The 144179-nt window shown below is 42.4% G+C and overlaps 2 protein-coding genes across 3 annotated transcripts; both read left to right on the plus strand.

Annotated features, from left to right (window-relative positions):
- Positions 1-9186: 9186 nt before the first annotated feature.
- On the plus strand, positions 9187-35280 carry SLC49A3 (solute carrier family 49 member 3). 2 transcript variants are annotated; one of them, XM_059873497.1, is made up of 10 exons: positions 9187-9365; positions 18446-18604; positions 19481-19700; positions 25965-26041; positions 26159-26296; positions 26819-26935; positions 28485-28637; positions 30481-30638; positions 31586-31698; positions 33356-35280. In XM_059873497.1, exons 1-10 carry the CDS (start codon positions 9237-9239, stop codon positions 33508-33510), a joined length of 1419 nt encoding a protein of 472 aa, XP_059729480.1. In that variant the 5' UTR covers positions 9187-9236; the 3' UTR covers positions 33511-35280. The 2 variants fall into 2 exon arrangements, with proteins under 2 accessions (XP_059729480.1, XP_059729481.1); XM_059873498.1 differs by lacking the exon at positions 18446-18604.
- Positions 35281-43592: 8312 nt separating this feature from the next.
- On the plus strand, positions 43593-107134 carry LOC132322497 (neuronal acetylcholine receptor subunit alpha-7-like). Its single transcript, XM_059836989.1, has 11 exons — positions 43593-43715; positions 46485-46674; positions 65561-65700; positions 79076-79120; positions 80802-80911; positions 83223-83302; positions 84521-84688; positions 86333-86527; positions 87828-87914; positions 100745-100854; positions 106078-107134. Exons 1-11 carry the CDS (start codon positions 43593-43595, stop codon positions 106597-106599), a joined length of 1770 nt encoding a protein of 589 aa, XP_059692972.1. The 3' UTR covers positions 106600-107134.
- The last annotated feature ends 37045 nt before the right edge of the window (positions 107135-144179 follow it).

Below are 144179 nucleotides of genomic sequence, written 5' to 3' on the forward strand. Positions count from 1 at the left end.
TAGTCTCAAGCCATAGCATGTAAACACCCCATCACTTACACAGGGGCTAATTATTCCCTAAAAGTATTTAAAATTTTCTGTAACAATTTTGATTTTAAAAATTTGTGTTGCTTGAGAACATTTAAATGGCGTAATTGCATTTTCAGATATATTAGCACATGTGACAGCACAAGATAGAGAACAAATCAGCCTCTGGTGGATAAAGTTCTAACAGGAGTTGAGCTTTAAAGCATTTCAGTAATTCTGCAGGGCCATAAAGAGAATTTAATTCATAACAATTGGGATCTGTATTAAATGATTTTGTCTTCAGATCTGTTAGTTATACAGGGAGACAAGAACTGGGTATTTGCTCAAGGTGGGAAGCAACTGTGAAATTCAGCACAAGAACACAGAAGAGGTTCTTTGTGAAATACTATCCTAGTCTAACAAATTTGAAGACAGATCTAAACTACACCCTACGTATTTTGTTAACAACTCTGTGATACTGTGAAAAAAAGAATCATAAAGCTGAAAAAAGCAGCAAGAAAATAGGCATGGTTTTTAACTAGCTCATTTTTACTTTCAGGCCTGGTATAATGAAAATCAAAACAAACTGGTCTTTCTGCAGAACCCATGTAATTTTCATGAATTTCTTCCCAGTATCCAGTCTACCACGTGAATCTTTTCTTTTGGTCTCCAAGACCTAGAGTGTCTCTCCTGACCCTGAGCTCTTTTTGGCTGAGGGTACAGCAGGCCAAGGGGTAGTGTGTGCCTTGGCTGGCTTGGAACAGGAGACAGGGTGCCAAGAGAGAAGCTTAACTCTGCTCCTGAGTTTTTGGGGTGCTCACCAGAAGACAGAATATCTGACCCTTCTCTGCCTTCCCTTATCTACAGTGCTATGTCTTCCTTCTTTCTTCCCAGAGACCAATTTTTACAAAATTTATATGACATCAAAGCCATTGGGATTTCCAGCATGACTGAAACAGGTCAACACACACAAGAAGTTACTTATACAGATCACAGACTTTTCCCTTGGCAAAAGGATGGGTCTTCTAGTGCAGCTCTAAGCGAATTGTCCTTTCACAAATACTTGCTAGCTCTCATTTTCAGTAACAGTGACTACATGCATAACAAACATAATTGCCTTTCCATTTCTCATCCTTCTGGGCTGGTTTAGGCCCAGTTGGTTTGTTTTGTATTTACTGGTCAGCAGCTATATCAGAAACAAAAGAAGGACTGAGATTAACTGGTTTATTCTGGACTTCTGTGAAGTTTTCACATGCCACTTTCTGCCACCACTGTGTAATAAAAATATTGAATTTCTCTTTTCCAATTACACAAACTGACAACAGAAGACCAGGAGCATAGCAAGCATGCCTGCCTCCATGCGTTGCGGGTGTGGGACATACTGTGTGAACTCCTGCAGAGAGATTAAAAAGTCCCCTGCTGGGGATTTCTGACATGCACAGACACAGGCAAAACAGAAGAGGAGGGAAGTAACCTTTGCACTTTGCTGTCCAAAATCCTCTGCCAGCCTATTACGCCTCACCCAGCCTGTATAATTGAGCTGCTTTCTACATCTGCATATTTGTATAAAGCAGAAGGAATACATTAGTGCATTTGACTACTGAAATGCAAAACTAGAAAAGGTTTTTAAGAACTCTGTAGTCACTAGCAGTCAAAAATGACAACATCCTCTTTCTTTGGTGTTTTGAATTAGGTTTAGGAAGGGAATTCCATTCCAGAAAAAAGTCCAGCTGAAGTGGCATATAACAGAATGTGCATGCAATGACATGGTAAAGTCCACTGAAGAAAAACTGAAGGTACCACAAAATAGTCTTCCAAATACTAGAAATTGAACTGAGATGACCAATATGCAGAAAAGGCCTAGATAAATTACCCAATTTTTTTTTTTTTTTTGTTTTTCAGAGAGGAGGAAAAGGAAAGAGGAAAAGGAGAGAGAGCAAGAAGTGGAAAGGCAGAACAGGGAGCTACTGTCCACAAGTGTCACTGCTTTCTGGGAAGATGAACAATAATTTCTTGAGGTATTTAAAAATGGTAATGGTATGGCCTTTGCACAATATCCTTAAAGCAGATTTAACTAAGTCCCTTGTGTGCTCCACCTGGCTATCACCAACCATCTCTTCTCATCTTCATCTTTGTTGCAGTGCACCTGGAATTGCAGTCCTTGTTTTCTGGGACCATCAGGCATCTGATAATTGTGTTGGCAATATGTGGATCCTTATTTCGCTCACTAGCTCCCATTTAACACATTTCTTTGTGCAGAGAACAGATGACAAATCTGGGAAGATTTCTGTCTTGCCTTGCCCATACCAGGGGACAAGGCCCAGACACTGCTGACCCAGTGAGCCACCTTTGTGCTGACAAAAAAATAAGAAAGAAAAAAAGAAAAAAGAAGAGCAGAGACAATGCTGCCTCAGGAAAGCTAATAATTAAAATTTCCTTTTACTTCAAAATGTAATTTGGACCTATTTTGTTTGGATTTTACATTCGCTTATTTTAAATGGAGCATGAAATATGGTCCAATATAATGATTCTGAAATAGTTTCAGCTATGCATGTTTGCAAAGCTGTTAAAATTAAAATTATTATGTCTTTCTACAAAGAAAAGAGTAAACTAAAGTATTATTTCCATTTATGTTCTTGAAAAATTTATCCAACAAGGCACTAAGGAAGCTGTGAGTTCACAAAGGACAGATTTTTAGATAAACTATAATTCCACTTGCTTGTCTTGTATAAGTGGGAAAAATTGGTACAACTATAAATGGAAACAAAATAGGTCAAGGAGGACTAAATACAAAATAAGAAAATACTTTGAAATATCTAGGAAATTTTTACATCTTTCATTGAGTAATCTTATGCTTCAGAAAAGACTGGCAGCAGAAATAGAGCAGTCAGGAGTGTGTTTTACTTCATATTCATAGGATCCACTTCTAAAGCATTTGTAATTTATTTTTGCCAAAAAAGATCTGTTGTGAGACTGGATCTCCCCATTTGAAGGAATGGTTGTAGCTATGAAGACAAACCTGTACTCAGCCTTGGGAGAAGGAACATCTCCACAAGGAGGAGCATCTCCACAAGGAGGAGCGAGACAAGGTGTAGACAAGTCTTTAAACTTACCCTGCAGAGAATTTTTCCAAGATGAGAACTGCATAATGGACTTGTCTTTCACTGGCACTTAGAGCAGCAGAGAGGACACAGCTTCCCATGCTTTTGGCAGCTCCTCACAGTTCCCTTACAGCTGGTTTTCCAGGCTCACAACTGACAGTGATGGCAACACAAGGAATCATTCCCAGGACCTGCCTCACTGTGAAGAGATTCAGGCACTGGACAACTGGTTTGCTACCTGGAGTGTTGGACATGCGTTTTGCTGTCTTCTATGATTTTTTTTTTTTTTTTTTTTTTTTTTGGACAGGCCTGTTTTGCTCTGTTTGTTGAAGAAAGCAGCTAATCTATGTCTGGAGGAAAGTGTCTGGTTCAGCAGTCTGCAAACATGCCAGTGCAGTGACTTCTGCAATCCTGTTTCCTCTCCATACCTGCCAGTAATGCGGAACTTGCATATGCAATACTCTCTTGCAGTATGGGAGATACTTTGCTGCTGTTTTGCTCTGTGCACTCAACAACTGCTCTCCCTTCTGAAATCTTTTGTTGTTCCTGTTGTTTTTAATTTATGATCTGCTCCATGAAGGGTCTTAGACTTGCATCATGGCAGTCTTTGACATAAAGATTTAACTAGTTTCTTTCAATTCACCTTCCACACTGTGCACTGTGGAAACAAACAGTATGATTGCTGGCCTCCAGGTCTGCAGAATGAGTCTTCAGAGCCGTCTCTGCTAAAAACTAAACAAATACATACTTTAATTAGCATTAAAACATCCAGATTAAAAAAAATCAGGATTCCCTGGGGGAAACCTCCTTTTGCTTCTGAGATCTAGTAAGAAAAAAGCAATGGATAGTGGATCCATTTATGTAACAACAGCACTTTTCACCATATTTTTGTGTAATGAAAATTAAGTAAGTCTTGCTAATTTAAACATTAAAACATTAGGAAATAGCAGAATAAAAATTGCTTGAGCAATCCTAATTCCACCGCCACCCCCATACACACATTCTGTATTTAATGAGCTTGCATGGCCTTTAATTACACTTTCAGGTACTATGCAGGCTCCTTTGACAGTACAGAATGCACATAACTACTAAGTTCGCCTATTTCCTTCTCCTTTCTGTCTTTATTTTTTTTTTAATGTTACCAAGTTTTAATGATACATGGCAGAGATGCAGCATTCCTAACACCAGGAAAGTCCCTACAGTTTCCTGAAAACCTGTAGCTAAGGAGAGAAAAGAACCTATTAGCACCGCAGCACAAAAACCTGCAGTGTCAGCAGCAAGCAGATGATCCATGCAGGAAGATATTACTAATGCCCCAGCCACAATGAAAGGGTTGCAACTTACTCAGTGCTAGTCAACCCAAAGGTTCAGACCTAAGGTGCAGACTCTTTAGCTATGCAGCTCAGGACATCTTGTTCCCCACCTCCTGCACAGCTGCTTTTCCCTCTGTCACTCCTTCCAGCAGGGAGGAGATCTCTGAAGCTTCAACCAAGTGTAACAACAGGCCATCTCAGTGTTCAGGAAAAAAAGAGAGAAATAAGCAGGCTGGCTTCAGTAAATGGGATTGTGGCAGAACTCCAGTGCAAAAAAGGAATACACAGAAGATGGAAGTAGGGATGGGCTTCACAGGAGGAATTTACAAACATTGCCTGGGCATGTAGGAATGGTGTCAGGAAAGTAAAAGCTCAGCTGGAATTTTAACTTGCATGTCAATAGTAACAAAAAGAGCTTCAGCTGATAAATGGTAAGCAGCTAGACAAGGAAAATGGCATCTGCTCACTGAGTAGGCTGGGTGTTTTACTCTAAGTGGATGCAATCAAACCTGAGGAACTCAATGCCTTCTTTACACAGCAAGGTCTCCTAGGGCTTCAGGCCTGGTATTCATGGAGGAGAGACATGACCATGAGTGGGTGAATTAGGAGCTGCTGGAGAAAACTTGGCTATACAAGTCCATGGAAATACAAGGGCTGTGTCCAAGGATGCTGAGAGAGCCGTCTGAAGCCAGTACAAGATTTCAACAAGAGCCATGGATATCCCTGCTAACAGTAGAAATGTTGCACTTACACTTAAAAAGAACTCAAAGAACAGCCCAAGCAACTGCAGACGGTCCAGTCACACTTCAATACCTGGCAAAAAAGACCATAAAACAAGTTCTCCTGCATGATATTTCTGAACACATGAAGGAGAAATAGGAAATTGTGAATAATCAGCACAGGCTCACCAAGGATAAGTCATAACAGTGAACATGCTTGATTGCCCTTTTTTGATAAAAGAATGGGATTTGTGGATGGGTGAGAGCAATGGATGTTATTTACCTTGAATGTAGCAACATTTTCAACTCTGTCTACCAGCGTTCTTGTATTTAAGCTAAGACCTTATAGTCTGGATGTGTAGCCAACTGATCCAACTTTGAATGAGGTCAGAGGGTTGTGCTTAATGAGTTGTCCTCTATCCGAGGCCTGTGTTGTGGCATCTGTCCTAGGAGGAGAATCAGTTGCCCAAAGTGGTTGTGCAGTCTCCATTCCTGCAGGTTTTCAAGACCCAACTGAGTCCTAAGCAAACTGATCTGACTTCATTGCTGTAAAATCCTAGGAGACAAGAGGGCTAATGTGTTTGTCTCAAACACCGACAGCCAGATGGAGCCAGCCATGGATTGTTGGTGATAACAGCCAAGAATTGTTGGTAGTAATACACTGAGAAAGAATAGGATGTGGCTAGAGAAGAGGCCGAAAGGAGGTAGGGCTGCACATTTCTGGGACAAATGTCCTTGTTCTGGCTCCTGGAGATGAGCACAACACAGCACAAATGCAGGGATGAGGCTGAGAAGTGGGCATGGATTGTAAGAGGGGATTGAGACCACCACAGATCCCCAAAGCCATCCCCAGCTCATTTCCAGAAAAGTCTAGAGGAATGGACTGCACAGGATTAGTAATTTGCATAGAAAGTGAGAAACTTATCTCACCAGAATGGGGAGATTTATTTGTAGAAGGCACCACCATAAAGCCTGGGTGCTCAGGTGCTCCCAGAACCCTAAACATACCATCAGCTGGATCTGTGCTGGAGCCAGGACTGGTGATCTCACCTTCTCCCTGTTTTTCCTTTCACTCTGTCTCCTCCTCTCCAAATGATGCCTCTGTTCTCATTCAACCTACCCCATGACTCAAACCCGGTGCCATGTGCTTATACCAATTTACACGCCAAGAATGTCATTTACTAATAAAGCTTTGTAAGATTTGCAGGCCTTCTGACTTGTAATTTCTTTCAACCATGATCATCTACAAATCTTGGGCACTCCCCTCCCCCTTAAGCCACAATTTCTGATCCTGCTTTGAACTGGATGATACTGTAATTACCATTATGAGGGCTGAATACTTGAAAAGTGCTATGGAAGCAGAATTCTCTTCTGACATGAAGTTATTTCACATCCATTTTTCAATCAAGGTACAGAGACTTCAACTACTCCACTGCTGAAAACTTTCTTTCCCTTACTTACTCTATCAATTGCATAGTTGGATCTGTTCAGCATATCTTAGATATGCTCACATATCAGAGACTACAGGTATCCCAATACAAGTATTGGGATACAAAACAAGAAACTGCTTAACTAAGAAGCAGAAATCTAGCTTATCTTTCCAGTTCATAGAAACAACAAGAATGAAAATAGGGACAGGATGGGAAAGAGAGAGTGGCACTGGGGAGAAAGAGACTAATAGAAATACATTAGGAACAAACAAAGCACCAGGAAAGAATGAGAAGATGCAGGGCAGACAAAGCCATTCTCCTTTAATACTAACCCTGTTGCGGTCCTGGTTGTGCTGCCAGTACAAATGGTGCCCTGTTCATACGGGATGTGGTGTAGAGCAGAGAAATGAGGTTGCAAAAAGCTGCTCGAAGTACTCCCACCTTTCTGCAGCCCTAGACCAGTCCTTACAGGGTGCATACAGCAAGGCAACACATCTAGAAGTGGAGAATAGGATTAATTTTACTCCCAGGTGTGGGAGTATATTGTTCTGCTCCAAACATCAAAGCAGTTCTCTTCTGCTGCATTATCCTTTTCCCTTTCTGTAGCCCTGTTTGACACTGGATTTTTGATGTCTGCACCCAAATGGCAGAGCTCTCACAGAAAGTATCTCCCTCACCATTGAGCTCCACTTTTTTCTGGGACCCTATTTCAAGTAAACAGCACACGTTATCTTGACATAATAATATAGAAAGGGGCTAAACAGGGCAGACTTGATTCTGATCTGTCCTACAAATATGTACCATTTGAGCTTTTGATGTATTTTTACTAACAAAATAAATCAGCAAAGAAATTTTACATGGGATCTTGGTTTCTGACAGCTTTGTTCAGACATCTTTCATGACAATAGAGATTTTAAGCAGAAAAGGGTGTGAGCATGGTGATGTTCATCTACACAAAGTCTTAGTGAAGTTGATTTTCACACAGGGCTTGTCTGCCAGGAGAGACCAGGGAGAGAAGGGAATGATGGTTCTCCTGGTGAGCACTGGCTGCTGTGCCTTTCTGTTGTCCCCCACACCTGGGCTCTTTCTAGCATGTTGGTGGATAAGTTTCTCTGCACGTGACAGCACTGCTGACTCAGGAGGGCAGTTCACTCATGCACACAACTCAGATCACTGCATCATCTTTCTTTCCAGAGCAGGGCAGAAGCTGCTGTGCATCAGCCTACAAAATACAAACAACAGTGCACATTTGTCAGCAGCTCACACACCAGGCAAACCAGGTCAGGCATTTGTAGACAGACGAACATGTCAATCAATAACATTACCTTAATATTCCCACTTGCTATTACAAAATGTCAGCTGGTATTACTGAATGTCAACCTCTCATTCCAGCTAAGAGAGACTAGAAGGCACAATCTATTAGTCAGTAAAGCTGACTAGCTTGCTCACTAGCACAAATAACCCATGCTTCTCTCTACCGTGAAATAACAGGCTTGACATGGGCCAGAAATGGTTTCTTCGTCTTCATTTTCCTCTCTCCACTCCCTACTCCTTTTCTACCCCAGAAAATTGTTCATGTGAGAATACTGGCATGCAGGATAACCTTCCTTATCTACTCTTCCAAATATGCTCAATGCATTTGACATAAGGTCCTTCTTACAGTAAGTGACCTCAGCCTCTTACTGAGAGGGTGATATGGTCTTTGCAGGTTGTGGTGAAGAATGGCACAAGGATTTCAAAGGCCTGAGCAAGAGGTGACATAGTGGATGTTAGTATTTTGGGGCCATTTCTGGAATCCATTCTGTCGGCTCAGTACTGCTGAGGCAGAGCATTGGTGTGTGGTGGGTTTGTGAGGGTGACTACATCTCAGAGTTGACATAAAGATGCCGAAGCACTACGAGTGTTCATCTGATCTGGTCACAGGTCTTGTTTGGAACCAGTGGAGACTTTTCTTTTGCATTCCTTTGCATTTTTTCCCTTGGTGAGTTTTTGGGTAGGAGATAACATCTAGCAGGGTGTCTCTACATTGGGCAAAGAGAGCAGCAAAACCAGTCATAAAAATCCATAAGCAAACTATATATCTTGCGGCTGACAGACCGCTGTAGGTCTTAACATTCTCCCCTTACTGTCCTCTAGTCCTTTTTCTACTCCAGCAAGCGATCACCCCTCGGACAGGGCTGCTCCCGCAAGGCTTCTCCCGGCTCATGCCACCACCAGCACCCCCAGCTGCGGCAGGTGCCGCTCGGGTGCTGCCCGGCGGCGACAGCTAACGGTGACTCCCACGGGAACGCGGAGCCGTCAGCGGGCATTAGTGATGGTGGCGACGCTGATGTTGTTTTTTTGGCGACACGCGAGCAGGAGAGGTGTCTCCTCGCCACGGCATCCCCCTTCCGCGCACCGCAGCAGCCCCGATGCGGGGCGCCAGCCTTTTCCCCGCCGAGGAGCGCGGCAGGCCAGACCCGGCTCCGCGGGGAAGGGCTGGCGCCCGGCCCGGGGCGGCTCCGCAGCGAGGGCACGCCCGCAGCGCAGCCCCAGCGCGCCGAGCCGGGCGGCGGCGCGGCCGGGGCCGCCCCGGGGAGGCCGGGAAGGGCGGCGGGGCGGGGCCGGACGGGGCAGTGCCGAGCCGAGCCGAGCCGAGCCCAGCCGAGCGCGCCGCGCCGAGCCGCGATGGAGGGCGACGAGGCGGCCAGCCTGCTGGGGGAGCGCAGCCTGGGGCCGCCGGTCCGCTTCAAGACGTACCGGCGGCGGTGGTTCCTGCTGGCCGTCGTGTGTCTGCTGAACTGCTCCAATGCCATGGTGAGTGCGGCCGCCTCTCCCGGCGCGGACAGCCGCACCCCGCAGCCGGCCTGAGGCTGGGACGCTCCTCCGGGGTGGTGGGGAAGGGGGCGGCCGCCGGCAGCCCCGGGTGCGCGAGCAGCAGGCGGAGGCGCAGAGCAGGCAGGGCACGCAGCCCTTCCCTGCCGCCTCGCTGTGCAGCAGATCTGGCTGCTGCTGCTGTTGCTGCGGCTGCTGCTGCTGCTGCGGAGGGAAAACGGGCTGACATGGCTCGCCAGAGCCAAAAGCACCTCCTGTTTCTTCCTAGAAGCAGCCAGGCAATCCTCAGGGTTCTGTCCCAGTGCCCCGTTTCACATCCAGCCCCCTCATCCTTGGGGCACCGGAATCGGTTGTACGCGCACAGTTCGGAGAAGCGTCAGCCTGGCCGTGCCTTATGGGCGGAATAACCGGGTTTTACTTTTGAACTTTGTCGTTCTGGGTATGACCTAGGCCTTCACGCTTTCCTTTCTGCCCGGTGGGATCCGGGGCACCGAGGGGTGGTGACGGGGGAAGGGCAGGATGGGGCGGGAGGGTGTGTGGGATCTCCACGAGCACAGCAGGAAGTACCGCAGCGTCAAGTCAGACTGGGATGAAGCGAAATGTGTCCTGGAGCACGGCAAAAGTTGCTGCCGAATGCGCTTCATATGCCATGGGGAGACAGAGAAAGTATTCATCGTCTCTGAGGGTCACATGTTTCTAGCCTAAGAATAGCAGAGCAGTGTTGAAATGCCGTGGGAGAGGAGCAGGAGTTAACTCTGCCGCATTGCTTGCCTGTGACAGCAGATTTATCTGCTCAGGAAAAGAAGCAAGCTTCCTTTCAGGGTGTGTTGCATATACAGAACACTATAGGAGTGATTATGCACTAAACAGATGGTTGTATGAACTTCTTTTTGCCTACTCTGCCTTGTTCTGAGAGACTTGAAAAAATTGGATGTCAGATCATACCCCACCTGTTGAACAGATTTAAATTCAGTAGTTACAGAGATAAACCCCTAAAGTTTCCTCTTATCAAGGCTTAGTATGAAAAAGAAGCCTGGATCTTTGCTCATCAAGTCATTGAGAACATTGTTGATAATTATCAGACTGATGTAGAATTATTCATGTTCTTGAGGATTACCATGCTGTGAATGCAGGCTGTCTGGCAGACAAGATCAGGCGCTGCTACCTGCAAACATTTAAATGCTTTGAAGGACGATTAGGTATTCCATGATGCAAGAGTGCTGGAGTAGAGAAATGGAAAAACATAGTGAGAATTTGGCTGTGTATGGGGGAAAAAAAAATGAATGCACCTTCTCAATGGAAAATCAGTATATCCTTTAAGAGCATAAAACAGTGTACTGCGGAAAAGCCCCACTGCTAGCTTGCAGTTAAATTGGCACAGCAGAAGAACATTATGTGACAAGAAATAAACCCACCTGGCTAGAAATGGATGGTGACAGCATTTGTGAAGGAAACTGTACCAAGCCTTTTTCAGGATGTCTTGCCAGATTTTGACTTTGCTGAAATCTTAAAGGTGAAACTGAAGGGTTTCTTAAAAAGATATTTTCAGTATATCTGCAAGTATTACTGCGTCCTCAGTGTGTTGCTGAAAACTTTGTTGCCCTGGAAGATTGACCTGTTCTGTCTCCTTTGTATGTTGACAACTTCCTGACTGCCCGTACTATTATTTTTCCATGGTATGAAATTACTACTTTACAACCTCAAAACTGAGTGCCTAATAAATTTTCTAGAGTGGAATTACTGTTTCTAAGCCATTGCAAGGGTCTGGAATGGCAACTATGCTAACATATAAAGTTGTAAGCAAACATTCCTGATGCTAAAGTTTCTTCTAAACATTCCTGATAAAAATCACATTAAAATGCACCTAGTAGTTGAAAGTCCATGAAATCAAAGTGGTTGGTTGCTATTTAAAAGTTACAGATGAAAAGCTTAATTAACCAGTTCTATGATGTGCAAAATTGCCCTGCAAGTTGTGTCCTCAATTCCCCTGCAGATGTTGCATGCAGCAGTTTCTTCAAAGTACATCTGTGTCAGGCTATGTGCAAATGCATGTAGTAAGGACACATGACTTTTGAATTGTCTGACTTGGACCACATTTGCTGGATCAAGCTTCCAGAATGAAGCCTTGTATTCCTCACTCTTGTCCATAGACATGCACTTTTCTATTTAGTGGCCTTTGGTGCCACTAGCAGCGGCAATCAGGAGACAGTACTGAGTGGGGGAGACTTTCAGTGTCAAGATGACAAGGTAGAAGCAACTTAACTGCAGGACAGCACATTTGGTCATGCAGCAAGCGCAGGCTGAGAAGGGAATATTTCTTAGTCTGGTTTAGAGTGTGACTGAGCAAAGCCAGAGCAGACCATGTGGTGATGAAAGAGGCACTCTTCCCTATATCCTCCTGCTTCATTTCATCTTGTGAAATCCTTTCGTTAACTGGAGCAGAGTGGAGTTAATATGATATAGAGGCTTTTACACCAACAATAAATATAGCCCTTTACTTATGCTTCTATTACTGACCTGAGTTTTAAAGCCTCTGTCTCTCCCTGCTGTACAAAATGGGTACTACCTTAGCAGGAATTTGTTGTCATTTCCTAAATAGGGCTATTCTGGGAATTTCTAGCTGACAATATAGTGTAAGAAACTCCTGCCTTATCTTAGGAAGGCTGTAAGCAGACATCAGCATGGTATACTTGATGCCTAAAGTTGTGTGCAGAAAGGATGTTGTGACCACAGCTAAGCTTAGATGATCTCTTGCAGCACTGCTGATGGGAGGCTGACATAACTCTGCCTGTGGTTTCTCCCCAGATTTGTTTTGCCAAACTTACACTGTGGTTTTGAGCATGATTTTTTTTCATCTAAAAGCTTAATGTTCAAGAGCGTTCATGCTGTGCTTGCAGCTGCTGTAGCACATAGCTCCTTCCTTTTTTCTCCTTCCTGTGAAGCTGAACAGGTGGGAACTTTGTGCTTCACAGGAGGGACTTTCTCTTGCTTTAGTACTGGGGACACAGAAGACGACAGAAGAATGAAACCAAGAGTATTTGCTGCCCAGTTCTGTGTTCCCCAGCAAGCTGGGCAGGAGCAGGGGAGCAGAGGGTTGGCGCTAACTCACACTTGGCCAAGTGGCTCCTGACTCACTTAAGTGGAGGACTTACACCACCACTCAGTGTACTTGGGAGAGGAAAGTGAGCTGCACAAGTGGAGCTTGGCATGCTCAAGGGCAGGGTGCACATGCTCCTCACCCACACCTGTCTGCTCCAGCAGTGCCCCTGTAGATACGCATGCACACACAGCTGATGCTCTTTTTTCCTGCTACTTCTCTTGAGAGCTGTAGAGACTAAAAAGGACATCTTGGCAAGGATCTGGCATTTTCTGAAGATCACACTTCTGTTCTAACATGCTAAGCATTGGTGCTTTCAGCTGAGCACAGGGGCTGTTTGCTTCCAAACTGTGTGGCCCTTTTAACCTTGAAGATGAGGACTCTGGTGTAAGGGATTCATCATCCAGTTTCAGGAGAGAAGAAGGCATCCCTGTCATAGAAAGACCTCTTACATCACCTTGAAAGCTGTCTTTGGGTGCATGAAAGAAAGCATGCTGGAGTTGGCAGAATTGCTGTAGGCAAAGCCTGTGTGGTGAGCTGTGCTGGTGAGCTGTGCTGGTGCCTGTTATGAAGCAGAAATTCCCATTTTGTGCAAGACAACCCCCTTGGCTGCTCCTTTTAAAACTGTACATAGAAGGTACTGCAGGGGCATTTTTACAGTCTATTTCTATAGTCAGCCATACAGTATGCTAGACAATGAAAAGCACTTCATATAGCAACCTTTGCTAGCTGATACCACCACTGACATGGCAAAGTGGTCTGATTCCCACCCTGCCTGATTGCACATGCTTGCCTTTCTGCAAATACTTTGCTTTCCACTTTTAGAATCTTGATTTGTTCATAGGGAAAGTAGGCACTGATTACCAGCTTGCCTTTTGTGAAGAACATGTTTGGCACTGCTTCTGGCAAGGTTGTACCTGGTTATATGTGTGATGCATCAATATATCATTGCTGCACTTTGAGATCCAAAAATCTTGCCTCTGTCATGTATGCTGTTTTCGGCACACGACAGCTCACAGCTGTTTCTTACCAAAGTGAGAGCCTGTGTGGAGTCCTGCCTTCAGCCACTACCTTGCAGACAGAGAACTGGAGTCTCACAGCCTACCCCCTGCAGAAATGGGAGGAAGGACAAGCACTGGGCTCCCTTGGAATGCGTGGAGGGAAACCAGATCCTGCAGGTGAAATTGATCCTGGAGAGTCTGTGTGTGAGTGGGAACAGTGAAGGCAGTAGGGTGGAAGAACTGAACCAGGAGAAGATGGAGTTATAAGGGGAATGAGTGAGGAGGAAAACAAAAGGAGTTGGGCTGATTCTGGGAGGAAAAGAGTGGGACACCTGTAAACCCTTACCTATCAGCTAAGGGTTTACAAGGATACCTGAAAGGCCAACATAAAAACTTAAAAATGGAATCAGGATGAGAACAGCTGTAACCTGTTTTGATTACAGGAATGCCCATGCAGGTCTGCAGTTGTCATAAGGTCATGATCATAGCATCATAGAATGGTGTAGGTTAGAAGGGACATCAAAGATCACCTAGTTCCATTCATCTGCCATGAGCAGAGACACCTTCCACTAGACAAAGTTGTTCATCCAACCTGACTTTGAACACCTGCAGGCATGGAGAGTCCATAACTTCTCTGTGCAACCTGTTCCACTGCCTCACCAACCTTAAAGTAAATTTCCTAATATCCAATCTAAATCTACCCTTCCTTAATTTAAGGCCATTCCCTGTAGTTCTACCACTATATGCCTTGTGAAAAGTCCTTTTCCAACCTTCCTTTCAGCCACCTTTAATGAAAATTAAATCTCAGTTAATGGAGAAGGGACCAAGCAGTCTCTGATAGGTGCAGGAGAATTAAAATGTCAGCTAGAAGAAGATTAAAGCAGAGGGCAATAGAGCTGAAAGTGGAGTCAGACCCATTCCCAACATGAGTATTAGTCAGATAGTTTGAGTGTCAATGCCCTGGCCTGGGTGCAAGCTTCATTGTTAAAGAAGGTGTGGAGAGGCCCTCCTCTAACTGAGGATATGAGTCGACTGTGGGTGGAAAACATTTCTGTCCTTTTCTTCTAGTGTTGGGGCATGGCTCCCCATGAGACGGCTGTGGGCAGTGGGAGTTACAGCTGCACTCCTGTGTCAGCTGGAACAGGCTCGTGGATCATCACGGGCCCTTCTGTCCTCTTCCTCATCTGCTGAGCACAAGTTTTTATAGTGAAGAGTGTATGCTGAGGTATGTCTTCCAGACCAGACTAACATGCTCTGGAGCTTTTGCTATCTTTAAACCTAGAAACCACAGTGAGATGAAGGTGCTTCTAAGGCTTGAGCTCAGAAGAGGAGTGTAGGAACTAAGATTCCTGCCTTTGGAGAAGAAACAGCGTCTATTATTACGCTGGCTGTTCCAACATCCTGCTAGATGCACATCTGAAAGGAGAGAAAACTCCATACCAAATGCTGAAGGAGCAAATACTGTGATCTAAAACATCAGTGAAATAACGAGTGATACTGGATTATACTACAGGAGGAGCCGTCATTTGAAAACAACTAATGCAAAATCTGTGAGAGATTGGGGAAGTGAGTTTTGACAAGTGTCAGGGGATTGAGCTCACAAACTCATTGTGGCTTTTTGGCTTGCAAAGGTAAGAGTCCCTGTGATTTAGTGGCTCTGCATGGGCTTCTATGTAAATCTTTTGGTTGAAAGACCACTTGCAATGGTCCAGGAAGCGAACTGCTGTTGGCTTTCATCATCATCTGCTGTAACTTGTGCCAAATTGAGAATTTTGTCAAAGTTTGCGAAAAGGTTTTCATTATTTGTTGCACTGGCAGGGCTTTGAAGGGATATAAGATATGGTAGGTGAGTGAAAATTGCTTCTCAGCATCACATTCAGGAATTGATCTTGTGGCATCTATTGAGCTGCATTTGGAAAAGCACATGTGAGCACAGATGAAGCCATGCAGTGCATAGCAAGGGCTCATCTTGATGCCTTCTGCAACTCACACTGAGGCTCTGGTTTTGTGTGGCCTCTCAGGCAGTGGAGCTGCGTGCAGCTCGACCGGACCACAGGAGTGTATTTCCACGAAGTGAAGCTTGTGCAGGGACTGGAAATTGCAAGGACTGAACAACCCTGCAAGAGGTATCTCTCTGTTTCTTTATCTGTCCCAGAAGCAACAAGCTTCTGGGGTCTGACATCCTATAACCCACACATTGTCTCTACGCTTGCATCTGTCACCGTGATCGACAGTGGTGAGCTTTGATACAGGCCATTCTGTTAAGACTTGAACTTGATGATACTTGTGGCACCCTTCCAACTCAGAATATTCTGTCATTCTGTGATTCTGTGGTTTTGGTGTGCCAAAGATGAGTGAAGAAAATGGCCCTTGGGGAGTGGCGGAGGGCAGAATCTGTCTCTGTCTCTATTCTGCATCCTTGGCACTCACAGGACTTTGACCTCATCAAGAGAGAGCTGCATCTCCTTTACCTGTTCTACCCGAGAGGGCTTACCTCCAGGCAGCCCCTCTGTAGGTGCCAGCCTTGGCAATGCAAAGGTTCAGAAAAGCATGTTGGAAAAGGGCTCTAGCTTCCAGAAGAAGAGCTTATTTACTGCTGTGGGTGAAGTTACCATAATTGGGAAAACCAAAAGCAGAAGGTGGAATACTGACTGTGTATTTCCCGTGTAGGCAAAACTCCACAATGCCACTTCTTTGTTGCAGGGGCATTTGGTGGCCTCTTTGACTACAGTTGCATCTTGAGCTCCATTGCCCAGTTCTGAATTTCTGTGTTAAAGCAGCACATGGTAAACAATGAAACATACTTTTTCTCTCCAGACCCACTTCCTATTTTGAGGGACAAATTCATTCTTGAACAAGCTGCAACTTTCCACCCTCCATGCTCTCACATGGATTTGCTAGGACTGGAGCTCTTGCTCAGGATAGGAATATGGTGCAGCCCCTATGTTTGGTTTTCTGCATGAAATAGTTTTACTAGATCTAATGGAATTGTGCCAGTGCTTGGTCCCAGATCACCTAGATGCATACAGTCACTGAACAGAAAATGCTGTGCTTTGGCTTGTGGCATCACTTTCCTAATGATGTAATGGATGGTTGAGCATGTTGTGTAGAGGAGCAAGAGGGGTGAAAATGTACCTGAAGCTGGCTTACAAAATGTATCATCTCTTTAAGTGTTTCCTGGTGGAGTGTTTCATCGCCACCACCCCTGCATAGAAGGCGTTGAGGAACCCAGAAGTGCTATTGTAGGAAATACACAGCTGGGATTTGTTTAGCAGCAGTTTAGCATCCCATAAGCAAACTAGTGCTCATGCCTTAGTCATGATTGTAACATCTAAACAGTTACATTGGCATTAAACAATTAAACTCCCATCCCAGTCTGATGGTAGTCTGGAAAGTGACCTGGATTCATCTCCTTGTTGTCTAACAGTACAGTTTCCTTCAGCACCTAGCATCTTCCTTCACCAGGCTGTAGAAGCTGAGTAAACACCAAATCCATCTCCTACCAGACCTTTAAATGATGTCACATAGGTGTGTCTGAGCCCAGCATGCTGATGTGATCTTTGAACTGATTACAGGAGGTACAGCATGGCACCTCCTTTCAGAAAAGAAGAAAGGGCTGATGCTAGGAGTTCTTGCTAGGCTGCTGAGAATGTATTCAAAACTTCTCTGTTACTACCATTTACTCATTGCATCCCTGCTAGGTGAAAAGCCAACCTAAAGAATCATTTGCATGTTGCTATTATCACACGGTGACTCTAGGGGCAAGAAAAGCCCATCTCCTCTCTGCTTCTGTCTAATGTGATAGTTTTTATGGTCCCTATCATGTAAGAAAAAAACCCCAGGAACACTGGAAAAAAAAAGAAGCAGTTTGTAGGAGTACGCCTTCCTCTGAGATTATCCGCACCTTTTTCAGTTGCACATAAACACCACATCTGATGCTGGGTGCAGGATGCGGGCTGTGAAGAGGAAGCTTGTGATGACAGAGGGGAGTACCTGGAAAGTGACTGTGGCTGTAGTTCTTTTGTAGAAAGCTATAACTGAAGTTTTTGCTCACATTTCTTGAGTATCCAGCAGCAGCAAGATCATCTTCTAACAGTGAGGTAGCCTGTAATCAACATTATTGAATGGTTAGACCATTTGACTGGTTAGACCAGTCTTTCTGAAAAGCACCGGGATGCATCTTGGCGAAGAATCTACAGGAACATCCTCTAACTTGTAGTGCCCCATTTTCTTTCTTGTGGATGTGATCTCAGAACCTGATTTTAGGATCAAGCATTTCTTGTCATTCACATAAGAAACCCGAAGCAGACAGGTCCCATGAAATCTGTGTCTGAAACAAAGTTTAGGGAGCTGTGTTTGGATATGGCACTGAAAGAAAAATGTGGATAGTTGTTGAAGTACCTCTTTTATGTGTACCTCCCCGTTATGTGTTCTAATACATTACATAATCCAATCTCTAGGTAATTTAATATCTGCTGAGTGTGTCTAGGAAGGCAGGGAATAATGTATCTTTTGCCTGACACATAGTAAAGTTGTTCTTACAAGGCCACGGAACTGAAAATACCAGTCCAAGTTTAAGGGGATCTTAGCTGCAGAGAGGAGGTGGCAGATTCTCTTTTGTTTATGCTAACACAGAATGAGTCCATGTGGTTTCCATCAGGTAAGTAAGTGCATCAGAGCAAACCTGTTCAACACAGGAACAGGAAAAGGTACTGACTTGTACTTTTGCCAGCCTCCAGCATCAGGACTAGGGGATTGGGGATGAAGCAGTGAAATGTATGGGATGGTCTGGGCCAAGTAACTGCAGACACCGAAGGTTTGAGCTTTTATTACCAGCTTTAACATCACAATTTCAAGGAGAGACTAGGACAGCGAGCCTCCTCACAACTCAGTTTGAGGGGATGCTGAATTACTGTTCTGTTGGGGGTGTTCATGCTTACCCATTTTTGGTCTTTGTTCGGCAGCTCTGGCTGACGTTTGCTCCTGTGGCTGATAAGACAGCTGCTTACTTCCACATTTCCCTGGAGACAGTCAACTGGCTCTCTATGGTGTACCTCCTCATCTCAATCCCATTTGGTCTGGTGGCAACATGGGTCCTTGACAGCGTGGGGCTCCGCTGTGCTGTGAGTTGAAGTGTTCTGCTTCCCTGAGAAAGTTTCACCTAGAGGTAGCAGTAGAAGCACAAAGCAGCAATGTACGTGCTTTGACTAGGAGTCTCGCCAAATGCTGCAGAGAATTAGCACATTGAAAGCGCTGTCTTAATTCAGGAACATCACTTCTGTGGCGATGGTGGAGAGAGCAGTGGGAAAAGTCAGAATCAAGTTGCATGCTTGCCTTTTCCAGCTTCAGTTTTCATTGTGTTAGCCAACTAAGGGACAGATATGTGAGCTGACTCTGTGAAGAGCTTTCTGTAATTGGGTCAGATTTGCTGTGGAAAAGTCTTAGCACCACAATTTTGTTGTCTGGGCCAGTTTAAGGAATAGCAGGACAGAGTGCAAGCAAGAGACCCCTGTCAGGTTAGAGCTTGGCCTCTGCTAAGCCAGCTTGCGATCTGATCTGTACACAATCCCAGAATTGTGTTGTGGAATACAGCAGTGTAACACTAGCATGCTGATAGATTAGAAGAAGATTTGCAGGATCCATAAGCTGGATGATTCATTGCCATTATCTTTGTATTGTCACAGCAAAATATGGGTGATGGTGCAAACTTGATAACAAGGTGTAATTAGTGAACTTCAGGTTTCTCATCAATGTGGTTCCTGTATGGGGCTTAGACAGCCACCTTGCTCCCTATCACCCCAAGACACTCCCTTAGGAGGTGGGTAGGATCAGGAGAATCTTGCAGTGGCCCAGAGGGTGGGGATGGTCTGCAGGCAGTGATTACTAACACCCAGTGTCTTCTGTAGTGCATTTTAGACCTTGCTTATGCTAATCTGTTGTATTAAGCTCTGCCCTTCAGGTATCAGCATGCCAACCCTGTTTGTTTCTGCTCACTGCAGGTGGTCCTGAGTGCATGGCTGAACATGGTTGGTAGCATCACCCGGATGTTCAGCGTTCTGAAGTTCCTGAGCTTGGGTTCCCAGAGTTACTGGTACCTGTTTGTTGGACAATGCTTCTCTGCATTAGCACAACCTCTTATCATCTTTTCACCAACAAAGCTGGCAGCACTATGGTTCCCAGACCACCAGAGAGCGACAGCAAATATGATTGCATCAATGTGTAAGTGATAGCTGCAAAGTAACATTGCTGCCTCACAGAACTCGCTAGCAATTTGTTTGCCTTTCAGAGGCAGCAGGCAGAGGAAGTCCTTTGTACTTCAGCCATTTGCCCTTGCAAATATGGCTTCACCCAAAAGTCTTGTAGCCATGTGCAACAACACAGACGAACAAGAAATGGAAATCAGCCACATCCAGGTGCAGGGCTCACCACCCAGACTCCTAACCTTCTTCCTCTCTTCCAGGACCAGGTTGTCATCTTTGCCTAAATATCACATAGTTTAACAACAGCCCTTAATGTTACTAAGTCTTTAGCGGCCTTAATTTTGCAGTTTCTTAGGAGGGTGTCTTAAATTGCATTGTTGTGCCAATGGTCACAGTTGCCAAGTTCTGTAACTGGATAGAGGTGAGGTGAGGCTGCTGTGTTAATTTTGCCCACCAGTTCATCCAGCAGAAAGGCTGAGCACGTATTCCTAATTGGTTTGTATGCACACACAAACAAAATATACTTGTCTGTCTGCACGAACATGTTTGGGATGCTGAATGGCAGGACTATCCATGCAGAAAACACACCTGCCTTGCTAAGTGCCTGGAATCTGGGAAACTGGATAAGCAGATAAGCTTGCTCTAATCACATTCCTCTCTTGGTTCCTGTGGGCACAGCTAGAGACAGGATACTGCACGTGATAGACCTGTTTCCTCCCTTCATGAGACACTTTACCCAGCAGCCAAAGAAATCTCTTCCTCTTTTCTCCATGGACTTGAGAGGTGCTCTAGAAACTGGGCTGGTTCACTGGCTCCATCTGTGAAGTCCCATGATACCTCCATGTGTGTGGCAGCCCCATCTATCCTTCCCTCAAAACAGCCAGCAGCTGCCTTCCCTCCCCATTGCCTTGAAGCTGTAAGGAAGGGTTAGGCATGGGGAAAGAAGAGCACCCCTACGCAGCTTTTCTAATGCTGCTACTGGACTAGAGCATGGGCCCTGCTGTTTAGCAAGAATGGATCTATGATGTCAGAATGAATAAATTATTTTTGCACTGCTTTTCCTAGAATAGCGTGGGTATGATGACTCACGTGGTTTTCCAGTGCTGAGACAGACCTTCACCTTCGCTGCTGGAGAAGGACCTCTGTTGTCAGTGTGGCACACTACAAGCATTACCAAGAACCACTGGGCACTCAGTGCTTCACTGCTCGGAAGGACTGCAGCCTGCAAAACAAAGGGCTCTTTTAAGTGGGAGAGCAGCCAGAGAAGTTAAAGAGCATTTTGTTCACACAGCATCCTCAATCTTTACAGAACCAAATGAATCTAACTATGACAAAGAACAAACCTGAAGAGCAAGGAAGAGTGGAACCCCAAGACCTGAAGCTGTTCTGTGTCTGGCATGTTGGGATGTCAGAGTGCAGGCTGAATGGGCTGTGACTGTTGTCTGCTGCAACACCTGCATGTTGCTCTAGAGAAGGCTTCCATTAATAATGCCTGATTACGTCCATAATGTCTGTTGTACAATATCAGGACTTAATTTCAAGAAAATTCAAGTACTGTCTGGAAGGAGCATCTACCGCAGCCCCAGTCTTTTAATCCAGTGGTTGATTAATTCATGGTAAAAGTCAACATCTCAATGCTCTTTATGCTCAGTGTATTCAGTCTTGTTGCACCTGTCTATCAGGTAGTTATCAGCTCTTCTCCACTTTGTCTTGAAAGACTGAATGGCTTCCACCCAGCCAAATTTCCCTTTGCTTCTTCACACTTGTCTCCATTCTTCCTGTTGCTGATGTGAGCATTTTGTGTCATCTTGCTCCAATTTATCAGTGCCCACTTCCTGTGTAATTAATGCTGAGCAGGACTCAGCATTCCGGTACTGTCAGTATCAGTGCTGCATACAGAAACTGGCTCTACAGCCTCCTGCTGTTAATGCCTTTGGGTAGGCTTCCGTGGGCTTTTGTGATAAATATGAACCTTGCACCCAGGATCCTGCTGAGCAGCTGAAATTACTATGACTCAGCTGTCATAATGATTAATGACTCAGCTCAAGTGTTTGTTCTACCCGTCACTTGTAGAGACTTACTTAGAGAGAAGCAGTGCAGGGCCAAGAACTCATCCCCTGTGAAGATCACAAGAAATTCTCCTGTGTCAGAAGGAGAAAGAGTTGTCTGAGTCCAGTGAAGTGACCTCTGCTTCATTCATAGGAGTCTTCATTTGCTGAAGTCTGTTGATATATAATTTTCTTCACCCTGAAGAGTTCCACTGCATCAGGATCACTGACCACAAAACACACAGCCCTACTGCCGAGTACTGCCGACTAGTCCACCAGGACCCATCGACCATATTGTATAGTTGATTAACTCAGTGGCCTCCTTTCAATTCATAATCTAGGCCATGTTATAGCTCTTCCCAGAAAAAGAAGGCAACTGAAACCATGTAATTACTCAAGTGGTCTCAGTCCTTTCAAATTTAGCCCAATGCTCACCTATACCTTTCCAGCCCTCATCTACGCTTTCTGGAACTGCTTCAGCATGTTGATAGTTTATGGAAACATCTGACTAGTTTACAGGCAGTCCCCTACAATGCCCAGTTGCATTTTACCCCAACAGAGAAGATGTAATCCATCTCCTTGGAAACTGCTGTTTAATTGTTTTCATGTACTTAGGAGCAGGTAATATTTCACTGGCGTCATAAGCTAGTACTTTCCCAAGCACAGAGTAGAAATGCTACAGCTGTGTGCTAAAGGATTATTGATGATGCCTCAGAATCATTATAGAACAGACAGGGGTGGAAGTCACCTCTTGGGATCATCTTGTCCAACGCCCTGCTCAACCAGAGTTGTCTAGACCAGGCTGCCCAGGTTTATGTTGAGTCAGGTATTGATTATCTCCATGGATGGAGGTGTAGCAGCTTATCAGAGCATCTTGTTTCAGTGCTGAACATCTAGCACACTGTTAGGAAAATTAATCCACAAACACCAGAGCTTTATGTCCAAAAAGGAGACAGAGCAGTCCTTTTTGGCTTTATTCGAATAAAGGGAGAGGCCATGGGGCATCTGCCTGGGATCTCTCAAATTTTTGGAGGACACAGCCTCCTTTTTATCCTAATTTTCTGACCAGATTTCCCTTATCTCTTTCTCCATTGGCTGAGGTACTTGAGAGGTACAGACTCTCCAGTAGGCCTGATACCAAGGGTTTCCCTCTAATGTATAATCCTCCCTTTTAATTTTAAATTGATATGGAATTTAGGGGTTTTTCTTCCCCATTGTTTCTTTCATCTTCCAATGTCTAATTTCATTTATCAGCAAACCTAAAGTTTATTTGTAAAAGCAAATATCTTTTTCCATTCATCAATCAGTGGAATCCTTCCCATTGCTTCTTTTATCTCCCAGTGCTAGTTTTATCCACCAGCCAGACCCACAGCTCATTTGTAAAGACAAATCTGCTATTTCTCTGAACAGTAAAGAAGTTTATATTCAGGTAGAGTTTCCTGTGCTACGCTTTGTAAACCATTGAGAAAAGTCTGGTTCCATCTTTATAATTGCTGATCAATGTTCTTTTCTCCAGGCTAACCAGTTCCAGCTGTCCCAGCCTCCTTAGGTATGAGAGGTGTTTCAGACCTTTAGTCATGTCTTTGGCCCTTGACTGGACTTGCTCCACTAACTTGGTACCCTGTATCAAGGAACCCAGCCCTGGACTTGGCACTCTGTATGTTTCTCACCAGGGCTTAGCAGAGGAGGAGGATCATGATCTTCCACCTGCTCTTCTTGATGCAGCTCAGCATGCTGTTGGATACCTTTCTGCAAGGATTCATTGCTGGCTTATAGTCAACTTGCAATCCACCAGGACCCTATGTCCTTCTCTGCAAAAATGCTTTCCAGCAGCTTCTCCAGGCTGATCAGTCCCACCTCTTTTAGTGGCTCCTCACATGACAGAAGTGCCAGTCCTTTAATCATCTTTTTTCTGGACCAGTAAATTCATGTTTCTCTCACACTGGGAACCTGAGGACTGCTCACAATTCTCCAGATATGAACTTGCTAGTGCTGAGTAAAGGGTAAAGACCAGCTCCCTCTGGCAGCACTGCCTAATGCTGAGCTCAGCATTGTGGTGGCTTTCTTTATCAGAAGGCTGTTTTGCTGGCTTATGGTCAAGTTGGTGTGCACCAGGACTCCCGCCCACTTCTCCTCTGGTCCTTCTCTGCAGAGTTGCTTTCCAGTTGGTGAGTCTCAGGGGGTACTGGTGAATGAGTTGTTATTCTTCCCGAGGTGCAGCATATTATATTTCCTTTAGTCAAACTTCACAAGGTTCCCCTGTGCCTGTTTCTCCAGTCTATTGCAGTGCCTCTGAGTGGCAGTATGGCCATCTCTTCTGCAAGTCACTCCTCCCATTGTCACATCACCTGCAAATTAGCTGTGGGTGCATTCTGTCCTGTCATCCAGGTAAGCTGTATGGCCCCAGTACCAACCCCTTGGTGCATCACTGATGATGGGCCTCCAGCTTGTCTTCTTGTCAGTGATGACAATCCTCTGGGCCCAGCCATTCGGCTGGATTTCAGTTCATCTCACTGCTCACTTGTCTAGACAGTACTTCAACTGCTTGTCTGCAAGGTTGTTATGGAGACAGTGTCAATTGCTCTTTCCTCATCCATCCAGGAGTCATTTCACTGTATAAAAGCTACCAGGTTAGTTAAGCATTTTAACTTTTCACCTTGTCATCCCTCATGTGCTTGGAAATGGTGGCAAGGATTGATTATTCCGTGATCTTCCCAGGGAACAAAGTATAACTGAAAAGCCTGAAGTTCCCTGGATTCTCCTTCTTGTTCTTTTTGAAGATGGGAGTGACATTTGCTCTCTTCCAGTTCTCAGAAGCCTCTTGGAATTGCTGTGGCCTTTTAAAGGTAACAAAAAATGGCCTTGCAATGGAAACAATCTGTTGCTTCAGCACTGATGCGTCCTAACAGTCCCATGGATTCATGTGTCTGGCTTACTTAATGTTCTCCAACCTAGTCTTTCTCCACTGAGGGTAAATCTTTATTGCTTCAAACTTTACCTCTGATCCCAGGGCTGAAGGTCGGTCTTACCAATCACAGAAGAGGTGAAGAAGGCACAGAATGCATTGATGTTTTCTGTGTCCTTAATCACTGAGTCTCCTGCCCCATCCAGCAACAGGCCCACATTTCTCTTTCCTTTTGCTTCAAAAGTTCTTAAGGGTATCTTTCTCATTGCCCTTCACCAGACTCACCAGGCTTTGGCTTTCTTAACCCCATCTCTGCACGCTAGTAGAAAAGCAGCTTTACTTGTTTGACTATTTGCAGAATGTTGCCTTAACATTAAAAAAATGTTGCCTGCAATTTTGGATGTTCCCTAGCTGAGTCCCAGGAGTGCTGCTTCACACACTGCTCAGCTCCAGCCCTACAGTAATGCATCTGCCTCCTCCTGACCAAAATCTGCAAGATTCTCTGCTGCCATGTAATTTTTGTACTTGGTAGCAGAGATCAACTTGTATACCTGCCTGGCCTTTGCAAAGGAAGTATAAAGGCTTGAAAGGTCACAGGAATGACTTAGTGTCACTTTTGTTCATGGCCTTTTGATAAAGAAAAGTAATGGCATCCTGGTGACCCTCGTAAAGGGCATTGCCAGCAGCTTGAGGGAGGTTGCCTGTCCACATCTGAAGAACTGTGTCTGGTTGTAGATTCCTGTACATAAGGAGGACATGTATAGTAAGTATTAGTGTAAGTGCAGTTAAGAAGCCACTAAGACAATTAAGGGAAAGGAGCATCTATCATGGTAGGAGAGGCTAAGAGAGTTGTGGCTGTTCTCCCTTGAGCTGAGGAATCCTCTACACAATGTATACATGCCTAATGGCATAGGGGAATACAGAAAGAAAAACACCTCTGTAACTCCTGCTGTGTAACAACAGGACAGATGACATGGATTCGTCCACTTTAATTTTGTCCCTTCAGCTTGACATTTGCTGAGGCAGCCTTGTGAGAGTGAGGACATCATAGCCCATAGTGGAAAAACAGTTTAGAGGGGTTAGGAGTTGAAGGGAGATGGTTTTATAGAATCAATTTCATGAGGGTGAGACAACAGATGTGGCAACAGTAAGACCACACAGTCAGCTTCTCCAAATGGTCCCCTCCTGGTTCTCCTTATATATGCGCCTTGTTTTGTCCTTGTTCATTACAGTGCTGCACACTGCAGCTGTGATGCTGGCAGACAGTAGGGGTGGATACACGCTTCTGAGTGCTCGCATGAAAAAATGTTTCTCTTCTATTTCCTTCCAGCCAATCCCTTGGGAATTCTTATAGCAAACTTGTTGTCCCCTGCACTAGTTCCTGAAGGAAAGCACATTCCATTGATGGTAAATGAGAACTGCTTTAATCAGTCAGCTGGGCTGATTTGGGTCCAGCTGATTTATTTGTTTGGAGGTGGTGGAGCTGGAAAGACTGGTAACTTGTCTTGTCCTTCTGTTGCATAGCTGGGTATTTATGCTGTCCCAGCAGTAACAGCCTGTGCTCTAGCAACTCTGGGGATTCACGAGAAGGTCCCGCCAACGCCTCCATCAGCCAGTGCCACCAACTCCAACTCACAGCCATTCTTCACAGGGCTCAAAATGGTAAGTGTTGCAGCCTAGGGACTGCCATGCTGGAGTGAGGGATGCAGCCCTGCAAGGTGGGGATATGCTGAACAATCTGCTTACAAAACAGACTCTATATGCCACTCCTCCGAACCTGCCATGGAAGCCCCTTGAAGGAGAACAGTGTTCCTTCCTTCCTCAGGGAGTGGAAGCTGCTCACAGCAAAGCTGCAAGAGGTGCTATCTGACCATTCAACTGTGGGCTGGCAGCCATTCTGATAGCTCAAACAAGCAGACTTGGGCTCATCCAAGAGGAGCACACAACCTGAATCTTCTCAACAGAAGTGGTAACAGTTAGGATAGTACTTGGCAAAGCAAAAGAAGAATTTGAGCGCTGTAGAGTTCCTTCCTCCCTAATGTGGTCCCCAATGTTTGTCAGTGATCATGGGGTTACCTTGACAGCAATTTCAACTGACGAGTCAGAGCCACTGACCCTAAGCCTGCTGTCACAGACAGGCCTTTTTGCTCCTCCTTAATTATTTACATTAATTTATTTTCTTAGCTCCTGAGAAACAAGCCATACATCATCCTGGCAGTGTGTTTTGGAGGAGGAATTGGAATGTTCACCTGCTTTTCAGCTCTGCTAGAACAGATCCTTTGTGAAAAGGGGTATTCAAATGTGAGTCTTCTTTCTTTTCTCTCTATTGTCCACATTGTCTATGATACAATCAGATTGATATTCCTCATAAAGGACTCAGCAAAATGAAGACAATTGAATATGCTGCAGTCTCATATCTTATTCACTCATGTTATCTAATATAGATTAAGCAGCAGATTAATCTAGAACACAGTCAGGCTCTTAGTATAATAGATGACCTGCATTTTCATTACTGCCCATGGCCAAGCTCCCACTTGCAAACAAAAAATTTTTTAGGAAAAAGAAAATTCTGATTTTTCTAAACCACTCCAGAGCACTGCTCTCTATGCAGCCTTCTGTCACCTACTCCATAGTAGCATGGGGCCCAGGCAGGCCCTAGACTGAAGCTGAAGACCAGATGTTGCAAACACCTTTTGCTCTTTGCACAGATTTACATGAAGCCAGGGCAGTAGAGGACAGTGGTACTGTGACAGCTGTTTCTTCATCCTTCTCATGACATCAGCAGGTGCTGCTTTTACAATTCAGCACAGTATGTGCACAGCTGGTTCGTGCTGCTCTCTCCCTCCTTCTTATTAGGAAGTCCCCCCCAAGTTCAGGTGTTTCCTCTCAGCAGGCTGCACTTCAGTCCTGGTGTTTGTATTGCCATGGGAATCCTTTCAAAACACCTCTCCAGCTGTTACATATGCACATTAACATGTTTGGTCTCTGTCCACCCCCTCTTCAGCTTCCAGAACTGATATCTGGCTCAGGGCTCCATAGCCAGGTCATATTTTGCACACTCCATTGGCTTTTAACTGGAAACCTCTTAAACTTTGCATCCTTGCTTTCTGTGCATCCTGATTTTGTCTCTGTGTGACTGGCTTGTGCTGGCCCTTTAGCTCAGAGAAGCTATTCCACATACCCTTTCCTTCCAGTGCCCCTGAGGGTCCCAAAAATGTTTTTCCAAGTTTGTTAAAAGCTTCTCTGCTTTCAGGATTGCTGTCTGTGTGAATTCTTATGGAGCTGAAGAAGTGCTACAAGTAAAGGGCAATCACTGCAGGCAACAGAGCATGTACCCTATCCTAGCCACTTCTCACTGCCTCTCTAATTAGGCTTTGACACAGCTGGTGTCTCCTCTAACATGCTTTGGGTGTGCCAGTGCAGGTCCCTGGTAAGAAAAGGGACAGGAGGGTAATTAGAGACATCAGCAGGTACCAAGGCAGTTGGGCCTGTTGCCACCAGTGTGGACAAAGCACCTGACTGCCCCTGGAAGAGCCCAGTGGCTCCAGTCTGGAATATTTAGTGCCAGGGACCTGCTACGGCTCTGCATCCAGCCTCCCTTGACAGGTGTATAGAGACTTGTCATCCTTTGGGAGTGCTGTCACCCTGCTGTCCCCACACACTTGTAAAAGCACCTGGACTCTGTCATTTGCTACTCAGAACCTTCTGAAGGCCTCAGCTACGGCAATGGGCAAGGAAGCTTTTCCTACCTCAGTAAGTGAACCACTGGTAGCTGGCAGATGGGTCAGCGACATTAAAACCTCTTTCCTAACTGCTCTAGTTTCTCATTACTTGTTCTTCTGCCCTCCAGGATTTTGCTGGCCTGAATGGTGCACTGTTCACAGTCTGTGGTTTGTTGGGTGCTTTCCTGCTAGGCATGTATGTCGACCGGACAAGGAAGTTCATAGAGTCCACCAAGATCAGCTTTTGTCTGAGTGCACTTGCCAGCATCATGTTTGCAGTGGTGAGTCCTCCCTTGCATTTTGCCATTCCCATGGGCTTATCTCTCTTGCTATCTGATTAATCATCAACCTAAACCAAGGTCATTTGATGTCATAGTGTTTATTAAGCCCTGTGTTATGCTTTGGGATTATCTCTGGGCTAGGAATTTCTTGGTTTAAAGAAAAACCCTTTACTTAGGATTTGACAGTCACTGTGGAGCCTGAGACAGACTGAATTGGGATAAAGATAAATAGGCATAATTTTATTTCTCCATACTGGATCACCATGTTTGCTTACTGACTCCTGAGACCATTCTTTCAAACAAAACAAAAAAGAAAAAGACCAAAAAAAGCCCCAAAAAAATAAACAAAAAAGAAAGGGAATTGCTAAGTATTTATATCACAAAAATCAACAAGAATGTCATGTTTTTCTAACTCCTGCCTTTAACAGTGGTGAGTGTTAGGGTTACAACATTAGTGGAAAGGGCCTAGTTATATTCTAGTTCTGGAGTAGTTCCTTGAGGGGGACAAGAGAGACAGAAGAAGAGAACACTTGAATTCAGCCAGGAGAGGAATGCTCAACCTGGAAACTTTACACCCCTGGGGCCAAGTTACAAGTGCTGCACTCAAGCATAGCCATTGCTAGTGGGAGCCATCACACAGCAGGAATCTGATCACAACACCACAGAGGATCCAGAATGGTGCAGGTTTCTGCTTTCCCAGCAGTCTTATCCTGTGCATTTCTCTTGTGTGATAAAAAGTCCATACTTTAACTAGAGGGTGATCACACCTTCCTTGGGGCCAAGGCCCCAGAGATGGTAGCTCCATTTGGGAAAGACAGACAAATCTAATGCTTTTCTCAATGTAGGACAAGGTGTCTAAAGCACACCTTGCATTTTCCGTATTCTGGCATTTGAGGATGATCTGAATACAATCCAGCTTGTCTGGACTCAGGTGAAGCACCAAATTGGTAAGAGGCTATGTTAGGAGCAACAAGCAAACCTATTCCTTCTGTCATTTCCTCCTCACCTTCATCCCATACAGATGAACTGATAGCTCAAAGTGGTAGAACAAAAATCACCCATTCAAATCTGTTTGATCCCTTTGTGCTTTGAACTCAGATTCCAGACACATAGAATTTTCCTTGACTGAACCAGTTTAGCTAGGCCAGGTTTGCTGCCATCCCAGGACAGACACCTTGTCTTCCTCTGTGGGAATTTATTACATGGTCAAGGAAGGAGGTATCAGCAGCATGCCTGCAAAGTACTTTGTCTTTAATAGCATTGGCTGAACAAGGTCATGCTCTTTCCTCCAGAGTTAGGGACAAGGCTGTTCTAGGCACTAAACTATCTCCAGGTTTTGTAAATATTTCAGATGTTTCTTTGTTTGCTTTTTTGTTTGGGTCTTTTGGTGTTAAAATCCTAGTGTTACAAATGTGTCTCTGACTGATTTTCCCTATCATTGAGCTGCAGCAACCCAGAATTATCACAAGTAGCCTAATGCAAACATAATTTCCAAAATGTTATTTTGCTTTGGGACAAAGTGTGGGTTTCACTTGGCCCTAGAGAGATATTGAACATACTACTGGTAAATCACTGACCAGTGAAGTTACTGTAGTACAGCCACACCAGTGCTTTTCAGATAATTCTGCTGATCCTCTCCTTACTTCAGTTCAACAGACAGCTCTCCTTTTTGCGGCCTTCTGTTGACTCTAGAGAGCTGAAAGTAAAAACTTGATTTCAGGAAAAGGTAGGGAATATACTGGTGAGAAAACCCCTGAGACTTCCTGCAGGCTAAAGGTTCAGAGACTTTCTACACAACAGTGCTGACATTGAGACTTTGGTATTGTTTTTTTTTTGCCTGCAGGCTTCTCGGTTCAGACATCAGGCCATCACGTTGGCCATCACCAGTTCGCTCTTCGGTTTCTTTGGTTTTGCCATCTACCCCATTGCCATGGAGCTGGCTGTGGAGTGCTCCTACCCCGTAGGAGAGGGCACATCTACAGGCCTGATTTTTGTTGCAAGGTAAGCAGGCAGATTAAATCCAATTGACACATGAGCTTGGGTTCCAACACTCACACACACAGGGGTGTGGGTGCAGATACAGACATCAGTGCTTGCCGTCCTGCTGAATGTCTTTCTGGTGTCTGTGCACATGGCCCTGGCAAGGGGAGCTGGCTGGCTGAGCCATAGAGTCGAAGAGCTAAATGTTTTAAAAAAGGGAGGACTATGTGAAAGAGGTGCAAGAAAACAGTAAGGAAGATGAAGGTCTCCCTTGGTTGGCACAAAGCATGATTTAACCATGCCCAACACCACCTGCCTTTGAAGTAGATGGGGGCTGCATGCCCAATAGAGGCACCCATTCCCACAACAGTACAGGGACGAGTCAGCTCCCGGTGCTCTGTTGAGGGACAGTGACTGTCCTCCCAGTTACCAATTTACCTGCCTTGGGCTGGCTCTGGACTTCAGCAGGAATGACTTGCTGGAGCTCTAAGCAGTGACACCAGTGAACTGATGCCAGTGAGGGGCATCAGACACTGCCTTTGAAGGCTGTTGTCTCTTACTGGTTGTGGACTTAATGACTGCTGCCAGCCAGCTGTGAATGAGGAGGAGGCTGAAGCCACAGCCTTTTTTGTATCCTCAGTCCTGCAGTGAGAAGTGTTTCCAAGTCTCTGCCCAGTGAATATGCCTCAGGTTTTTGATAAGTGTAGTTCAACACCTGCTCTCGTTCAGAGGGAGTATGTAGTGATCTGCCACACTGGCCCTGTGTCTGGAGTTGACCTGGACACCCTGTGGGACAGAAGCAGTTAACCAAATGCCTGGGCCAGAGGAATCCAGCAGTAGCTTTCTCTGCTAGAAGGACCATGCTGCAGAAAGAGGCATCATTCTCTTCCAGCTGAGGAAGGTGGTCCTGTCTGCAGCACTGGTACCTCAGGCAGGTAACATAACAGCATGTTGGCTTCTCCCCACAGCCAGATTGAGGGTGTGATTTTAATGATTCTTCTACAAGCTCTCACTGTCCGTGTTTCTGAGGATCCATTTTCCACCTGTGCCCTTGACCAGGATGGAGCCCTGGACTGGACAAGTAAGTATGTCCTTAGGAAATGATGCTGGACACTCGGTTGCACCCCATGTACTCCCCACTTTCCTCCAGGTCTCAGTGTGAGGAACCTTGCCAGTCTGTTTCCAGTTGTAGAATATCTTCTAACCCCCTTTCTGAATCAGATGGTGCACTCCTTGCCACTGCTAGCTCTGGGTTAAAATTTCTCTTGCAGTCACCCTGCAGAGACTTGAGTTTCATAAAACTAGAAAGCAGCTGTTCTGAGGGGAAGACACTGTCCATGTAGCACAACCAAGGCTGGTTTTCATATTGGAGGCCAAGGTTACAAATGCTTTGACTGAAAGCTGCATCCCTTTATTCTGCACACACAGCTGCCTGTATTTGTAACATACTCTTATAGCTTTGTTCTCACTTACTCCAGATTTCCCTTCCTTTTCTAGCTGGTCAGCAACTGAGATCAGCAGGAGCACATAAGTGTTTTAAATGCAGGCTAAACCCTAGTCTTGATCTCTCACCTGGTTCATGTTTGTGTAATACTGACACCTGGGGACACCATAAGCAAAGGCTGATCATCACCTATTAAACATGTCCTGCTTGGCTGAGCAGAAACTTCCCCAGAATAAGGTCTACTAGCTTTAAGGGATTAAAGCTTTGTCATGGTTTGAGCCTGGCGCAATGCCAGTGCTTCCATGAGAATACCTCTTTTCCTGGTATCTACTGTGAGATGTGATCAGAGACAGAGCAGAGCAGGCTCCAACCTAAGATTGAAAGAAATAAAACTTTATTAACCTAAAACTACAAGGAAAAACACACAGAACACAGGATGAAAACCTTCCAAATTTACTCCTCCTCCCCCCACCAAATTTCCTAATTCCGTTACCACCCTTTAGATCACTCGCTCTCAGTCCATCACCTCCCTTTAGATAATCAATTCTCAATTCCTCGAGAAGAGAGGAGTCCCTCTTGCACCACAGACTTCACCCAGGAAACAGTCGAAACTTCTCGTGTTTCGATGTCACGTGTGGCACCACCCAGAGAACATTTGTCATCATGAACTCTTCCTTCCATGTCCAGTGCTCTCACCACTGCACATGGACCAGAGCTGCTTCTAGGGTTTTTCCCTTTAAGGATGCTTTGTCTTTTAGATATACTTTTTCTTTCCCTTCAGAAAAGATTCTTTTAACAGAAATTTGTCATAAATTAAAGTTCATGTTAATTGTACTTTTCTACATGTTGCTCTCAGATGATATTACAAGAAGCACTACCTGTGAGGACCTGTTCCCTTGTGGAGCTCAAGTGATTTGATTTGATTCAATCTTTTTTGTAATGGTTTTCACTAATCCCCAAGACACAAATGTGTACACTTACAGAGGGATGCACACTCTTACAAGTACAATGTGTGCTCTGATGTAAGACCGCCAACCTGGGGGGTCATGCAGGACACAGTGTTCTGGAAGCCTTCCACATTTTACCTTAATACTCTTCCTATGCCAGTGTCAGGTAGAGCAAGATTTGTCTGTTATCAAATTGGTAATGTCCCACTGTGGTCTGCACCCTGTCCTCAGGGGTATCCCTTGGCAGGAGGTCAGACAGAATGTGTCATTTTGGGGAGTTGACCTATGCATTTCTGCACTCATGAGGAGTTTTGGATTCACTGCCTAAAAGTGTATCTCTCTCACAGCTCCGGTACTGGTGCTGGCTGGCCTCTGCAGTGGTATGGCTTGTTTCTACGTCATCTTCTTCCACACTGACTACAAGCGGCTTCATGCTGAGGCAATCGGTGCTGATATGGTCAAGGCAGAAGATGCAGTGACAGCACATGTTCCTGAATCCTAAACAGGCCAAAAGGGGATGCCAAGGGCCAGGACTCAGACCAATGGGCATGGACCAGTCCTGAGCTGGTACACTGGGATATCTGTGTCATGTTGCACAATAAGTAAGGACTAGAGCAAATAGCACCTTTGCTGTGCATCTCTCAGTCTTGTGTTTATCTGGGGATCTGGGCTGTTAAGAAAGACTGTCCTGCCAGAAAGGTCAAAGTGGCAATGGACAACTGTGCTTGCAACTAAAATTTTTAGCTGACTTGATTCAACCTAAAGAAATGCCACAGTGGAGGGCAGCATCATATTTTAGCCATTTTTAAATTTTCATGTATGTGGATCAAGGGTGAAGGTTTCAGAAAGATAGAAGCTGTGCCTACCACAAACCCAGTGGAAAACTTCTATCTAAGGACTGTGGTACAGCATAAAAAGTCTTCCACTCATTTTGGAGCTAATTGTGCCTTTTAGCTAAAGGGCAGTAGAAGCTAGAGCATTCTTCCATTCCAGCGGGGATATATAAGTATGTGATCTGTAATGGAAGTCTGTTACAATGAGTCACTTTGTCTTCTACGAGAAAAGAAGAGCCTTGCTGTAGTGCTGCCTATAAAAGAAAATATCAGTAAGCAGCAGAAGTTAAATACAGCACCATTTCTCACCCTTCTGCTCCCCTGGTAAATGCTGAGACATTCAGGATTAGCTTGTTTTACTTGGGATTCTGTTTCTTCAGCTCTCCTGCAATTTCAGTGGTTTAAGTTCTCCACAAGAAGACAAACTTGCTGGTTTAGTATTAGACTAATGTGATGCTCTCCTATAAAGCATATCACTCCTTGGGGAATGACACTGTTGTGCCTGGCATGGTGGAAGCTGGCAGAAGAACTGGCAAAGGTGACACTTTAGTGCAGGGACTTGTCATAAGTTTCTGCAGGTGACAGGGACTTTAGGGAGGAGACCAAGTAAGAAATAACATTAAAAGATGCCTGTTCTCTCTGCAACTGACATCTGTTCTTTAGTGTTAGATGAGGTGGGAAGTGACACAAAAGATCCCATTTGGAGTCCAGTTACACTGACAATTAAAATGGTTACAACTGGATTTTTAATTTTACAGGACTTCCACAGCAGTGTAATGTCCTGCTTTGAGTTGAGGTCTAGGTGTACTACCTGAGAAATTCTTACTATATAACACTTACGTGGTAAAAAAAAATATAAATAGATAGTTGAGATTTTGTGATGCTTCATGTCAAATGTATTTCAAGGGAATCTGAGTACCTCTTGTTTAAGGGACCTTGACGCAAATTGAACCTGTTACTAAGTTCCTCCAGTCCAGCTAGAAGACAAACCCAATGCCAAGAACACACTGTGCCCGAGGAACACTGTACAAAGGAGCTCTCTCAGTGCCTGAATTCTCTTCCCCATTAGCAACTGGAAGGCTCTCCCTTTGTAAAACACGTTTGCATCCTTTTAGGGAGCTTGCTTGTTCCTACAGCTCCAGCTGTGCTCTCACTAGGAAGCACTGATGTTTGTCAAAAGGAGCAGGAGAGAAGACCATAACTAAAGTGAAACAAGATTGCTTAAACCTGTCAGAAGAATGAGATAGCTGTCTTTTGCAAAACTAGCTGATCAGTTCTGCAGCCCTGGAACTAACACACCAAACAGATTAATGCCAAATTTACCTGCCACTTCTGAATTCCACTGTACTGGGAAGCAAAAAGGACTTGATACTTTATAATTTTATATATTTACAAATGTTTATGTTTTTTTAATAAAGGGTGGTTTTAGAAAAGACTAACCTCTTCTCACTGTATCATCTTTTAAAAAGTATTTTATAGACACAAGGGTGTGTTGGATCTGCTGTGCAGCACAAAGCAAAGGCCCCTGTATTTGCTAGATGTGCTTACAGTGACAATCTCAGATTAATCTCAGATTCTTAAAATGACCATATGAAATTAGCTGTAGGATAAACTATGGTTAGCTCTGTTTTGAAGGATAGGTTAAAGGAGTAAGGAAATACCGCTAGCAGCTGTCTCCAAAACTTGCTGTTGTCCTGGTGAGAGAGTCTGCCTTGCACCAGCTGAGACACTATTATCTTTATCCAAGCACATAAAAAATATGATAAAAAGGGGAGATTTTTCTATCTACTAGTGCATGAGACTTAGAGGTGTGTGAGGCTCTTTTTGAATTCCTGATGAGTAGTTGATCCTTCACTCTATGATTTGTCATACCCTGACAGTGTGCCATAAAGGTGTGATGGCACTGCCAAGCAGTGAGGCCAGACAGCTCATGCAGGTACCTGCTTTGCAACATCAGCTGTTCCTGCTGGCTCAGCTAACTTCACATTTTGTGTTCAGAACAAAAGATGCTTGAGTGTCCATGCTAGTCTGTAATTACCATCGCAGCTGAAGGAGACTTTCTGCTGTGTACTCTTCTCTTCAAGACTGTATAACCAATCTATCTCACAGCTCACTAACAGATGTGCCTTTCCTTGGAAAACCTATGGAAAATGTGAAGCTGAAATCTTAGCAGAACAGAGGGATTTTGATGTTAAGGCATGGGCCAGGTTTGCTGGGGACCCGTGTCCTTTCCCTGCCAAAGGACTGGCCTTCCATGGCCCCAGCAGAGACCTCTACAATTAGGTCTGTAGGTGTCACTGGAAGACTGCAGAAAGCCTCCTGCAAAGGTGAACAGTCCTTGCTGTGGTTGGGTCTCACTAGAGCCCTTCTGTTTTTGTAAAGTCAAAGGAGAGGAGATGTGGGACCATGTCACTGGTCCTATTGCAGCAGTGGATCAGAGAGAAGCCCTCTGAAACTGGCAGGGGTAGACAATCTTGCTGTGGCTGCAGTCTGAGGACCGCAGTGCAGCCTCTCCCTACAGCAGTTCTGTCTGGGTGGGGACAGCAGACACCACCAGGAGAGATAGGACAGATCTCAGATTGTAGGAAGAGACACGTTTCTCCTGGGGCAGGGACAGGCAGCAGACCTGCGTGCAGAACACATGCTCAGGTGGTGCACCTCCTGCAGCAGGTGGCTGAGCTGCAGAAGGCAGTGAGAAGGCTGCATAACATCAGGGAGACTGAGAAGGTGTTAGAGAGCTGGTCCCAAATTCAGCCTGCAGTGGCCCCATAAGCCAACGACCACACAGCCAGAAAAACTCCCTCACTAGCACATATGGAAGGGAGGGGCAAATAATGCAGAAGAATGGAAACTTGCAATGGCAAGGACCGCAGGGGGAAGAGACTTCCCTGAAGCCTGAAGTGCCCTTGCATAACCACTTTGTTTCTCTGCGGACTGAAGAGGAAAGACCTGTCACATCTTGAGAGGCACTGGAGCTGAGAAAGGCAGCCCCATCTGCTCCCTGTATAACAAACAGTAAGGCAGCCCCATCTGGTCCCACATCACAGCCAGCACAACTAAGAAAAGGCAAGGGGTGATAGTAGTAGGTGACTTCTGAGAGGTTTTGAGGTACTGAGAGACCTGACACACTCTCTGGAGAGGTGCTGCTTAGTGGGGAGTCATAGCAGTGATGTCACTGATAAGCTGCTGAGCCTTGTAGAGTGCACTGACTATTACACACTGCTGTTTCATTAATTCCCCCCCTCAAAGGGAAGGTGTTTGAAAGGGCCAGTCAGGCAGGTAAATCAAGAAATGGTTACATGCTGGTACTACAGTCCAGGTTTCAGCTTCTTGAACCACATGACTCACCTTGGGAAACTGGCTTATGGGTCTGTCTGTCAGGGAAGGGGAAGAGCATCTTCAGCCATAGGCTTGCCAGGCTGGTGAAGAGGGCTTTGAATTCAAGGTGTCAGGAGATGGGAACCTCAGTCCCTCTGCCAGTCTGATGGCAAGTCAGCAAGAGAGGGCCAGAGCTTGGAGTGGGTCAGGAGGAGAATACATGAAAAGTCGTGAAGGAATTCCTGACACTCCAGTAAGTCTGCTTCATCAGGGACTGAATTTAAATGCCTTTGTGCCAACACACACATCACAGGGAATGAACCAGAGGAGTTAAAGATGGGCTAAGAGGCACCACAGAGATATAGTGGGGTGGCTCCTACGAGCCAACACTCCTATCAAGTGTTGGAATGAGAGGTTACAGAAAACAGGCAGAAGAGAGAAGGAAAGAGTGTTGCTCTCTGTGCCAAGAACACGCTGAAGTGGGTGGATTTGTGCCCTGGGATGGATGAGGAGCCAACTGAGAGCTCATGGATCTGGATTAAAGGCAGGGCAGGGACAGGTGACATTACAGCAGGGGCTCACTACAGGCTGCCTGACCAGGAACGTTGAGCAGATGAGTCCCTCTGTAGAAAGATAGGAGCAGCCTCACATTCAGAAGGCAGATCCACAGAGGGGACTTGAACCACCCTGAGTGCAGTTCAAGGGAGAATACAGCAGGACATAAGCAATCTGGGAGGTTTCAGGAACACAATGATGATTTCCTTCTCCGGGTGATAGAGAAGAAGGAGATGTGTTATGCAGGACCTTGTTCTCACCAAGAAGGAGAGGCTGGTGGAGAATGTAAAGCCCAGGAGCAGTCTTGGCTGCAGTGACCATGAAATGGTGGAGTTGAGATCTTCAGGGCAGTGAGGAAGGGGCACAGCAAGCTCAGTACCGTGGACTTCAGGACAACAGATCTTGGCTTCTTCAGGGGTGTTTAGGGATAAATTCCTGGAGGGAAAAGAAGCCCAGGAAAGCTGGTTGATGTTAAGGATCACCTCCTTCAAGCTCAGCGGCAATACACCCCAGCAAGGAGGAACTCAGGCAAAAATGCGAGGAGGCCAGAGATGCCAGGAACCCCTGGACAAACTTAAACACAACAAGGAAACACACAGCGGATGGAGGCAAGCACAGGTAGCCTGGGAGAAGTGCCAGGGATCAAGTAAGGAAAGCTGGTTTTTGGCCTGGTTTTTGGTGCAGGGGATACCACAGAGGTGGCTTCTGTGAGAAACTGCTGGAACTTCCACTGTGTCCAGCAGAACCAGTGGCTCTGAAGATGAACATGTCGCTGGCCAAGGCTAGAGATGATGGTAATGCCCCTGTGATAACATCTTTAAGAAGACACCAAAACAAAGGTGGGAGCACAGTGTTAATTCCAGTCAGAGAAAAAGAGGAAGTGAGAATATGTGAGACACCATGGTCAGCGAAGAAGGAGGGGGAGAAGCTGCTCCAGGCCCCAGAGCTGAAATTCCCCTGCAGGCCATGGTGAGACCATGGTGAAGCAGCTGTGCCCCAGCAGCCCATGGGGATCCACGGGGGATGCCGAGATCCACCCACAACCCGTGGGGGAGATGCTGATGCCAGAGCAGTCGGATCCCTGGAGGAGGCTGAGGGAGACCCAGTGGAGAGTGGTGGTCCTGATTCCAGAGTGGAGCAGCCTGTCTTTGGAGAACTGCACCCCGTGGAAGAGTAACGCATGCCACAGCAGTTTTGGGAGGGATTCACGTTGCAGCAGTTTTGGGAGGACTGCTGCTCCTGAGATTTGGAGCCATGCTGGAGAATTTCACAGAGAACTGTCTCCCGTGGGAAGGGATCCTACAGTCTCACAGGGGAAGGGCTCCTCTCCCTGTGCAGCAGAAGGAAACCTCAGGTGCCCTGTCTCCCTGTGCTCTTGGTGGGAAGGAGGGAGGGGTTGGGAGAAGAAAATGTGGTTTTAAGGCTTTATTTTACTCCTTATTATCTTCCTCTGATTGTTTTAGTAATAAACTCACTTTGTATGTCTAAGCTGAGCCTATTTTGCCCTTGGAGTATTTTCTCCTGGTCCTTAGCTCATGAACCCTACGTTAAATTTTTCTCTCCTCTGCCCAGCTGTAGCAGAGGAGGGAGAGTGAGCGGCTTTCTTGGCAGCCTGGCATTTGGCCAGTGTCAAACCATGACAAGTCCTCATAGACATTAATCTGGCCAGGGACAACAAGGGCAACAAGAAATTATTCCATAGGTATACTGTATAGGTACTGTAACTAGGCCATCTCAGTCACTGTCAAGTAACACCTGTTTTGGCATTGGCAAAGGTGTGGTGACAGACCTATTGCTGGGGATGGTCCTGATGTGAGAAGGAGGCTAAATGTCCTGCCAGTCCACATTCAGATGAAGAAAACAAGTGGGTGGTATGTACATCAAATCCCCTCTAGAAACTCAACTACCATGGGATCCAGACTTTCAGGATCACTATTTCCAGTTTCCAAATTATGTCAAGCAGTTCAAACATGCCACATGTTCTGTAGAGGATATCTAGTTGCATGTGCCCCACCATCAGGTATGAATCTTTGCAGAATATCTTCAGGTAGGCTGGGGTTGGGCACTTTTGGGTCCAGTTGCATTTCACAAGAGTAGTCTTGTATCACACCCTCCATGGCATCTTGACTTTTAGAAATATGTAACACAGTTAGGGAGTTGTGTAACCAAAGCGAAAGTTTTAGTTACCCATGAACTATAAAGTTACACATCCAAAAATCAAATAGTTGAAGCATAAGCATCCCTTGCCTAAGTCTATCACTTTGACACTCCACAGTAATTTCAAGATCATTTTTCGTTGCCTGTGGACTAGAGAGAGCTTCCCAAAGGCTTTTATTAAGCCAACAGCATTGCTGCCACAGCCAGAAAGGGACGACATGCAAAGCTGTTGTTGGTTAGCCGTATTGCTCTTGGCGCTCGCCCTCATCTGCCTGGACAGCTGGGAGGAGGCCAGCTATGCACTGCCTCTCTGCTTCTGCTAAGTGTGCCTTCTGCAGAGGACTGGGAGCAAGCCTGAGTGCCCCCTCTGCAAGAGGAGAGTGACCTCCATCCTGTACTTGGTGTGGGGGGAGGACAGCTTTGAGGAACATGTCATTCCACCCCACAGAGCCCATCGGACATGTTCCACCTGAGAGGAGGAGGTCCTGGGTACCCAGCTGCACCCCCATCTGCACAGCCCTGCAACACCCTGGCCATCGGTGGGAGGACAGCCACCTCCAGTGGTTGAAGGTGAGTATAGCGACCGGAACTGTAGTATGTGTGAAGTTGTATTCACTGGCAAATGCCTTAATTTAAAGAGAAATGTGAAAAACAAAACAAAACCAACCAAGCAAAAAAAAAAAAAAAAAAAACCCAAAGTCAACCAAACAAACAAAAAACAAAACAAAACCCCAAACAAAACAAATAAACAAAACCCACAAAAAACCTGAACAAATCTAACACAAAGATAATGGACTCCGCTCCAGGTTTGAATTTCTGCAGTTTATCCCAGGGCAAATGTTTCAGCCAGGGCGACTCCATGGTCAGCCCATGCCCCACCACTCAACCTCACAAATTCTCCTCCTCAGCACGCCCTGTTCCCCACATCCCAGGGCTCTGCTCTCCTACCAGCTTGCACTGCCTGCTGCAGCCTCACTACGGCAGTGCCCAAATCCCTCCTCCTGCCCGGAGTCACGGCGGGCTGCTGTATTGGCCCAGGGTTGTACCCTGTCAAGGCAGGAGCCCCAAGAAATTCAACAAGGGGAAGTGCAGTTCATAGTGAAAGAGAAGTGGGTGAGTGTTCAGAACAGGCAAATGAGAAAAGAAAGGCCCAAATGATGAAGAAAGGCCCAAAATCCTTTGGTGTGAAGCTAGCATCTTACTTACAGGAAAGAACCTGCCAGGTAATTGTAAAACTTCATGGCCATTGTGAGTATTTTGTGGGAAAGCAGCACACCTTGATGTTTAAAGCAGTTCATTCAGACAATTCACCTTGTAGAAAAGAACCCAAATTTGGGGTGCTTTGAGTAGAGCTAGGCAGGGCACAGAATCTTCTGGAGCCAGCAGGAGCTATGGCACTTCACAGTATATTTGGAATATATTTGGTATATGTGTGGAACCTTTGGCATGGCCTTGGAGAAGTCTGAGAAAATCTTGGGAGGGTTTAGGGTTTAGGTTTGTGGACATTTTAGATGAGTCTTTGAGGGCAGTTGGATGTGATTTCAGATGTATTCCTGGCCCAAATGAAAGGTTTCAGGGAGTTTAGTGATTGCAGCCCTGGACACAGGGTATAGAAATTTTGGGGGGCCATCGACAAGCTTGTGGTTTGTTTGATCACTCCTGGAAGGGACTTATGGATGTTTTGTGGACTACAAAAAAGGTTTTTGGGGTGTTTATAGGAAATTACAGTTTGTGGGTCTTTGAAGAAAGACTTTCAGGGGTTCAGAAGCAGGGGATGGGAACTTTGGGGGCTGTGAGGCAGGTTTGGGGAGTTTTGAGGGTACTAGGGTAGGGTTTGCAGGTATTCATGACACCTAGATGACATACTCCAGGTCCCATTCAGAGGACCATTCAGAAGTATTTGGATGCCTTGAAAGCAATTTTGGGAGTGTACTCTGACAGGATTGGAGAATACCAGAGATACTCAGGTAGGCTGTGGGGATAAGTGGAGGTACCCTGGAGCTGGACTTAAGAGGGTTTTGAGCTGCTGGCATGGGGATGGGGGCATTTGGGGACATTTGGGTAGGGTGGGAGGAAGCTGCTGAGCAAGGTTCAGAGGGAGGAGACTAGACTAGAGTTAGGGATATTTTGGGGCCCTAGTACAACTCAGGCATCCTTGGGTTTAGGGATTTGGGGTCCTGAAGCTATTGCATCCAAAGAAAGGCTACAAAGATGGTTGAAAAGCCTTGAGGAGAGGCCATATGAGGAGTGCCTGAGGTCAGCTTGGAGGAGACTGAGGGAAACCTCATCCCATTGTTCAGCTTCCTTGTGAGAGAAGGTGGAGGGGCAGGCACTGGTCTCACTGGTGACCAGTGTGAAGAATGTGTATTTTATGATTGGTTTTTCACAAATATTAAAATGACTATTATATGTGTTGTGTTAGAAAGTAATGCTGTATTAATTCTCTTCAGTAGTGTGTTAAATATAGTTTTAGGTTATAAAAAAATGTTAAAATAGAAACTATGCTATGTGGGATACTTTTTTTTCTAAAGAAAAGACTTGTACTGAGATAGCAGTCACAGGACACCTAAATCTTTCAGAGAAAGAGAATTTATTGCTCCATTATCAGGAGAAACGAACTTCTTCCCGTCTTGCTCGGGCAGATGATGCCGTTAGGCTTATGAGGAAGAAGTTGATGATGACCAGACAGAATCCTGTATTTGAATGGAATTTATGCATCATGTATGAGATGAATGAATATGCAACAGGTTATTGTTTTTAAGAGTTAATCCTCGGTTCACAGGTATCTTTTTTCGGGCTTATGCTGCCCAGAAAAAGGTACCCAGACATCTGTAACTCTTTGTTTGTATTGTCTCATATTGTCCTAATTCAAATAGTCCAAATTATTATTATTCTATTTGTATTACCATTTTTATAACCATTTTATTACTAATAAACTTTTAATATTTTAAAAACAAGTGACTGGTGTTTTTTACACCAGTGACAGGACCTGAGGAAACAGGGAGAACTTGTGTGAGGGGATGTTTAGTATATTAGGAAACAGTTCTTCACCCAGAGGGTGTTTGGGCACTGTAACAGGCTCCCCAGGGAAGTAGTCACAGCACCAAGTCTGGCAGAGTTCAAGAAGAATTTGGACAATGCTCTCAGGCACATGGTGTGATTCTCTGGGATAGCGCTGCACAGGGCCAGGAGCTCGGCTGGATGATCCTCGTGGGTCCCTTCCAACTCAGAACATTTTGTATTTCTGTGTTTATGTGAGGCTGAGTCTTGGGCGCCTCAAGCAAAGCTCTTGGAGTTTGAGGCTATGGGGCTCGTTCGGGCTTTCCTGGGGGCACCTGAGTCGGTTTGCGTGTGCCCAGCGATAACCAAGAGCCCCGAGTAAGTGTGGGGAGTCTTTTGAAACTGAGCGCACGTCTGGCGGTGGGCTGGCTCAGCGCCGCAGGGACACGTTCCCCCGGCTCCCGCCAGCAGAGGACATCCCGCCGCTGTCCCTCAGCGCCTCAGCGTTCCCGCCGCAGCAGCGCCGGCTGCCCATGGTGCCGCCTCAGGCGGGCGCGATGCCCGCCCCAGGCCGTGCTCGGGGTGCCGGCGGCCGCCGCGGAAGTGCAGCGGGGCGGGGCGGGCCGTGCCGGGAGCGGCGCGGGAGGCGGAGGCCCCGCCGCAGCGGGCGGCGCTCAGGGGCGGGCAGGGCCGGGGGGCCGCGGCTGCGCAGGCCGCGCACATGGCGGCGGTGTGTGCGCAGCGCCGCGGGCTCCGAGGGGAAGGCGCGCCTGTGCCGGGCACGGAGAGAGGCAGGGACGGTGGAGGGACGCTGTCCCGCGACGAGAGGGAGAGAGGGAGAAGGGTAGGGAGCGAGGAGTGAGGATGTGTACGAGAGTGGAAGGGAGGAACCGGGAGAGGAAAAGGGACGGTGAGACAAGAAGTGGGGATAGGGAGAATGAAAGAGGGACAAGGAAGAGAGGAGGAGGAGGGGAAGAAGCGGGAGAGAACCACAAGGGAGACAGGGATAAAGAAAGAAGTCTGGGGACAGGGAAGTGAAGGGCTAAGGAAATACACAAAAAGGCTACAGAAACAAGCCTGAGGGCCTGGCAGTAGGACGAAAAGAAATTGGGAAAGAGCGGCAGAATGAAAAAAACAGGAAGTGGGGCAGAAACAAAAATGAAAAGGGATGAGGAGCAGGAAGGAGGCACAGCAGGAGAGAGGGAGGTGGACACTGATTTGGGAAAAGAAATGCAGAGGTGGGAAATAGGACAGATAAGAAGATCTGCAGGCCTTAAGGATGCAGGCTGACTCCAGGAGCGCTGCAGGTGAGCCATCTTGGCTGAGCCCCTGTCAGCAGGGCCAGGGGCTGGCATTGCTCCCTCACCAGCTGAGCATCCACCATGCCCGGTGGTGCAGACCCCAGCAGCTGAGAAGGGGAAATCACTCTCTCATCTGAGCTCTGGTGCAGTGCCCTACACCTCTGTGCCTCTCTTCCTCTTGTGTGGGGGAAGGACAGAGCAGGGGTGAAGAATCAGAGCCTGAGCCTTTGGGGATGAGGGGCTACTGCAGGCCTGTCTGACATGGCTGGAGCTCCTTGTGCCTTGCTTTTGTTGTACAGCTCTTTCATGTGCCACTGGAGCATGCAGAGTTCAGGTGGCAGCTCCGTTGTCATCTCAGCTCACCCACAAGGCATCTACTGCCTGCAGGAGTGGGAAGCCATGAGATCCCTAGTTCATGCAGACCTTCCTGCCACCATCTGCCTCCCTTTGCACCAGCAAAGGAGTGGGCCCTTCCATAGCTCCCAGCAGAACTGGGATCACCCCAGCCCAGCTCCCTGCTTAACCAGCCAGGTATATTCACATCCTGCACTACTTTCCTATCCTCCAGCATCCCCAGCCTCACCAGCAAGGTCACTTGGCCTGTGTATGTGTGGCCTGGTGTCATCTGCCTTCCTTGGAGAGGAGCTGAACCCACTGAGTTCTCTGCAGCTTGACATGCATGGTGAAACCCTGGTGATGTAACTTTTGAACAATGCACTGAATCCACTCCAGCATTTGACTCCTTTATCAGACTTCCCAAAGTCACTCAACTCATCCAAACCCCTCATGGGATAAAGCACTTTCCAGCACTTCCTGCATTGTAAGGGCTTTCTTCATCCTCTTTTCTTCTTGTTCAGCTGTATGACTGTGGCCAGTTGTCCTCTATCTCTGCTCACTCACAACATGAGCTGCTGAGTTTTGCCTTGGAAGTCAAGTCAGTGCTAGAAGGGCTGACTGGGCAAACTCAGCAGCAAGCATGGTGAAAGGTGGTAGAAGAACTGTCTCACCTGCAGACAAACCCATCCACAGAGGAAGGATGCCCAGCTCCAATGTTGAGTTGTACCAATGTGACCCAGAGGAGATAGAACCTCAAGAAGAAGAGGAACAAGTCACATAACTTCACAAGGTCAGAACACAGTCTGAACCACCTGATAGAGCTTTGACATGGTCCTTGTCTATAAGCCCCAGTCTGTGGCAGTCCATCACAGGTTTCACAGGGAAATGGCAGTGAGAGAAAATGTCTACCTCCTAGCTCTTTGGTGAAAAATCCTCTTTTCTGTCTTCATGTCATCTACTTCTGTAGGGGATGGGGACTGAGCAATGAAAACATCCAGAGCTGAGGGTCAGGTGTACATCCTTACTATAGGATCTGAGCCAGAAGGACTGGTTTTACCTTCTTTGGGAAAACCTTTTGCAGAGGCAGCACAGTTCAGGTGGGCATGGGAGAGGAGGAGCACAACAGACTTGCACAATAATTTTGTTCTTGCTGTATCATTCCTTGACAACCTGTGAGAGAAACACACCTTCAGGCCCCTGCACTGATGATGAAATCTATGTGAGCAGTGATCCCAACAAAGAACCTGGTTGCAGCTCAGTAGTGCAATACGTTATGTTTTCTAGACTCCATGGTGTATATATATTTGGTTGTCAGACATGCTTGCTTTTGCCAGATGGCATGGTTAAATAGCTGTCTGTGGAACAAAGCAACCCAGGCATTTAGAAGAATTCACTTGTAGCCTAATTATGAAATGTGATTAAGAGCTGAGGAGTGCAGAAAAGGAGCTGGACTGCAAAGCCCCTGGATTCTGTCTGTCTGCATTTGCATGCTCAAAGTGGGATATTGCAGCACCAAGTCTCCTACTTGCAGAGAACCATAATATAGGTGGATTTTCCATCCTCATGAGATCAGTGACTTTCAGCCTGTGCCCCTGTGAGTCATTTGCCAAATGGAGCTCTCAGTTGAGGCAGTTGGGGCACTCAGGAGTCACTCTTGCAGCAGCAGAAATTATCTGGGAGGGAAAACTCTATCTGGGGAGTAGGGAAGGTTTCCTTCCTGAGGGACATGGGTATTACTTGAATGCATCCTTAGGCCAGACAACAGTTGTGGCCTCACTTTTCTAGCACAACAATTGCTGCTGCAGTGTCACTGAGAGGCAGTGAAGTGGTTTGTCATCCCCAGCTGTCTTCATACCCCACTGTGCATGGCAAGCATGGCTATGGAGATGGACAACTGCTGTCTCGTCTGCCTGGACGGCTGGGAGGAGGCCAGCTATGCACTGCCTCTCTGCTTCTGCTAAGTGTGCCTTCTGCAGTGGGCTGGGAGCAAGCCTGAGTGTCCCCTCTGCAAGAGGAGAGTGACCTCCATCCTGTACTTGGTGTGGGGGGAGGACAGCTTTGAGGAACATGTCATTCCACCCCACAGGGCCCCACTGGACATGTTCCACCTGAGAGGAGGAGGTCCTGGGTACCCAGCTGCTCCCAGTCCCCACACTCTGGCCATCGGTGGGAGGACAGCCACATACAGTGGCTGAAGGTGAGTACAGCAACTGGAACTGCAGTATGCGTGAAGTTGTACTCACTGATGAAAGCTTTCATTTTTAAAGGAATTTAAGAAAAACCCAAATCTAAACAAAAAATAATAGACAAAACTATGCTCCACGTTGTTCTCCTGTGGGGATGTGAGGGGAGTAGAGAAGGAGAAAAAGGAGAAGTTTTGGTACAGGTGGACCCCAGTCAGTACAATTGGCTGCAAGAACAGGCAGCTCTGCTGTTGGACAATACCTTTTTCCTGACCCAGAGGTGGGACAACTGAGCAGTGTTTTAAAAGCTTATATTCCATTTTTAGTCTCATGAAAAGGGTGTGACAATACAGATGTTATAATTCATGCCATCACAATCAGAAGCTGACTATTTCCTAATTACAGTACACCATAAGCATTTCTTGGCCTATCAGCTTTTTGCCACACCATACTGTAGATGCCTTAAAGCCAATCATCTAAAACCACCCCTGCTGGGTCCTACTACAATGCATTTTTCATAGTTCTATTTCTCCAAAGTATCTAGTCTTATTTTCAAGTCCATCCTTTGAAACTTTTTTTCTAGCTCCGTTTCTCTTTCAACAATATCTGTCCTATTCTATGGCATTCCTAAGTCAGCATTTCTTGTCTCAAAGTTTGCATACAGATCCATGTTGTGTGGGCCTTCTCTCAGGCCCTGAGAACTCTCTACAAATCCATTTCCCACACTCTGAAATGGACTCTGCTCAAGTGATCTCCCCTGCAGGGAGCTGTGATCATGTATCAAACTCACAGAAAATCTGATGCATGATCTCCTGAGCACTTAGCTGCTCACAATCTCCATTGCTCTGCAGCACTATCAGACCTGAGAGTAGGACCTCCTGCTGTCCCTAGTTCCCACAGCACTGCAGTAGTCCTGCCATCAGCCATGTGGCCACTGCCCTGGGGTCAGTGAGCATCTCCTGCACTGCATCTCAGCATCCCTCCTCTACCTTGCTGTCCTCCACCACCTGCTGTCATAGTTGCATCGGGAGCTGGGGCATATCTTTGAGGATGGTAGGAAGCCTTGTCCCACAACAGTGCCTTGTCCCATCCAGCCTGCACTACTTTGGCCCAAATGAGGCTTTGTTCCAGCCTCTATGGGTCTCCCTGCACAGGCACAAAAGGAGCTTTGCCCACCAGCTTATCGACATCATCACTTACAGGCTCAGTTGGGAGGCCCCACATCAAAGGGACCGAAAGTCAGCAGAGCAGCGGGAGAGTGGGAGGACAGCCCCTCTATGGTCCCTGCCCCTGATGCCATCCAAGGGGGTCTTCCAGGCCGGCCTTCATGGGGTCCCAGCAGCAAGTCCTGTTTTGTCCCCATTCCTACCCATGGAGAGCAATGAGGGGCCTGGGAGAACCTGGAGGAGGCTGAGCCTTGTTGTTCCACGTGCAACTGGTCGATGAAAGCTCACCTGGGGCACCCCAGCAAACCTGCAGAGGGAGGGTCAGCAGCTCTGAGGACCTTTCCCAGACACCCAGGAAGACACCCCACCCACCAGTGACAGGTTGAGAGGACATGAGGATACAGCTAAATCAGTCCAGGCTGCAGCTGGGGTATATGCCAGCCCCTTATGGTCTCAGTGTTCCAAATCTATTTAACATTTATTAAAAGAAAATGAAAGCATGAAAACTGCAGAAGACATTTGAGTGTTACTAACTAATGCTGGTGGTGTTGGTCGGCCTACTTGTAATGTTTTCCTCCCCTTTCCTGGTTTTTCGACCACTGATTTCTCGCATGTTTCCTGAGTATCATAAGTTTGCATTTCTCAGTTGATCCCAGGGCAGATGTTTCCAGCCAGGGTGATTCCATGGTCAGCCTGTCTCCCACCGCTCAACCTTGCAAGCTTTCCTCCTCAGCATGCCCTGTTCCCCACATGCCAGGGCTCTGCTCTCCTACCAGCTTGCACTGCCTGCTGCAGCTTCACTATGGCAGTGCCCAAATCCCTCCTCCTGCCCGGAGTCACGACTTGCTGCTGCTTTCTGCATCAGTCCAGGGTTGTACCCTGTCAAGGCAGGAGCCCCAAGAAATTCAACAGGGAAGTATGAAGTCCTATCCCTGCTTGCAGTGAAAGAAAAGTGGGTGAGTGTTCAGAACAGGCAAATGAGAAAAGAAAGGCCCAAATGATGAATATAAATCATTCAAGATTTTGTCTCATCTTGCCTTTTTTTTGCTGGTGAATAAAACTGGAGAGGAAAGGGAACCAGGGTGTGTGCAAAATCCTCCAGTAGACAGCTGGGGAAGAGGGCACTCAGAGCAGCTCCCTACATCTGGTGGAAGCGATTACAGGAAGGAGTGCACCAGAAACGGACAGGAGATTGGCCATTTTCATATTTTCAAACTTTTGCACTATTGAATCCCCCCTGCCACCTCTGCTGGGAGAAAAGGCAGCTGTGTGCCACAGGTGCTTACTGCAAGTTGCCCTGGCAGCTGGGAGAGAGCAGAGGGGGACACACACTAATTCATTTCACCGGGAAACAGCTCTAGAGGCACTCGAGTGCAAGCATTGGAAACACTGCAGCCGTGCTGTCTCGAGTTAGGTACAGTATGTGGAGATGTGGAAAGCATCTCCGAGGCAGCACACTCCCCCTTCTTGCAGTACACAGACAGCTGTGTGTGAGGATCACTTGCATTTGCTCCTGACCAGGGAACGGCTCAGTGTGTCGAGCAATGTGAGTCCAAAGGAATGTAACCTGTTCCTTTGTGTTTGGATTTACTGACCAAGCACTGAGCTGACTTGGCTCCTGGGGACTGGAGAAGCACATGAGCAAATGCACTTTTCTCCCCTGGTGGGAAGCTGGTTTGATGCCTTATTACCGTAATTGCCAAATCCATCAGTCATTGCAGGCTGTCTTCAAGACTTCATCCTCTTTCACCCTCTGCTCAGGAAGGAGAGCCAGCTTATTTTGACAATGCTCACAAAAAAGTGCTTGGCATTTGTTTATTCTGCGCTGTATCTCTGGTCATCCTTGTTCTTCTCACTCTTTAAAGGTAAGCTCATCTGTGTTTGTCCAGGGCTTTCCTTTTTTTTTTTTTTTTTTGGTTTAGGTTTTTTGTTGCTGTTGTTTTAATTTGTTGTTTGGGGTTTTTTGTTTGATTGGGTTTTTTTGTTTGTTTTTGTTTTTTTTAATTTTCTAAATGCTAGTTACATCCAACCCCAAATTTTATTTTTAGTAAGTCTTGTATCTGCTTGTATTTTGAACTTCATTAGAGTCCTATGCTGGTTTAACTGACTTTTGTCATCAGGTTGGGTACGTTTGTGGATCTTACAGTGCCAGGCACATTTTTTTAGAAGGAAGAAGCATGTGTGTTTGTTTTTGTGGTTTTTTGGGTTTTTTTAAATTAAAGGTAAGTTCGACTTCCAGAAATTAATTGAAATGGTTGTGTTTCAAAAGAAATATGTTCTTGCTTTCCTGAAAAATGTAACCTTCCCATGTTCTTTTGACAACAGGAAATATCTAACTTCAGGCTGGGCAGAATGATTTGAGAACCCTGTAGGTGTGTGAGTACAATGGTATTCTACAGAGAAATACAAGCAGAAGAAAATTCATAACTGTTTATTCTCTCTGCATCATGTAGAAAGATTAAATCTGTATAAATACATAAATTTACTAATTCTGGTTTGTTTTTATTAAACATACCCTTAGTATGCTTAATAAAAAACAGTTAAGACAGAGATGGATAGATCGCTGGAAATACCTAATAAGAAGAATAATGGGCTTCTGTAGTCTAAGATGTCAGCTCTGACAGCTATCTTCAGAAGTTTCAGAGTGGTGCTAACAAAAATAGGAGCTGTGTGATTATTTCAAAACATTCAGGATAGCAAGGCTGACAATAAAGTGTTTTTTTAAAGTGAGAATGTTGAAATAGTAACAGTCATGAAAGATATTCAGTATTCTACACAAAATGTGCTTTTATGACTCCCTTTCACTGAAACATAAGTGCCTGCAGCAATCAAAAATTCTAAAACTGAGTATTCTAGGTGTGAAGAACCATGTCTTGTTTCTCACAATTTATATATAAAGCAGGATTGTCTTTTTAAAGCAGAGAAATTTGTCCACCTATTGCAGAAGTGCAAGGGCACTGGAAACTTGTATATATGCTATGTTGCACTGGACTATTCATGCCACATAGATAATTCCTCATTAATTCATCTGAAGCTGTAAAATATCTGGGCATTTCATCATTACAGATCCACATTTCATCTGCCTAATGTAATAATGGTACTGCAGAAAAATGTTTCCCACCTTGCTAAATTAAGAACCTTGCTACCTTCAAAACATTTCTGTGCTGCTGTAGGAGCTGAACTAACAGGCGGGTTATAGCACCTAGTTATGAGATAAGTAATTTTGTGGACATTTCTATTTTGAAAAGTTGTGTGTCAGGTAAATCCTGCCTTTTAAATAATGAGTAATCACTAATTCATCGGGGGATGCCTAGTTTCTCTCGTCAGCACATGAAGACAAACTGCTTTTATAAATAATTCAGAGAATTTTTTGTTAGGCACTTTTACCAACAGCTTACAAGTATGCACTTTTACAGAAAAATGCTAAAGCAGAATAAAATTCATCTCTGATAGTGTTGATCTGTAACTGATTTCTGCTTTACAGATTTTTTTTAACTATTAAAAAAAAAAAAAAAAAGGAAAAAACTCCAGAAATACCTGGGAATTGAGCAGTTGGGGCAGAAGAGAAAAAAGTCAAGATGATATTAGCATGTTATCAGTAGCAGAGTTTTTTAACAGTAAATCCAGATGAACTGCCCCCGGGTTCCTTAGTTCTTCCGCAAGGAAGTCACACCAAATTCAAATCATAGCTAACATCACTCTCACACAGCTCTGAGTTGTTCATAACAATTTATCAAGTACTGAAAACTCCTGTAGGGCTGTTTGACAGGAAAGTTGTCACAAGAACTAGATAAAAACCAAACACAAACAACACATGAAGAACTCAGTTTTTTTTCCCAGTTCTTTCCTCAACTCTCTGCTTTAACCTGACTTTACATGCAATAATGTTAGAAGCCCCAGTAGTCATGTCATTTAAGCTAGGTCATTACAGCTCTCCTTCTTAAAGGGATGATGATGCTTTTTTTGAGACATGGGTCTAAGGAAGAAATTAGAAAACTGGTTTTCAACCTCCCTATATCCCAGGTGAATACTCTCTGGGTCAGACATCCCTTCCAGGCCAGGGGAAATCTTTGAGGGAGCACCCAGAATGCAGAAGGACCCAGTGAGCCTCAACAGCTCCCTAACAACCTTGGGTAGAGGGACTTGAAAAACCTTGTCCAGGGATTGATTGGAAAGGAGGGATCGGACCCATTCCTGCTCCTTTTTTTGAGTGTGATGCAGTCTGAGAGATAGGATGCAGGCAAGCCTGCAAGGACATTCTGAGAAACATGTCACAGTGACCACAAAGACGCACAGCCTCTCTGAGGAGTTACCTTCAGATCAGAGCATGGTCACCCACAGGGTTTGAACAGCCAGGGAGGTTAAACACGCACTTACCTAGTCTGCAGCCAAACCATGTATTCTAATTACTGTGCCTTTATATCCTTTTTTATTTTTTGAGTGAGACCATTACAATGTCCGCATACCACACAGAGCAGAGTCGCACCTCTCAGTTTCTTTGCCCTGTACTGCCATCAGGGTCATATCTGGGCAAGTGGCTTTGAAAAGCTTAACAAAGGCAAAGGCAAGCTGAGGACAGCAACATTTCTCTGCAGTCTGATGGGAATGTAAGTGCTCAGCTGGATGGGACAAATCCTATGGCTGGGGAGGCTGCAAGTGAGCTAACCAGCTCAAAGATGTAAATGATGAATTAAAGTAATTCAGCCTGACTTGGTGTACCCAGCTGGTGCAAACCAGCTTTTCTTTGGCTCACTCACAATACAGATTTGAATTGCGGTGCTACACCCTGTTTCATGCTTTTTCACACCTTTGCTTATTTTGATGGGGTCTGGTAATCACATCAGAACAGAACTGATGATCTCTTGGAGCAAATCCTCACAAATTTCTTGATTCACTTCCATGCAAGCAGGTGCTGTTTCTGCAACAGCAGAAGCATTGGCAAGATAGTCTCAGAAGGCCAGATTCCACTGCCAAGCTACAATTTCTCTAATGTGAGCTAATTATACTGAGGTGGCATGAGTTTAGAGATCTGTGTAGTAGGAAGAACACATAATGTTACGTAAATACCTATATATGGAGTCTAAACTCCAGGCCTCAGCTGTTTAGGCCTGATAGAACTGCAATGATGTGTTTTAATCAAACTCGAAAGAGACACGGTTGAACAGATAAAAGGATTCATGTGCCTTATAGGAGTGCAGTGTAATATCTTTGGTAATTTAGGTGGTTGGTGAAGTAGCTGTATTTTTACATCTCATAACTGTTGTCAGAGTAGAACCAGGTGTGAAAGTTAAATAATTTAGAATCTTTCATACCTTAATTAGAGGTCTGAAGTTTGTATTCACCTCAGCTCTCCACATTCTCCATGTTGATGCACTGAATGATACAGTTTCAAAGATAACAATGCAGCTGATACACATTTAAAATAGAAAACATATGAGCTAGGCCTTAGCTTGTACTGGTATCTCTTTTCTTAGATATTGATGGCATAAGAAGATGCCACACATGCAACTTGCAGACATGGAAAATTGCTGTCAGATCCCTGCCACTACTTTATTGTCTAATAGCACAGACAGCAGGGCTGATCACTCTGAATGCTGAGAGCGTGCTAAGGCATTGCATATTCATGGAGCCAAGGGAATAAATGTGCTTGCCCATGGCACATGCAGATATGCTCTGTGATCAGGAGCACTAGTGCCATTGATATTTGTCAGTACATTTAAGACAGGCAGGCAGGGTCCTGTGCAAACCCCTATTTCCTCTGCATGACTGTCTGCTACAGTAACCTGCTGTCCATGCATGCTTCTTGAGGTTGACTTTATAGTTCAATGAGCCAGACCTTGTGTTCAGTCAATAATCTTCTATGTGCATTCACTGGCACAGCTCTAAGGCTGATCTGTATTATCATAGGCACAGCTGCAACAGTGGAGCTGGCCCAAGCTTCTGAGAAGTTGCCAGGCTCCAGGAAAGTTGGAGTTTCTGTGTGCATTTGCTGATAGTGATCTGAGTTAGATCTTGTGTTAATTCTTCTCAAATATCACTGGAAAAAGTGGGCAGGTCCAGAAAAAGCAACTGAGTCGTGACATCACCAGTGCCTATTGTTACATGCACCTATTGGTATAGCAGTCTTGCATGTAGGGAGGGGTCCAGAAGCAGATACAATGCATGAGAAAGTAGCGCCCATCTGGTCTTTGAGATGATGCCTTGGGGACCTTCAGCCTTGCTTCAGCTCACAGAGTTTTCTGATGGTCTCAGAGCAGAAGTTCTCATTCCAGGCAGAGGTTTCACCTCTTAAAGGCAGGTCCAGAACTTTTCTTTCTCTCTGGTTTATTTTCCTAAGGCATGTGGAAAACAGCATGAGTTAGTGATGGTGGTAGTACATACAATTTCAATTGTATGTGACAAGCAAAGAGGAAGATGTAGTCTCTTCAGCTCTAGAGTATGATTAAAGTAGATGAAAACCCTTTGCATCAGTCCTAACATGGTTGTTTGAAGATGTCTACTGCCTAGAGATCCTGCATAAACTAATTAAAAAAGAGATCAAATCTGACTGAGACAGGTAGGGCTAGCACTGGCAATCAGTATCAACCCAGGAAATGAGAAAGGCACACAGGAGCTTATTGCTGTTTTAGAACACAGTCCGGAGAAAATATGGCTTGAAGAGTTTTGCCTATCAAATACTTTCTGCATGGAACAAAACAGCTGATGAGAAGACTGAGACCAGAACCAGATGGAGTGTTTGGAAGTAAGAATCTCCCCACCCAGGGCTTGCAATTAAGTCAGTAAATTGCAATGGAAGAGGAACCTGTAGTCAGCATCAGTACTTACGTATGTAAACAGTGGAGGTGCAGGTGTCTCCATCTTGCCTTGCTGTCAATTGGCTTTGCTTAATTAGAAAATCTGTGCTTAATGGAGTGCTGAAACAGATGCCTGCAAACCTTAACACCATTCAGGAATGGATATTTTCAACACTTTTACTTTCCACAAGGTTGAAGAGAAAACCACAGTCCTCATTTCTATTCTTAATCCAACATAGATTTGGGCAGAAAAATTACTTAGAAGAAACAGGCAGGCTTGAGGAGGTCTCATTTCTCACTGAGATCTCCGAGAGGCTGAAGTCAGTTTGCAGACTGGACTAAGACAGTACATTGTGTTCCCTGAAGCTCAGCTGTAGTTACGTGGAAAAACATCACTGGTCACTTAGATCTTCACCATACCAAGGGAGAATATTAAGTTGTAAACTGAAAAAGCTGTGTCTGTGGCAGCTGAGGTGAGAGAGGGTCTTATCTATACAGGTTCATATAGTGCTAGAATAATTCGGCTGGAAAGGTCCTCCAGAGGTTGTCCAGTCCAGCCCTTCAGTCCAGCCCTTCTTCTCTGTTGGGTTGCTGTCTGAGTAGTCAAGCTGCAAATATCTCCAAGGACAGTGATTTTCCTTATGCAGAGTACCCTTGAGAAAAAAAAAGGCTCTCTCAGTACTGCAGGAATGCCCCATCATGCGCCTTTATCTTATCAGTTCTGTCCCTGTGCACCTCCCAGGAGAGCCTGGCTTCTTTATGATGGAGCCCTTCCTCATGGAAGCTGAAGGCAGCCAAAAGAACTCCCCCTTGTTTTTTCATCTCCAAGCGGATCAAAGGCATACCTCTTTAACTCTAATCCATCTGTGTTACAGCAGCCTGTTGTTTGTGGCCTCCACTCCACTCACTCCAAGGAATCAGTGCTGCCCTATGGTGGCTTCATGACACAGAGCTAACTGTGTGTCACACAGCAGGTGTCACTGAGCGCAGGCTTGCGGTAGAGAATGATGCTGGTTAATGTTCTCATCACATCTGAGTGCATTTGGAAAAAAACAAAAGTAGGAAGTCATATAATCATGTAGATAATACTTTACATAATTCTTAGCCATCTTTTGGGTTTTTTTGAAGATCCTGCAGAAGTGATAAAGCAATTGATGGAGTGCTTTTGCTTTAATATTGTGTCACTTTAGAAAGGTAGTCAGCAAACTGAAATCCAGCTTGAGCAATTGTAACAACGGGAAGAAGAGATCAAAACTTAAATAAAAAGTTGCCAGATAATTTGCAGTTCCCACTGTTTCAAGTGGCGAATGGGCAGCAACTTTGAATTAAACCTGTTCATGTTCAGGCTTCATACACAATCCATAAATGGCAACTGGGCAGCTCCAGGAGCTTCAAGCAAAAACTTTGCCTTTCTATTGTAACCAGACAGCGTACTCTCTGCAGTAGCATTTTGTTCATAGTCTACGACTTCTAATGTAATTTCCAAAGATATTAGGGTCACCAATTATAATTTAAATTTATTGGATTGGTATCTCAGCTCAAGCACTTCAGCACTCCTGGCATCATCAGATCTACTTATGTGTTGCCGGATTATATGAAAGAGGGGGCAGCGGGATAAAAAGAAGGTAGATCTAAGGGAAAACAGTCTGTGGTTAAGGAGAAGAGACATTCTTCTCCAGAGGAGGCCTCTGTCAAATGGGCAGATTACTTCACCTTTGGGTCAAAATACTCTAGCAGTCTCAGAAATTCGTTGCTGGGGAGTACAAGAGGGCAGCCTAGGCAGCACAGGATCACTTTCTGACTTTCAGGCTCGTTCTGGTCTCACTGAGAGACTGAGCATCCGGCATCTGTGGCATTGCATAGTACAGGATGACAATCATGTTCCCTCTGGATGCAAAGGGCACCAGTTTTGTTTTAATTTTGTTTTGTCTGCACCAACATAATTCAGGAGCAGTAGACTGAAGTTACCAAAGCTTAAAAGCAACAGAGTAAAGACAGGACAAAATCACGCTCCCCAGATCGTCATTCTCTAGAAGTACCTCAATTTCACTGTGATTCATTTCTGCTCTTAGCCAGGATGAGTGACTCAGCCAATGCAGGTTTGGCTGGCAGGGTGCAGCAGGGAGAGACCAGTATTTCATATAACCACTAACAAAACCAGGACCTGAGCCATATAGCCAAGGAAAAGACAATAGCATCTAATGTTCTGAAAACAGATCAAGGCTAACCAAAACTCAGCTGTCACTGAGATCTCAATACCTTTAAAGTCTGGGGGAAAAAGTCAAACAACAAAATAGATGTAAGCTTTTAAGCCACTTTGTATGCTTATAAGCAAGTCTGGACTGAGTCAGCCAAAGTATAGTACATACAGTTTCAAGTGTCTTAGGTCAGATCTCCACAAACCTTGTTTGATTTGTCACAAGTCAAATTTGCTCAGAGCCAGTCATTTACTTCATCAAGACAGTATTAGAAGCAGCTTTTCTCTTCAATTTGAAATAAATTCAGACTCCTTGCTTAGAATTTTCATGCCGTTATTTACAGTTCCCTTTGTCTTTGAAGACCTCAACAACCAAAGCCCCAGACTTCTTTCCCTAGATAAAATCCCTTGATAGCAGCCACTTCTGCTGCCAAAACATCCAAACTATCACCGCTGATTGGCAGCACAATACCTCAAATAGGCAGCAAATTTGACCTGACTTAGTGAAAGCTCATTGGTGCTGCCTAAAACAGGGCTCAGTCTTATCTGTAGGTGTGTTGTGAAAGTTCTGCTCCCCAGGTGTGAAACTGTTTCAGATTTAGGAAACATTTAGAAAATGTCCCTCCATATTTCCCAGTTCACATACTAAGCACTGAACAAATTAGGAGTCATTCAAGGTGCAGTCAAAATTTTCATCACACTAACCCCCATCCCTTTCAGAGGGCTCTTACACTATGTTTCTCATTATCCATCATTTGACTTCTGGTATTGTAAAGACAAACTTGGAACTTTTTTTGCATTCTCAGTTCTGTGTTCATTAGGGACATTTGCGTCTTGCCTGTGCCTTACTTTGTTCGTGGACAACAGCTACAACTTGAGTGATGAGGGAAAAAGGCAGGAGAAGCCATCTCCAGCCTTGCCTATTGCATCCTCAATGACTTTGCCGCTTAGCTTTGCTATGCAAGTACAGGTGGCAGGCTGGCAAGACAAAAGTTCATAGTTTGGGAAACTAGCTGTCTCTGGGATCACAACCAGCTGATGAACACTGCAGAAGCAGAAATGTAAAGAAGCACTGCAACATCTCTGAGCACACTGGGCAGTTCCTTTTCACAGTATTATTGTCTGTATCATTTCCACTCCAGCCTATCCTCTGCATTGCCCAGAGGAGTTAAACCATATTACCACTGCTTCACCAATAACACTCTAAGGCAATGGTTAGATCACGATCTCTCCCTCATCTTTGAACCATAATAAAAGCCAACAAGCTTTTTTTCCTGTTAAAGACATCCCTGTGACTAAGGAATAGCTCTTGTAATCTTTTCTCTCTTCACATCTTGGGACAAATTGATTATGTTTCTCTTCCTGGGAAGTTAGTATATCTCAGTATATAAACTGAGGAAAACTGACTAGAAAAGGCTGATTGCTGTTCAGGGGTGGGCTGGGCGCAGATCAATGGGTGGCAAGCAATTGTGTTGTGCATTCTTTCTCTTTTTTGGGTTTTGTTTCTGTCTCTCCTTTTGTTGTCTCCCTTTTCATTATTATAATTATTATGTTTCATTTTGGTTTATTATTAATATGTTTCATTAATGTTATTGTAATTTTTTTCTAATTTTTCTCTCCTTCCCCTTGAGGGAGGGGAGATTGTAAGTGAGTGACTGCATGGTACTCAGTTGCAGTGTAGGGTTAAACGACAACACCATTGCAGGCTCCATCATTGCTATTATCTGCAGTAGGTTTAGGAAAAATAACTCCTCCTACCTATTGTTTTTCTCAGCCTAATCAGACTTGCCTGTCTGTTTCCACAGAAATCGTCATTACACCTGTCAGTTAACTTATGACTTTCTCAGATCTGAGCTCTCCACATGTGTAGAGTGGGCTTTTGATGGGGAGGTGCAGACTGACTTGACCCTTTTCAGAGCCTTCAGATAATGCCATGGCTGCTGCATGGATGGCACTTAGAGGATGAAGCTCATAGTGCTTTCCCGAGAAGTTCTTTCCTTGGGTTAACTGGTTTGGATGCTGAAACATGTAGAGATGAAGGGATGTGACAAGATGCTTTGCAAGCCAGTGGGATCAGGGAGTGCAGAAGCCCAATCCAGTATACTGATGGCCATATCACTGGTATCTTGCTTTTATCTTATGGTTTTGTTTCTTTTCTTTGGCTTCCAATACTACTCCTCTCCAGAAATCCCAGAACGGCTGGCAAGAGTTGCTTCCAGACAGTCACAGCACTCTGTAATGTGTAGCAAGGGGTGTCTTTCTCTTCGTGACTGCTCCAGATTCTTCCTCCTGTGCTCCCTGTGCATCTAGTATTGTAACAGTGACACTTGTATTGCATAGAGCTAATGTAAACTAGCATTACACTAAAATGTGGCTGTAGCTACTTAGGTTTCTGACCTGGAGTAATGAGGCAGTTCAAATAACGTTGATAACTATGATTGAGAGGTATCCCACTGTTAATACCTCTAAGTGTGTCTCTCTACCTTGCACACATTACTCAGCCTTTAAAACACCTGCAACCAAGCCCATAGGACCAAAAATATAAGCCCATCCTTTTATTATATTGTTTTAGCATGTTGTCATGGGCCTAGAGTCTACAAAAAATCCTTTCCTTGCATACCTTTTTAATACCCATCACTGCTGGGAATTCTTTATCTGCTACGAAGGAACAAAAACGACCCATATCAGGAATATTAGGCCCTTCTTGCTTAGTAATTTCTCACATTCCTCTGGATAGCTGATGAATTTTGTGTGTAAAATGCAGAAACAATCTACATAGCGAGAGACAAAGATTAGAGTCAAAGATTACCCAGAAGGGAAGCAGATTAAATAGAGGTTTTAAATGAGAGAAATAGTCAAATGCACAACACATAAACACACACACACATACACAGGGTAGAGGTAGCTGATGTGATTCCATTGTTTCTTCCGTGAATCCGCTTCCCTGAAGGCATGATGGCATGCATTTTAAATCAAAGGGCATTGAAAGAAATAGTGCATTTGCTACAGATAAAAGTAACAATGCTGCACATAAGAACAAAAGCAGATGGGACACATCTGTGTCTCTTGGGATTAAGTGACATATGGCAATGACATGCTTTACATTCTCAAAAATCTGCAAAATTTTCAGAATAGGTTTTTTTATATAGCTACCAAATCATTAGAATATGCCTCATTTTGTAAATGCTCTTGCCATTGCAGTTCTTTATGCGAATGAAATTGTCTGTGAAAAAACCTGCTTTTTTCCTGATACTCTTCATGTTGCTTCCCCCATAATTCATTATTACATGTAGTGTGTGTGTCTGTTTGTGTGTGTGCCTGTGTGTGTGTGCACGCATGTATGTTTCCTGTGATCATTCTGTTTGGATTCTGCAAGTGGTAGCTAAAAACCCCTGCAAAAGCACAGTGATAAACTAAAATGAAAATAAATAATAGAAGAAACTGTGGCAGGAAGGTTTTAGGAACATAGTTTTAAGTTCTAGGATTTAGCTCTGATAACCATAGTTTTTAATGGATTTTTCCTCTGTAAATATTCCAGCTATAAGAAAATTGGGTACAATCATTACACAACTAAATTTAACAGTACTTCACAGTATAATGGCAATGTTGTGTTTGTTTTTTATAAATGCCAGAACTTTACTAATTTTCTTTTATGAAACAAATAATGAACAAAACAAATAACAAACAAATAAGCCAAAACAAAAGATACATGTCAAAGTAAGAGTACACAGAGAAAAAAGTTACATAGATGTGGTGAAATACTTGCAGAAGGTACAAGGGGAGTGAATAAATGTCACAACTGCAGTATCACTCCATTTTGAGACCTTTCATGAAGTACTGGGGGGCAAAATATATAAAAGCAAGAATGTGATGGATCAGAAACATACTGTTGATTGTAACTTACCACGTTCTTTAAAAGGATTATAAATGAAAGTGATTCCAGAAACTGTCTTTGAAAACAAAAGAAGAAAACAAAGAGACATTTTATCATTCAGAGGCATGTTAGCATCCATATATGGTAATATAAAGTGATATGGAAAGACTATGATATTTTGTCTGAAAGCCATCATGTTATGTACCGATAATCTTGTATGAATAAAGTAATAACTTGTGTATTTGGACTCAGGTGTCTGCCTAAAGAAGTGAGCAACAGCTAGAAAACAGCTAGAAGCTCCCCCTCTCAAAAAGTTGAGAGCTTATGAAAACAAAACCAGGGAACACTATGAAACAGGCATAGAATGATTGATAATACAGGTGTCATTGCTGAAAAACTAGTGGAAATCCATGGTATACTACCTATCATCTTGTCAATATTTCATTATTTAGTCTTTACTGTGTACAACCAGCCAGAATGTGTCTCATACCAGCATTCTCAGTTTAGAAGCTGACTACTTTGTGAACAAACCTGGGGAACTGGAAGGGCTGGACTTTTGCCTTATAGCTTGGGGACCTTGGCATGCAAAGCAGAGCAGGAAAATCAACCAGCCAAGACCAGACATGACAGCACAGCTCCTGGAAAGGAGAGAGCATCTGTCCTTCCTGGGGATGCCATATGGATAGTCTGGCCGGACCTAACTTCAGGTTCCCTTGCTTGCAATTCTCAGCAATTACATCCTGGAAAGAAACATGAAATACTACTATAGCATCTATTCTGAAAAGATTGGTAGCAGTTTATAGTTTATATAAATCATTCTATCAGCGGGCTTCTTGCAGACTTCTTTGCACATGCAGAAGCACGGAAGGAATTTCCAGAGAGGTGTTTAAAAGTTTAACGCAGTGCACAAGTAACTGCTTTCCACAGAGCTCTTCACAGCCCGTCCAAGGATTGGTTGCCTTGTGCTTCCCAGTTGTCTGCAAACTCCATGAGCAGTTTAGGGAACATTTTCAGATTATTAAACAGTAAATCTTGAAAAACAGTCCAACCCTTGATCTGGTAATTCCACGTTTCCTTTCTGCTGATAAGCCCCAGCACTGAATCCAGTATTCCCGGTCTGTATCAATACTGCTGAGTAGAGAGGAAGAATCATTTCTATTGATCTACTTGTGTGATTCTTCCTGTTGTAGCTCAGGATGCTGGTGACCTTTGCTATAAGGGTGCATTGCTGGCTTATAGTCAGCTTAGAACCTATAAGGTTTCTCAGGGCTTTTGTGCTATCCTGCTTGCCAGCCAGCAAGCCCCCAGCCTTTTCTGGTACCTGGGGTTACTCCTCAGGTGCAGGACAACTTTATACTTTATTTCATTGAAATTCGCCGGGTTCTTGTCAGTCATTTCTCCAGTTTTTTAAGGTACTTCTGAGTGGCAGAAAACCTTGTGCTGTATCAGCCAGTATCCTCCCAGTTTTGCACCATCTGAAAAAAGCCTAGCTTGCTTAGGGTGCACTCTGTCCCATCATTCGTAACACTGTTAAATATCATTGTTCCCAGTATCCATCCCTGGATTACTCCACTAGTGGCTGGCCTTCAGCTGAACTTTTTGCTGCTGACTACAGTACTCCGATCCTGCCAGTTCAGCCACTTTTCTGCCCACTGTTCACTTATCTAGCCTGCAAGGCATAGACAAATGTGTGTGAGAATTTTTCAGAGATGGTGTCAAAAGTCTTGCTAAACTTGAGGTAAAATTCCTACACTGCTCTTCCCTCAAATTTTAATGAGTTTGTATGTTTTCCTACTGCTTCACAGATATTTCATAGACAAGGGAGACACTATCAGAGGCAGTGGGTTGTTAAAACTCTCAGATCCTTTCCTTAGAAAACATGCCCTTTTCCAGTTACTTTTACTTACCGGTAACATAGGCAAGCAAGTCTGGCACTGGTTTTGGGGGATTGACTTGGCAACCTTAAATATTGACATCTGTCATCTAGCCTGGTTTAAAAGATGAATCTGTTCCAATGCTTTTGGTTAAACTTGCTGTGACTGAGGGGTAGTCAGTGGTAAAGCTTATTCTACCACTAGTCCTGAGAGATTCAGGCTTCCCCATCGCCAGCAAGCACTCCATTTAGCACACAGAGTTGTAGTGTCAAAAGACATTAGCACAAACATAGGAGAAAAAAGCAGAAATCTCTCTGGAGTATGAAACATTAAGTATTTGAAATTACAATTTAAAGAAAAAGTCTGTGAACATATAAGTCAGACTAGACTTCCACCTCAGTTCCCTTCTCCAAAGTAGCTGTATCAGAGAGATGGCAGTGTGATTAGGCTAGCCAGCTCTTTGTGGTACCAACAGCTGCTGTGGCAGTTTGCCAGGACACCCCAGGGTGCCATCGCTTCTGAATATATGTCATTTTGTAAGCAAAACCATGCAGCACAAAAATACGTGGTCACCATTGCCAACTCGGCAGACTAAGAATAGATCATCTGTGACTATGTTAACAGTTTTGAATACAAGAGATTGCAAAGTTTCAGGATTACATTACAGAGAGGAGAGCTGAAGAAAGGATGGAAAACTAGGTGCAGTTCTTGACTACTTCACCTCACAAAGTTTAACAGGGAAAGAGGCTTGACTTCAGCATGGATGAAGCACACAGTGCAAAGACATCTTTCCAAAGCCTAGAGCAAAGGGTTATGCTTAGATTTCTACAAGCCCCCACTCCCTTGGGGGGCTCTTCAATTTACCTGACAATGGTAGAACCAGGGCAGTCTAGCAGCCCAGTTGGGTCCAGAGGCTGGTGAAGGGCGCTTTTCCCCTTTTAAAAGCTGAGGGAGCCAGTTTAAAAGAAAGGTTGAAGGCAAGTATTATGTAAGTACTCAAGATGAGAGCAATAGTTCAGGAAGTCATTTCTTCCCTAAAGCACAGGAGCTTGGGTGGGTAGGTGAGTGAAAGGATGGCAAATTTGCTCCAAACTCAGAGCCTCTTTGCATTGGACAACGTGTGGTGATTTTCACGGGTTTCCTTCACACACAAGACATTTATGATGGAGTCTGTTCCTGCTGAGGCACTGGAAAGTACTAAGGTCATAACAGAGGACTTAAATCTCTGCTTAAGTAAGCAGGAAAGATTACTTAATATGTTGAAGGAGAGGTGCTGTAGTCAGAGCTTGTCTTTGCCATTGGTGAAAACACAGCAACCAATACTGAGATGTCAGCAAGGGCTATCGAAGGCTTTGCTTACAGCCTTTGCTCCTCTAAGTGCCTGTGATCATGTAGAATATTATGCAAGAGGAGATATGGCCCATGAAATTGATGTGATGGTGTAATTTACCAAACTGAACCAAAATACTTTTCTTTCTTGTTTACTAGGCACTGTCATGCTAGAAAGTCACAAGCTCCCTTGAGTATCAGCAAAAATGAAAAGAACACAAGTTAAATAGACCTATGAAGTGTTTATAAACTGAATTTATTATTAGTTTTAAAAGACATGGCTGCTTTTGTTGTAGGGCAGCTTGTCTCAGATTTGAAGGGTTTGCTAAGCGTAGTAAGAGGCTGGGAAGGCAGAACAGGTTGTTATAGTTTGTTTGCAATGTCAAGAAAATATTCATCACAACCTCTCTGAGAGAAGTTTTGGTCTCAATGCACAAGGCTCTGATCAAGAAGTAAAAAACCTCAAATACAGAGAGTGGGAACTGCAGCGGATAAAAATTGCTTCAGTCCAAAGTAATAATGATTTAGAGCGCAGATTCTCTGCCAGGGATTGAATTTATACAGTTCAGAGAATACACACTCATGTTGACAGGTCTGGTTGACCTCCGGGAACCTGCAGTCCATGACCTTCCCTCTCTTAGGTGCAGCTCTTAAGTAGAGCTCAGGCTGCCAGTAGCCACACTAGCACCAAGACTGGCACAGTTTTGGAGAAAATAGTGTTCTGAGCGGTGTATCCCAGCAACACTGCTTTGCAGAGGGAAGATACCCAAACCTTTACTGTCCATAATTGTCATGGCAAGGAAACCTGGTCATGTAGGTTAGATGGATGCTCTCCACACCCACCCCAAAGGTGGTGGAAATTAAGCATAGACTGAAGTTCTGCTAATCTTTAACATGTTCAGCTGTTTGCATGACAGCTTTGTGTGGAGTCTGTTCTCAGTGCAAACTGAGTTAAGTGTGTAATACCAGAAATTCAATATCTCTGTAATAGCCGTTAAATACTCCAGCCTTCATACCACCACCTCGGTAGGTGTTAACAAATTGTGCTGCCATCAGATGGAAAAAAGTCAAGGAAAGTAACCCAAAACCTGGAAAAACTGAAGAGGGTAGTAACAGTAACAGTTGTTACTGTTTCTTGAGCATAGAAAAAAGCTTGATACATTAGCTTCAGGAAATAAGGTACCTGTTACCCATGCTTGGTATAAACTCAATATGGCTAAGTAATACCAATGCTGGCTCATAGTAGCCAGTGTCTAGGAAATAAGAACAAACAAATTAATGAATTCGTTTGCTTGCCTTTCAGGAAGCTGTTTGGTAGTTTTGGAGCCACAACTCCACTGTCCATCAGCCAGAGGGATTCTAAGGAATGAGGTCATTCAATCAGAGCCCCAAATTCTGTTCAGTAGTTTCTGAATGTTACTAATGAGTTAGAGTGTTAATAGTCAATTTTTTTGAGAATTCATCATTCACATATGCAGTAAAGCTGTGTCACATCCATGTGCAGAATTTGGGTGGTTTCTTTAGGAACTGCTTTCTAATTACAAACCAAATAAGAGGGAGTTTTCAACGAAACAGACAAACAATGGTAGCTGTGTGACAGCGTGAATGACAGACGCCTTTTTTCTTTTCCTTTAGTCTCTCAGCAGGGAGAAAGCCAGAGACGCTTGTACAGGGAACTGCTGCGGAACTACAATCGTCTGGAACGACCCGTAGTGAATGACTCCCAACCGCTCGTAGTCGAACTCCAGCTTTCCTTGCTGCAGATAATTGATGTGGTAAGTTACTTGCTGTTTTCTTCTCTATGGCACCCATTCAGCATAACAAATCTGATCTCTCATCTAGGAGACATATTTTTCCTCTTTATCAGGCTATCAGAGATGAAAGCAGTCTGTCTTTTGCTGAGCATCCTCCCTGAATGCTGGAGTACATGCTTTGACACTTTAGAAGAGTGAATATCGTCCTAAAAGCACAGCCATTTCTGACACAACATGAGCTTCAAGGAAATGAATTATGTATTTTTTTTCCATTTGTTTTAAACAGAAAAAATAATTCAATCAATTAGAAGCCATGTGTCACTACAAATTATTAAGGATACATTCTTCTCAGAGCTGTGTGGGATGCAATAACTCAAGACCATGTGCAGCATTCAAAGCTACCATCACTGCACTTACATTTTTTCATTAGATATTATAATGGCATTGCCCTCTTCTCCCATCATATTTTTTACTGCGCACTGCAGCTGAATGAGTCTGCCGTGAGATGAGCTTAGAATTATATAAAAGTAAAACCTGGAGGCACAGCCCTCTTATTGTCTTGACTGCAACATACTTTTACAGAATTGGAGATTTGACCCACCGAAAATTTTAACATAATAATCCAAATCCTTTTTTTCATCATGAAGAGGATTCTGTATGAGAAACAATGATATATATAGACAGGATTTCTTTCATCTACATGAGAAAATAAGCCAAGTGAACAATTTTGACCATCTTCACCCTGTCAGCAGAGCAAACAGGTGAACACACTAGTGCTCTTATCTTCATCCTACCTTTTTCATAAACAGTATTTGGAGCTGGTTTCTGATACACTGTCACTGTCGTGGAGGGAATGAAGAATAGAGAGAGAGATGTGGACACATTTGTGCAGTCGCAAAGCAATTTAACAAGAGCCTCAAATACTTAAACTTCTTAAAGCTCTCACAATCTTTCTGAAAATGTGCAGTACACCAGGTGCTCTCCCTGGAGAGGCAGACAGGACCCTGAAGGTGTAGCCCCCCAGCATCACAACATGCAAGTGGCAGGTCCAGTCAGCTGCAGTATTCCTGGAGGCAGGCAGGAGCCACTCAGATAGGGTATGCATCTTTCTGTTTTGAAATGTTACCAACTTCATTGAACTGGAAGAGAGAGGAAATCTGTACTGTCAACCAAAGGCCTCTACATGAATGAAAGAGCAAAGATTTCCTGCAGCTAATTTCAAGTAAATTTCAGCAAGCAATTCTAGGTTTAACAGAGGTGTCTCAGCTCCAAAGATCTTCCTTTAGTCCTTCTTTATTTCATTTTGGCATTTTCTTTCAACCTCATTTGAAGGTTGTGGGTACTAGAGGGCCGTAGGGCTGTAACTGTACATTTTCAAAGTCAGGAGGAGTTACATAAAACAGTTTTCAACTGTGTTTCGCATTCATATATGAAACCAAACCTTTCAGGAAATTGGTATTTTTTTAAAAGTACTTTATCTACATTAGGTCAAAGCCTATTAAAAGAAATGTAGTTCCAGTGTTCCCTTTTGGTTGTCCAGAATAGGAAATAGGTATTCTAGATGTTCATTCCTTTCAGAAATGAAGCTTTTCTTCTCTACATCTTTCTACCCAGTACAGACGCTAGATGTTAATCTGTTTTAATCAGAACATATTCCAGGCTTGTGGTCTTGCAAGCTGCACCCAAAGTGTTTTAACAAACACCCAGACTTACCTGAAATTTTTACCTTGAATGGTGTGAAAATGTGCCTGTCTCCTCAGTGGAGGACAAAAAATCACTTGGCTGTTGAATCCCTATACTGAAAATGTCATTGTGGCATCAACAAGTGGCTAAACCAACCAGCCTGAAAGTGCACAAAACACTGATCTCCTGGATCCTTAAATCAGGAATCAATGCAGAATTATGCCAGCAGCAAGCACTGTACTTGTGAGCCCTTCATCCTCAATTGCTGGCAGGACAGATGGCAATATCTGTCTGCTCCAGCTGCTGAAGTAAATGTCTGTTTAAAAGGTGGCTAGTTATAGCCACAGTGATGTAAAGAGAAGCAGTCAAGCTACAAGGAAGAGGTAACTATCATCTAAGACACCAAAAGGCAAACCAAGTGGCCATCTCTCTTCAGTCAGATGGGAGTCTGGGGTGAGTAGGCTCTGCCTCCTCAGCTGCCCTGCCTGGTGGAAGGCAAAGCAGCTGATGCACAGCTCTTCACTTGGGGAAGAGGAAAGACAGCATCACAGTCTTAGCAATGGTGTATGCATCAACAAAGGGAAAAGCTGCTCTTTTTGAGGACTTGTGTGTCCTATGTGGCCCATTACTGTAAAAGAGCAGGGTGCTAGGCAGGGTCCCAGCATGAAGGCACTTTTTACATCATACTCCCTGGGGAGGATAAAAGCATTCCATGCTCAGGGAAGTGTCGTGTGCCAAGACATACTACAGCATTGCTGAACTCACTGAGATACTTTGCAAGCAGTCACAGCAATGGGCATGAGACAGTGGACCCTGTTCTGGTTTCCCTGCAGAAGAAAACAATGTGAAGAAGATCAAAACAAATCTGTTGGATTGTTGCATGGAAATGAGAAGGGGTCTGCCACTGATACTCAAAGAGCCTTGTGCTTTACCCATGGCATCACATCTGAAGTCCTTCTGTCTGGGACAGGTTCCATTACATGCCTCTATAAGTGTGTTTCCTACACATGCCGTATTAAGATGTAATGAATCCTAAATTCAGCTTCTGCTGACCGTCTGCTGAGAACAGCATTGGTGACAATCTAGATGCACACTGCTACACAGAGAGAAAAGACTGCTCTGAGATCACTGTCGTTTTCCATGCAGTAGTACAACTAACTACTTAAAATCTCACCTCCTCTTCTTAAAACCCGTCAAAGAAAATGTCAAAGCATGACTGCTTTGGATTATGTTTTCTGCTTATTTGTGCATGTATTTGCCTACACACGATATGTATGGTTTTTGGGATTCAAAGCCAGTCATCATACTCAAAGCTGAGAAGAATATGTTCTCTGCTTGTCACAGCTGGGGTAGAAAAATGCAAATGAACAACTTTGGGGTTTGGACTTTTTCCCAAAATTGTATTAATTCATAACTACAGCCATGACAGGCCCATTAAATTCAGGAAACAAATGAGCAGAAAGAGGGACAGTTAGAGCCCCTGTTTAACAGCAGGGTTCAGTTCAGTTTGCCTTGTCCTCTATGTGTAAGGACAGCTTAATGCTGAGCTGTCTCATGTATGCCATTTCCGAGGGTCACTTTTGTTTGGAGCCTGACCTCCAGGCACTCCCTGTGCATCAGGAGGGCATTGGCTGGTGATCTCTCTCACAGAGCACTGTCAGACACTGCCAAGCTCTGCCAACCCAAAAGCAAGAGTAGACGTCCAAGAGTACTTGGACCAAAAATTCTCCTCTTTTTTTGTCTGAGAGCCCAGTCAGTTGGTGAGGGTCGAGTAATTAAGAAATGAGGCATGGCATTATCGGCAGCAGAGGAAGTGCAAATGTTTTCCTTTGGCACAATGTGAAAGGAAGCTGCTAGGTGAAAACCATTTGTCATCATGAATGATTGTTTTCATATCTCGTGTTGGCATCTGCAGAAGACTTTATCTGAAGGGGAGTATATGTGGTTGCACTGTTAAGTTATTAAAAAAAAAAATACAGGTGTTGACGTCCCCGCATATGGTGGAGTCCTGTGGTACTTTTCTCCTCCATGTTACATCTGCCACTGTCAGAGGTCATAATGACAAAAAAAGGAATTACAGGTAACCAGTGGGAAGCCACAACAGTGCTGAAAAAAATCCCCAACAATCCATGAGTCATTATGTACTTCCAGAAGCCAAAACTACGTAATCTTCATGTATTTCGGGCTGTATACCCAAAACAAATGCTGTGTCTGGAAAAATTTATTATGGACTGTTTTGATTCAATTGCACAGTGTATAAAATGATTGTATATCCTAGGGACTGCAGGATTGTCCCAAACCTCATGATTGGGATATCACGAGGTTGCAAAAAATCTCTCTTTTAAACTACAGATGTTGTTGCTATGGTGTGTCAAAGCACTCCACATTTTTGGAAAGCAGGAAGACAAGGTAATGTAGGAGTTCAGTAGGACAATAAAAACAGATTCACTTTGGGTTTTTTTCCTGAAAACTGGGTCTGAGCCCTGCTGTTCAGAGAAAACAAGAGAAAAGACCCTCACATGCTTTCACCATGCACTAAGGTGCAGTTGCTATCACTAAAAGCAGCATGTTAGCTTAGCAGCATAGATATTTTTGCCTTCTGTACCCAGACCTTATCAAAATGTTGAAATTCAAGCTTAAGCTTCCACTGTTTTCCTTTAAATCAAAGAATACAACCCTGAAGGGGTTAGAGTTTTTTTATTATTTTGGGTTGGTTTGTGGGGTGTTTTTAGAAAGTGTTTGGTAAGAGACCAACTTTTAAATGCAGGCATCTGTTGACATTGAAGCTGCCTTCTCCAGCCTGCTCATTTCTCCGGTGATCTGCTCATCAAATAATAGGACTGTTGAACTCAGTCCTCAGGAGCTCAGACCTTTTTGCTGGGGAGTTCTCTATGTGAGTGAGAGTTGCTAGAACTAGAGGCTGCCTGTCAGTGTACTGTGCCAGATGTTAAAGGTGAGAAGGCAGGAGGGGATTCTATGCCTGGCCCTGGGATGCATCCTGTTGGACACAGCTCTCCTACTGTTGAGTTTTTCACAAAACCTCTGTTAGATCTGAATGTCTTTAGCAGTTGTTATCCTTGTTTTTAAATTATTTTGTTTCATAAGCTTTCTAGGTCTGGCTCTGCAGGTGTATTGAAAGGCCAGAAAGTTCAAGGTTTATTTTCTAGCTCTAATTCACCTCTTCTTGTTAAATGACCTTACAGCATCTAGGTCATTCCCTCCCACCTTTCATTCTAGCATTCTCACACGTACAAAAATCATGTCATATACAAATCACATAATCACATACAAAAATAACACCCAGTGCTGGGTGTTATGTAGTAAACCCAGAGCAACATACAAGCAATTCAAGGAAACAAATAAAATTATGCAGAGCACATAAGAACCTATTCATTTGTTATTCCCAATATAGTATCAGTATTTACTAGATTAAACTATAATCCCTATAGTACATCCCGTACAAATCTTTTACAGATAGATATCTTCAACTATGTAAGCTTGACCGTTCAACTGATTCTTTCAGCCCTTCTAGATTAAAGTATCTTTTTTTTTTTCTTTCCTAATAATGCCTTTGTATTTATTTGTGGGCTTCCTGCATAGCTTTTGTGAGCGATATTTACTCTGTTTCTCTTTGAAAGACCTATTCTACAAAACCACATATCTTTCTGGAAAGTTTTTTTCACTCTCATCTTACTAGAGACAATTTGATGAGACCAAGGCTGATGCAAAATGGTGCAACTGAAAAGAAAAACAGACTGGATACCATTATAAAATCTGAAAATCAATTTGTGACCAAGGGCATTAAAATTCCAGACAGAAAAATTACAGAAAGGATTCTAGACCAACAGATTCATTAGAGTTAAATCCCAAAATCTCTCTCTTGGTCACAGAACTCACTTAGTGTGACCAATTTTCAAATCCAGGAAGAAAAAATAAAATTTGTCTCCATTAGCATGGAAGGATATTGAAAATTGGGAAATTCAAGGCTAATGGAGCCATGAATTATTATTTTGGCTGTCCCCTATGTGCCAGACATTATCAAAACGCCAGTCTCACCAAACCGGTTAAACACACAACATCTGAATTTGCTAGCACAATGAAGTTAAGCACCATGGGTAGTATGGCTTCCTGACTAATACTACTTGCACATGCCTGCATGAAACATTATGAGGGAGTTTTAATTACTTGAACCTTACTGGCATCTTTTTATTTTGTATGACTTCTGCCTCCCTCAGCTCAGAGTGGAGGCACCTCACTTAGTGAGAAGAAATGCCATGGTTTGCTTTCTTTCAGCATGGTTCCCCAAGCTGTACTTAGTGGCAGTGGCTCTAACAAAAGAAAGGCTGATTTCCTTCTGAGATTTTTGGTTGTGGTCATCCAGCTTGGGCATTTCATGATAATTAAACAATTTTCCCTCTGACTGGTGAAAAGACTGCACTGTGTTGCTTGTACTGTACTCTGTTGTACTCTGTAGTTGTAGGAATTTAGACATGTATATTCCTTAATTTTGGGTAACTAATCTGAGGCATCAAAGATTTGCAGTAAAACAGTTAAGCCAAAGCTGTTGGGGTGGCCTTGAACCTAGTATTTCTTAGTTTCTCTGAGTTCTCTGAGAGTAAGTCCTGAGAGGCAGTGACTTCAGCTCCTGAGTAAAAACCTTTCCTCCCATTTTCTATCCCTAATCACAGGCTTTAAGAGCTCCCTTGAGTTTTGGAACATACCTACATTCCCTTATTTTTTGCTGTGCTGTCACACCAGCATGCAAATATAGAAAGAAAAAACATAGGGAACCTTGCAGATAGACTGAGTGGGAGTCTCGGGTAAGTACTCAGGATTGGCTTTCTCAACCATCCTTCTGCTGTTTTCCTTGTGATTTCAAATGCTGAAAAGGGCAATTAATAATTAATATCCTAGAATAAAGATTTGTGTCTAACCCTGTTTGTTTGAAGCACCTGCCAACTGTGCACAAAATACATGGAGGCTATTTAAGGAGGAGGTATCCACCCTGGAGAATATAAAAACTACCTACATGCTATATGTGGATATTTTGGGATTTTTATGGAGGACTGACATCTTTTGTATGGTGACATAACACCCTTTCCCCCAGGAACTACGTACTTATGTCACTTTATCCAAGCAGTTAGAGAGCAGCACTGTGCTGGAAGGCCATGTGAGGCCCTCTGACACACCTTCCAGGGCTTCCACAAGAATTATCTTTGAAATAGAGGGACAAAGCTGGTGGCTTCACTCTTCCCAGGATGTCAGAGAGCTCTGGAGCAGGGAGTCCTGCAATTTGCCGGTCTTTATGGAGGAACTTGAAGTCAAACAGTCTCAAGATCAGTGAGGCTACATTGTGTCACAATTCACGGGTGTGAAGGAGATCAGTTCCCTGATCTTCAGGGACTAGTGCAAAGCCACACCCTAGAAAAATAAAATTAGTTTCCTAAGTCAAGTACCCACTGCCACAGAGAGTAGTTGGAAGTCATGTCCCGTGTGCAGGTAAGAACAAGACTGCCCTTTTTCACCGCAATGGAAATTGGAAAGTTGGAAAATGCTGGGCGGCAAGGAAAGGAAGAAAAATCAAGTAGGACTGGGAGACTCTCAGTCACCAGTTGTGCTGGTGAACGGGAGGGCTGCCTACCCTGAGGCCCTGATTGGCAACAGAAACTGGCATTTCTTCCCTTATTTCTTACTTCTACTGTCAGCTTTGGGGAATGCCTGGGTTCAGTACTTGCTGCAGTGGCTTTTGTATCCAGGTCTTTGCATTTAACATCCATGTCTGGTTGGGCTCTGACATACAGCGAGGCAAGGCTTTCACAAGGAATACCTCTAGAGGACTTTTGATAACCATGCATTACACAGCCTAAGGAATATGGCTGGCATCCTTGTGTTTGCAGGCTTCTCTGGCACAGTCCTCTTTCAATGCTGTGTTTCTCCAAGTACAGGGTTCTCTTAAACTCTCCACTGTTGCCCCACGTGATTGCTCCTGGCTCAGGGGCTTGTAAGGGGAGGAGTGCAATCTGACAGGGGCCAAAACCTCCAATACGTAAAGTTCCTGTCTCAAAACAAGGGAATAGACTCTGCTGAAAGCAGCAGATGGAAATGCAATGGTACTCCTCCAGACTGGGGAGAGAAGAATGTAGGTGATGAAAGACAGTGGGACCGCACAGCCTACATAGCCTACTACACTGCCTTTGTAGTAGCTGCTACAGAGTGGAAAGACCAAAGGCAGATTGCACTTCTCATCAACAGTGAAGGAACACATTCCTCTACAAGACAGGAGGGAATGAATAAAGGCATGACTTCAAGGAGAAGCCAGTGGCATCAGATGGGAGTGTGATTCAAGATGAAAAAAGACTTATTAGACATCACTTCCAGCCATTCATAGGAGGAAATCCTGAGCAACAAAGATGAGCTATGAGCACATGCCCAGATGTATCTTCATCATGATGGGCAACAAAATACTTAGCAGGTGCTTGTTCTTTTGTTATTCCTTTGTATTTTTGTATTTCCCCCCAGTCTTTCACCTTAACTCTGGGCCCTCCTGTCTGATTTCCATCTTCCTCCTGAGGGTGCTATTTTAAAGGGATTTAGATGAAGTACTTAAGCATAAGTTATTCCTGCATAGGTTTATTTCAGCTTCTTCATGAGAGCCCTGAAATAAAAAGGTTGTCCAGCGATACTTACTTGAATGTTTCCAGGACAACCTGGGCACTCTTCAAAATTACCGGTTCTGTGAGCCTTCAACTATTCAATGCACTTGAGCTGAGTTTTAGATAATCACCTGAAAATTGTGGACAGATTTGTGGTTCAGCAATGGAAAGGAGTGCCTGTGCAGTTGTAGATTGAGCATACAAGCGTTTGAAAGCTTGATCAATTCCTTTGGATTCTTTGAATAAGATCCCACTCAAAGATCAGTGCCTCTGCTAACAAAACTTTCCAAGTCTCCATATCCATCTTTTCATGTCACTTAACTGTTTCACTTCTCATCTTCAGATACAAAAACAGTGTGAAAAAAAATTTAAATTACCTGACGTAGTATCAAAGTAGTCGCACATGATCATTGAGAGTTACCTATGCAGTGAGGGACTTTTTTGATCATTGTCTTGAAATAATTCAGTGGCTGATTCAACTCCCACTTCTGTGGCTCTGTGAGAGAGCAAGAATTAATGACTCCTGTTGATCACTTGGTAACAAATGCCTTGCTGCATAGATGGCATGTAATCATATGATGTGACTTTTGAACCAGGAGGGCTTTGGGGTTTTTGTCCAGGTGATATGACCCAGGTAATTATGCGGCTAAGGGCAGTTATAATTTATTTACGTGTTGACCTGGCAAGGGAGAATCTGTTGACAGGCAGTGGTGCACAATGGAGGCACTTGTACACACATTGTAAGCTTTGAATTTAGGACAGGGAAAAGAAAACCAAACTAAAACATTCACATGTCACAGCATGTGCACCAGAACAAACCAAACTGTCATTTTACATGGGTCAAAGGTGGCTGTAGGAATAAGCAGATATCCAGGGCAGAGGATTAACTGGAGTAAGGCTAGAGATAGAAAGGGGAGAAAATGACCCAGATAAATATAGGAAGGATTTAGAGAACAAGTGTTGAACTCACTAGTGACCACTGCTTTTCCAGCATTTTTAGATGCTAGAAGCAAAATTATTTGTCTGAGCTGAGCATTTGCGAACCAGGAGAACTGCCAAAGGAGTGATAGAAAAGCACCTCTGGAAGCTGATCATTATCAGCCTCACCCAGGATCTTTGCAGGACTGCTTTCAGTGCTTTGCTGCATAAAAAGATGGGAGCTGAGAGCTGGCCCAATGCAGAGGGAAGGTCATTCCCACGGCTGACAGTGCCAAGACAGAAAAAGCAGTGTGAGAGATTATTCAAGTTTTCTCTTGGGAGGAAAGGCATCCTCTCAACTAACCTTTAAACCCCTCTGCATAAACCAGTGACACAGAATGAGCGACCTGCCTCCAGCACTTCCCAAGCTCAATAATTACCCTTTAATTTGGGCAAAGCTAAGTGACCAGTGATCTCCTGAGACAGAGTAAAGCACACACTTTCTCCAGGTTATTTGTTTATGAGTATCTGTGTAACAGAAAAATACAGTCCCTTCTGTGCTAAGGTATTTTAGAGGTGAATACAGCACACAGGTCGTGATGAAGATGGCAGGAGCTGTAATTCATCAGCAGCTCTGGAAAGGCAAGGCAACCAGTCTGCTGCAAAGGCCGAAGTATTTCCTTACAGAATGCAAAGCTATATGGCTCAGTAGACCACCACAAAGAAGGAAAGCTCCATAAACACCTCAGCTCTGAAATGCCTCTCATTCTAACAGGGGGTGGACTCAGACTCAAGGTTCCCATGGCCCTCATCTCCTCGTCAGTCCCAGCAGGCACTTTTTCCTTGGTTCCTCAGAGTCCTCCTCTAGAAAGGACTTATCAGGAGAGCTACACCTGGACAAATGCCTGCCCAGTGGAAACTCAGCTTTGCTGCTTCTGCAAACTGGAAAACTCAGATACTTTTTTGAAAAATGTACTGTTCTGTCATGCAATGAGGAGGACCCATCAGGCTGTCTCTGTTGACCAGCACTACGTATGGAAGCATTTTCTGTATTTTGCCAGAATGTCAGATGCCATTTAAGAGCTCAGCAGCCTGGAGGCAAGGATAGGAATAGTCTCTGAATGGCCAAGAAATCAATCCTGAAGTGATTTTTTGTTTCACCCAAGCTAAGAGAGACATTAGCAGCCCAAAGTCCTAGTCGGACCTTATGATTTTGCTGCTATTCAAACAGCCGACAAGGAAGACCATTGTTGCTCTCTAGATAAGCTTTTGAGAACTCAAAACTATATGTTTTCCTTAGACTACAAAACATATCTAAGCACAGTAGCCCTGTGAGAAGCAGGCAAAGCAGACCCAAGACAGTAACTTTAGTGCTATATGAAATACCTGCCTGAAGAATTGTTTGGAGTCAAAGCTGACCAGCCAGATCATTAGTATCTGACACACAGATAAACAGGTAAGGACAACAAACTGTTTTGTGAAATACAGAAGTCAGCCTGACATATCTTCCTTTGCAAGTTGTCAAGTATAAACTTACTGTGCCAGAAAAAAATTAGTTTCCCTGTAAATCAGAGCCACATATGAAAGGTTCCTGATGGAAGGCATCTGCACATGCTGGAAACCCCAGCCTCACAAATGTACATTGGACTTCCATGCATTCCTGTGAGGTTTACATAGGTAAATGACAAAATGAGAAATGTCCCCTCTTCCCCTTCCCTGTAGGTTTCAGTGTAGATGGGGAAAATCCTTAGTTTTGTACAGCAATGGCATTGGCTGATTGTTGCTGACCAGCTTTTTAATAATGTTGTTCAAGCTCTTTTAACAGTACACAGAAAGTCTTTGTTAGGAGGACATGTGCAGCTTACAAGTATAAAGCATTCTTTGGCTAACAACACAAAATATTGTTAGTACTTGACATGCAATTCAGATGACCATCATGCTGGCCAGCCCTACAGGACACCTCAGGAGTCATTGGTGGCCAGGAATACATCAGTCAGATGGGTTGGTAGCTAGCCTCTGAGGATCCCTGGGACACAACCTCTCTGTTTCTAGGTTGCTTTCATTTTCCAGGTCGGTGGACACAGATAGCTCTGATGACTCTATCAATTACCAGCTCTGGGGTTATTCTTTACTTTATAATTTTATTTTTCAAGATGATGTTTGAATCTTCCAGCATCTAAAAAACTTTTCTCAACAAGCCCAGTCCTTCTCTTATTTTTCTGCAGATTTTCTTACACTTGCTTCAACCACAGCAACCAAGGGAACAAAAGGGGGTGCAGAAAGACCAGGCCTCTGAAGGTGGGTTGTAGTTTGCATATAGAGAGGAGTGCATCTGCTGGAGCAGCAAAGAGGAGAAAGGGAAAGGTACAATCAGTGTAATAATATAAAATCACATCTGATTTTGTGTGGCATCTCACAGCAGCAGAAGCAGTGTAGTCAGGTCTCAAGGGGACTCAAGAGGTGGTAGTGGGATAGACAGTTTTATGTGGATCACTATAGCAAAGACCTGTTTCATATCAGAAATTTGCTTTTCCTTGGGACAGGAGCGTGCTGTAGAGCCTAACGCTGACCGCAGTGCCAAAACAATCAGGAATCCTCCAGAAGTTGATGTTACAGCTGGGCTCTCTAGTGGAGTGCTTCTGTAATAGTCAATGATGTCTCCCTTTCTAGGTTGTGGTATTTCTGGAGCTCCAACAACCCAAATGTAAAAAGAGGAGATCATGCTACAGACAAGGTTCATGCTAAGAATTCAGCAGTATCTGGTCCAATGTCTGGTGTGCTGGGGAATCAGTAATTAGGAGACTTCTCTGGGCAGTTCTCCTTCATGCCTTAGCCTAGGAATCTGCCGTTCCTGCATGGGACACAGAAGAAGTAACTCCAGAGGACACACAGATGTGACCAGACGCACCTAGGGTTGCAGCTTTGTGTGAGATGTCACAGTTTGGTTTTGAGCAATGCTTCCCTGGCACTTCTGGGATAGTTTCTTTGCATCTGTACTGTGAGGGTAGCTCAGGGGGGGAGGAGGGGAGGAAAGGCAGAATGAATGTAGCTTGAGGTGGACAGACTAGTATTTTTCCAAAGTGAATAAGGTAGTTAAGGTTTTTCTACTTTGGTAGAGAGTAAGTACTGCAATAAGGACATGATCAGAAAGGGCATGCATGTCCAGGGAGTTCTCTGTATGGTTTAAATGCCTACCAAGCACCTTGGAATTGCAATGTCTCCCACCCAAAACACTGCAGACGACCACATAAGCTTCCTAGGGCATGGACATACACAGGGACAGCTGGGCTTTCAGTGAGCCAGTCCCCCTGAGCAGCACAGCCTCAGGTGCTGGGAGGTGCAAGGCATGGCTGTGGTGGTGTTTGGGTACCTGTGTATCTGCAACACAGTGACTCTGCAGCCCTGCTTCTCCATCCCCACAGTGCAGGGTCCTGCACCTGCTGAGTAACTGCAGAAAAATGGGCACCTTGTGACTCCCTAGAGACCTTGAGCACCAACTGCGTGGTGAGAGCATCTTCATTTCTGTTATAAGAGATTCTTCCCCATGGCCTCTGTATACAGGAATGAACCTGCAGACTCCTGCTCTGTGCAGGTATTGTGTGAGCTCCCTCTCAAACAGCATTTGTGTCTTTTTACCCAAGTGATAGCTTCTGCCCAAGGCTAACTCTTTCTTATCTTTAGCCAGACCTAAGTTACATAGCAATGACAATTGAAAAGAACAGCACTTCTGGCATTATTTCACCATTGCTTTGCAGTGGCAGCAAATACAACATAAAATCTCCCCAACTATGACATGCAGTGTGGGACTGAAAACCATCTTGTTTTGAGCAAGTAGCTAGAAGGTAAAACTTGGTGAGGAGTTCATCCCCAGAAAAAAAAGAGAAATCATCTGTTACTTTCCTTTCAATTGTTGATCAGCTATGATAAACACATGGAGTCTATATGTTTAAAGGATAAGAAAAAGAGCCACTATTGTCTGGGCCAAATAGTGATGTTCCAGTGAGCTCACAATCTATTCCATGGAGTTTGGTTTATGTACCCCAAAAGTCTGGATTCTCTAGAAGACACAGAAACTCTTCCATCTGTAATCAAACTGTTTCAACCCTTTTTCTGTTGTCTTTCCTTCCCTCTTTTGTTCAAAGGATGAGAAGAATCAGGTGTTGATCACCAATGCTTGGCTGCAGATGGTGAGTAACTTCTGTCAGTAAAGAATCTCTAATTGAAAACTACTAAATTTGATTTCTTAGCAGAAAAGAAAGACTGCTATCTTATAGATTATGTATAATGCAATACAGGTGTTTTGAGTCCTTTAAAATTTCCCTAGTACTCCTTTTAGAATTAAAAATTAAATTCAGGAGACTACACTAATCCTTTGGACAGACCTGTTGACCTTTTGAGCATGGAAACCAACAGCATTGTTTTGCCACTGGATGTAGTGATCTAGTAACAAAGAGTCCAGAGTTAGGGTCCAATCATAGCTAAGAAGAGAATCTTCAAGGGGCCCAAGACTCTGTCCATAATCAGTGATGGAGACTTATGAGCAAGCCAAACACTCAGTAAAGCAGGCACCTGCACTTGCCACTTCTGGGAAAATCCCACCTCTGCTTGAGACTGGAAGCCAGGGCATCTCTCCCTGAACACAGAAGTGGTCACATGCTGACTACTCATAGGGGGTGGTGGGTAGTCCAGGGACTACAAAGGACCCACTGCTGCTTTGCTGCTGGCAGAACCCAGGCATCTCTCTGGGATATTGCCTTCCCTCGTGCTTTACAAACCTCTTACATAAACATTCCTCCTCCCTCTTCTGCAACCTGCTCCAGCTGAGGATTCACCTGCATGCTCACACAGAATAAGAAAAACTTACCTTTACTAAGGAAAGGGACCTCCTTTACAGGACAGAATTTCCCATCAGGTCTGCCTGGCTGCCTGTGGTGAGGGGATACAGTGTTTTATGCTCCACAAACAGCTCTCCTTAAGGGCTTGTGGTCAGGAAAAAAGCAGTTCTTGAACAAAAAAACAGCGGGAGACTTGAATGATTAAATTAATTCCACTTTGATTTTCACTAGCCAAACACTATCTCATATTAATATGTTCAGCTGAGCAGGCTGCTTCTTCCTCAGCTACCTGCTGGGATTTGCAGCAGAAATGAGCATTTTTATATTAAAGAAACTAAGTAAGATAAATCTATATGACTACAGGATTGTTAGGTCAGAGCCTGTAGGTGTCCTTTCCCTTGCAGAGATGTTCCACAGGTTCAGATGTTCCATGCAGATGTTCCACTGATTAAGTTTTCCCTTGCAAGACTCCCATTGAGCTTCATTGTAAGTCAGAAGGTTCTTCCCAAAAGGTGTTCCTGCACCTTTCTCGAATTAACTGTGTTGAGGTGGAGGAGATGGGATCAGAAACAGCCCCTTGGCATGTAAAGTTAACTTGCCTTCCTCTCATAGCAAGGTGGTTAGTAAAAGAGTCACCCAGCCTTTGTAAGAGATTAAGATTAAATTATTTCCACACAACGGGGAGATTCAGACCTTGGTCCACCTGCCACTAACTACCTCAAAAACCACTTTACTTTAGAACCAGCAGACCTCATGGAGGTGCCTACTGCCAGTGGTTCTGCCAGCACACCAGCAAGGGTTTGGGGTGCCTGACTTCTGGCCACAAGATGAAGTGCTAAGCACTGTCTTCAGTAGTCATACAGTTATTTTCTCTATAGATGCCAGCTTTTCTTAATAATTAAAACCAAGCATTAAACTATTATCATACTGCAGCTATTGCTATTGGCAAAATCTATTCTGTTCCCATAATATTACAAAGAATTTAGAAGACTTTTAAAAGCTCATATAATCTGATGTATGTGTTTGTCAACAGTCCTGGGTTGACGCTTACTTGTCTTGGGATCAATATGAATACCCAGGAGTGCAGAACTTGCGATTTCCTGCTGACCAGATTTGGGTACCAGACATTCTTCTGTATAACAGGTAAGCAAGATGTGAAATGGCTGGTAGGAGACTAGAACTAAGTGCAGAAAATCAGCCATGCTTCACTGATACCATGGGCCTTTTGCCCTCTATAGATTTGGCCTTACCCTTAAAGAGTTAACAAAACCAAGCAAGCACCAGCTAACAGATTTTTCTAGTAGCCCATCTGATCTTTCTTGCTGTAGTTCCGCAGATGTCTTCTTTAACTTTTTCTCAGTGAACACAGAGAGGAAACTATTATTGTCTCTTCAAAATTACCTGATCTTCAGGAGATCTACTGTCCTATATGTGTCATAGTGTTTCTGATTGAAGTAAACAAATGGATTTTCATCCCACTTCCATTATCACATATTTTATAAACCTCTCCATCATTCTTCTACTCTGAACATTTGCTAATCTGTTTTTCCTTCTACAGAGATGAATCTAGCTCTCTAGACAGCATTGCTGCAGTGTTAAATGAAGTGGAAACTCTCTAGACAGCTGTTTCCTTAATGCTTTCCAGGAGAAAGGGATTTGGGGTTTTCTCTAATAATATCTTAATTCTGGACTTATTTTTTTATCTATTGCAAACCCCAGATGTTGTTGTTTAGCTCTGCTATCTTACTAGATTTTCCCTCTTATGTCTTTCTCTGACAGTTTTCAGGGTAATGCTTTCTAATTACCCAGATTAAATTTCATTTTGTTAGTTTCCAGAGTTCACCATGATCTATATTCCATTCCAAACCCTCACTACAAGATATCCAGAGGAGGCCTGGAGAGACCTAGATTGTTTAAGTGCTCTTCTTTACCTCAGCTTTGCTTCTTACCATCTCTTTATTCCTTTTCAGTCTCTAAAAATGAGGCATACAGCTTAGTCCATATTACTGTAGTTTATAAGAACCTGCTGAAATTCAGATATATACTAGCCTCCTCTTAGTAAGAAAAATAGATTGATTTGATGCAGTTGGCCCTTCACAAATCTGTGCCAGATGTTTCACCCCATTTTCTTTGAAGTTAGGCTGATGTCTATGATTTCACCTTTAAAAGAAGTCAGAATTCTCTTTGATCTCCCCTAATTCACCATGCCCTTCCCTCTCCTCCTCAAGCTCTTACAGATAATTGTTAATGCTTCAGAGGGTATTTCGGCCAGTCCTTTCAGTTCTCCAGAGTAAATTTCATCAGCTCTGCTGAGTAGAATCTCTCTTATCTACATTTCCTTAACCTGTTCGTCCCCTGTTCAGCCATGGACTCCTGCCACTGTGTGAGAATGAGTTGCAAAGAGTGAGGCACACAGGGTGCAAGATACTGCAGCTCTCTGCACCCTGTTTTTTTTTTCCCTTACTTTCCTATTTTCCTTGTGGCCTTGTACTTATAAAACCCCTTTTTGTTGTCTTTTGTGTCTTTGATAAGTATCACTCGTTCTGGACTTAGGCTTTTCAGTGTCACCCCCTTTGTTTTGTATTGGGGACTGAAGGCTCAAGACATGGATAAAGAGCAGATCAGAAGAGTAATGGAGGCTCTGAATTTTTAAAATCTGGTTGAAAGACAGGGTATGCAGGATGGTGTAGTCATGCAACATAGACCTGCACATAGCCACTCCCAGGAAGGCTCTACAAGCCAGGGGATCCCTCTGTGGTTAATCTCTTCCTAAGATACCCTCTGGAACAAGCCCCCCCACCTGCCTCTTTGAAGAATCGTGTCCTTGTCTGGCTCATTACCCCTTTAATTATCTCAGAATTTTGGATTAGTAAAGAAATTCTCTATTCTTGGTCCCTTTTACTCTTGGAGTTTCAGTGAATCTCCTCCTACAAGCCCCTAAAATAACTTCTCTCCAGTGGTTTCTTCCAATGCTAGAAGCAAACTCTTGTCCTCTCTGCATCTCAGGAGATTGCAGAATTGTTATGTCAGGACACCATTGCTGTTACAATGTATCTGCTACTACAGATATCTGGGTAAGATAACAGATAAGGTGATTTATGTGGTGACCTGCCTCATTTTGACAGGTGCCCTAGAAAGGCCTCATTGTCCCAACTGTCCAGTTTTTACAGCTGATACAGCTAATGTGACACTTTCGCTTCTTTTCCTTCTGCCTTTTTTCTAAGACATTCAAGACTCTGCCTCTCACTTCTTTGAGGACATTGCAGCATGCAAGCAGCCTGCCCAGGTGCAGGCTGACAGTAACTATGAGGAACTGAGATATTTATCAAGGGTAGACACTTCACCCAGATGTAGGAACTTAATTCAGCCAAAAGATGTTGACAGTTACGTCTTTACTCACACATCAGCTTGCTTTTTCTTTAGTTTGTTGTGTTTTGTTTATACTGTGTTACAGTGCAGATGAAAGATTCGATGCAACATTTCACACAAATGTGCTGGTGAACTACTCTGGATCCTGCCAATATATTCCTCCAGGTAGGGCACAGACATTGTTTGTTTATTTTTAATCAAGTAATTTCAAGCAGGTTTCCTTCATGAATGAAACCAAGGTATTTAAAAGCCCTCTGTGGAAATTTTGCAACCTAATTTTTGCAACCTTGCAAACATTGTTAGACTGTCTAATAGTGGGACAGACCCACTATGAAAATTTCATTATCAGTGGCATTTATACTTTATGAAGCAGTAAAACATTCTCCTGAGCAGTTTGCTCAAAACATCCAGAGGCCCACCTAAGGTGTCATCCAAAGTAAGGTGGTGTGCACCATGTCATCATGTTTCATGTGCAGTCCAGCTAGGTCTCTGTTGTGTGGAGAGGTATGTGAGCAGAGGTGACTCCAAGAGCAGCACTCGCTCAGCACTGAAGCCCTTCTTGCCAGGCTGAAGCTGAAAATCCAAGTGAAAAGACAAGCTGGGATTGGTCTCATCCAGTGGGGCCCAAGTCTCAGTCTCTTTTAATCTGTGTTGCTGGTTCAGTGCCTCACCAAGGACTCACCCACAAACACGGAGGCTATCCGACAGTTGATCACTATGGTGGTCAAAAAATTCCTAAACTTTTTGTCATAGCATAGCACTGTCCCCAAGCAGGTCCACAAGGCCCAGTGGGGATCAGCAATTACTTCCCTGATGGCTGCTCCCCTGCTGTGTCCTACCCATTAGACCCCTTAAAGCATCTGAGAACATGAACTAGACACATTCAGAATTAAACTCAAGGCTCGGTTACCACGCAGATGATAAAGGCCAGCACTGAGCAAGGTTTAGGACAGCAATGTATTTTCAAAGAGCTGTGGGTCTGAGGCATGGCCTGTCCAGGAGCTCCTTTCAAAGATCTGGTCACAGCACAGTAAGTTCCTGGGGCGTATTCTTTGCTTCTGTCAGACCAAGCAACACTGCCTGTAACCTGCTAGGGCCAGCTGGCGCTGGGGAACAGGCTGGGCTGCTCCTGGAGGGCCACAGGCTGGGCTGCTCCTGGAGGCAACCTACCTCAAGGATGCAGTGAGAGAGATCTTCAGTGGTGGAGGGAGGGAGGTTATTCCTCTCATGGCAGCATCTTCCACTTGCAGTACTTGTTTGGTTACCCCATGGCTGTATCACACAGAATTTGTGAGGAGGAAACTTGTTCACAATCAGAGACAGATAAGGGTAAGTTGAAATGCACCCTGCACATGCTTGATCATGACTGATTTCTATCTACAGGCATTTTGAAGAGCACATGTTACATTGATGTCCGCTGGTTCCCCTTTGATGTGCAGAAGTGTGATTTGAAGTTTGGCTCCTGGACTCACAGTGGCTGGTTGATTGACCTGCAGATGCTCGAGGCTGATGTTTCCAACTACATCTCAAATGGAGAATGGGATTTAGTGGGTAAATTGGCCAACCTACAAATTTTCAATAGTCTAATTTGCAAAGGCAAACCTCAAATATATAGAAATTATCAATCATTTGAACATGGAATACAGATATTAAAGATATAGATCTAAGAAGAAGCAAAAAAATAGGAAAAAATCATATATCAGACACAGCCTTTCAGTAATGTTCATTGAACTGTGTCTGAAAACACTGTGTTCTGAAGCACTTGCCTGCCACTGAGTACATAAATGAAAGCTACTAGTCCTGACACATCTGAGCAGTTTGTCAGTACTAAACTTGGATGTATCTCTTGTAAGTGCATGGAGCACTACTGTCACATTTACTCTAATACACCACCAGAATTGATTGGTGTAGAAAGTATTTCAGCAACACTTTTACCTAAATGGATCTTTCTCATCAAAGTGTCTACCAGTTCATAAAATGCACAGATTAGTATGTCTCTCTTCTATGCTTTGGAAGATACCTGTATTTTCAAATGCATTGATGTCCAGAACTAGTTATTCCAAGAACTAGTAAGTTATTTTGAACTCATTTATGTAGCTGTAAGTCACAAGCAATGTTACAGAAATTGATTTAACTTAGACAACTGCAAGGAGAGATTATGAAAAATACATTTATCTTCCAGTCTGGATATGCAAGGACAAGGAAATAAGTGTCCTACCCAACTGCATGCAGTATTTTTACCATGCAGAGCATCTTAGAAATCATATTCAGTTTTATGAGAAGCCAGAAGACTCCATAGTGAAATCCTCCTAAAGTCCAGCTCTTTTAGAGCAATCCTCCCTTCCAGTCCTCCTTTACAATGTGTATTTTTGTCCAATAACTTTGCATATCTGATTAAGAGTTTGTGGTTTATCTGCCTTCAACCCTGACCAGGGAGAACAAAACAGGGACTTATTTAGCTCATGCAACAAAAGCATTAAATAGCACCTTAGGCAAGCCATGGCTATATCCTTTAAAAGAACTTTGCTAAGCCTCTGCCAAAATGCACACATTGTCATATCATCTGTCATGTCCACAGAAACAAAAGAGAAGTGAGCAATTTTGGCATGAAAGATACAAGGTGCTGACTTCTTCCAGCTCTCCTGACATTTCCTGTGCTCTTGCAGTCTCCATCATGGAGCATGTCAGGCAATCTGCTGCAGTGGGATCACCACGGGCAACCCTGCAGTGCAGCTGTATTGGACAGCTGTGTCTCAATCTTCAGATATAACAGACTTTGGCATCCTTTTTGAAAAGTAAGCCTGTCTGTTTTTCCTGACAAAGAAAGTGCAAATACGTATAGAATATCACAGAAAAGTGAGAAGCAGTGGCACTTGTCACCCAGAAAATTTGCTTCATGTGCTAGTGAATATCACATCAACAGTGTGTTACCATTCAGAATGTAGGAAGGCAGAATGCACATTGTTGAGGTTGTGATGCCCAGGACTGTTTTCTTCTGGCTCAGATGAGCTTTATTAGCTAAGCTAGGTTTGAATGACTCAGAAGGCATGAAAGCAAACCCTAGAAAACACAGAAGGTGGACCAAGAATAGCAGAGGTGACACACATTGGCTCATAAACCATCACTTGGTCCAGTCCAGGGAGCTAACTGGGAGTCCTGCATCTCTCCCCACTGCTCTGATCATCTTCTCTGTAGGTGTCCCAGGGAAGAGGAATGAGATGTACTATGAATGCTGCAAAGAACCATACCCAGATGTGACATACACCATCACCATGCGTCGACGCACCCTCTACTATGGCTTGAACTTACTCATTCCCTGTGTTCTCATATCTGGCTTAGCACTGCTTGTATTCCTCTTGCCAGCTGATTCTGGGGAGAAGATTTCTTTAGGTAAGTGCTAAAATATTCATTTGATTATAAGCATCCTATAAAATAGGAAAAGAAATACCTCATGTCACTATGTTGCTTGATGAAGAAAGATTTCACTAGAGGAACAATAGAAGTAGTTTTTTGGTTACAGGAACAATGATAACAGCTTTCTGTATGACTTTCACACATCCTGTGCTACACATACGATACCTTGTGGACTGGGAGGAAGCTGAACTTGTTGCTGGCATAGGCGGCAGTGATTGTATTCTGTCACGCCTATTGTTATGTACTTCAGTACATCTCAATGCATTTTACAGCTCATTGACTCTCTTTTTCAGATGAAACATACTAGGAAGCAAAGAGTGAAGGGCGGTGAATAGCAGCAGCTGGGCACTGGATTTTCACTTTCAAAATTAGCTCCCAAAACACCTAGTCATGTGTCTCCTGTGAACACAGCCATGGAAGGGCTAAACGAGATTTACTGTTGTGTGTGTGTTGATAAAAATGGGAAGGGTCTCCTTCCAAGAGGAGATAGGCAAAAGCTGTAAATACACTACAAGAGTGTAAATACACATCGGGCCAGCTGAGATCTTAAGAGTCAATTTTGCATGATTCTGTCTCAGGACAGAGACTTCTAAATCATATGAAATGTCCTCAGTGGGGCTTTTTTTGGTTAAAAAAAAAAGGTATCTTAGCAGCCTGCTTTACAAGAAATAAAACACAGGCTATCGGGGGTACAATTGCTGTCTATGAAATATAGGATGGGGATAAGGAAAAGAGTTATTTGAGCTGAATTACAATGTTGACATAAAAATAGGAGCTAATGTTCATGCATTGACCTTTTGATCAGGATGGCTAAGTTTAGCAACAGTCTTTCCAGATAGAATAAAGAGCTTATTTTAAAACAGACTGCATGTCTTTGAGGGATGTTTTGTAATATGTGATAGCAAAACCTAGGCTGCTGTCTCTGCAAGTCTCTCCTAGCCCTTAACAACCATTTGGGTTTTGTTCATTGTTTTGGAAAAGCACAGTAGTTCACCATTTTTACAAGCTTTTTTTTCACTCAGAAAAAAAGATTTCTCCATTTCTCTAATACACACAAGGGTTTGTGTGTATTAGAGAAAAGTGAAAAGAGAGCAGATAGTGTTGCATCTAAAAACACTCGCACTTTGTGGAAGTTCTAATCTTCATTGACAGACACAAAGTCATGGGTTTGCCTTAACTGTATATCAGAACAATGCTATATTTAACAGCAAAGACATCAGAGGGGCAGCTGCAGAGTTCATTTTCCTCATTCTTCCCAAATATATACTCCCTCCAGGTATCACTGTCCTTCTTTCCCTGACTGTATTCATGCTGCTTGTGGCTGAGATCATGCCTGCAACTTCTGACTCTGTCCCACTAATAGGTAAGTTTATTTTCATTGCTTTGTGCACTGTGCATGATAACCTCTCAGCTGTTCAGAGCCAATTTGAGGACTGACTCTTTGTTACTCCAGTTTTGCATTCAGCAATGTCAGGAATGTCAACCTGGATTTCACCATGTGCATGTATGAAAAGAACCTACATGAAGTTACAAAAAGTCACTGGAAATAATAGATAAGCAGGTAACTGCAAGGATTGAGAGGACATAGAATCAACACTGCAGAAAATTAATTTTTCTTCTTCTGCATCATACCACCTCCCTGCTATTACACAAATCCTTCCTGCCTTCCCTCTTCCCTCTAAATCTGAAGAGCAATTCAGGATACAACAGTCAAAATTCGAGTATATCATTGAAGCATTTTTAATTTGTACTGAAAACTTAGATCATCATCTTTGAATTGTGAGCCAGACAGAGTTGTTACAGCCTCTGTTTATATAGGACTGCCCTTTACCTTGGTCTCATGGGGCCTTATTGCAGGGTAGACAAAATAAACCTGTCCTATTTTACAAAGTAACAAAAAATGAACATTATCTAAAAGACCTGTGAGTACAAATCATGACTAAAGTACATGTTCTAGACAGCAGAAATGACCAAATAGTCAATGATATAGCTAGGTGCTGATGGAAGATGCACCTCACAGTTGTATAAACGAAAGCCTCAAAAACGTTATATAGTGAGTAGGACAAAAAAAAAAGCATTTACTCAGACAGCTTCATTATCTCTCTTCAAGGCTTTAAGACTAGGCCTGATTCTGAGGAAGGAGGATAAGCATGCAACAGTAGGGACAATGGCTCCCATAGGCAAGAGTTTCTGAAAGCCTCCAAAAAACTTACTCATCTCAGTGAAAGTCAGCAGGACTCCTGGCTTTGACTCATACAGGAGCTTCCAAAAAACTTCTGAGCATATATCTAGGATGTAATGGAGACAGACACAATTCTAAGAGAAACTTGTATGCAGGGAGAAGACACAAGCCATCTTGAGCTACTGTTGACATAACTTTGCTATGTATAATGTGTAACAAACCTGTTTAGAATTTGTAAAGGGGTACACTTGCCTATGGCCAGTCCACTACCTTTAACCTGAACAGTTTCTACTAATACTGTCTTCTATCATAGAAGGTAGGATTTGTACCGAAAACAGCTATGAATAATTATGTATTTTTATGGACTTTGATGTTGCAATGACAGACAATTTCTGCTTATCAGAGAATTCCTAAAGTTGCTGTAAATGATATCCACTACTCTCTCATTCTCTGCAAATATTTAAATTTGTTATTGAAGGCAATCATGCTGGTGAGACGTGATTTTTCCTATTAAATTTTAGATGGCTGTTCCCATCCCCATCCCCTTCCTCAACCGTCCAGAAATGTTCCCTGAGGACTTACTGCCTGGTTTACCCAGGGACAGAGTCAGAATGACAAAGCTCTTGTTCTCTGGATTGTCCTTTTGAGAGGTGGATGCAACATCGGTCTTTCTCCATCTCCTTGGTCTTACAATAATCCCTTTAGATTTTTCAATGATCCCATGGATTTGGGCAGGTTCAGACTCACAATGAGTCTTTCCTTGCCTATTGCTGGTCGTGTTCCTCATCCTTGAACCATGTCTAAACATAGAAATGTCAGAGACCTTGATGGTGCAAACTGAGGCAAAGTACACACTGCCTTGACCTTGTCACTAAATCATCCCCTCCAGCAGCAAGTCCATGTTTGCCTTGTTTAGCTGTTTGTATAGTGTTTGTATAGTGGTGGAAGTTCTTCCTGTTGCCTTTGATTCCCACACCAGCTTCAATTAATGAGTTTTAACATTTCTGACACCAACCATAATGACCAGATAATGCTTCCAAATTTTCATTTTGTAGCCTGTCTCTGCTTCCTACAACCCCATCTCTTCTGCACTGAAGCCCTACCATGAGTTCATAGTTTGGCCAAACTCATCTACTGGTGTGCTTACCTATTTCTTGCATTTGGAGGTACTGTGCTTTAAAAAACCCTTGCAGTTTTCCTGTGCTGCTTTATCTTTCAGAGCATTCCCTGGTGGGATCCCAGCTACTAGATCCCCCCAAAAATGACAAGTCTGTTCACCTGAGGTCCAAGGTCTATGATTTGCTGTTCTTAGTCCTCACTTGGTTAATGGTCCTGAGCTTCACTATTTCAAAATAACTCCAGCCTAGGTTGCCACTGATTATTATGTTCCCAAACAGTTATTCATTGCTAGAGAAGCATAATGTGCACCGCCTCTGGTTATACATTATATATGTGCTGCCTTTTCAGCAGTCATCAGGGTAGATCAAGCCCTGGTGGCAATGAGGGTTTGTGAGGTAGAGGTTTCCCTGAGCTGTTTTAAGAAGTCCCCATGTCCAGTGTCTTTGGATGGTCTATTATGCACCCCCACCACAGAATCAGTCCTCTTGGCCTCTTCACTGAAGCTGGTCCACAAACTCTCCAGCAGGTCTTGTCCATATAGGCAGAAGCCCCTCACATTCAAGTGACTCCTTCATATAACATCGCCTGAAGAGCTTCTGGTAGTGAGAAATGTCCCTCAACATCTCAGTTTTCCAGTAACTGGAATTTTTTCATGACTATGTGCAGAGTTTCAGTTGATCCTGCATGTTACCCAGACTTAATGAATTTTCTCACTCTGGAGGTGACATCTTCCAACTTGTTTCACCATTCTCAAGGTGTTTCTTGCTCTGACTACCCAATACTATTTTTTTCACCCTTGTCTGCTACTTCTGCATTTACATTTGGGTTTTTATCTCCCTTCCACAGTATTTATAGTTTAAAACCCTGCCCCTATCTTCTTGCTCCCCTTCAAATTTGCAGGGAGACTGCTTATCCATTTGGCTTCTGCACCCAAACAGCCCTTTTTCAGTAAGTGCTCAAAGCTGGGCTGTGCGCTTTTACATAATCTCGAGTTCTGAAAACCTTATACTTACTCTAACAAAGTGACATAGCATCTTCCTCACAGTGGTCTTACAGGTGATCCCACAGAGAATATTTAAGCTGCTGAATAGAATATGCCAGGTCATGATCATAGTTTTTCAGTTTTTCAGTGTGATTGCTAGTTCAGTTAAAATCTTCAGAATTAATACAAGGAAAAGGAGTACATTTGGAAAGCTCATTCCAGTTTTGAAGAATTAGCACGGTTAGCAGCAGGTTTCAGGAATAAACAAATCATCTAAAGCATGTGGTTTGTGAAGGATGCAGATAGTTTGGTTTTGAAGTAGAAAGATCCTTTGCTGATCTGCTGAAGAGTCATTGTTATTGGTCTTCATGCACGTGGGTGCAGAGATACTTTGAAAATGTGACTCCACATGCTTTAAAAATCTGCATTATATTTTTAGGACCTGAGTCTTTAGAAACAAACATGCATCCATACCTCTCTGGATCTGCATGCACCCTCAGAGCCTTTGCTATTTCAAAGCCACTAATGCCTAACATGCTGTGCTTTCTTCTCCTTCTGACCTCAGCTTTAACTACTGAACTCTAATAATATGGAAAAATATCACAGCTGCTGTTAGAGTGTCTTTATTGAGGTAGCAAAGGAGAACTGGTCTAATATGACACCAAGAAAAGTACTAACTTTGGCGATCTGGAACGTATTTACAGAGTAATGTGGAAATCATAAGTTAGTTCCTCTTAGTTAAGGGGAACATCAAATTAGATTAATAACAAACAAAGCACCTATCAGAATAAATTATCAGAAGGATGCAAGTGGGACAAGACAGCTGCTCTTTAGTACCTTTCCAAATTGGGTCACCCCTTCCTTGGTATGTGTTCTTCATTCTCAGTCTGTTTATAAAGCTACCCAAAGCAGAGACTCTCTTACTCTACACATCCAACTTCTCCAGACAAGAGATTCCCATTTCTCAGCAGCCAACCAACTACCATGTTAATATATGTTAAAACAGGTCAACTTTTGAAGTGACAAGACTTGACCTAGGAATCAGTAGCTGGCTGCTCAGCACCTTAGAGCACCAGAACCCTGCTGCTCCTGCTGCAGGGTAGAGCTTTCATATGTTCCAATTGGACAGGCTGTTCCCCTGCTCTCACTCAGCTTTCTTGGGGTTTGCATTCACATCAGCACCTCCTTGCCCAGCTGCATGCTGGCTCCCATACTTCTCTAGCACACCCTTCCTTTTGGAGAAAATATTTATTTTCAAAGCCCAGTTTTTAACAGCACACATCTATGCAAAGAAAGGCACCAAAATATTTCAAAACTTAAATCCTGCCCTTCCTCAGAGATGCCAATGGAAGGAGAAGGCCGAACCAGAGAATGATGTCTCTGATTCTGTTTAAAACATTATTCACCCATAGCTCAACAATTAGCTCAACCATTTAAATAAATAGTTGAAGGCCCATGACATCTACAAACACAACAGTTTGGCTAGAATCCAGCACATGCCAACTTTATGAACAAAGATTCTTTTTCTACAGGGTACTGGAAGTCCCTCCTGGCACTTAAAACCTCTAGAGTGTAGCTCCTAAAAGACTTTCAGACAGCCGCAACTGTGTCCTAAACTTACCCTTCCTACTGTAGCTTAATCATGCCTTGTGGGAAGTGTGTCTTGCTGCAGCAGTGATTTTACTTACCTTTGATTTTTCTCTTTAAAGTTACTTTTACCAAGAGTTCATATGAGTAGGAAACTGGAGTTCATTACTTGAGGAAAGTATGTACAGAAATGCAGAGAACTCCAGATGTGCTACACAACTAAATTACTGATCTGACTGTGCTAATCACTGGGTAAAATCATAAAGCCTGTGTGATACAGCTCAGGTATAAGACAATTGTTTTTTTCTCTTTCTAAATGCCTATGTAATTATGCAGATTTGTTCTGCACTATAAATGCCAGTAATTTTGTGTGGATTTCGTGCACCTTCCAGTCCCTATTATTGCACTTATCCAGTGCATTACATAGGAAGACATAAGCATGTCCCACTGTGTTGAATTCCTGGTTCAGCAACTAAATCAAAATTAAACAAATACTACTATTAACAAATATTGTTATTTTAATTAGAGCCTTTGTACGAGATCAGGCTCTGCCTCTTGAAATTAAAGGACTATGTAATTCATCTGAAAACTGCATTAGAGGTATTTAACTCTACACTGTAAGGACTATTTTTTTTAATAAATACATTGTGATCCATGTTAAGTGAAGGGTTAAAACCAATTATATTAGAGTTATTTTCAAACCTAAATGATTTTATTATTCTAGGTAAATAATAGTGGACAAGGATCTGGTTTTGGTAAGGTTATATTTATATAGCCATTTCTCAGGAAAGGATGAGTTCTTTCCTTAGGCGATAGATATACGCCTGAATGCCTTTAAAGTCTTCATATCCCAGATCCGTTTCATAAAACAGTGTTTTCTATCCAAAAGCAACCTTATAATTAAGACTAGGAAATCATGCATTAAGAAGTCACTAAGGAACAAATTCCTCAAAGTCAACAAATTCCTAACTACAGCTCTTACCTTCCATTACTATCCTTTGGCTGAAGCCTCCTCAAGATTACACAGTTGGTGGTCATTTGGTCCCACATCCAGTGGTTCCAAATAAAGCAGTGACTAGAATCAAATTTGTCATGGGCTGCTGTAGGAAACTCTTCAATAATGCTTCAGGATAAGTTGCTAGTTTGGGATCATAGACTTAAAAGAATTCATCTCCTAATATAATACTTAGTTCCTACCAAAATCAGCCAATTTTCCAGAAAGACAGATCAAGCCACAGCCCAAGTTAAGTCAGACATGGCCAAAAGCCATTGCTCTGGAAAATTTAGGCCAAGCCAGTGAGGAGCCTAACCAGCCTAACCTTCCTGACTATTCATTTCCCCTGCTTGCAATATCACCTCCAGAGGGCAAAACTTTTGGGTCTTCACGGCACTGTCTGCACTTCCCCCCCTTTCTGCAATTCACCTCTGTTTTTCTCTGTTTTCCCCCTGCAAGGACAGGGTGACATCATATAAAGACAGACCCTAAAATGCCTGCTTTGAAAACTTCACACAGCTCTTTGCACTTGTATTGAGCTGAAGATCTGCAGGCTTTGAGTTCAGCCCCCAGGTAGCAAAGAAGGTACAGTCACACAGAAAAACAGCCAGCAGCACCCATGGCTGGACTCTTTCAGCTTTAGACTAAAGCTGCAATCAGCTCTGACTTAGCAGCTCTCTGTCCATCCTAGCCCGGGCTCTGAGAAGTATCATTTTCAAAGTACTTTGTCAAAGCAGATAAAGCATGCTTCTGCCCAAAAGCCAAATCTTGAAATGAGATGTTCAGATGTGTCAGGCCAGTCAGATGATTTGTTTCTTTGGTAAACACTTTTTAGACCTTGCAGTTCGAGGCTTCCCCTTGCACAGGAGAAGTAGTTAATAATTTCTGATTGTCTTCCATGCCAAAAAATTTCAAAGTGCTGCAAATCCTTATTTTCTAGCAGCTCCCTCCAAAATAACACCACTGATTTTGGATTAAGAGTCTATATTTTGCTTAAAAATTAGTTTACAGTGGAAAGGGGGGAACACCAGGAAGCTGGTATGTAGATAGTGTTTGAAAAGGGATCATGAGGTTCATAAGTATGAGGAACTGGCACTTCCTATGATTAGTGTTCATGTGATGCTTGACATTTTGGCTGGATGTATCAAATAAAGCACAATAAAAATAAAGTTATCTCCATCTCTAGTTAGCAAAACTGAATTTCTCTGTCTTATTTTGCTAAGCTCCTTTGCTTTTTTAAAAATCCCAATTTACTTGCTGCTTAGGGCTCCATTATAATGATATTTTCCAGCTGTGTCCCCTCCTTGCTGTTCCTTACCATGCCTATGCCATTTCAGTAAGCATGAACACTTTGCACTGTAGTTAAGTACCTTTGCAGCAGATGCTTGGGGTGATTTCTTGTATTTGTCATAGAGAAAATGAGACTGGAAATTAGTAGTACAGGGAAGCAATGTGGTGCTTTGTCACCTTCAGGAGTTACAGATTGTTTTAAGTTATGAACATAAGGCATTAGTTAATCTGACTAGAGAGAAAATTAGATTAATCCCTATTACATTTTTTGTCATCTTACAGTATGTTTTCAGCTGATGCCATCTCACTTTACTCTGTCCCTGTTTGAGTTTTTGGTGTGCTTTTGCCCCCTATCCTTTCATGGTCCTGCCTGGTACCTTGTCAGAATCAGGCCCCTGCTCAATCTGTTTCATGGAAGAGAAATTCTCATTCATGTCAGCTCTTACAGTTTCATTCCCCATGATCAGTGATGCTTTTGCAAAGGCAAAGAGTCTTGGATGTTTTTTCTTAACAGAAAAATACAATCAAATGAATTTAGAGAACAATTTTACTTTTCAAACTTGCATGTCTATTCTTCAAAAGTATGTGGAAGGAGAAGAGTTTTAAACACAAGTGCCCTAATAATATGTCCACTTATGTATTTCTTTGCTGTCTGTGTACAACAGTAAGTCATAAAAAGACTTTCTCCTCTATCTTTGATTTTCTTGATTCTGAGTAACTCTGCCATTACTATTTTTAGACTGTCACAGTACCTGCCGAGCACCAGGCCTCATCCCTACCACAGGAGAAAAGAAGGGTGGTTGGAAGCCCCTCTGCCAGTATCTGAGGTTTTCATTAACCTGCACAGTTTGTAGTATCTCACCTGGACCATTTCCAGAAGGAGGAGCAGTGAATATTTCATTCTGAGCTCACAAGAAGTACAAAGCATTGAGCCCTGAATGACTGAAATTACGGACTTAGAGTGGCTCTGACCCAGTTATTCATTTCACATGCAAAACCTGCTGTTTTCTGAAAAGATAGACTAGAAACAGGAACACCAGTGGGAGGCACCCAACATACAACTTGATCAATGTGAATACTTGAGCACAACACTTTTCTCCTTCCCCTAGTATTTCACAGGAACAAGAAAACTGTGACTGGTCACAGTGCAGATACACTGTCTGTCTTGTGATAGACTATGTTAGCAAACCTGGGTCAGATGATAACTGCTGTCATGATATAATATGATGATATGATATGATATGATTGATATGATATCACTGTTCCATGACAAAATCAAGACAAAACATCCATCTTAGGGATTCTGTTTTGTAGACCCTGTCCCTAATCAATCCTTGAGGTTAATCCAGTTCCACTTCAGCAGTATGTCTTCCAAAACATCTCTAAAATAATGCTAAGGTGCTTCTTTAACATCAGATAATGACACAAAACATCCAAAAATGGTTCTGAATGCTCTTTAAATTATGAATTGCAAATCATTGCTATCCTTTTGGTATAAGTGATATCAGAGTATGCCTGCAGAGAACAAATAGCTGTTGTCACTGACTTTTTAGAAGACCTATCTGTGGTTTTATTAGATCCATATTTCTTATTATAACAGAACCTGATCATCTTCAGATTGCCCTGGGACAGATGATGACAACTCCTAGATGTTAAAATTGCTGTCCTGATTGTTACATAATGCCTCTGGCAAAGAAAAGGAAGAATATCAGTTGTACAAGAGCAAATATTTCATACTTTTTGAAGACCAATCGAGCATCCAAACCAGCTGTTCTGCTCACTCACCTCGGCTGCAGAAAGCATCATACTGGTTTTAAAACCTATGAAGAGCATTTAGAAGTGACCGAGACAGACTCAGTATCCCTGAGGATTGATGAGGGGCTCCAAACACAGGTCTTCTGATGTATTTTTCTGGCCTGTGGCAGCTACCCAGGGCAGAGTGCAGATGAGCTACTTCTGCTCCAGAATGTGTCGGTCACTTCCAAGCTCTGCCTCAGAGCAGGTGAATTATCTATCACATGCACCCTGATCTGGGGTTGCTGTTCCTGACACTTCCTACAGTGAACGGAATTGTTAAAGATTCCAAGCTAATCTGGTAACTAGGAGTTTACAAGTAGGACACAGAGGGATGTTTAGTGGGAGTTGTTAAACATTTTCATCCTGCAGTTAAAGTAAAAGGGGCTGAGCTTCTTTGTAAAATCAGATTTGCCTTTACCTCTGCCAACAGACACATGGGCTTAGGACTTTGTGGGGGCAACAGCTTCAAAGCACTAAATTAATAAAAAGGATTTAGGATGGTTCCTAAAATACTGCCAGAAAGGTCTGGTGGCCAGGCCAAAGCTGTTGCTTGGGAGACCAGAGCTCATTACTTGTGCCCCCCATGCCACACCTCACAGGAAAACATCCTATTTCTGTGCTCGGCAACATCAGGAGAGACCCAGAAACAGAGTTTGCTAATTCAGGGCAGTGTAGGGCTAGGGTAGAATGAGTGAAGTTTGAAGTCCTGTGGCTCCAAGGGAAGCATTATCCATGAGCATTGTAGCTTGATCCTTTAAGCAGAAAGGCTTCTCTGCTCACAGGTTTGCTGGACAGGCCTGAGTCATAGACATAATCAGAGAGAGTGCCAGAGTGTTATTTTCCACAACATCACCTCTGGTGGGGAACTGCAAGTTCTTTTAATAATGGATGGTCAGGAATGAAATTAAGCCAAATGAGGCAAACATTATATCTGAGAAGCATATATTGGTAACGAAAAGACAAAATAAAGAGGATTTACTCTACTAGAGAGAGCTAAAGAAGATGGAGCAAGAGGAAGAAAAATGGGAGAGAGGGAGAGAGAGAGGAGACAGAGGGAAAAAGAGGATATTACCTCCAGAGGTTGGGGAGTGCCCTCAATGTCCTAAGACTGTGCACACTGCCTGCCTGTGGACAGACCTTGCGGCGGCTGGACACGGCCAAGGGGAGGGGAATCAGGCAGGAGGGCCAGGACCCTGGACAGGGTCATGGCAAGAGTCACGGTGGTGGGCAGGCTCAGAGGCAGGCAAGGTGGGATGCCCGTGGCTCAGGCAGGAACACAGAGGCGAAGCAGGCAGGGTGCTGCTCAGGGACACAGGGAGGCAGGACAGACTCTAGGGTGAGCAAGAGCCACTGAGGGCAGGAGAGCCAAAAGGTCAGCTGGGGCCAGGGCAAAAGCATAAGACTCAAGAAGCCCCCAAAGGTACAAAAGGCAAAGGACAGAACAGGCCCTAAAGAGCCCCCAAGTCTTATAATGCAGTTACTTTTTATGCCCCCAGCTCCTCCCAAAGTCTGCCTGCTGACAGGAGACCATTGGCCCAGTGCAGTCCGTGGGCAGAGACCTTCTGCCGTCGATTGCAGAGTGTCTCAGGGGTACAAGTGTCTTCAGTGCTCCCCTGCTGACTGCCTGTCCTATGTCAGACGTGAACTGGTGGCCAGGCAAAGTCTCCCTAGAGACGAGGCTTTCCTCCATCTTCTCCTGGCTGCCTTCTGGACATGGCACCTGTGCAACCCCTCCCCTGCGTGCCTCTGACAACCATTATTGAGGCAGAACAAAACTGAACTGGCTCCTCACAGGTGAACAGGGACAGCAGCCCTTGTAGCTGTCACCAAGTGTTGGGCTTGACTTTGGTGGTGCAAGGGCAAAAGATTGTCAGGAACAGAAATGAGCAGACTAGAAGATTAGGCCTTGCTTTTAAGGAGGTGCATGGAGAACAGTGCAGGAGTTTTCCTCAGCAGTTCTCCTGCTGCAGTAAGACTATGTTTTTCTGATGCCAGGAAAGAGAGGATGTAGGATTAAATCCCTAGGATGAAAAAATCAGAAAATGCTGAGTAAGTAAGGATATAATTTCAGAGCCATATCCTTTTTTTTTTTGCCTTGTGGACATAGCCACTGAGTTCTGAGGCCTTCCCTTACAGGGGAGTGGTCACTGAATCTAGACCCAGGGTCTTGGCCATCCCTGCCATCTAGATTGTAAGGGCAGTCAGGTTTTCAGTCAAGGAGATGCATGGGCATGTGATCTAGCAATTCCTTTGAGATCAATGGCTATTAATTCTACCTTCTCCTGTCACACAAAAGGAGGCAACCAACTTCATCATATCTCCAGCTAGAGATGTGAAAGACTAGCAGCTGTGCTAGTAATTTCTATATTTTCCTCCACTTTCATTGTTGTCCCTTCAGGACTGGCAGAATCCAGCCTTAAAGCAGTCCTGGGCATTTCCAGGACTTTGTGGCTTTCTCTCTGAATACAGCACCTACACCTACCTGGTGGGCAGAGATCTACCTGCCAGATTTCAGAGATATCTTGTACACATTCAACTGCCTCATACTAACACATAGGGCTCAAGTGCCATGCACCATGCCCTCCATCCTTACTTTCCAACTGAAGACTTCAGTGTACCTTGAACAGGAGCACCCCACTCCTCCCCTCAAAATGCAGATGACATATCTCCAGCCTCTTCCTTGCCTACCACCTGGCAAAACTATAACATATCTTTCTTTATGGGTCCCTGGCTCCCCTCTGGTTCCCAATCTATTCTGGAGAGAACTGTTTTCTATTTAATAGCTGTTCTCTACTGCAGTTTCCTGACATCTGTTCCTGGGTTTACAGCACAAAAAAAAAAAAAAAAACCTGGGAGCATCAATTCCTCTGATAATCATTGGCTAGGATCTTGAATCAGATATTATCAGGTTGTTTCCAAGTTTAACCAGGCGACTAATTTTCCAAGGATACATGAAAAGTCTTAGCTAAAGCAATTTTAAATGGACCATTTCAGGCCTTTGAAGTCTGATGGCAACAAAATGCATAGAGTTTAAGGAAGTTATTTACTGGCTCATGGCAGTAGTTAAACCAGCAGTATCAACACTGCTATGTTTCTGTTACATGGGGCATGTAACAACTTCCTTGAAACCTGGTTTGCTCTGCTTCTGCCTGCTTGTTGACTCTCCTCTCTATGAATAAGTGCAATAGAGACCTTTAAATTTATCTCACCCTTGGGACTGTTCTTCTAATCTAGATACATAATTCATTTTGTCCTGAAAAGCCATACCTCTTGAAGCAATTCCAGCCTTGTTTTCAGGAAGACCTTAGAACCTCATTATTGTAGACATGCTTTTTGCTCCCAAAGCAGTGGAATTTGGTATTGAGAAACACAGGCAGAACAAAACTTGCTTTGGAGCTTTGACTGAATTTTTTTGCTTTTCCTTCAAGCTGCGGGAAGGAGGGCTGTGGGTTGCAAGAGGTTGCAGTCTGGGGCAGTGTGATGTGCTCTCCCACATTACACCATTAAATCAGCCAACAGAAATGCTCCCTGGTATTTTGCCACTGAAGCCTTCAAATGTCATTACCCTTGTGGGCAATTTTGCTTTACACTCCAGAGCATCAAGCTCACTTCTGGCATCAGGAAGCTGTACTGCCACTTAGGAGATGTGGCTTCAAGCCTCAGTTCTGGCTTTCAAGATCATGGTTTCTTTCCTGCACCGCAGATTAAAATTTAGCATTCAAGGAGGCTTTAGTGTACTTTCATAGGAACTAGAATAAGTGGTCTAAGAAGAGTAATGAGAAATATGCCTAACCACCTGGAAGCAGTAGTGGGGCAAAGGTGGGGAACTGGTGACTGTTTTTGAAGGGATACAGAGGCATCAGGAGGACATCATCTTCCTCCAGTACCTCTGCTGGTACCATGGAAGGCCTAGGATTGGGAATGCTGGTGTTCAGTGGGTGTTGTCAGCTCAACTTCTCACTGTCCTGGCAGCAGGCACAAAGGTGTTCTTTCTGTGAGGCCCTACACTCCTCTTCAGGGACAAAACCCAAACAGTTTTCACCTTCCGTGTGTTCTGGGTCTTCCTTCACAGGAGAGAAGGGAGCTGAGCAGATACACACCTCAAATGCTCCAGTGCAGCAGACCAGAGAAGACACTGTTCAGATGCGATGCAGTGCTTCTCAAACCTTGAGGCATGGCCAAGGAATATTATGTGCTCTTTGTATTTCTCCCCCTGTAACCAAGTCCTCCTTTTGCTTGCAGCTCAGTATTTCGCTAGCATCATGGTCATCGTTGGTCTGTCTGTGGTGGTAACAGTGCTGGTTCTGCAGTTTCACCATCATGACCCCCAAGCAGGAAAGATGCCCAAATGGGTAAGCAGCTTTGGTGATAAACATTCAGGAGGTTACTACTGAAAGAAAAGAAAATTGTCTAAAAGCTACCTAAACTTGTTATAGGTGAGAGGCAGAAGTAGTTTTCCATTAATCTCAAGAGTCAGTTACAAACAGCATAGTTGACGCTTATGTTTGCAATTGAAGGGAAAGAGCAAGCATACTAAATGTGCTTTTCCACAAAAACCAGTTTCTCCTATTCTCCATTAAAAATAGTTCCTCCTATTTGGCCTTTGTTTTCAACCTTATGATGGAGTGGTTCAGTCATTACAAAGGTATCTCATTCACCACCCACTTTGCAAATGCAGACCTTGGATTTCTTAGCCAGCAGACACCAGTACTGACAGAATGTGCTAAACAAACACTAGTCTCTACTGGGCAGTTTGTCTGCTGCCATCTGATCTATTCCCAGTGCATTAGCATGCGGACCCTCTTTCTTCTGCACCAGCAGACTTTGTCAGCCCAGTGAAGTCTGGCACCAATGCCAGCTGGCTTTCAAATGGAATGTTTCCTTTAGATGTTCAAGTTAAAAGAAAATTATGTTCTATCTATTTAATAGATTTTGGAATAGGCAAGGTATGCTTGTGTTTAGAGAATGAAAAAGGATAAAAGCAGAAGCAGATAGTCACAGTCAACTATCTACCAGCCTGTGTGTAGGAGTCCAGTTGTACAACATCCTCTGGTATCTTGTTCACCACATTTTTCATGCTACACAATTATTCTGACATTTCCCAATTATTTCCCAAAGTGCTGTATGATTTAAAGACCTCTTACTTTCAAGGCAGCAGAGAATGTGAATTCTGGATGAACCTGCTTGTGGGCAAAACCTGAGGGCACAATTCTGGGAAACATGCTTCAGATGTCTCTATGGACAGAGTCTGCAGCAGTGTAACAGAACACATTTTATTGCTTTTTGAGGAGCCCAGACACAATGGTTCATGTTAGTCCTCCTCACAGGCCCCGCAAGTCAGCTCTTGCTCTCTACCAGTCTCATGTTTTCTTGTCTGGAAACACAATGTGCGGCAAATTCTCCTTCAGGAGAAACTTTATTCAGTGGCCTGACAGCTGAACTGGCATACATTACAAAACATGCCATCAGAAAGCAAAAACTGTGGAAAGCATAACAGGGAAGTGCAGATGATAGACTGTTAAATGTATAGACCAGACAAGTTGACAGGGCTGAGGGATCTCAGGAGGAGAAAAGTGAATGCCAAGTCTCTAGGTAAGAGGCTGACCCTACAAAGTAGGCACTTTTACTCTACAAGCCATGGCCAAGGCTCAGTTGTTAGAATTCGTGTTCATCTCAATTCTTTTTGTTGTTGTTTTGGGGTTTTTTTGTTTTTTTTTTTTTTCAATTTTGCCTGTCCACCTATGTCAGGTGTTTTTTACAGCGACACCTTGAATGACTTTTGCTCGGTAAAAAAAAAAATCTGAAGTGAAGAAGTAACTTAAGAAAGAAGAAAAATTTTTGTGTTACAGTTTTTCTGCATTTCCAGCACCAGCTGCTGCCCTTATCATTTACTTACTTCACACAACGTTCTCTTCATGTCAGAGCCAGGAATCAGTTTATTGCAAACTCTAACCCTGACTAATTGGATATTGTTACAGGATTGTTCTCAACTCCTGCTTAAATGGATTTGTCTGCTGGAGTCAGTTGCAGGGGGAGGCATTGGACAATTGGGCATGTGTGGGAGCTTCTGCAGACCCAGAAGATTTAAATGGATGCTTTTCCTAAATACAGCTGCTTTCTAAACCATTTACAGTTGAGCAGTTTACTTTCCCTGCCTGTCTCTCAAGGGGTCTGTGCTTGCACTTTGCAACAGAAGCGGGAGAAGAGTGCCTGTTAGTGTTTATCCTCTCTGTAGGTGTTCACTTTCCTTATTCCACCGCTTAGAATTGTGTATTCCTTTCTGATAATCTGTGATGACTTACAAACCAGCTTTTTCCAAGAGAGGAATTTAAATCCAAGGTGTTCAGTCAGGGCATTTGTTGGCTACTCAGTTGAGAAATGAGAGCTGCTGGCTGATGGACACCTTTGATCATGTCTGCTGAGCTAGCATGGAAAAAAACACTAAAGAAGGCCCAGCTAAGGAGCTGTTTGGGAGTGGATAACATCAGGTATGGACTACAGCTCAACTGACCATTGTCTGCTGACAGCCATGACTGCTGGGAAAGAGATATGGAGAGACCAAGCACTGAGGGAAGAAGGGATGGGAAAAGGCAAGAGAACTCTGTCTCTTTGTTGTGCTTAGAGCAGGTTTGTTATGTTTCAGGCTTCTCTGTTGATATGGTTCAAACCTGGACATGCACAGTTCTCCTCAGGTGCAGATGTCCCTTAGCAAGAGAGCTTTAACTGGAGACTGTCTGCTCTGGACTAGGCCAGGCTGGTGGCTGTGATGGAAGCTAGCAGTATAGCTGTATTATAGCCAGGAGAGGCTCACAGAAGGGTTGTTGACCTCTAGAGACAGCTGTACCTGTGTTCTTCCTTCATAGAAATCCATATATGACAATGCAGATGAGAATATAGATTCATATTATCATACTCAGCTGTTATCCAAAAACCTGCATGCTGCAGCTGTCTCTTGAATTAATTGGTATGACAAGAACAGATTGATGCCTGAGTGTCTGTGTTTTCAAGGAAATAGGGCATTTGAAATCCAAGCTAATTAAAAGATGTGTTACTGTCATCAGGGTGTTTATTTTTCTATGGGAAATGGGTTTGACTGTAGTTAAAAAAGTAATTTCCCTAAGGAATAAAAACTCTGTCTTGAAGGAAAAAGCAGCATTCCTATATAAAAGTGCTTTTTTGCCTCACATCTCCTTTCAGAGTTAAGGCAGACATATTAACATTTTCTAATAAGAAAGTTTGTCTGACTAAGTGTTTTGGAATTTCACAGTCCTGGAGAATTAACTTCTCTCTCCCCTTCGCAACTGACGCTGTTGACACATTGCTAGAAATTAAGACCTTTATTTTGTTTCATATTGTCCCATTTTGTGTTCATGAGCAGTCTGAGCATATTATAATTAAGTAAGTTCAATTAAAAGCAAAATCAGTTTTTTAGGCTGCAACACTATGGGTAACTATTTTTTTGTGGTGACTATGGAGGAAATAATGAAATATTTAAAGCAAAATAATATGAATAATGGAAAACAGTCTTTCAGGACTTTCATTGTTTAAATCTAGCTGGCATTTAAGTACCAGACAGCCACTTGCTCACATCCCAGCTCCCTTCCCTTGTGATGGTGAGAATAAGTAAAAAACTCCAATACTTTGTGGGTTGAGAGAAGAACAGTTCAATAATTGAAACAGAATACAATATAATATGAATAATATTAATTATAATAATGAGTAACAATAATAAAAATAATAACAGCAAGGATGAGAGAGGGTAATAAAATGCAAGAGAAACAAGTGATGCGCAATACAATTGCTCACCACCTGCTGACTGATGCACAGCCTGTTTTTGAGAAGCAATTGTCAGCCTCCAACCAACTCCCCACACTTTATATCCTTTTGGAAGATCCCTCTGGCTAGTTCAGGTCAGCTGTCCTGGCCATGCTTCGTCATGGCATTGTGTGCACCTGCTCACTGGTAGAGCACAGGAAATTGAAAAGTTCTTGATTCAGGGTAAGCACTACTTTACAACAACAAAACATCATTGTTTTATCAACATTATTCTCATACTGAATCTAAAACACCATGCTGTACCAGCTACTAGGAAAAATTTAACTCTGTTCCAGCTCAAACCATGACAATGAACAAAAAATTCACTACTGAGAGAGAAGCAAAGTGGCTCACAGAAAATGGTACAGGACTGTGACATAGAAGAGCTCACATTGCAGATTTAAAAATTGTGTAACTGCCTTTCACTAGTCATTGGTTTTGGCTATTATTATTATTATTATTCCTATTTGTGATTACTTAGGCTGCCTCCTTTCTGAAATTATGCTTGTCATTACAGCAGTAACTCAAGTGCTAGCTGTAATTTTCCCATTCCTGTATCTGTACTGTGAGAACACTGGAGTCAACTTTTCCTGCATCTAAAACAGCTTTGCAGGAAAAGTGTAGTCCCAAGTCAAATATGGCCAAAGTCAGCAGGATTACACAGGCAGTCCGTGAGTCAAGGCTCAAAAGGAAAACCAGAGGCCACATCTGTTTCCTCCTTGAAGCCCAATTATTTGTCTTGCAGCCAGGATAATAAAGTCCTCAAGGAGGCCTGTATGCATGGAGGGTCCCTCTCAAGCACATTGTAAATGCCCTTTTTGTATGCATAACACCTGGAGGATTTTATAGTTACAAGATTTTGCTAATTTAGTTTGCTGCTCCTCACACAAGACATTACTGAATTCACAGCCTTTTCCCTGCCTTTCGCAGTTATCAATATCACCAGTAGAAATTCTAGCAGGCTCAGGCTCAGGCTCAGACCAAACATCTGAAGGTCAGTTCACTGGAAAAAATTTCTGGAAGCACTCTCTGGAGTTAGCTCACTTAATGACCTTGACAAGAAACATATGAGGCACAATCTGCCATGTGCACGTTAGAGCATCTCGTGCTGCACCAGCACACAGGAAAATGACAGCAGTTAATAGTGGCACTTAGATTTTGAACTGCTAAATGTAATTGATTTACTCTTTTGAAAAAAGCCTGCTGTAATATGTGGTTGAACTCGTCAAAGGAGTATAAATTAGCTTTCAAAAAACCCATGAAAACCCAACCTTTTTACGTAGATGTAAACAAGAGCAATGGGGGTGGGAAATGTCTAGAATCTGTCATATATGGTGATTTTTTTCAGCAAAATCTTAACATTGGCACCCAAAAGTATTTAATTGTATCTCTTTCCTTGCAATCAGAAATGTTTGCAAACCATGCAGCCAACTTTGGGTTGTCTGCTCAATTGCAGAGATCTCAGAGTGTTTGATAAAGATGGGTGTCCAAGGACCATTTTGTAAAGTAAGATTTTACATTTCTTTTGCTTTATAAGCTAAGTGGGCATTGAACACCCCTATGTTCAGGACAGATTCCAAAAAGGGCTGTCCTTGGTAGAAGGCTAGACCCTCAAAGAAACATTTTGAGAGCAGATAGCTGGAGAACACAGAAACCCATCAGTATTTCTAAGAAACTGTGCGGACTAACTTTAATAGTCACAAAAACTTTTAAAATGCTGAAGAGTCTCCTGTATTTCTGCCACGGTAACTCTCTTTCAGGTCCGTGTCATCCTGCTGAATTGGTGTGCTTGGTTTTTACGAATGAAAAAGCCTGGGGAAAACATAAAGCCCCTGTCTTGCAAGTACAGCTATTCCAAGCAGCAGCTGAGCGTAAACAGCATGGAAGTGAACGTCCTTCCCGGGCACCCGTCCAGCAATGGCAACACCATCTACAGCTACCACGCCATGGAGACCCCGTGCTGCCCACAGCAGAACGACCTGGGCAGCAAGGGCGGAAAGATGACCTGCCCCTTAGCAGAAGATATTGAGCTTGTGCAAAAGAAAGCTTTAATGGACACTTTTCCAGTGATGGTGAAGATCCTGGAGGAAGTCCAGTTCATAGCGATGCGATTCAGGAAACAAGATGAGGGTGAAGAGATCTGCAGTGAGTGGAAGTTTGCAGCTGCTGTCATAGACAGATTATGTCTGGTTGCATTTACCCTTTTTGCCATCATTTGCACATTTACAATACTCATGTCTGCTCCAAATTTTATAGAAGCTGTTTCAAAGGATTTTGCATAAGGTTTTCAAAGATGAGCATGATAATCAGAAAGTGAATATTGCCAGTAATTTTACTAGATAATTTAACTCAAATAGAGAAGTGTACTTATATGTGCTAACATACACAGAAGGGGATTAAAATAATTTCAGGACATAATTATTCCTGATGTTAGTGATTGTAGTTACTGAATAGTAAATGTATTGAACTCCGTTACTTATTTCATAGACTAGTGCCACATGTAATTACGTCAAGATCTGTGATAAGTGATAGACAAGAATTCAATACATTACAATACTATAATATATTTATTACAAGTTAACACTAGTATCAATGTGTTACTTTGAATTTGTGAACTTTTGGATATTGTTAATTTAAATTACCATTGAAGACTATACTTTTTGCATCATTTTATTGTTTTCAGTATGTCTGTGTTTTATAATTATTGTTTGGTGTGGCTGTGACATGCACTTCACAGATTTGAAAGATGTATCTCCACAGTCTCATGATGCTGTATATTGTATTTATGAAAATAAACCGTCATCTATTAGCTCAAGCTAGCACAATGACTGGATTGCTTTCTTGGTAGATTTGTTAAAACTGTGTCTTTCCCAGAAAATCACTTTGGTTTTTTGGGTTTTTTTTAAATTTTAATTAGGAAATATTGGTTGTGACATGGGAAAGAAAATTCTTTCTCCCTGCTGACAATCATATATGTAATTTACAATGCTTGCTTAACTGTTTCTGTCACCTTGAAAGTCTGCTTAGTTTAAAATATCACTGCTCTCTTGGAACACAGTTGCCAACCTAATACTAACTAACTCTGTGCAATTAGGGCAGAATCTTGTGGCTCCATAATATCTAGGAAATGGTCCCCAGATTTAATTTGGCTCAGATTTCCTATCCACCAAAGTCTATACCACCAAAGTAGTATTTTTTTGAAAATTGTATTAGTACAGTTTCCTTTCTATGTGGTTACTAGACTTTGTTGGAAGGAGTGTATAAAAGACTAATTTTATTTTGCTCAACTTTGATGTATCAGTGTTTATTATCAATTTTCTGTTTCTAAATATTCTCTACTATAATGTCTGTATGTTAATGAAACGTAATTGAATTATGCCAGTTCCTGGAATATGGGGGGGAAAAAGCACTATTCTTAATAGCAGTTTTTTTCTACCCAATATTGTCTGTGGGAATGACACCTTTGTTGCATGATTTTATTCTCCCTGCTGATCAAAGCAGAGCTACAAAAGAACATAGTCTGTTGTAGGCACCTTTCCCCTTTGAGTAACGCAACACTTTTCTAAATGTTTACTAGAAGACAATAACAATCTATTTTCTTCTCTGGCTGACTCAACTTCCTGTTCTTCCAGGGTTAGTAAAAAATTAACATTTCCCTGTTCTGCATGATGGGCTTCTTTACACCGTCACTGTTGGAGAGAAAGAATATGATCATGATTTTACTCAACAGGAAGTACTTCCCTCTAAAATAGATGGTGAAGCTGGTAGCTCTACAGATTGAAGCAATATGATACTATTTCTTTAAGGAGAAGTTCCCTCAAGTTTTTCACTATGGCCTTTATTAGGTGGTGATAATTGTCTTTAAACAGAGACTTCACTGTTTTGAATGTTAAACCTCTGCACCAGTAAGATTAGATCATCACACCCATGGATTTATCATACCTCCTGGGGTTGTTTTCAAAAAAGCACCTGAGGAGGTCAGCCTAAGAAAGTCCTGACTACAGTGACCTCTTTTATATTTTACATAGTTTTCCTGGTTACTTCAGCTGCAGGTGCAGCTCCAAGTGGTACCAATGGTAAAATCCCCTACTGAAAATTCTATCCACATTTCAGAGAGACCTCTTCTTCTTCACAGGAGCACTAGTGCTCTAAGTAACTCTTTCCAAGACTGCAGGAGAAAGCTCCTGATACCTGGTTATTTCTCCTGCGCATTTTGCTGCTTCTGCTTACAAAATTGTCCTTGCTGAGGTACAAAATGTAATTCAGGAGGGTTTTTCTTAACAGGAAAACCTCAGTGAAGAGCAGAATTATTCTGAGGGTTTGGGTTAGTTGTACCAGGCTCTTCTCTTGCACAGCAGCTGAAATGCTAATTTCATTTTTCTGTTAGTTAAAAGTCTAAATATCCCTAAGTCTAAATTATTTCTGCAACTCATGATGAAGGATGCTAAATGAACTTTGGAGCACTTGTTCAAGGACCACTAGTATTTTTGCTTGAAAAGCATTTTTGAAAGTAATTTTCAGTGACAGGATAAAAAAGGTAAAAGCTAATGTTAAAGCACACAGTCAAAATAACTTAGCATCTTCATGCAAAGCCTTGTTCCCTTACATGAAATGAGTTGTTGTATAAGAGTATTTTTAACTAGATGCATAGACCTTAGGATCAGAATGAGGATGGAAACTATCTGAAAACAGTGAAAAATTAGTTTAAATAACCTTTTTTTTTCATATATAAAAGTCGATGCAAATTAAAAAATTCCATTTATAGGCCATGACTTTGTACTGTTAGATTTCCAAGGCTGGATTGTCCCTTATAGACATGCCCTAAAACCGAAACTGAAATTGCAATTTACAACTCTTTACACTGGACTGAAACGACTTGCTGATTACTTTTTCAGATCACATGAGGCAGATCCTTTTGCTATCCACTTAACACTTGGCCCTCTGAAAGGTAATGACATTGTTACACATAGTGTGTAGAACAAACTGTGTAAAATAGCACAGAAAAATGGTTACTGCACATAGAGAACATTGCAGAATAAAGTATGAACCAATCTAAGGTTTTTGTGAGAATTATAGTACACTTGGAAAGATTGATACATACTGATTCACAGCTCTTTATGGCATCACAGTTAGTGTTGTGATGTATTTAATTCCCAGAGAAGGAAAAAAATCCCAAATTAATTGCAAAAGTTAAATGGCAACAAGAAAGTAACCTACAACATCCTTTCCAAAATCCAAGCACTTGCAGAAATGTTACACAAGGAGTGGTGACCTTACTGTCCCCAGGTAACAGAGAACATGATAGTAAAGGTCCTTGTGCACTTTATCTTGTTGAGGAGCACCTTATTTCCCAGAAGGCACGATAGGTTTCTGCTATGAAGCTGTTCAGCACAACAAGATGAGACTCTGCCCTGGTTTATTTATCAAACGTAAAGAACAATTCAAATAATCAAGCATAATCTTTACTTCTGACTCATGAGTTATCTTAACATATCTAGAAACACACATGAAAATCTGTGGTTTCTTTGGTTTTGGTAGATCATTTTTGTCTTGCAAGTTTTCTAATTTGTCTGCCACCATGAGAAATACAGCTGTGTAACTTCCAACCATGAAGGTCAAGTATTTCTATATTACAGGAATGTTGCATACTTCTTTCATTTAAAATTAACTTTTCAGTATTGATGAAAATAAAGAAGTAGGGGATCATGATCTAAATCCATTATTCTGAATTACCAAGTGCCTAGGAAAAGAGGATGCTATAAATCAGAAGAAAGTTAATGAAGAACAGGACTAATCTGGGATTTTAGACAATAAGAATGTCAAATACTGAGAAATCCCCAAATACTGTGAAATGCCTACAGAAGCAAATAAAGGCAAAACATTTAAGGTTTGAAGGCTGAAATGCCTTCCCTTTTGTGAGGCTCCTCTTGGCAGAATTTGGAACAAAAATTTAGAGCTCTGTTAAACACTTGGTGAGGTTACATCTGGGTTAAGGATTGGGCTGAGCAGTGATCCCCTGGCTGAAAGGCTTTCCAGAATTACATACCCAGTTTGGAATTAGATGCTAAACAAGGGTTTCTAGGTATCTTTTTTCTTGATGACAAAGAGACTAAGGGAGAAAGGACATGCAACATATGAAAATCCAAATTTCAACATAGGTGAGAAAGCATGTGCTCAGAATGTTGCCCTTTTTTTGTTCTTGTTGAATGATCTAGAGAATACAAAGGGCTCTGCACTGGCAACAGTAGAAGAGCATCTTGGGTTTATGTTTGATACTGAGCTGTTTAAGCTATATCACAACTGCTTCCTGACACCATTTCAGATGGTCTTCAGATCTCTGGACTCCTTTTCAAGTCTGTTAATCATACATATAATTCACACCACTTTTCTCTTGTCCAAGTATGGGAGCAAGAGTGGCTGTGTCTCAAGTGCTTTCAAAAGTTGCTTAATCTTAACTTCCCATAACAGAGAATTCAGTTTCCCTAATAAATTATTTGCATATTTATTACTCCTGTTAATATCTAGCATATAAATGAATCTAGTCATCTCAATCACGTGTAAACCCTGCTTTTTATGTGGCAAAGCAAAATGTCAGGATTGTTACCTGATTAAGTATGAGTAAAAAAAATCTTTATGGTGATAATCATGATAATTTTTAGCAATCAAAGTCCTAATCATGACACAGTTATTTTAATATTGGGAGTACCTTGATCATGTAACATTTTCAGAAAAGAAAGTTTACTAGTTCTTCAACACATAGAGACACATAAAAAGAAAAACACATTTATTTTGTGAACAGAAGCCTCAGAGTTGTTACACAGGCTGTCAACACACTGCCCCTGTAGATTTTCATTTAATGGAAGGAACTGATGAAGACCTTCCCAAGTAAAACAAGGGTTTGACACAGACCAGTCAGGCTTGAAGGAAAAAATGTGTTGAACAAAAAAACCCCAACAAAACCAAACCAAACCAAAACAAAACAAAGACCCCCAAAACTCAAATACAATTAGAATGCAGAGAAAAAAAGAACTGAATGCTAGTAAAAAAATTAATTCATTATGAAGGAAAACTATAAAAAGAGATATTATTGGAAAAAAGAGAGAATTCAACAATTTGATTTTCAGAACACATGCTTAACTAACACAGGCTTTATATCTTCTTGGATTTTTACATCCATTTATTAGAGAAAACAAGGTCTAAATTCCAGACCAATGACAGGAATATGGTTCTGTGCCTTTAGGAGTCTCCATTTCCTTATTTAGAAAATCATTTTTGTTGAAATAATTTGCATGGTTACACCACATATACAAAATCCAGAAAGGGGAAGTATGCATGACGTGGTACAGTGAGTTCTAAAAAAAATGAATGTAAAGATCATATCTGTGACACTCTTGGCTTTCAGGCACATGATGTTGCATTCCAAAAATTTTCATTATTAACATTCAATAACAGAACATAAAAATGGGAAGGCATCCTTAGAAATCTCAACATCCTCTAATTGTCTGGATCCCTCAAGGTTAAAGCTATACACTCAGCTTTTTTTGCAAACAAATAGGACTGGGATTTTTTTACCCAGAAATTTCATGTCAAAAAAAAAGGAATAGAAAAACCTTTCTCATTGATATAAAAACCATAAAAAGCAAAAGAAAATGCAAAAAAAGCCTCCTTATAATGTTTTGTGAAATTGTGGGGGAGAAAAAATAGTCTTGATAGCGTTTCAAGTAGAGATTTCTGAAATCTATGAAGTACAGCATTATAGTGGGGCAGACTGTGGTAGAAAAAGGGGGAAGGGTATTAAACTACAAGAGGAGAGTTGAATTAGATATTGGAAAGAAATTCTTTGCTGTAAGGATGGTGAGACACTGGAACAGGTTGCCCAGAGAAGTTATGGATGGCCTGTCCCTGCAAGTGTTCAAGGCCAGTTTGGATGGTGCTCTGAGCAACCTGGTCTAGTGCAGGGGGGTTGCAACTAGATGATCTTTAAGGTCCCTTCCAACCCCAAACATTCTATAATCCTATGATTCTATGGTTCAAAGATCCTATGTCAGTACACACTGATGTAACCTCACACTCAGCAAAGGTTTAGATTTCATCTTTCGTGCATTCAAATGCTCACTGTCCAGTTCAAACAAATTAAGATTTTGAACAGAAAAATGGAATTCAAAGAAATCCTTATCTGTATTGGCAGGTACCTGCTCTGGTTATGAAGTGCTGACTGTTACACTTGCAGATCAGCTTCACAGTTCCTCTGCAGTTCCAGGTCTCTGGGACCCATAGATTCATTTGTGTAGATGAGGAACCCTCTGTGGCTGTGAGTTGTGGTTTAACCCCAGCCAGCAACCAAGCACCACACACAGTCATTCTCGCTCAATGCCCCACCAGCAGGATGGACTGGGCAGAGAATTGGAAGGGTAAAAGCTGGAAAGTTGCATAGGAACGTAGAAACCACACGCACGCACCCCAGTGAACTCTTCCACCATTTCCCATGTGCTGGCAGGTGTTTCACATCTCCAGGACAGCAGGGCCCCCTCACGCCTCACAGGGACTTGGGAGGACAAATGCCATCACTCCAAATGTCCCCTCCTTCCTCCTTCTTGTGCCCAACTTTAAATACTGAGCAGGATGTCAGATGGTCTGCAATATCTCTTTGGGTCTCTCCCCAGCCTGCCCTGTACTCCCAGCTTCCTCACCAGTTTGGCAGTGGGATAAAGCAGAAAAGGTCTTGGCTCTGTGTAAGTCCTGCTCAGAAATAACAAAAACATCTCTGTGTTATCAACCCCGTATTGAGCACAAATCCAAAACACAGCACCATACCTGACAGTGTGAAAAAAACTAACCCTACCCCATCCAAACCCAGCACAGAGTGCTACCATTATCCCAAGGACTAGCAGCCAAAAGCATCCCATGAACCAATAGAATATCCTCAGGACTCAGATACTGAAAAGAACATCACAAAGTGAAAACAATCATTAAAATGTCACAGACAAGGAAAATCAACCAGAAACCCACTCAGCATAAAATATCGAAGTTCATGAAAGAAGAGATAAGGTCAAAGCCACAGAGAACTCTGAAAATAGATGTACCAATATTATTCTGAATTTCATTTTAGTTAGAAATATTTCTGATGAAAAATTTCCACTAGTTTTTATGATCTTTTGAGAAGACATATGATTAATAGTTAAGAATGCATTTTTTATTTGGGTAGCACTGTCAGTTTGATTGTATAAAGAAAAATTACTGCTAAGCAAAAGCCAAGATTTTTCACTTTATAGTTAATAGAAGAGTGATGCATAATTAACCTTTGCATCTCTGTAGAGTCTGTCAGGCCATGAGGACTATCCAAAATTGCAGGTCATAACTCCCATTTTCCTTTTATCTAGGGGAAACGAAAAGGAGACATCCTGACATATGAACAGCTAGTACTGATGTTCTGGAACGCTGTAGCAAACAAATGTATTTCCATTCAGAGCACTGTTTTTTGTTCGGCTGGCTTGGAGGTTTTGTTGTTGCTGTTGTTGTTGTTGTTGTTGTGGGGTTTTTCTTTGGCTGTTCCATTGGTTTTTATTGTTGTTTTGATTTGATTTTACTTTTGGATTGTTGGTGGGGTTTTTATACCCTGCAAAAAAATCCCTGTGGAAAAGCAAAAGCAGGGAACAGAAAGACTCTTGGTGACTTTTTGGTCACAACACTACAAACTCAGAGTATTTGACTGAATGTAATTTGCTGGTTCATAGCTATGTTCAGTCCATCTGAAGCACAATTAAATTATGCATAGTGTGGTGATGACATGTCCTTCTAGTCCAGTGTCCAACTAAGAGGACCAACAATTTCCATTACCTGATTATGCCTTCCTAAATGGAAATTAGTTTCTACAGCTTTGCAGATAACAAGGGAATAAAAGACAACATATTATGTGTAGAGAAGAACTGAGAATATAAAACATGTTTGTGGTCAATGTGAACATCTCCACATATGACCTGAGTATTTAAATAATGCATTTTTTCAGCACTCTGAATGCTGAGATACCTTGACTCCACAAGTAAGTCAGAGCTGAAGCACAGTTTTTTGCCAGTTCAGAAAGTTTCCAATTATATAATTCTGTGCAACCAAATGTCAAAATCCCATTGCAAAATTGTGTGATTCTCACACAGCACAGGCATACAATAATGAGCAGAAGGAAGTTGAAGTGACAGGAAAAGAATCTTCAGCATTAGTTATTGGGTGCATAAGATTCTGAACAGGAGAAATTGAAGGTTTAGGACTGTGCTAAATATGTAATCTCAAGCACTAGCTCAACTCCAAACTTAAAATTTGACATGCCCTGTTTGCTAAAGTCCTTTGGGTGTTCTTTGAAGATGTGTCCACTGAACACTACCACTCCAGCAAACCTCTCCACTAAATTTCTACTGCTGCTAAAATTAAAATGAACATGCTCTGGGATTAAGTGTCCCAGCATACTCTCCACAAACAGATCTAAGGTCAGCAGAAAAGGCTGCCAGAGATTCAGGTTCTCAGCAGGAGTTTTTTAAAGGCAAGTAGTGTTTGTGGTAATGAGGAAGACACCTAGAGACTTAGTTCTCTCTAATTATGTTAAGATGCACTCAGCCTTAATTGGAATACTGCTGCCAGAAACATTCTAGACCACACACCTGGGAAAATGGCGTTAGGCACACGATATTCAAAGTGGAATGGGAAACAATAGCTCCAGAGAGATCAGACAGATGAAGGGAATGACCCTATCTCAGAGACTGATGCAGTGCAATGACCTGGAAGGCTCAAGCTGTGGAGGTGCTGACTACCACATATTCCACAAGGACTGTGTTTCAGCATATTCCCTCTACTGCCCAGAAGTCTTTGTTTGGAAGAATAGCAGCAGATTGCAACCAGATGTCCAAGAAAAAACTTGACTAACAGATTTTCCAGTCAGCTGTGTGAATTTTAGATTTTAATTCCAAATTACCTTCAGAGAAAGAAATACAAACAAATTTGGGCCAGCCTTTTCTTTAATATCTCTGCACAGGTCTCCTAGTTAAAGCTGAGAAAGGTCAGGTTCAGCATGCGCCACCTAGAATGGCTATCCTGAGGTGAATCTGGTACAAAGCTTCCTAAGGCTCCAGAGGATATGCTGCATCGGCCATCAGAGCAGAAACCTGATTATTTAGAAAACTACTACAGATGTTCTCCATCTCTTCTGACATACTCAAAAAAATCCCCAGCATTACCTTTTCTGAGAGTTCCCTGAGTTCCAAATACAAGACTTGAAAGCATTGTCACAAAATCAGGATTGGATCGCTCGTCCCTTATTCCTAGTTGTTTTGTTGTAATGATTGCTTCACAGGATAATACCATGCTTTTTATACAACAATATAACAATTTCAGATCTTGATATTTTGGTATTTGAGGGAGTTTTTTAAAAGCAAAAAACAGTCAGATTTATATCCTGGGCAAGATGGCCAAATAAAAATGTGGGATTTTGGAAAGGTCAATGACAAGCATCTGCAAAACACTAAAGATTCCTATGAAATTGTCAGAATTCAGTGATGAGAGAGAGAAAGAGACATGTTCATAAGGAGAAAAGTCTTTCCCACAGTTCCTGGGGATGCATGAAGACCATCTGACATAATGACCAGCTGATCTGGATAAGACAAAAAATAAACCACACATGTGTCCATGCTCTCTGCCCATGGCTATTCATAGATAAAAACAGAGGCACTGTTTATGTTAGACAGCAATAAGAGTGTCATTTTAGACAGATTTTGATGTAAAAATACTACAGTATAGCAGCTTTTGTCATTCCCATGGACACAATAAAAGAGCTTGTCTTTTATCTCATTGACCAACCATCAAAAAATAATTCCAGTGTTTTGTAGCTCAGGGATCACATTTTCTACCATGTTCTAGTAGCATCTTCTTAGCAAGATGACAATAATTTCTACTCTCAGACAGGCTGTAGAGTACTTCTCCACTGAGACAGGGTTAGGGTTTTCAAGGTGGCACAACTGAAGTCTGTGTCATGGAGTTCCCTAAAAGAAAAATGTGGCAAAGGAAACAGGGAATTTGTCTAGTGGCAGAAACAGACATGTGGGGTTTAGTCTTCAACACAGGCAGAGTTTTGCCATGGTGCTCCCCACTTTTAACAGACAGAAGACAAATATTTTATTGCCCCTTCCCAGAAGTGCAACATATTAACATACTTACAATCCCTGAGAAGAATCCCTGGTGTACTCCTAATGTCTTCCTCTGCTTCAGGAGGAAATCCCAGTCAGAGCCCCGTAGTACCTTGAGGGTGTATATGAAATTGTGGCAAACCCCTGCCATAGGAGTACTTATCTCTTGCACAGTGAACATTTGAAGTACAGGGCACATCTACTGAATATTTAGCAGTGGTTCACTGTGTTCATAAAACACAGCACCCATCAAAAGAGGGACAAGCACCCTCATCTAAATCAGAGTTTATTCATAACCAAGCTCAACACCAACATCACCAAGTATCTGTAAAAGTTCCCAGGAGTACAGATGAAAGTGTCCTGATATGAAAATCCAGTAAGAAATTATATGTGTTTAAAAAGTGATGATCTGAAGTTAAATCTGTTTTTCCATTCAGTCATTTTTATAGATGTTCTCTGAGTTTATGAAATAGACTCAGAAGTCAGACTAGTGAATACTAGTGGTAGATGAATACTAGTGGTAGAATTATTCTCTCCACAACATAGAGAGAAGCAGAACACATATATTCTTTTCTGACTGCAGCACAGGAGCTGTGCACTTCTCTGTTTGTACTTAGCACGGAGAAGGTAACTCTGAAAGAGTAGTGACCCATCGTGAAGCTTTAGTGGGCATGGATCCCTCCTGATGGACAGATCCAGAGCTGCCTGATACAGACTGACTGACCAAAATAACCCCCCAAAACCGTGCTGCCTATTCTCAAAGCAGAATTAGTTAGATCTGACTTTAGTAACACGGCTACAACCGTAAAGTTACTTTTGTTTACTGGAAGAATGTTTAAGCTCTCAGTACCAGTTAATTTATTCCAGAACTGCTCTATTCTAAGAAACATTAACAGCACGTCTTCTCTACACTTCTTACCAATAGCATGGATGTAATGAAATACTGATGGTTTTGTTGCTTACAAGCTGGCTTGCTAAAGTAGCTTTGAGATTGAGGAGGTCTAGATACCAGAGCACAATCATATTTTTAGTGAAATGTTGATCCCTGCTTTCCTTTATCAAAGGCATCTGAAGGGTGAGTGAGAGCTTTGAGTCAGGCGTCTACCTCCACACCTCAGCATCTAAATGCATATTGTCATTGTTTTAAGTCATCTTCAGAACCTTTGCTTTCCACAGACATAAACTAATGGTGCAAGTGCTTTGACCTCCATAAAATATCCTGGGACTTATTCATAGCTTTGCACGTAAACACTCATCTTGCGTTTTCAGGAACAACTTACGGACCCCATGCAAGCTCACCTTTCTAAAATTAACTTGGAACTTTTGGTGATTCACTGCAAAGTACAAGCCAAAGGATTTGTGTAATATGAAAGCAGTAGACTGAACTCTTCCTGCACTTGTTATGTAGACTGGGTGAAAGAACTTTTGGTGTATAACAGACATATAAGTTGCTAAGACAATGATTTCAAATTATAAGCAACAAAAAGATTTGTGTAATGGCAGGGTAATACAAAAGTAACTTCCACTTTCTGTTTTGCTTTTCGGCTATTTCAGAGCATCATAAGAGATGTCCTAAATATTCAGAGGCATCTCTTAAAGAAAAAAAACATAGTACACTTCAGGGCAATTAAGATTTTCACTAAAATGTAGTAAACATTTCTAGCATAAGGATTTATTGAAAACTATTAACTGTGTGATTAAGGGTAGCCGGGAATAATGCAGTCTAATAATTGTTAGTCACAATGATTTTCATCATGTTCTACGCAAAAAACAATGTTTAGATAACATCCTTTCAAACATACTACAGAACAGAAACAAATTAAATGCCCTCAGAATTATGGTCTTACCAATACTAGTATTCCTGTAGGCAGACAGGGGCAAGGATTTTTGAGAAAAACATGACACGAGAGTGAGTGTATTGGCCTTGCTTATGTACCAAGTGCACAATATTACTGCAATGCCTATTTGGAAACATAAAGCAGTATTTCTAAAAGGATTTGGAAGTCTTAAGTGATTAGAAAAATCATCTCTACTGCTCAAATACATTTTCCTGATGAGGTATCATAGCAACAATATTCAACTTATGTTCCACTAGGGAGAATACCATGTATCTGGTGAACAGCTTGTATTTCACATTCCTTACATCTTATCACTGTTTATTTTCTGAAAGAAAATTTTAACACTCACATCACCTACATTGCATAAATCTCACAAATGATCACCCATAAGAGGTGCCATTGAAAACATTTGCCTGTCTTGATTTACACTGATGCACTGAAGAGGGTTGGTGTTTGTTGCCATCCAGTCTCAGTGAACTTGGTGAGAATAGTTCCACTGGCTTGTCTGAATCCATCCCTGAGATTTTCAGTATTTTTCCACAAAATGTCCAGTGCTTGCTCTGACCCCAGGAGACGGGTCCCCCTTCCCTGTTCCCATACAGCTGATGGGCCCATCAAACAGTAGCTTCTAGAAAACACGAGAAATGGGAAGAGCTCAGCTAGAGGAGGAGCTGAACCCAGGCTGAACTCAATCTTCATGCACTTTATTTTTCTAAAAAACAAGTGAAGTGCAAGAGGGGTTTTTTTCTGATTAGTGAAACTGAGGAAATCCTAAAAGTAGGTGCTTGACCAGCTGAAATTACCACAGCCTGGGATTCTGTCCTGAGTTGTGATCTGTGGGTGACAGAGTGTTCTGTGCTGCGCCTGCAAGGGCAGCAAGGCAGCAGGAGCCGACACAATTTAATCTAATGCTTAAATGGTTTATCCCACCCACCTGCCCTGACATCTCTTCAGATACCGTGGTTTGCAGCACTGGCCAGTGGGGGACACCTGGCAAGGGGCTGCTGACGCTGCAAGTTTTCCCAGCAGAATGTTTTCTAGAATCAGTCTTAACAATGATTACTGTTTGGGGGTCTTATTTCTTTAAGCACTTGAGTTATAACTCCCAATATTTATGCTGTGTTGCACCTGTCTATACATAGCAAAAGAACACTTTAGCTTAAAAGAAAAAAAAGGTGTTTTGCTTAATAATACATGCTTTATATTCAGTATTTATATTTCAGTAGTCAAAATGTCTTTGTGAAGATGTTCAAAGCACAAATGAGAATTCATGCTCAATGATGCTTTATACAACTTCCATTGATTACCCATGATTTATGATTAAAATTTTTTCACCTTTTAACATTCAAAGTACAAAAAATAAAAAATCTTGAGTATTAGAAGCTTTAACTTTTTATGCTATAAGTATAGGTACTATTTCATTTAGTAAGATCGGGATCACCATAAGTGCACTTTTGTTAGGAGTAAGTTTATTGAAGAGAAAACCCATTTTCCTTTTTTTCAGTCAAGAATGTTCACAATATAGAACAGCGGGACCAAGAAGGGTGGAAGTGAACCTGTCATACCAGAAAGTTTGGACAAGATGGTTCTAGCAAGTCCTTGAACAATTTCATCTCTGTTTTTTCCCAATCCCTATGCTTTTGTTCATGGCTGCAACTCAAGAATTATTACAATTAGAGTGTTTATCTCTTTATGCTGTAGAGAGAAGAGAAAGAAGAAAATATAGGCATCCTTCAGAGAATTTTTCAGAAGCCTCATCCTGTCTTTTCTTCCTTTTTTCTTTGTTCATAGGACACACTTCTGTGGAATATTTGGGATTATTATTATCCTTTTTACATGGCTCACTCTCCAGAATTTAGTTCTGGTATTCTGCACCAATTTTCTAGTTATGCACCAACTTTCTTAGCTATTTAGTAAAAGAATGCCTACACAGGAAAAATGCATTTCCTAAATTTCATACCCAGAAATATACTGTATTTTTTTAAATTCTGCACCATTCTAGTCCGCTGAATTGCAGACTAGCAATACTATTTAAATTCAAAATAGATGCTTACAATCAGATTAAAGTTTTTATTAATACTTCAAGCTGATCATTCCAAAGACAATTTTCACTGATTTCTGCATAAAGAAGCTTATTCTTCTCAGTATGTTTCTAATTTGACCATTAAACTTCTTATATATATTACTAAATGAGACCTTAAACACAAGGAAATGAGTTAAAATTTTAATGATTTTGCTTCATTATCTTAGTTCTAGATGTTATTAAGTCCTTGTTGCAAGCCCAGAGGAGCAAAGTTTATTAAATATTGCGTTATTTATCTTCCCTATTTTCTGTGGGAAGGGTTCTCCTTTATTTTGCTAGTACTTCACCTTATTGCCATAGAAGCATAGTTGGTATAACTAATTTTAATTTATGGACACATCCTGGAGCTTTTTTCCCCCAGATAGAGAGCCACGAGACTGGTACATTGATTTGGTTCAAAAACTGCTTCTAAAAGCTGAAGTTGATACCATCTTCCCAAAAGGACTGGTATGTGTTTTGTTGCCTAATGTATTTAGAAAAGGAATTTAAATAATTAGAAATCCTGTATAAACTGTCAGATAAATGGCAGAATTATGATTTACAGTTCAGGTTACTCAGAATGATGCAAGGTGAATGTAATACTGTTTCTGAAGTCAAGGGTGGTCACTATTAAATACAAAAAGTATAGGAACAAAGCATATCTTGTCATCTCTTGTGATGTGCAGAAACAAAGACAAAAAGAGATGAAATTACTTTTCCAGGGGTTCTGTGGTACAATCAAGAATTATACAAAATGCCTGCATTTCTACCCAAAAACCTTAAGCATAAACTGGAAATTTTTTCCTTCTTGTTTATGCATCCATTAGTTTGCATTTAAGGTCTCAAAATTCTTATCCTGTGTGTTTCTAAGCATATAATATTACTTTGATTCAGCTGCTATAAATGTCCTGCTTAAGAAGATTTTAGAGGATTACTAGGGTACCCGTAGGAAAAATGAATAGGATTTAAAAATATAATATTGAGAACTTGAATATGAATAGCTTTTTAGTATTCCTTCAAAGTGCTCCTTTGTGAAATCAGAAAGTATAAAACCACTATCCCACAAAAAGTGATTGACTTTTACAAAGCCACGGATATGGCTAGCATAAAACATAAAATGTATAAATATTAAGAAGTTATTTATTAAAACCTGAGTTGATAGGAAATGGGCTGAAGAGAACATCCAAGAATCCTCTGTTATGCAAGAAAAGCCAGATCTAACAAGTAGTACAGCCATTTCTCATTATTTCTGCTTAACAAACTGTGATGGTTAAATCAAATTCGCCTTTTAATCTACAAAGTATAATTCATTTAACAAAACTATTTTAGAAATGTATTTAAGAAAAATCCAAAACTTGAAACATTAGGCTGGCATTTCTGGGCATTTTAAGGAATCCTGCATCTACACTCAAAATAGGGTTTCAATGTATTCTTTAAAGTCTCAGCAGTTGCCATGCACTGAGCAAAGCACACTCTTGTTGTAGAAACATCTATATATTTATGACATCCTTATTAAAGTATTTTCTTGTTAATTAAATAGGTAAAATTAAAAACCAGCCTATACATATGTTATCAGAATAAACCAAGGATTTTCTTTGAAGTACCTGAAGATATGTGTAATTCACCATAAGAAAATATCAGTGGGAAGACATGGATGGCAAACTTTTGCATAGGTGTGACAGATCAGTATCAGCTTTTGATGTCCTCAAACTGAACCCTGAAACTGAGGGGTTTGCTTCCATTTAAAAACCCAGATTTTATTCTGGAATACTCTGTCTTGACCATGGAGGACAATCTGAAGTTTGACACTCTGTCACACACATCCCCCAAGCCCTCTGCTGACAAAACACATAACAAAAACTTTAGAAATCCCAAGATCTATTTCAAGTTTGAGCACTGGAAATTAAATCATGCAGCTAAAGTGAGCCAAATAAATCGCCTGAAGGTGGTCACTGAAAGGGAGGGTGTTTATTTGTTGCTCTTCTGCTCTCTGACATGAAGAAAGAATTAAATAAAACCATTGGGTCAGTTTATGTATCTGCAGATAATACTAATAAAGTAATGCTTAAATAATCTACAAGCAAGATTCATGATAGAATATTGCTAGTGCCAAATCTGTTGCTAGTTAGAATATTGCTAACGCCAAATCCAGGCCAAGAACGCCTCCCTGAAACTCTGCCTGCTGATCAGAAAGCTTTGCATATTGGAAATTAGGGACATCAGCAATAATTCACCATAGAAAATAACAGTTTTCTATATAAACACCTGTGAAGACTAGAACTGAATTTTAGCATATTGCTTAGATGCATTGAGTGAGCTTGATCTTGGATGATGATTATTGCTTCTCTGTATCAAATTAAACAGGTATGAAAGCACACAACTATTCACATTCATGGAGTACAAATATAATACCTGAGTCTGAATAAATAATTCTACTCAGATTGTCAGATAACTGAAATATTTTCATCCTTTCCTCGAAATATATGTACCTGATTCTGTATATTTGTCATGTTTCAATGTGCCAGCAAAAAAGTATCTTCAAGACTTTTTAAAGGCTGAGGCAGTTTCAGAGGCAGTATTGACAGATTCCTGCTGTACATAAAATTGCACAAGAAATATTACTTCACATTTCTAAATATTCTGAGTATTCTGATTGATCTAGGAGGGTTTTTTATTGTAATGTACACAAAAGTGGAAGTGCCTCCATATCATAATCGGTCCTTTTCAGTTGTCAAAGTATAAAGCAATACTGGTAGTACTATAAGGTATATAGGTCAGGCAGTAAAAATTATGTAAACATTGAATATTGGACATCATACATAAGCAACAGTATACCTGCTTTAAAAATGTTCATGGGTGCAGTTGCATATTTATGCTTTATGGCCTTTATTTGCCTCATCACCCATGTGAACAAATAGCTTATTTGGGTGATCTACTCATATATGTGCCCAATCTCCTACACAAGCAGAATTGATGCATGTGCAAAACAAACACTTCAATTTCTTCACTTGCAACCTCAAATTATGATCTTTAGTGGGATCATCAATATACATGAACTACTTTTGTCTTGATTTCAGACAATGATTGAAAGGGTTTCAAATTCTATATGGAAATACTGGTTTCTTAGTAAGAGATAAATGAAACTTCCTAAGCACGCAAACCTTCTAAAACTAACTTGGTATCAGCATTATTTGATTACACATGGATACACAAAGAGACTCTCTGAAAGACACAAAATGCATTTTCATTTGGCTTGTCAAATGAAAAGTGGAAACATTCTCAAGGGAACAAGAAAAATTGTGTCAGGTATTATTATGTGCTCTGATTTTTATCTCAAAGGGCAAATATTTGTGATACAGTAAACAAAAAGTAAAGGTTAATAAAGTGAATATGAGGAGTCGAAAGAAATGTTGTGTCTTTTAAATGTAATAGAATTAATTTTTGTTTCAAGAAAACTGCTAAAAGAAGAATAAAAAAAGAAATCCTTATATGGTCTGTGTGGAACATGGAGATGTTTTGCAGAGTTTGTCTTCAAGGGCTGATACATCTGTATGTGAGAAACTAATTCTGAGTTACCTTGTGGTTTTACATTTCCACACCTTTTTTTTTTTTCTGTCATTGGTAGCTTTTCCATTTCTAAGGGTCTGGCAATTAATGGAAAACAAGTTTATCAGAGTTGATATTCTCATGAATGTCACATTTATTTGAAATCCTTGGGTAAAGTCTAGAAAGAAAATCTACCTTTTTTCTCTAGAATAGTTTAGGAGTCAGGGCTACATAATACCAAAGCAATACAGTTGCATTCTCATATTTCATAAGAGAAAGGAACAAAACAAAAGGAAACAAAAAAAATATATTTGAATAGAGACAATTAATTCTGCATAAAAACCATTAGAATAATCAAATATTAATGTATATGCTCTCTCTAATATAGTAAAACAGTTTGAAAGGCAATGTGATGGCTGCTTATGGCAGTGTTACAAAGTTGGTGGATGAAAGAGTGACTGAGGACTGAGCTTATCTGGACTTGTACAAGGTGTTTGCCACTGCCCAGCACAACATCCTTGTCTCTGAACTGGAGAGATGTGGATTTGCCATATGGAGCACTAGGTGGATGAGGAATTGGCTGGATGTCACACTCAAAGTGTTGTGCTCAAGGGCTCACTGTCCAAGCAGTGACCAGTGGAATCCACAGGGTTCAGTACTGGGACTGGCACTGTTCAAGACCTTTTTTCCCCCATGGACAGTGGGTTCAAGGGCAAGTTTGCCACTGAAACTGAGCTGTGGGGGGAAGTCAACACAGTGGAAGGAAAGGATGTCACACCGAGAGACCCTGACACTCTTGGCAGGTGTGTCTGTGAAAACCTCATGAAGTTTAGTGAAGTGCAAGGTCCTACACCTTGGCTGGGGCAATCCCATGCACAAAATCAGTGTCAGTGGGGAATGAATAGAAAGCAATCCTGGGAGTGTTGTTGGACAAGGAGCTTGGCATGACCTGGCAATGTGCACTTGAAGCACAGAAAGCCAACTGCATCCTGGGCTGCAAGCAAGGAAGTGGCCAGCAGTGAGATTTATCCTCCTCCCTGCGCATGAGCCTGCCCAGAGAGCTGTGTCCAACTATCCCGAGATCCCCACACAGGAAGGACATGCACCTGTTGGAGCGAGTCCATTGGAGGTCCCCAAAGTAGATCAGAGGGCTGGAACACCTTTTCTGCAGAGACAGGCTGAGAGAGTTGGGGTTGCTCAGTTTGGAAAAGACTCCAGAGGACCTTAGGGCACATTCCAGGACCTGGAGGGGGCTACTAGAGACCTGTACAGGGACTTTTGACAAGGGCATGTAGTGGCAGAACTAGGGGGAATGGCTTTGAACTGAAAGAGGGTCAGTTATATGGTAGAAATATTTACTGTGAGGGTGTTGAGGCACTGGGGCAGGTCCAGAGAAGCAGTAGGTGGCCCATTGCTGGAAGTGTTTAAGGCCAAGTTGGTTGAGGCTTTGAGTAACCTGGTCTTGTGAAAGGTGGCCCTTCCCATGGTGGGGGGCATTGGAAACAGATGATCTTTAAGGACCATTCAAATTCAAACCTTTCTGTGATTACATGATTGTAGTCCAAATAAAATCTGTAACCCAAACAAGCATTTACTTTCTTATGCCAAAAAACTAATCTTTTGAAACTCATATTGGGCTGCATTCTTCAGATCAAAATGGATTTTGCTTAGGAGGGATGCTTGAAAACACTTATTTCAACAAATACATAAGGGTCTTTATCTTAACAGTATGCCCAGATTTTGGTTTGTATCTTCTAGTGCATGGGGAAGATGACTATATAAAATATCTAGTACCGGGCAAAGAAGCACTTTCATATTTCAACAGAATGGAGACATCTGTATAGAAGCTCTGCCTCATCTCTGCAGCTGTTTTTCTCAGTTATACTACACAGAGTTACCTTGGTTCCCTTACCATTGCTATCATAGGTGGAAGCTATGACTCCAGTGGAAGCTGGGGCAGTAATGATGCAGCCTTAAGCAGCCTGAATTTAGAACCAGGTATCACCAGTTCTAGAGCAGAATGTAAGAGAGGTATTTGTAAGAGTGAAAAACTGTAATAACCTTGTAGAAGACACTGCAGCATTGTGAATGCCCTGTTCAGTAACCTGTGGTGCCAGAAATAAATTGTCTAAATCTCTCCACTGATTCCCTCTATACATTGAACAGATGCCTGGTCAGCCTTGGAGGGAAAACTTCAGGCATAAAAATAAGCAGACAGTATTTGAAAATGACATGAAGGTATGATGTCAAGGAATCGTGGATCTCTCCTGCTGCAGAGGGTGAGAGCATGCAGCTGCTGTCTGCTCTGCAAAGGCATGAAGATCCTCTCTGTGGATGCTCTTTCTGTGAAAGCAAGAAAGATAATCAGCTGGGTAATGGCTAACACACTCAGCAGACAAGATAATGGTAGAGTTCAAAGAGGACAGCAGTAAAGCAGTTGCATAAGCCAAAGACTGTGACTGTGACTGAAAATGGTGAGCTGTGAAAGCTCCTTACTGTGAGAAAAAGACACTGCATTTTGTGTTAGAAGATAAAAACTGGAAATTTGCTTTTCATCTTGGAAAAGGGATGTATGGGGTAAATGGTCTCTGTTAATATGAGAAATTCAGGGTTTTTTTATATACTTATTTTTGGATAGCAGACTTCAAGAAGATTACCTATGACTTGATAGGCAGCATGTAAGAATATTTGCCTACTCTGTGTATCAGAACTGTATGTGGAGTCTTTAAGTTAGAAAGTTCTTCATCTTTCTGAGAAAAAAAGAAAGAAAAAGAGGTTTGAAAAAATCAAAACCTCTGAGTTATATTAAGAATATTTCAAAGGCACTCAGTTTTGACTCATAAATCTACGAGTCTGAGATCAGTAGGGATCACAGATCCTGGACTCCAGTTACTATATCCTTTGTTTCACTGAGTGCTTCAGTTTTAGAGGAATTTCAACCCACCTAATTTTAGCCTTCAGAAAGAACAGTATCTTTCTCTTAGCCTGCTATCTTGAACTGTCCCCAGTCAATGGAATGAAAAGGGTACCTCACTAAGGTCATAATAAATCAGGAAGAACATCTAAAACAGATGGAATAAACATGTTAAACAGATGGAATATGCTGTGTCTACACAGTCTGTGTTTTTCCTCCTTCACCTCCTTCTCCTTGATTTTGTAAGGGATACTAGACACAGCTCAGAGAATAGACCTATTAGCTTTATGCCACAGTTAAGAGAAATACTTCTGCCTGTCAGTGACTAGAATTCACCCTACCTTTAGTTTGCCATGACAAGCTGCACTAACAAGAAAAACATCTCAAATGCTGCAAATGCTTTACAGCTTCATCTGGCAGCCAGTTGGTCGTGTCAGCTCCGGGCCGTGTTACATAACCTGCCCTCTGCAGAGCTCTTCTTCTCCGACAAATGCCAGGAGCAGACAGCCGCGACACCGCAGTACAACGGCGGCGCTTGTTATCCAAGGTAGGGCAGCCCACAGCCCCTGCCTGCCCTGGCAGCAGCGCCTGCAGGAAAGTAGCACCCTCATTAAATTCACGCCAGATGCTCCAAACAAGAGACGCAAATGTTTTCCTCTCCCTCTGTGTTTAAAGCAAAATGCAGTGCGTCGTGTAGATGGGTTTTGCGTGGTTCTAAAAACGCGTAATGATCAGAGCACGGATCACACCTCGTCCCCTAGGGCACAAAGAGGTATCGCTGACCATCTCTCTGTGTGCTGTGGCAGAAAGCACGAGTGCTCAGAAAGATTCCTCTGGATTGAAACTGCATTAGCTCTTGGAAAAGCTGAAGCTGTCAATACAGCGCAAGAAAAATTGCTTCAAGAGCCCTTTGAATTCTAATCTCTACTTGAATGCTGATCTCCTGGTTTGGATTCTAAAACAAGTTTGCATAATTTTTAATATTTTTTCCCCAACTTCTAATCACCTTTGTAAAACAAAAAAATATACATCTGTATAAAAATTATACATATACATATACACATACACATGCATATACATGTCTGTACTAAAAATATACATCTGTAAAGAAATTTTCTTTGCAGATGTATATTTGTTTTTACACAGATTCTTCCAGATTTTTTCCTAAGCGAAATCAATGAAAATGGTCATGCATTTTTTTAAGCTACAGCAGCAATTTTCTCAAAAAAAAAAACTTTTTAAATTAAAAAAAACCCAGATTTTTGCTCTGAGCTTTTGAAATCTTTAGTGCACAGTGAGATAAATAATGGGAAATGTTGTGAATACAGGATTTAAGCTGAAACCAATGGCTCTTTATTATGCATTTGTAATCCTAGAACACATAGCTTGGCAGGTTTTCATTGCATGACTGAAGAAATATGAAGTTGTATCTACAAGAACTGATGAAAAAGAAATTTCTGCCACTTTGGGATGAAACTAAATAAAATTTATAACATTGGTAACAAGTAAACTACCACTGGCTGTAGTGGAAAATGGGATAAATACTGACTTACTACAAAATCAATAAAGGAACATTAATAGTATTTTTATTTAAAAACACTTTCAAAAATCAGGATGAAAAGACACTAATGATGGAGGCATATATATCCATGTGTCCACTTCCAGTCTACGATCGTATACTTCAGATATGTAGTTTATTAATTGAACTGCTCAGAAACACAGAGATCACTTTTTCTTTTTGTGTTTTCTCCCTTTGTCTTTTAATTTTATAAGTTAGTTTTAAGTAGTAATCTTGTGCAGACCTTTCTGCAGAATCATAACTAATATGATTGATAAGATGCTTCATAGTAGCAAAATAAATACTGTACTGATTTCTTTTTGAGCTAGTCACTATATAAAATCTGCAGAAAATACTATTACAATTGTGAAACTCTCCTTAAAGAAAAAATCCTAAATACATAACACAGGTAGAATAACTGTTTTAATGCTATCTCTTCCAATGTGCTTCAGTACCTTCAGACATACCTGACTAACAGCACTAGGAAAAAAAAAGAAAAGCCCCAGAAATGAAAAAAAATATTTTTCTCTGTGTTTTGCAAAAGATAAATTCTTAAAAAAAATGGAGCTGTCATTTCTGAGAATGCTGGCCATATGTCTGCATGAAGTGCTTTTGCAGGTTCATTGGCTATATGAATTAAAAGAAAAAACACTAACTATATATATAAATTTTCCTTCCATTTTTTATGGTTCTGTGAAGTTAACAGATGGACTCTAGCAACATGGAAACTTGATTTCCATTTTCTGAATGAAATAGATTAATCTACAATAGGTTTTGGTCAGATGAGCATGCTGATTACATAAAAAGTGGCATTAAAATTTTGCGACATTTGAATGTGGGAAAGAAGAGATTTAGAGCAGAAAAAGATGTAAAATAAATGGTATTGCAGAGATGGGCATAACCATGCTATAAATTAGCTGAAAGTTGACTGAGTACATCCTATTACAATTTAATGGTCTTGTTTAGCTGTTATGATATCCCATTTTCAAGCAGCAGCTACCTTTCCTAACGGGCAGAAAGAATGGCCAGGCAGGAGAGCCAGCAGATTGATTAAAAAGATGAGGGTTGCAAAGGTAAGCAAGTTCAGTAAGTATAAAGAGAGAATATAAAATCAGAGATATCATAGAATATTAATTTTTCAGAACCTCTTCTAGGTACCCTTGCTTTGTGGGGTGCTTATGCTTTCTTAATCTAGGGCCGTTTTCTTTCTTTTTAGAAAGAAAGAAAACTATTCCTACTATTCTCATATAGTAGGATTTTTTAAAATTTGCTAACTAATGGCTTAATTTTATGCCCATCCTCATCTTTTAAAGGACACTGTTATTTCTCTTCTACACTCTTTTGATTTTCTCAATATAAAGCTCTGTTATTTCTCTCATTAACTTCTTTTCCAGGATGAAGGTTTCTAGTCTATTTAATTGTTCCTCATAAAAAAAAACTTAAAAAAAATATTAAAAACCCCAAAGATGTTTTACATCTGTGATGATGCTTATTGCTCTTTTCTAACCTTTTATTATTTTTTATTTTTAGTTTTGTTTTATTTATTATTTATGCAGCTTTTGATAGGGGAGGACCAGAGCAGCACCCAGGACTCAGTGGGACCAACATGATTTTTACAGAGGCATAGTACAGAATTGTGCTCCTCTCCATTACCTTCCTTCCACTTTTTTGCCCTTTCCTGACTGCTGCTCTTAGGTTTTCATAGAACTGTGTGTCACAACTTCTCAGATTGCCTTGTAGGAAGAATTAGGATTCTTTTCCCACATGCATTTTTTAAAGTTTATCTATACATTTACCACTTTATTATTCATTTTACTGCATGAGATTCTTCAGCAGCTCTTCAGTTTGCTTTTGTTTTTACTTCTCTGTATACCTTCAATAATGCCACTTCATTGATCATCCCCTCTTAACAAGGCAGTTACAATCATAATGAACACAAGTGATCTTAGCAAGGAGGTTCGTGGGTTTTTACTAATTGCTTGTACCGTTATGAATGCTATCTCCTCTGGTTTTGGTTTTTGCATTTAAACAAGTACAGACACTCCTTTTTACTCAGTGATTTACTACTCTTTCACTGTAGACTTTGCAGAGTACTTTGAATACCAGAGTACCAGTATGACAGCTGGCTTGCACCTTTATTTCTTTCAAAGACCTGCAACTGATCCATGAGGCCTGACTTCACTTTACAAGTGGATTCCCTTACTCTGTGAGGCTTCCCAAGAGTACTTGTTTATCCATTTTTAGGAAAAATGGGTAATGATATTCCTGAGAACAAATTGACTCATAGAATGAATCATTAAATGGATAGTAAATTCTATGATTCATAGTTTCTTTAAACTTTCTTAGTCTCAACAAAGACTGTTGTATGGCTTCCAAGAATGTCTCTTGAATCCTTTTTAAAAATTGCAGTCACATTTGCCACAAAGCAAACTGCAGATGCGAGGTAATTTGAACTGGTCTATTTACACCTGAGTGAGCAGCACACTTTTTTTCATCCTTGCATGGGTCTAAATTTTTGAGGTCAATGCTACTCTGCTCTTGTTACTTGCAACTCTCAAATGTATCAGGTGTTGTATCCACATCACTTCTGCCAATACTAAAGACAGAACAGAGAGGTTCTGGCTGGGAATTACTTAAGGTTCATCCACCAGAATTGAAAGTGAAAACTGCAATTTATGCTTTCTGTTATAATCATTCTATTCTTTGATCATTCGTTTAACTGGAGATTTCCACTTCTGGCTTCTGCTGTCATTGGAAAAGATCTATTTGTGATTATTATTATTATTTTTTTTGCAACTGCCTCTCTGGAAATTTGAGTCAAACACATCACACATATTTGAAAAGCGAGGGAGGAGAGGAGTTTATTCTGGTTTCCTCAGAACCTACATTTCTATTCCTGAGACTTGATATAAGTACTTGCTTGGTACTTGCTTAGTACTTGTATTTACATGCACCACACTATACTTTAAGAAGAAAATTGCAACAAATGGTACTTGTTGGAACTTGATATTCTTAAGAACCTCCAGTGACGACAGTTTATCCCCTTTCATGTAGTCATAAATAAGGTGTGTCTTAAAACATAAAGGAAAATAACTAAAGACAAATACATCAGTGTGTAAAACCAACATCCACAAATATATTTTTTAGAAAACAACATAAATATTTTATCTGAGAGATTCTATAAGGAAATGTTTTTTTATTTTGCTTTGCTATTTTTTCTGAACACATTTCATTGGCAGTCTTTGGCAGCACAGGGACAGGACAAGTTTTACAAAGCAGAGAGCTTAAATGGAAATGAAGTTCCCATGAACAGAAATACCTGAAAAAGAAATAGCTGTTGTAGCTTAACCCCAGCTGTTAACTAAGCACCACACACAGCCACTCAGTCACTGTCCCCTTGGTGGCTCTGAGAGAGAGAATCAGAAGGGTAAAAGCTGGAAAACTTGTGGGTTGAGATAAAGACAGTTTAATAGGGAAAACAAAAGCTACACACACAAGAAAGAAAAGCAAGGAATTAATTCACCACTTTCCATGGGCAGGCAGGCGTCCAGCCATCTCCAGGACAGCAGGGCCCCCTCACATGTGATGGTGACTTGGACAGACAAATACCATCATGCCAAATGTCCTTCCCCTCCCTTGTTCTTCCCCCTGCTGTGGTTGGCTGAGCATGGGGCTATGTGTTTTGGGACCTCCCTTTGGTTAACTGGGATCAGCTCTCCTGGCTGTGTCCCCTCACCATTCCTCATGCACCCCCAGCTCACGTACAGTGGAATGGTGTGAGAGACAGAAAAGGCCTTGGCTCTGTGTAAAGGCTGCTCAGCAACTGTGAAAACATCTCTGTTGTCAGCACTGTTTCCAATACAAACCCAAAACACAGCCCCATACTTGTAACTGTGATGAAAATTAACTGTATCCCACCGAAACCTACAAGCGTGAGCTGCTTGTTCTCTTGTTAACTTTGGCTTAATGCACTAACCCAATTTTTAAATAACATGGCTTCACAAAACTAATTAAAATGAGTATTTCACTAATATTTGGTAATTCCTATATGTGTGATTTGGGGGACAGAATAAACAATTTTCTAATTGCATTTAGGAAACCTTTCTAGAACTGGGGAGTCTGGAATTGGCTGGAGGTTCAGAAGAAAGAACAAAAGCCCAAAACCCACAGAAAACTTATGGGAGATAACAATTAAGAATTAATACTAAAGGCAGAAGATAATTACTGAAAACTGAAAAGGCAATAATTATGTGTTGTTTGTGCAACCATATAATAGCAAAAGCAATCTCTTTTTTGCATATAATTTTATCACCATGGCTTGAATACTGACATCCCTTTTGGAATCACTGCTACCTATTAAAAAAAAGTACAAGACCAATGAAATTAATAATAAAGAAATCAGAGATTATGGATGTCTAAGCAAAGTGAAATCATGGGAGCTGTAAAAATGAGCACCTGATGGTGGTAGAAGAGTAGATGCAGCAAAAAATGATGGCTTGCCATATGTTATGTAGACCTTTCTGTGATTCAGCTCTCAGGCTTTAAAACTGGCTAAGTGTGGAGTTTTCCAGCAGATTGTCATTCATTCCTTCATAAAAGAACCACATGTAAGTAATGTGGTACACCTCAAAAAGCCATAAAAAATGGGAATGGCCTGAAGGCCACTAATCTACCTGTAGTGTAGGTTACATTTTGCATAACAGTACAGCAAATAGTGGTCTACTTTAAATCATAGACCATCTTTCCATTTATCCTAAACTGTAAGTGAGAATTACAAGAGCACAATTCTGATCTGACATTAACTTGTGAAAATGTGCTCTAATGAAAATTACATTCTTGTCTGGGTTAAACATTTCACAAGCTCTTATAGAGCAAACTCGCATGTAAAGATGACTTGGCAGTTTACCAGAAGTATTCCATTTGTTTTATTGCATCCTATATCATGTTTTTCTGCAACAGAGCCTTGGTTTTATCCCAGTGAAATTTACTCCAGTCTGTAATAAAGCAAAAGTTTTATGAGTGTTCATAGTACAATTCTGTATCCGGTCACTTTTGAAAGAACTGAAGCTTTGGAATTTGCCATTTTGAAAACTCTGGATCTTAAGTGTTGAAATCAGAGTTTTTGGTCTAATAGTCAGACCTAAAATGAAAACTATTTTCTGAAGAACTAAACACCACAAAATCTGTGAGCACATAATTTTGGTGGTAGTGGCTTAAAAACTGAAATCAAGGCTTCATTAGGCATTTAGTTGTTCCATATTACTTTAGACACAAAAATCCTGCTGATGTTCTTATAAAGGTGAAGAATTACATAATATACATAAAATGTGTAGAAATATGTATCTACACTTACACTACGCAGATGAAATCTCAGCTTCTATTAAGGCGGCAGTAAAATCTTGTCAATTGTTAGGCAGCTAAGATTCCATGCATGGCAATGTAGCATCAAGTATTTTGACACAATAAGGATACGCTTAAGAGAGATTGGCATTTTAAAGGGACCAAATAGAATTCTATTCCAAATAAGTCTAAAGATATGATTTCCTAAATATCACTAAAATATTTGATATTGACATCTGTAAAAATCTGCTTGACAGCACGTGCAGTCATCCAATGTAATTGATACCTTTCTAAACATCCCTGCTTTTTGTGAAATCGCTCAGAAGCTTCAATTGGGTCAGGACCTGCGCCCAGGATAAGCACCAATGCCGCTGAGGAAGATCTGTCTTTATGCAGAGGTCAAAATCCAGCCTGGAGATTCTCTGTGAAGTGCTAAGATTCGCTATCCCAAACTGTGCAAGTGCAGAGGGGATCAGAGGAAATAATGATACAGCTCTACATAAATGCAGAAAAGATTAGCAAAACAAACTGTACCTTAGCAGCAAATCCATTACTTCTTGAACAATATCCGACAACATCAGATGTATCCTATTTTTTCATTATTATACAAAGAGAAAAATGATTAAGAATTTAAAAAAAAATTTCAATCATCTAGGATACTAATTTTAAAATTTATCATGCCTAGAAACAACTGCCTCGGTGTATCTGCAAGCAAAAGAAAGAGCTCTCTTCAATCTACTAATTCAAATAATATTACCTGTAACTGTCCTTGCTTCAAGAAAGTGAGGTCAGATTCTAGAAGCTGGACCTGCTCTGTATCACAGGGAGGAACTACAAAAGAGCAGTCTCTCCAAGCAGTCTTACTGAAGCCACTGTTCCCACTGCATTCACAAACATAGATTGTAAATGGCACTGTACAGCTGTAAAAAGCCTCTAAAAAGCAGGAAATACAGACAAAAACTACCTTTCAGATCTATGTTCCTCCAGAACAGCTACGAATCTACAAGCTAGTCCAGATCTACCTTAAACCCAGCTTGAACTGGCTGGTAGAGACCCATGCCCTCACTCTCTCAGGACTCAAATTTCATACTTCATGATTCCTATAACAGAGAAGTATTGGAGTTTGGAACAGGTAGAATTCAAAAGAAACCATAACTTTTCTGCAATAAATAACTTTACCACAATTAATTTCTTAAACCTGATCAGTCTCGAGTCTCAGGAAGATTTTGCCACTTTTTTATTTCTTTCGTCCTCCTTTTACTCCATAGGAAAGGGTTCCTAATCATTGTGTCCCCATTCTGGATGAACAAGAATTCCAAAGAACTTTACATATAGAACCACCATTTTCTGTGCCATGATTGTCTAGTCCATACCATATCAATAATCTCATATCTAGGTCATAAATATGACACAGATAAAAGAAACAGATTTTTTAATGCTTCTAAGATAAAAGCCCTTGGAACTTCAAAGTGAACACACATTTTATTACATTCACTGGGAACACACTACAAGGATTAAAACAGAATCAGAAGACACATACTGCATAAAAATCAGTAAATAAATCTTTGGGTCTTCTCTGAGTGGGAGGATTGAGCTAGGCAATCTCTTGCATCTCCTCTAACTTCAGTGAATCTGTGGTAACAAATAGATCATTTTCAGACTGACAGCCATGCCCATCTTACTGCTAGAGAAAGTTTTTGTGTGTAGAGGTGACTACAGCATGTCTCATCAAACAAGCGCACAAACGCTGACATGGTCTGGGTTTGGGACAAGTGTGGGAAGAAGGGAGAAATACTCCACCTACTCTTTTGCATTGCTTCTGTGGAGGTGGAAGAGGAGTTTTGAACTGCCCCATTGAGGTGTGTGACAATATCCTTTTATTCAGGCTAAGGAAACAGAGAAATGGGCTTTAGGAAACTACTTACAGATGGAGCTGAGCTGGTGTCTTTGGAAATGTTCAAATATACATCCGATGAAATGAGGCACTGTCACTATGAAAAATATACTTTTAAAACAAGGAGTTGAAAATCACAGAAGTATCTTTCAAATATGTCCAGTTTCTTTTGTTACCTAATTTAATGAAGATAGGACTAGCAATCCCATCCTTTTGAATTCCTTTCTGTGCACTTCATCTCAGTCATGCCACATAAATCACATAGTGTCTTCAAGCCATGGCACATCCAGTTTAACAAGGCATTGCTCTTGAGCAGAGAGAATACTCTGAGAAAATCAAATAAAGAGAGTTACAAATAAAAGTTAGGCAGTGTATCACTTTCAGTAGGGAAAAATACAAGCCTATTAAACAAAGAGAATTATGAATAAAGTTCTACTTCCAAAAGCAATTTGAACACATTCTTTAAGTCAACTTTTCAAATTAATGAGAAGTTGCATTTAAGCATGCCTAGAAATATGTTCTTAAGTTCCACTCTATGTTGAAGTATTGAGTATACTTCTGGACTCAGGCATGCAAATGACAAGTAACTTAAAATCATGCATGGTTTGGAGGATACTTTATCTTGAAAAATATTAATTGTGGTCCTACATATCAATATTTTAAAGTCTAAACTCTTGAAAACTATCTTTCTCCCTTGTTTGTAAATACCACTGTAAACCTCAGATGTCTAATCTTTGATGGGTGTCTTTAACCCAAGCCTGTTGCAAGGTACCCAACCCAAGTCAGAAGGCCCCTGTAGGCAGAATTCCATTCCATATCTCTAAATCCTCCTCTTTGCTGTAGGGTTTCAAGGCACAGCAAAAAGCTAGGCAGGACTTTGTCAGAAGCTCAGAAAGACCTCAACAAACATTGGTGCTTATTGTGAGGAGAGTCTGACTCAGCTGTAATAGGAAGAGCCTCTCCAGATTATCATTCCCTTCAAAAGTCTTAGCAGTTTTACTAAATAGTTGAAAGAAGAACAGATTAGCTTTAGATGAGCTCAGTAGCTTAATTACAGCCAAATCCTGGAGTAATTCACTAGAGTATCTGAAAACATTACTCTTGATTTCATGTGCTAGATCACAGTTTAAAATAAAGATGTCACAGATGCTCAGTTCTAGATGCCAAACACATACAAGAGCACTAGGGAGGCAAGATGACAAGAAAATTAGTTTGTTTTAAAATGGGGAAACCTACAAGGCAGCATATTCTTATTTTTGTTTTGATGGTGATAAACCAGAGAGGAAAAAAGTGAAATATTAGGGAAAACAAGAGTAGAAGAACTGGTTCCTTTAAAGAGTTCTTGTGCCTTTGAAGAAAGTTAATTTAGTCAAATGTTGCTTGATACTTAGCTTAAATTCATCTACCTCACAGTAAAAATGACCTGATTTCAAAACATGATGGCAAAATATGGTAAGAGGAACTTGCAGAATTTCTGTCAGTGAAGTTTGCTAATAACAGCTTAAGCAAATGCTTTTAGAGAGAGATCTAGACATCTCAAACCCAATTTTGGAACAGAAGGGGATGACCACTCTAGGTCCAAGAGCATTTCGTAAGATTTATTTAAGCATCTTAACCTTAAAAAGAAATTTACGTAAACATGCATATGTTTATATATGCTTTGAAAGAGAAAGAAATTTTATTTGTCACCTGAACTAAGACTTAATACAGAATATGCACTGGACGTAAAGCATGAACATTTTTATAACTTCAGTGACCTCATTCGTTTCTCATAATGTTTCTCATAATAGAATGAATTCTTACTTGAGGTATAGAATAAAGAAGTCTGGCCTACATTGTAGGATAAATTCATGAAGTCCATGCTAATCCCATCTTCTAGAAAATATTTTGAACTTTTTTTTTCCTACAAATATTCTAGTTTGTAAGTGTGGAAATTTTAGTGCAATTTAATGAGATGATATCTTGGAGCATTTAAAACATGGGTAATGCAAACTGCTATTTTGTTAAAACATAGTCTAAACAAACCTGCTAAAAACACTTCAAAGAAAAACTGATACACCAAATCTGTCTCTGGTAGACTTGCCACTGCAAAATGCACAACAGGGTGGTGACAACTGATTATTTCTCATGAGTGGCGCTCATTTTATGTAACTTTTCTTCTGCCTCCTTCAGTCTTGTAATAATGTAAAAGAAATACATTTTCCCCACAATATTTTTGCATGTTCTCTGTAACTAGGAAATGAACACTGGAGGAAACTTTCTTCTCCCAAGGCTGAAGTGGTTACAGGGACAGCTTGTCAGAGCACATTTGGTGTGTAAATGTTAAGTCATGCTGAAGGAGACCTGACTCCACTTGAATTTCCCTCTCTCTCTTCTGCTCACCAAAGGCACAAACTCAGGACAAAGGATTATTTCTGTATTGGGTACTGTGTACTTCTAAAATAATGAAGTAAACTTAAAACCCAGAGGACTCTGCAGCATTTTGTGGCTTTAGAGCTGCAGAAGTTAATACCAAGAAAAGGTAGTAGCTGATATTTATTCTACAGGCACTATGCCAGCAGATCATGTAAACTGACTTCCTGATCAAAAATTCTGAAGAATCCTTTTCTGAAGAAAAAATTATGTAACATGTTCTGAAGGTTTTTAAAGTAATCAGATGATGACCTTTACTTCAACAAAGTAACTTCTCAGCTCTGCTTTCTAGGGTGGAGATATCAAAGTTTTTTTCAGCTACAGAGGGACAGCCTACTCAAAATGTCAATTAAATTATGCCACACCATAGAAATTGAGGAATGCCTTTAAGTACAAATCTACATGGAATATGTGCAAATAGAAGTTGTTTTCCGAGAAAGGGAAATTCCCAATTCCTTAAGGCTCCCCTATTTAAGGAATCACAGAATGGTCTGGGTTGGAAGGGATCACCTAGATCCAACCCCCATGGCACAGCCAGGAATACCTTCTGCTACGTTGGGCCCACCAAAGCTACATCCAACCTGGCCTTGGGAGGGCAGCTTCCAGGTACCCACAGCTTCTTTGGGCAACATCTGCCAATGACTCATCACCCTCACATTAAAGAATTTCTCCCTAGTATCTAATATAAACCTCCTCTGTCTCAGTTTAAAGCCATCTCCCTTCTTCCTGTCACTGCTGTAACCTGACAGGAGAAGGCCACCAATTTCATCAGGCATTATCTACTTAGTGAAGGCACATTGTTGATTTGCCATCAACAATTAACTAACTATTTTTCTTGTGCACTTCCGTATTTTCTAGGACCATCTGACCTATGATGGGTCCAGAAACACAGGTGAGACTTACTGGCCTGTGGATCACCATTCCATCCTTACACACCCTTTTTAAACTGTGGGCTATATTTTCCCTTTTCTTGGCAATGGGGACATCATCAAAGTGCCACAACTTCTCAAACAGGCTCACAACTTCTCAAATAGGCTGGACAGTATCTTAGTCACTTCCTTTGCCAGTTCCTTCAGGATCCATGGATGTGTGTCATCAAGTCCCAGTGACTTGTGCACCTTCAGGTTTCTTAGATGGTCTCAAAACTGAACTTCTCCTACAGCAGGTGTTTCTCCAGTTCCTTTATGTTCTGTGACTTCTGCAAACTGGGCAGTGTGGCTGAAGCACTCACAGGGGAGACTGAGTCAAAAAATTCATGGAGTCTTCCCCATGTTTCTGGTCTCCTGCTCCCTTCCAGAGAGGGCCCATATTGTCCCTAGTCTTCCTTTAATCATCAATGTACCTACAGTAAATTTTCTTGTTGCCCTTGATGTCCTTGGCAAGTTTTAATTCTACCAGGACTTTAGCTTTCCTGACCTTATCCCTGACTGCTCAGACAGTGTCTTTATATTTTTGCCAGGCTGCTGTCCTTGCTTCCACCCTCTGTGCACTTCCTTTTCATGTTTGAGTTTGTCCAGGAGCTCTTCATTCATCCACATAGGCCTCTTGATATTTTTCCCTGACTTCTTCCTTACTGGGATGTATCACTCCTGAGCTTGGAAAAGGTGATCCTTGAATATCAACCAGCTTTCTTTGGCCTCTCATCCCTTCAGGGAGTTATCCCATGGTAGTCAACTAAGCAAATCCCTGAGGGGTCCAAAGTGCGCTCCTCTGAAGTCCAGAGTAGTGAACTTGCTGTGTACCTTCCTCACTGCCCCAAAGATCTCAAATTCCACCATTTTATGGTCACTGTAGCCCAGGCTGCCCTTGGGCTTCCCATTCCCCACCGGCCTCTACTTGTTGGTGAGAGCAAGGTCCAGGATAACACCTTTCCCTGTTGGCTTCTCTGTCACTTGGAGAAGGAAGCTGTCATGACTGCATTCCAGAAGCCTCCCAGATTGCTTATGTCCTGCTGTATTCTCCCTTGAACTGCACTCAGGGTGGTTTAAGACCCCTCTGTGGACCTGCCTTCTGAATGTGAGGCTGCTCCTATCTTTCTACAGAGGGACTCATCTGCTCAACGTTCCTGGTCAGGCAGCCTGTAGTGAGCCCCTGCCATAATGTCACCTGTCCCTGCCCTGCCTTTAATCCAGACCCATGAGCTCCCAGTTGGCTCCTCATCCATACCAGGGCACAAATCCACCCACTTCAGCAAGTCCTTGTCATGGAACAGAGAGCAACACTTCCTCTGCAGAAATAATCCCATCCTGGAGAAACACAAAACCAAAAATCAGCACATCAATAATTTATTCTGATTTCTGCCCAGGAACTGCAAGCATGTCTACTGCATTTGATTGCTGCAGTAGATCAATGAGTTCTTCATTGTCCAGAGTGTTTCCATGAGAATCTTTCTGAGAGTTTTGTCTTCAATGGCCCAGATTTTTGTACTTTTTTTGGCAGCATTGGTGCCCACAGTGATTTTGAAGATGCTTTGATCTTCAAGCTCTGATTTCCATAGATGCACATAATCACTAGGGAGAGATCTGTGTTTCTGTTGGTTGCCCTGACATTTGTGATCCTTTTTTCCTTTTCTTCAATTCAGGACTTCAGAAAGTCTCACTTTACCTCAACAAAAGTAAAACAGGGATCACCATAGAGTCTCACACTTCTGTAACTTGCTGCTTCATCCTGCTGCTTCATCCAAGGCTCAAGCTCAGCCCAAGCAGAGGCATCATTTGACAAAGCTGTCAACCCTTGACAGCTAAGAAAGCACTGCACCTACTCCTTATTAGCAATTCTACAGGTGGAGCAGAAGCTGTTCTCCTAATGCCTGAACATACAAACTTTCACCACTTGCCATAATGGGAGTGTCTATCTCTCATAACACATTCTACCTGTGCTGCCTTCAGTACGCTTTTAAGTTCAAGTTCTTGAAGCCAGAATCTTGGAAAAGACATGCTTAATATTTTCTCCATCATCTCCGCTGCTGCACAGTATGGGGACCTTTTCCCACAGCCTCTTCATTTGGCAACACCATTTCTCAGCACAGGCACACTTCCTGCAGCATAGGGAGCCTTTCCCCACTGCTCCATTCCCACCAAGAGGCCTTAGGCTCTCCTGGAAGGCTGTAAGATCCATGTCTCTCGGGCTGTTGTTTGAGTCCACTCCGGCTAGCTATGGACACTGGCCCACACGGTCTCACATGGACAAAAGCAAAAGATGAGAAGCACTCTTCTCCACGTGGGGACAAATGTCCTGTTTACTGGCTTGGGAAGGGACACCTCAGACTCTGGCCACCCCCCAGGTAGAAAAAGAGAGCGTTGCCTTCTTGCAGGGCACTTTTATACCCGAGGAAATGGGGGCAGGGGAAGAGGACTGCAGCCAATGGGATACCATTGAGGAGAAGCGAGGGGAGGGGTAACCAGGGGGCAGACCACCAGGGGTATAGGGCAGGGGGGTGGATGAGGGAGACACCGTGTGATGGGAGAAGGGAAATAATAATCCACATGACATAACATATTCAGTGCAAATTTCAAATCACCCAGTGCAAAACAACAACTAAAGAAACTATTTAGTGCAATCCAACACCTCCCCCTTTTCTGTTAAAAACAAAAAAAATAAAAATAAAAAAAACAGATTTTCTTCTCTACAAAGGAAAACAAACAATTTTTTTTAAAACATATTCAAGTTCATAGGTCTGCTGGAATGCAGCTAACTCTTTTAGGAAGATTCTTCCTCCTCTTTCCGGCGGTGTCTTCTCTTTGAGGTGACAGTTACTTGCTTCTCATCCCCGTCTGCTGGAGCTGGATTTTTGGGGACAAAAGGTTTTACCCACTTTTTGGGTATTCATCGAGGGCCTGAGGGGGTGTATACACACATGTAACCATGCCCCCAGGCGACGAGCTCATAAGGACTCTCGGTTTCCCAAGTTTCTGGGTCCTTAATGAGAACTGTTGTCCTTAATGGACGCTGTGACAACTTAAACCGATTGTTATTATGGAAATGCTGTATTACTGGAGGATTCATGTTTTCAAATGAACAATTCAAAAAAATTGATGGTAAACAGGGCTTTGCAGAGCTTTTGTTGTGGTGTCATCCACGCTGCAGAACTGCCCTGCCTAGCCAGGACTTCTTTGAGTGTATCGTGGGCATGCTCGATCACAGCTTGACCTGTGGGGGAGTGGGGAATGCCTGTCTTGTGCTCCACTCCCCACTGCTGGACAAACTGCAGGAACTCCTTGGAGGTATACGCAGGGCCATTGTCAGTCTTAATCTCCCTAGGGACCCCGATACTGAAAAGGCTTGCAGCAAGTGTTGTTTAGCATGCATAGCCCTTTCCCCTGCGTGGGCAGAGGCATAAACCACACCTGAGTATGTATCTATGCTGACATGCACATATTTCATGCAACCAAAACTGGGAATGTGTGTGATGTCCGTCTGCTGCATTTCGCAGCTCCCAAGGCCTCGGAGGTTAACACCCAATACCCAGTGATGGCACTGCCTGAAGCTGGCAATTGGGACAGGTGGCCACAATGGCTTGAGCCTGACTTCGTGTTAGCTGGAACTGATGGATTAGACCTGGAATATTTTGATGGTATTGCTGCTGACTGAGCTTTGCCTGTTGAAAGATGTCCGGAAGGCGTGCCATTTCTGCTGGAGCTGCAAGGGAATCTGCTTTGCGATTACCTTCTGCGATCTCGCCTGGCAAATCGGTGTGTGACCTCACATGCATCACATAGAAAGGATGCTCCTGCTGCGAAACCAAATAAATTAGTTTTGAGAGCAACCTGAAGAGATGCTCGTTCTCAATGTCTTTGAGAACCGCCTGCTCAGCCCTGGACACTACTCCCACCACGTAGGCTGAATTGGTAACCAAATTAATTGGCTCTGAAAACTTCTCAAAGGCTCTCATGACTGCGGCCAGTTCAGCAATCTGGGGCGACCCCTCCACAAACTCCACACCAGCTTCCCAGTGCTGGGTCTGAGGATTTCTCTAAGTCATCACCGACTTGTGGGATGCCCCAGATGCATCAGTGAACACTGTAAGCGCCTTGAGTGGCCTATGACTCCTTTTCTCAGGAGCAATGAGGTGGAATTCCTCATTGAACAGCTTGTGTGTCGGGGCTTGGACTGATACCTGTACACTGTAGCTGTCCAGGGATAGCTGGAAACTGGCATTGCTCTGGAGAAGGTGCTCGAGCATCTTCTTGGTCAACCTCTCGGGAGAGTTCCTTCCCTCCTTAGCAAGATGGACTGGAAGGTGAATACACTCAAAGTCACAACCGGCCAGCTCACACAATCTTACCCTGGCCTTCCAGATCAGCTGAGCTATCAGCTCCTGTGGCTGTGTGATAGTTTTGGATTGCTGATGGGAGAGGAAAACCTACTCTACGATTAGAAGTGAATCCTTCTGCCCTTTAAACCACTGGAATATCAACCTGTGTATGTGTGGTAACTTCCCCAAAACAATGAATCTGAAAGGCAGCTCGGGCTGAGAATGATGAGCTGAGAATGATGAGCCTGCCTCTCAGCCAAAGCCTTCTGCACTTTCTGGAGGGCAATTTTTGCCTCTGGGGTCAGTTCCCTGGGAGAGGCTAGCTCTCTCTCTCTCCTTTCAGTAAATTGAGGAGGGGAGCTAAGTCCTCATTGGGGAGGCCTAGCCAGGGCCTGACCCAGTTCAAAGACCCACACAAGGAATGGAGATCTGCTAGGGTTTTGGGATCACTCCTAATTTCCAATTTCTGCGGAACAATGGTCGGAGCAGTGATTTCCAAGTTCAGGTACTTCCTAGGTGGCATCCTCTGAACCTTGTCTTCCTGCAGTTGGAAACCAGCAGAGGTTAAAACTTTAACCACTAGGTCAAGTGTGTCTTGGAGTATTATGTCACCGGGGGCACACACAAGCACATCATCCATGTAGTGTAGGATGATTGCCTCTTTTTTCTGGGCACGCACTGGGGACAGCAATGAAGCCACGTACCACTGGCAGATGGATGGACTGCATTTCATTCCCTGTGGCAATGCTTTCCAGAGGTAGCGCTTCATTGGGGCCTCTCCATTGATGGTAGGAACCGAGAAGGCCAAGCGTGGTGCATCTTCTGGCTATAGGGAATATGGAAGAAACAGGCCTTGATGCCTAGGCCAGCCAATTGC

This window comes from Haemorhous mexicanus, chromosome Z, assembly GCF_027477595.1.
Source record: "Haemorhous mexicanus isolate bHaeMex1 chromosome Z, bHaeMex1.pri, whole genome shotgun sequence".
NCBI classification, from domain to species: Eukaryota; Metazoa; Chordata; class Aves; order Passeriformes; family Fringillidae; genus Haemorhous; species Haemorhous mexicanus.

Excerpts from the sequence above, each read along its gene's own strand:
- LOC132322497 (XM_059836989.1), top strand. The coding sequence starts at position 43,593 with ATGGCGGCGGTGTGTGCGCAGCGCCGCGGGCTCCGAGGGGAAGGCGCG. Across the intron at positions 46,675-65,560 it reads TCCCCACACTCTGGCCATCG|TCTCTCAGCAGGGAGAAAGC; the intron begins GTGGGAGGACAG and ends CTTTTCCTTTAG. Across the intron at positions 83,303-84,520 it reads CTGCCAATATATTCCTCCAG|GCATTTTGAAGAGCACATGT; the intron begins GTAGGGCACAGA and ends TTCTATCTACAG.
- SLC49A3 (XM_059873497.1), top strand. The coding sequence starts at position 9,237 with ATGGAGGGCGACGAGGCGGCCAGCCTGCTGGGGGAGCGCAGCCTGGGG. Across the intron at positions 18,605-19,480 it reads GCGTGGGGCTCCGCTGTGCT|GTGGTCCTGAGTGCATGGCT; the intron begins GTGAGTTGAAGT and ends TGCTCACTGCAG. Across the intron at positions 30,639-31,585 it reads GGCCTGATTTTTGTTGCAAG|CCAGATTGAGGGTGTGATTT; the intron begins GTAAGCAGGCAG and ends TTCTCCCCACAG.